General features: G+C 41.9%; 3 protein-coding genes across 3 annotated transcripts in view; 2 read left to right on the top strand and 1 right to left on the bottom strand.

Moving 5' to 3' along the window:
- SLC35F2 (solute carrier family 35 member F2) overlaps positions 1 to 27,688 on the top strand; it is a 49,010-nt gene extending 21,322 nt beyond the window's left edge. The window contains 5 exon segments of the mRNA XM_070749732.1: positions 3,324 to 3,483; positions 12,366 to 12,522; positions 16,521 to 16,573; positions 18,911 to 19,065; positions 24,620 to 27,688. Coding sequence (XP_070605833.1) covers positions 3,324 to 3,483; positions 12,366 to 12,522; positions 16,521 to 16,573; positions 18,911 to 19,065; positions 24,620 to 24,865 — 771 coding nt within the window. The 3' untranslated portion in view covers positions 24,866 to 27,688.
- A 12,186-nt stretch (positions 27,689 to 39,874) lies between these two features.
- On the top strand, positions 39,875 to 69,698 carry SLN (sarcolipin). The gene is made up of 2 exons (XM_070751679.1): positions 39,875 to 39,903; positions 69,502 to 69,698. The coding sequence occupies exon 2, from the start codon at positions 69,603 to 69,605 to the stop codon at positions 69,696 to 69,698; it is 96 nt and encodes a 31-aa protein (XP_070607780.1). The 5' UTR covers positions 39,875 to 39,903; positions 69,502 to 69,602.
- A 12,876-nt stretch (positions 69,699 to 82,574) lies between these two features.
- Positions 82,575 to 134,633, bottom strand: ELMOD1 (ELMO domain containing 1). The gene is made up of 11 exons (XM_070751678.1): positions 134,604 to 134,633; positions 107,777 to 107,922; positions 104,151 to 104,179; positions 101,695 to 101,792; positions 96,995 to 97,124; positions 92,004 to 92,137; positions 89,643 to 89,711; positions 89,376 to 89,399; positions 88,536 to 88,586; positions 85,267 to 85,400; positions 82,575 to 82,963 (listed from the first exon to the last, which is right to left on the bottom strand). The coding sequence occupies exons 1-11, from the start codon at positions 134,618 to 134,620 to the stop codon at positions 82,791 to 82,793; spliced, it is 1,005 nt and encodes a 334-aa protein (XP_070607779.1). The 5' UTR covers positions 134,621 to 134,633; the 3' UTR covers positions 82,575 to 82,790.
- Positions 134,634 to 144,179: the final 9,546 nt, after the last annotated feature.

Raw genomic sequence — 144,179 nt, 5'->3', positions numbered from 1 at the left:
AGAGGTATAACAAGCAGGAAGAGGGAGATTATGATCCCGCTATATAGAGCGCTGGTGAGACCACATTTGGAATACTGTGTTCAGTTCTGGAGACCTCACCTACAAAAAGATATTGACAAAATTGAACGGGTCCAAAGATGGGCCTACAAGAATGGTGGAAGGTCTTAAGCATAAAACTTATCAGGAAAGACTTAATGAACTCAATCTGTATAGTCTGGAGGACAGAAAGAAAAGGGGGGACATGATCGAAACATTTAAATATATTAAAGGGTTAAATAAGGTCCAGGAGGGAAGTGTTTTTAATAGGAAAGTGAACACAAGAACAAGGAGTCACAATCTGAAGTTAGTTGGGGGAAAGATCAAAAGCAACATGAGAAAATATTATTTTACTGAAAGAGTAGTAGATCCTTGGAACTAACCTCCAGCAGACGTGGTAGATAAAGCCACAGTAACTGAATTTAAACATGCCTGGGATAAACATATATCCATCCTAAGATAAAATACAGAAAGTAGTATAAGGGCAGACTAGATGGACCATGAGGTCTTTTTCTGCCATCAGACTTCTATGTTTCTATTGTTACTGGTACTCACCTTTGAATAAGATACTTAGTGATTCTGATATTTATAAACATAATTATTTATTAACAATAATTATTTTTTGTTGTTTATTTGCAAAAGTTATTAGTTTGGCGATTATGTATGATGTCATCAGGCAGGAAAAAACGTGGTATAGAAAAAAACCCGCAAAGTATTTTTTAATTAATATTTTTTGAAAAACCATGGTATAGGCTATTCGCGAAGTTCGAACCCGCGAAAATCAAGGGAACACTGTACTAGTATATTTGTATTGATGCTACTGAAGCAGAGAAATTTCTATTGGCCTGAAATTAGGAATGAATTGAAAAGAAGCATTATTTTTATTCACTTTTGAATCCTCAGAAAAGCAGGGAAGTTTTGGTGGAAGGAATTCTCTTCCAAGCCTGACAATTTTTGCTCTGTAATGTTAAGAAATCAGAGCTAGTTTGTTGTAGTGGTTAAAGGTAATGGACTAGAATCTTGGAGATAGTTGTTCAAATCCTCTCTTAGGGCATAAAAGCTGGCTAGGTGACTTTGGATTAGTATATCTCATCCCTGTTGTGGTTAGCTCTGGCCCAGCTCCTGCCCCAAGGAATGTGCAGGTGGATGTGGGAGAAACATCCACATGCCTCAGGCCTGTTTTGCTCCCGATGGAATCTGCCGACGAAGCCTCCTCTGACCAAGGAAGCATAAGTGATAGGGAAGAGGGGAGTTTGGCAGACAGCCCAGGAGGAGATCAGTCATCTGTATCATCCTTGGATTCTGAACGAGAATTAATGACACATCCATGCATGCGTAGAGTGATGCATAGGAGAAAACAACTGAAGGATTATTACAAGAGAAAATGAGGCCACCTGTGGTTGGGTGGGGCTGCTGTAATTAGTGCTACAGATAAAAGTGCAACCTGGTGTTTTAGCCTCATGGCAGTTTATCTGATTCATTGTTCCGTCAAGATAGTGGTTTTTGTGCTGTTCAAGATTGTGTGTGGACTCTCTGGACTTTAGAATTGGACTCAATTTCCCAGTTATTGGGTGAGCAATTGGATTTCATTTAACCTGTGCCTTGTGTGTACCAGAAAATCCCTTTAACATTTAAAAAGGGAGCTGTTTCTGTTTTTCTGTTTATAAAAACTTTTGGGTTTTCCTTTTATCGTGTGGTGTGTGTCTTCCTGGACTAATTACTCTATAATTATGGGCGGTTGAAACACACCGGCAGAACACATCCCTAAACTGGGAAATCAAAGATACCTGTCTACCAACCTGCGTTAGATCAAAGTGAAAGATTGCAGTCCATAATCTTCCACAAAGAGGTCTTTCATCCTCCAATGGATTGATTCAGGATGTTGTCGTTGAGTAATAAATGTTAAATATACCCCAATCTCAAATTTAGACTATCGATTGACCTGCTTAACTATTCCTTTTCTAAGCACCTGGGGACATATCAATGTTATAATTCAGTTGGTGTTTGGGAAGCAATATTTCTATCCATAAATTAAGGAAAGCTGTCAAGGTCCCCTCAATCTTTTGATCTACAGATACTTCTTTGGAAGTCACTTTAGCAAAGTTGCAGGGTTTTTTTTTTGAAGAAAAGTATTTATTTTAGTAGAATGACTTAACAAAACATTCTTCTCAACTGGAAACTTTCCTCTCCATGAAAGTGATCCAGCTGCTCTGTTTTCCGACTGATTTTAGCTTGAAGCACTGTCTTGCAGATAAACACTTTAATGTTGGAAATACAGTGGTACCTCTACCTATGAACGCCTCTACTTGCAAACTTTTCTAGACAAAAACCGGGTGTTCAAGATTTTTTGCCTTTTCTCAAGAACCATTTTCCACTTACAAACCCGAGCCTCCGAAACTGTAACCGGAAAAGGCAGGGAGAAGCCTCCGTGGGGCCTCTCTAGGAATCTCCTGGGAGGAAACAAGGCTGGAAAAGGTGGGGAGAAGCCTCTGTGGGGCCCCTCTAGGAATCTCCTGGGAGGAAACAGGGCTGGAAAAGGTGGGGAGAAGCCTCTGTGGGGCCTCTCTAGGAATTTCCTGGGAGGAAACAGGGCCGGAAAAGGTGGGGAGAAGCCTCCGTAGGGCCTCTCTAGGAATTTCCTGGGAGGAAACAGGGCCGGAAAAGGCGGGGAGAAGCCTCTGTGGGGCTTCTCTAGGAATCTCCTGGGAGGAAACAGGGCTGGAAAAGGCAGGGAGAAGCCTCCATGGGCCCTCTCTAGGAATCTCCTGGGAGGAAACAGGGCCTCCACCCTCCCTCTGGTTTCCCCAACCGCACGCATTATTTGCTTTTATATTGATTCCTATGGGAGAAATTGCTTCTTCTTACAAACATTTCTACTTAAGAACCTGGTCACGGAATGAATTAAGTTCGTAAGTAGAGGTACCTTTGTATATTGTTTTCTTTTGAGGCTATTAGCAGGTGGGTGGGCGTGCCCAGCTCGACATCACTCGTGTTGGGGGTCTTTGTAGTAGCCCAAGCGCTCTATCAGCAAAAATGGGCTCCCGAGCTCTGTTTTCACTGGCAGAGGCACTCTAGGCTGGTCCTTTGCTGTGTCCATTGCAACCCTGCGGACCTAAGCACCCCGTGGCCTGAGTCCAACCCCTGGGCTTTGAGTTTGACACCCCTGATTTAGGCTATTTAACCTGATTTACACTGGTCAGATATCCGAACATCTCTTATCTGGATGAAAAAAGACCACTTCCTGTTCTTTTTCAAAATGGAGATCTCTTTCTTTCTACACACGGCAGCTCCTGGACTGTTTTGGGATTCCCGTGCTGATGGCTTTATCATGGTTCATCCTCCGTGCAAGATATAAATTAATCCATTTCATTGCTGTTGCCGTTTGTCTGTTGGGCGTAGGCACCATGGTTGGTGCGGATATATTAGCCGGAAGGCAAGATGGCGAAGGTAAGATTTGAGCAAAACACAACTTGCTAAGTATGCCAAAACTCTAACCACGATAGCAGTAAGGGTTCAATATTCAATATTTTAAATCCATTGATGAGACTCCGATTTTTGCCTAGAAGTGAAGAATGTTCTCTGGAAAAATCTGGCTAGAGTACAAAATGAGAGGTTTTCTTGTTTGGATAGAAAAAGAAAATTATTCTGTTAAGTTCAGAAAGTCAGTGTGTTTCATTAGTAACCTTGATATTTCAGCCTAAAAAAATAGCTAGCTAAATTGAATTGTATGTGTGTGTGTGTCACTGCTCACAGTCACTCATGCCCTCATCACCTCGAGGCTCGACTACTGTAACGCTCTCTACTTGGGGCTACCTTTGAAAAATGTTCGGAAACTTCAGATCGTGCAGAATGCAGCTGCGAGAGCAATCATGGGCTTTCCCAAATATGCCCATGTTACACCAACACTCCGCAGTCTGCATTGGTTGCTGATCAGTTTCCGGTCACAATTTAAAGTGTCGGTTATGACCTATAAAGCCCTTCATGGCACCGGACCAGATTATCTTAGGGACTGCCTTCTGCTGCACGAATCCCAGCGACCAGTTAGGTCCCACAGAGTGGATCTTCTCCGGGTCTCGTCAACTAAACAATGTCGTTTGGCGGGACCCAGGGGAAGAGTCTTCTCTGTGGCGGCCCCGACCCTTTGGAACCAGCTCCCCCCAGATATCAGAGTCGTCCCCACCCTCCTTGCCTTTCGTATGCTCCTTAAAACCCACCTCTGTCGTCAGGCATGGGGGAATTGAGACTTTCCCTTCCCCCTAGGCTTATAAAATGTATGTACGGTATGTCAGTATGTATCATTGGTTTCTTAAATTGGGTTTTTTAAAAAATTAACTTAAATATTAGATTTGTTTACATTGTATTATTATTGTTGTTAGCCGCCCCGAGTCTACGGAGAGGGGCGGCATACAAATCTGATTAATAAATAAGTTGCCAAGGTTGGGAAACACTGGCTTAGAGAAACATTCTGGATCCATATTTTACCATTCAAGATACTTGCAGCATCTTTGTGATACTGTTCACAGCTGTGTGCCGCAAATATATGGTGCTACAAGCGTCATGTCTTCCACCTTAGTTGCTAAAAAGCTCACTGTTTTTTGCTTCCCCTGCTGCATATCTTACGCTCTTCTCCAAAACATCGGGAGCAATTATCTTCCTCCAAGGTCTAAGATGGTGAGGAAAGCATGTAGGAACCCCTGCCACTATATTCCATCCCTTACTCCATGCAGTTCTTGGGGAATGGGAAGGCAAATCCAGCCCTTTGCCTGCTTTCATTGCCAACCTCTCTCTCTTGATACGGTTCTTAACTCGGCCATAATATTCTTCAAAGCTTTAACAGGCCTCTTTTGTAAATAAAGAAATTACCTAGGTCTCTTGGTTTGTTACTGGTGTATTCGTTATAATTAAGACGTCAGCCAGTTTATTTTATATATCTAGCGTAGCATCTATTTCCATATCATTCCTGAAACCTATTATTTTCTAATCCTTTCAAATCAGTCACACTCTCGTCCAGTAAAACCTGTTTCTCTGGCATCAGATCTTTTAAATACAGTCTGCCTGTAGAGGAGGATATTTAAAAAAAATAACTTTGTGTTTATAATCATACAAGTCTACGGAGTCTACGGAGAGGGGTAGCATACAAATTTAATAAATAATACTAATACTACTACTACTATTACTACTACTACTACTACTAATAATAATAATAGTTTTATTTTATTTTATTTAAAATTTTTATACCATTAAAAAAAAAAAACTTTTGGGTCCATTGTTCAAAAATATCCTTCAATGTGTCCAACGTTAAAATATTTTGCTTGAATCTATTTTTATAAGTTTAAGTGTTCTTCTCCTTTAATTTTTGTAAGTTTAAGTGTTCTTCTCCTTTAATTTTTGTAAGTTTAAGTGTTCTTCTCCTTTAATTTTTGTAAGTTTAAGTGTTCTTCTCCTTTAATTTTTGTAAGTTTAAGTGTTCTTCTCCTTTAATTTTTGTAAGTTTAAGTGTTCTTCTCCTTTAATTTTTGTAAATTTAAGTGTTCTTCTCCTTTAATTTTTGTAAGTTTAAGTGTTCTTCTCCTTTAATTTTTGTAAGTTTAAGTGTTCTTCTCCTTTAATTTTTGTAAGTTTAAGTGTTTCTTCTCCTTTAATTTTTGTAAGTTTAAGTGTTCTTCTCCTTTAATTTTTGTAAGTTTAAGTGTTCTTCTCCTTTAATTTTTGTAAATTTAAGTGTTCTTCTCCTTTAATTTTTGTAAGTTTAAGTGTTCTTCTCCTTTAATTTTTGTAAGTTTAAGTGTTCTTCTCCTTTAATTTTTGTAAGTTTAAGTGTTCTTCTCCTTTAATTTTTGTAAATTTAAGTGTTCTTCTCCTTTAATTTTTGTAAGTTTAAGTGTTATTCTCCTTTAATTTTTGTAAGTTTAAGTGTTCTTCTCCTTTAATTTTTGTAAGTTTAAGTGTTCTTCTCCTTTAATTTTTGTAAGTTTAAGTGTTCTTCTCCTTTAATTTTTGTAAGTTTAAGTGTTCTCCTTTAATTTTTGTAAGTTTAAGTGTTCTTCTCCTTTAATTTTTGTAAGTTTAAGTGTTCTTCTCTTTTAATTGTAATCTTTGTTCCCTCAGGTTCCCCCTAGTGCTCAACCTTCAGAGGTTTATCCTATCATGTTTTTTTTAAAGAATTCAAAACAAAAGCATTATTCTATGTCAGAGGTCTTCAAACTCAGCAACTTCAAGACTTCTGGACTTCAACTGCTAGAATTCTCCAGCCAGTTATGTTCATTGGAGAATTCTGGAAGTTGAAGTCCATAAGTTTTAAAGTTGCCAAGTTTAAGGATCCCTATTTATATGAAGGACTCTAAAATCTATCTGGTCCTTGGTCCATTTATAATCAATTTTTTAATCACTTTTTTGCTGTTCATTCAAAAAAAAATTTAAATCCTTAAACGCGTATTTAGAACATCTTTCACTAAAGAAACTTCACCAAGTTTTTCAGACTTGCCATCCAAAAATTCCTAATAGCTGAAAAACAGTTAAAAGCAATTTCTGGAAGTAATCAGAAAAGAAATTTTGAATAGTTCTCAATTCATGACTACAATCGAGCCCAACATTTCTGTTGCTAAGGACAGATATGATAAGATAACATTGTTCCAGTTCCAACAGGGTTGGATTAGATGACCTCCAAGGTCCCTTCCAACTCTGTTATTCTATGTTCTCAAGAACTTTGCTCTATTTTATGACTTTTCTCTATTTTATGACTTTTCTTGCCACAGTCGTTAAGTGCAGTTGTTAAGTGAGTAACATGATTGTTTTATGAATTGGACTTCCCCGTTGACTTTGCTGGTCAGAAGGGCGCAAAAGGTGGTCACATGACCCCAGGATTCTGCAGTGAGAGAGTTGCCAAGCATCTGAATTTTGATCACGTGACCATGGAGATGCTGCAATGTTGTTGTTGTTGTTATTATTATTATTATTATTATTATTATTATTATTAGATTTGTATGCCGCCCCTTTCCGTAGACTCGGGGCGGCATACAAATCTAATAAATAATTGTTATAAGACAAGGACTAGCTGTATGTGAACCAAGAGGTTGACCCTCCCCTCCCTCCCTCCCCTCCCTCCCCCCCCTCCCCCCCCCCAGTGGTAGTCTGCTATCGGTTTGGACCGGTTCAGGCAAAACCGGTAATTCCAACAATCAGCTGGTCCTGCCCACCCACCCCCCACCCTATCCTGTCCTATATTTCCTTCTTTCTGGCTCAATTAATTCACGCAGCACAGCTGATCTCTGCGCCTCCGCTATTCTACTTATCGGAGCTGCCTTAAAAGGTAAGCAGCTGAGCTTCAAATTGCTGTATTTTGAACACTGCGCGCAAGCGTGTTAAGAATGCACACGCTCACCAAACCAGTTGTTAAACTGGTTGTTAAAGTCAAACTGCCCCCATTTGAGCAAAAGATGGCTATTCTCTTGTCTCCCAGAGCTGCCTTGTCTTGCAATCTCCTTGTGAGAAGCAACTGTTTGGAGAACTTGTGGGTGATCAGTGAAGGGCTGCAATTTTTTTACTATCACATTGTGGGCGTGGCTTACTTTGTGGGTGTGGCTTGATGGTCATGTGACCAGCTGGGAGTGGCTTGACAGTCATGTGACCAGGGATGGCTTAAATGTCATGTAAGTGGCTTAAAGGTGGTCAGCTTGACATCATTCACATCAAGGGTTTGGCTTAGGGTTACGGTGCCTGGTCTCTCCTGGCCTCAAAGAGACGCAATTTCCCTATCTATTTACTATTACTGAACATCCAAAATATACTATTTAATTGTATGTATATATGCCATATGTGTACAAACATATTACACACAAAAATATACATTATCTACTATATAAACCGTGTATGTACACAGAGAGAGAGAGAGAGCTCTTCTAAAATTATACACATTCAACCTCATTTACTGCAATAGGAAAAACAAACCAGAGCCCAGAATGGGGAAAAAAAGGGGGGGGGGGGTGGACCAAAATTTTGCTACCGTTTCTGCGTATCTGACCATACCCGCAGGAGCCCATCACTGTCTTACAACCTCTTCTTATCTGGAGAGGAAATATGAAGTACTAAACTACTGGTTGGCTTTTCATTGTGGTATGATCTTTGAAGCTGCTTTTAGTGGAGCCATCTTCAGTACACAATTTCTTCCTTGAAAGCTGCACCTACTTTTTAAAGTTTGACAGGTTTTTTCCTCCCCCAAGTAAGAGTTTCATATTCTAGATAAAATCACATGCAATAAAGGCCAAAGTGCTGAAGTCTCTGACTGCCTTAATGATGGGCAGAAGTCCAATAGTTCTTACCCTCTTACAATAGCAACATAGTGCTCAGAGATTTTTCATTTGTTTAATATCAGTTATTTAAAAGGCTCTTACTCTGCCTGAAAAAACATCCCATAAAAATGTGCATTTCTGTTGAAAAGAACAGTTTGGACCTTGAACAAGGTTCTCAACGGGATCATGTTGCAGTAAGTCTTAGCAAAACAACAAGGACTCAAAGTCTTGGCCTGAAAATAAAACAAAACAACATCCATTTGGAAACTTTCTGAAATGCAGACTTTGGTTCGGCTGTTAAGGAGATTGATCTATTGATTTTCCTGGAAAGTTAAATTAAGCCACTAATGCAAAATATAGAGAGCTGTGGGGAGGAAATCTAAGATTCTGGACAGATAATCATTGGCATTAACCAAATATGCGGTTTCTGCTGGGGTTCTTAAAATATCAAAGAGCGGGTAATATAATTTTTTTTCTACAGCAGTATCTATCCAATAGAATCCATTACTCACAGTTTTTACACTGTCTGAATTAGAATTTTGTTGTTCAGTTGCTAAGTTGTGTCCGACTCTTTGCGACCCCATGGACCATAGCACTCGTTCATACTTGTGTAGGAAGCACTAAGATGCTTCCATTTGAAAGGAATAGCCAGTGATGACATTGTTGCTGGGGGAACTTCTAATTGGGGCTTTTTTCACATCCTGGTTAATGTGTCCACTGAAGTGGTACCTATCTATCTACTTGCGAGTGCATGTTTTCGAACTGCTACATTGGAAGGAACTGGAGTGGATTACCGAAACTCACTCTGTCATGCAGCAGCACTTAGGTTTTGAACATGGGCTTATAAAGACTTATTTTATTATACAGTGATACCTTGTCTTACAAATTTAATTGGTTCCGGGACGAGGTTCTTAAGGTGAAAAGTTTGTAAGATGAAACAATGTTTCCCATAGGGATCAATGGAAAAGCGATTAATGCGTGCAAGCCCAAAATTCACCCCTTTTGCCAGCCGAAGTGCCCGTTTTTGCGCTGCTGGGATTCTCCTGAGGTTCCTTCACTACATGCCAATGTAAGGTAAAATAGAGGAAATAGTATAAGGGCAGACTAGATGGACCATGAGGTCTTTTTCTGCCGTCAGTCTTCTATGTTCCCCTCCATAGGAAACCTAACCTCCAGACTTCTGTGTTTTTGCGATGCTGCAGGGGAATTCCAGCATGGGAATCCCAGCATCGCAAAAACGAGCGCTTTGCTGGCACCAGAAGTCTGGAGGTGGGGTTTTCCAGCGAAGGGAGCATCAGTGAAATCGCAGCATCACAAAAACACCAAAGTCCTTGAAACCCCACCTCCGGACCTCTGTGTTTTTGCGATGCTCGCCGCGATTTCACTGAGGCTCCCCTCGCTGGGAAACCCTACCTCTGGACTTCTGTTGCCAGCAAAGCACCCATTTTTTCGCTGCTGGGATTCCCCTGCAGCATCAAAAAAACACGGAAGTCCAGAGGTGGGGTTTCCCATGGAGGGGAGCCTCAGGGGAATCCCAGCAGCGCAAAAACGGGTGCTTCGCTGACAACGGAAGTCTGGAGGTGGGGCATCCCAGCAGCAGCGTTGGGTTTGTAAGGTGAAAATAGTTTGTAAGAAGAGGCAAAAAAAATCTTAAACCTCGGGTTTGTATCTCGAAAAGTTTTTATGACGAGGCGTTTATAAGACGAGGTATCACTGTATTTTGTTTAGGATTTGTATTCAAGTATCTCTCCATACTAGAAGAGCCTACAATTTTTTCTGCTATTAATTTTGAATATTGTTTCTTGTGTATCTTCTCATAAACTTTAAGACTACTCTCATTGATATCCAACTGGCTGATTTTTATATTGTTCCGAGGCATCATTTATCTCCTTGATCTAAAGAACTTATCTGTACATAAATATTGAAATCTTGAATACCTTCAGTGTTTATAAATAGATAAATTTGCCTGGGTAAAAATAATGACCCAGGAAAGAAATTTGAAGTAGAATTAAAAGCTTTCAGCTTGTCCCTCCTTCCCCCTGATATGCTCAGAGTCACAAATAAAAAGATATATCAATCCTTAACTGATATATTTTGCTATATCCTTAACCAATATATTTTAAAATCTTTTCGAGGTGAGATCCTTGCTGGCTGATCTCTAATCAATAATGGAAATAATATCATCATTTTATCCTGGGATGTTTTCTGAAGATTCCTGGTGTTCTCCCAGATGTGCTCTCTTTTACTTAGGTTTTTCAGGACAGTCATGATCATTGACTTGGGTGATGTACTTTGAAAGGAAGGTAAATCTAAGAAAATGTTCTAAATCCTACCTATTGTATGTTTGAAACTAGCCAACTAAAATCAGAACTGGGTTTTGATGAAACACAAAACACACTCAATGTTTATTGTATAAGGAGAAAGGCAATTCCTTCTTATAAACACTTTAATATTGGAAATACAGTGGTACCTCTACCTAAGAATGCCTCTACTTACAAACTTTTCTAGATAAGAACTGGGAGGAAACAGGGCCGGAAAAGGCGGGGAGAAATCTCCGTGGGGCCTCTCTAGGAATCTCCTGGGAGGAAACAGGGCCCCCACCCTCCTTGTGGTTTCCCCAATCACATGCATTATTTGCTTTTACATTGATTCCTATGGGAAAAATTGCTTCTTCTTACAAACTTTTCTACTTAAGAACCTGGTCACGGAACGAATTAAGTTCTTAAGTAGAGGTACCACTGTACTTTAAAAGGAAGGTAAATCTAAGAAATGTTCTAAATCCCACCTTTTGTATACAGTGGTACCTCGACATACGAGTTTAATTCGTTCCAGACCCGAGCTCGTATGTTGATCAACTCGCATCTCGAACGAATGCATTTAGACTTTGTTTTTCGCACCGAGATAACTGGAAGCAAGGAGATTCTTGCGCCATCTAGTGGAAGCTCGGCTCGTATCCCAAATTTGAGCTCGGGTGTCGAACAGAAATTTTGCTCACGTTTCAGCTCGTAACTTGGAATACTCCTATGTGGAGCAGCTCGTATCTAGAGGTACTACTGTATTTGAAAGGAGCCAACTCAAATCAGAATTGGGTTTTGATGAAACACTTAACACACTAAGTGTTTATTATATAAGGAGAAAGGCAATCTTCAGCTGTGGCGAGGGGGGCGTTTGCCCAGGTTCGCCTGGTGCACCAGTTGCGGCCCTATTTGGACCGGGACTCACTGCTCACAGTCACTCATGCCCTCATCACCTCGAGGTTCGACTACTGTAATGCTCTCTACATGGGGCTACCTTTGAAAAGTGTTCGGAAACTCCAGATCGTGCAGAATGCAGCTGCGAGAGCAGTCAAGGGCTTACCTAGGTATGCCCATGTTTCACCAACACTCCGCAGTCTGCATTGGTTGCCGATCAATTTCCGGTCATAATTCAAAGTGTTGGTTATGACCTTTAAAGCCCTTCATTGCACTGGACCAGAATATCTCCGAGACCGCCTGCTGCCGCACGAATCCCAGCGACCGATTAGGTCCCACAGAGTGGGCCTTCTCCGGGTCCCGTCAACTAAACAATGTCGGTTGGCGGGCCCCAGGGGAAGAGCCTTCTCTGTGGCGGCCCCGACCCTTTGGAACCAACTCCCCCCGGAGATTAGACCCGCCCCTACTCTCCTTGCCTTCCGTAAGCTCCTTAAGACGCACCTTTGTCGTCAGGCATGGGGGAACTGAAACACCTCCCCGGGCATATACAATTTATGAATGGTATGTCTGAATTTATGTTTGTTTAGAAAATGGGGTTTTTAAAATATTTTTAAACAGTAATTTAGATTTGTCATAAATTGTTTTTCACTTTATTGTCAGCCGCCCCGAGTCTGCGGAAAGGGACGGCATACAAATCTAAATAAATAAATAAATAAATAAATAAATAAATAAATAAATAAATAAATTCCTTCTCATAAACACTTTAATATTGGAAATGTTACTAATCATCCTTTTAATTTTACCATTCAAATCCCCTCTGTTGTTGTTGTCGTCCCTGTTTTCTATGCAGGAAGTGACGTGGTGGTTGGAGATGTCCTAGTGCTCCTCGGCGCTTCATTATATGCCATTTCGAATGTGAGTGAGGAATACATTGTGAAAAATCTGAGCAGAATGGAGTTTCTAGGAATGGTGGGCTTGTTTGGGACTGTTATCAGCGGTCTGCAGCTGTAAGGATCTACTATACTGTATTTTCATTGTAATTAAGAAAACCATTCACAGCACAGAATGGTTTCTCTTCTGTGTGCTGGTGGGTGCAATTATTAACCCATTGTTAACATCACAATTAACCTTTGTGGGTGTTTGAGCATCAGTAGGCTTGCAAGGGTGTAACAACTGATTGTGCAGTCGGATGGAATGGTTGTCAATGGTTATTCATGCAAATAATCTCTTTGACTTTCACAGAATCAGTCATGGAATTAAAGATTCTGTGAGATTAACCTTTAAGTAAGTTCAGATCCTGACTTTCTGCAATCATTGCTACAGACTGTTTATCTTTTACAGTTTCGGCAAGCAGAAATTCAACTGTTCGTCTCATTGGTTCATTTCTATGTTTGCTTATTTATTTGTACAACGTCTATGTTGGTCCTTCGAATTACCAATTCGTATTTGTAATTACATAGTTAGAACTAGAATTGAATAGAATAGAGCTAGAAGAGACCCTGGAGGTCTTCTAGTCCAGCCCCCTGCTCAAGCAGGAGAATATCGCTTCTCTTTGAGAAGGGCGGCATAGAAATCTAATAAATGAAATAAATAAATAAGTGTATACCATCTCAGTCAAGTGACTGCCCAATCTCTTCTTATAAATCTCCAGTGACCAAATGCCCATGTTTTTTGAAGGCAAGCTGTTCCACTGATTAATTGTCTTCGTTGTTATGCCGGGCTCTCTGAAAATTCAAAACAATGTTCTTTATCACAAAATTCAAAATAAACTAAAGCACTCTTTTTGTATTGCAAAGAGCACTCTCCCAAAACAACCGGGTAGTCTGTACAAGTTCCCTTAAGCAGTCATTAAGTACTTAGCTAGCAGCTGTGAAGAAACTTCACACCTCTTCTTCTTCCAAGGAAGTGAGACACACACACACACGTTGCTTTGCTTTGGTTTCAAAGGCGTGAAAAAGCAACAAAGTCCAGCAACACAAGATTCCTGTCGAACAGCGATCAGATATTCTTCCACAACGGCCAAACCCACATGCTGCTATTTATAGCAGCAGCCCTAATTACTGGAGCCCCACCCAAACACAGGTGGCCTCCCTTATTTCCTGTAATATGTTCTTACTTGGTCTCTTCTACGCATAATTCAAAACGTCCAAAACGTCCAAAACGTCCAAAACGTCATCATCTGAATCAATGGAAGATAAGGGAGATTGACTGCCTTGGCTGTGTGCCAAGCCCTCCTCTGCCGAGTCACTCCCACCTTCTTCATCCGAGGAAACTAAACTCTGAACTGACTATGTCGGCAATAACACAGGCCTGTGACATGTTGAAGTTTCCCCTGCATCCACCACCCCATTTCCTGGGGCAGGAGCTGGGCCAGAGTCAACCACAACAATTGTTAGGAAGTTTCTCCTTAATTCCAAGTTCTTCTTTCTTTGTTTAGTTTCCAAACATTATTTCTTGTCCTTCCCTCTGATGCTTTGGAGAATAATTTGACCTCCTCCTCTTCTTTGTGGAAAATACAGTGGTACCTCTACTTAATAACGCCTCTACTTAAGAACTTTTGTAGATAAGAGCCAGATGTTCAAGGTTTTTTTGCCTTCTCCTTAAGAACCATTTTCTACTTAAGAACCCAAGCCCGGAAAAACTTCCCAGGAAATTTGAGAGTGGCACGAAGGCCCGGCCAGTTTCCTGCCATTCCCCCTAGGTTTCTTTCTCTGGCGCAATGTGTAGGAGGCAGCCTTACGCTGGGTGTATGGGAAGCACGTGCTCCTCCTCGCCGCCTCAGAGTTCCTCTTTTTTTTAAAAGCCTTTTGGATTTTTTTGATTCCCCTCACCTCACCTTCTTCCTTCGGCAGCGACTGTCCTCTTCCTCCTCCTCCTCCTTCCACCCAAATCCCAAGCTTTTATGTCTTTCCTAATGGGTTTGCGCGCATTATTTGCTTTTACATTGATTCCTATGGGAAAAATTGCTTCTACTTAAGAACTTTTCTACTTAAGAACCTGGTCACGGAACGAATTAAGTTCTTAAGTAGAGGTACCACTGTATTCTCAAATACTCTCAAATAATGTCACCTCCAATTCTTCTTTTCTTTAGACTCGCCAGACTCAAAACCTGCAGCTGTTCTTCACCCCTTTGATCATCTTAGTTGCTCTTCTCTGAACTTTTCCCAAAGTTTCAACATCTTTTAAGTAGCATGGTGACCAAAATTAAAACTGAGTTTTTGAATGATTTGAAACAGCTCTTCTCTTGTTTATTGTTATGGCTACTGTTTATAAAAGGATTCACTTTCTCCATACTAACTTAATTGATTATATGAACTAGACTAATAAAAGCTGTGAATTAGCTTCTGGTACAGTGTTCTTCATACTGTTTTTTATAGCGTTAATATTAACAGCAAGCTGATTTTCTGGGTGTGGTTCCCTCAATAACTGAAATAGTTCAACGGAGGTCAGGGAGTGAATCTGCATATTATTAGTAAGACCATATTCTTTATATTCTCTATACCGAGTTTTGGGAGAAGTGCGGCATACAAATCTAATAAATAATAACAATAACAATAATAATAATAATAATAATAATAATAATAATAATAATAATAATCAAAGGCCATTCAGAAGAGGATGAAATATTTACATCAGGCCTTAACTCTAGGGGTGATGGCATACTATGAACTATTATTTTCTTTCATCTACTTATATATTTGGACCAGTTTTATACTTTTGATATGGCCAAATGACTAAATGAATAAAGTTGTTATTCTATTCTAATATATCATGTGCACGCACGCAAACACAGAAGGTATCAGCATTTAGGGAACATTTTTCAAAACCCTAATTTTTTGTTTTGTTTTTGAACAACGTATTTCTGATAAAAAAGAAGAAATGAGGGAAAAAAACCCTGTTAAAGACTATACTTCTTTAGCTCTTTTATAAATGCTGATTAACTTTGAGGAAAGGAATATTAAATAAGTAGGTTTTTAATTTCCAATTTCTTCTCATTCTGCCTGCCCTGATTGAATTATTGATTGAACAAAATAAATATGTTTCATTTAGTAAATGTCTTGTCCATTATAATGTACTATGAATATCTATTTTTTGATGTGCCAAATGTTGAGATATGGGCTTGGATACTTGAATGCAATAAAACCATTTTATAGGCTTTTAGTTGAACTTTGGAAAGTTCTGGGTTCTTTTTATTTTTTGAAAATACTTCTTAACTCACATGTTACGGTTTTTAACTGATCAAAACTTATTTCTCTGCTTTCTAATATCATATACCGTATCATATTTAATGTATAACCATTATCTGTATGCTACCACCCAACACTTTGCAGCACACTGTTTTATTTTAAGAGAATTCAATTGACAAATTGGGCTTCTTTCTCTAAACGTTTGTACTGCTATAAATCTGTTAAGGAGTAAGAAAATGTGTCTCAAAATTGTAATTCTATATACAGTGTTCCCTCGATTTTCGCGGGGGATGCTTTCCGAGACCGCCCGCGAAAGTTGAATTTCCGCGAAGTAGAGATGCGGAAGTAAATACACTATTTTTGGCTATGAACAGTATCACAAGCCTTCCCTTAACACTTTAAACCCCTAAAGTGCAATTTCCCATTCCCTTAGCAACCATTTAGATCATTACTCACCATGTTTATTTATTAAAGTTTATTAAAAAAATATTTATTAAAGGCAGATGAAAGTTTGGCGATGACATATGACGTCATCGGGCAGGAAAAACCATGGTATAGGGAAAAAACCCGCAAAGTATTTTTTAATTAATATTTTTGAAAAACCATGGTATAGACTTTTTGCGAAGTTCGAACCCGCGAAAATCGAGGAAACACTGTATTCTGACTTGAGATGGTCTCTACTGAGCTGATTTGCCTATTAATTTTTCTATTACTCATCATTATATTCTAGACTCTGGAAAAAATACCCTCGCATTTTAATGAGCATTTATTTTCTGTTTTTATTCTTTCTCCTCTTTTTTTCCCCTTGCCATTTTTAGAGCTATTGTGGAACATAGAGACATAGCTAACATTCAGTGGAACTGGAAAATTGGTATGTATGAGTGTTGTGCAACACAGAGACAAATAAACGGAATTGCTTTGCAAATCAGGCCTATTTTCATTATGTTACCTAGTGAATTAAAATAAATAACAAAGTAGGGCTGCAGAGGTTCCCCCCCTCCCCAATACTATGTAATTAGCAATTTAGAAAAAATGCATAGAATCCAGACATTCTGCTTGCATTGAATATAAAGGAAGGAGTCCGGAAGGAGTTAGGCAGCTTAGAAATCAAAGAAAGAAGAAAAAGAAGGAAGGAAGGAAGGAAAAGAAAGAAAGAAAGAAAGAAAGAAAGAAAGAAAGAAAGAAAGAAAGAAAGAAAGAGAAAGGATCAGTTCAATAAAAGTCAATCTTCCTTGCATAATAAATGCATTATGACGTCACTGTGTACATGTCTTCATTTTGAGGTCATCTCCGTTTGCTATAGATGTCTATGGATATGACATTAATTGGCAGTAAGTGTTTAATTTAGCAGCCTTGAATTACCATCTGTTGTTTAGCCAGCAATTAGGGATTGAATATTATCTCACTTGTTTTGGGAGAATATGCACCTAGTTCTGGGGTGTCAAACTCAATTTTATTGAGGGCCGCATCAGGATTGTGTTTTACCTTGGGGGGGCCAAGGTGGGTATGAACAGGGTGGGCATGGCCAGCTCCACGCCACTCGTGTCAAGGGCGCCTATGGAGGCCTGAGCGGTTTGCCAGTGAAAAGGACTCCTGACAGAGGTGGGCTGTTGCCCGGATTGGGGGACGACGACGACGTAGTGGGGTGCCAAAAATGGAGCTCCACCCCAGAGCACCCAATTTGCACAGAAAGATGTTGAAAGAAAATGCAGGGCGTCCTGCATAAGCCACGTCCACAGTGTGGTAGTAAAAATTTTGGTAGCCCTTCACTGGTTGCTGGGCTCCATTTTCAGCTGTGGCAGCCTCCTGTAACCCTCTGCTGGCGAAAACAGAGCTCCCTTTTAGCTGGCAATGGCACCGTGGGCCATATCTAAGCACCCCGTGGGCTGGATCTGGCCCCTGGGCCTTGAGTTTGATATCCCCAACATAGATTATGACAGTTTTATGAAAGCATTGGCGATGTGGGGGGGGGGGGAAAGCAATTTCTCAATATATGGTTCCGGGTCAGATTATTTACATCAGTGTTTCCCAACCTTGGCAACTTGACGATATCTGGACTTCAACTCCCAGAATTCCCCAGCCAGGAAACACTGATTTACAGGACCGCCTCTTGCCACATACCTCCCAGAGACCAATTAAAGCATACAGTGTCGGCCTCCTCCAGGTCCTGTCAGCTAAACAATGTAGGCTGGCGGGGCCGCGGGGGATGGCTTTCTCTGTTGCTCTCCTGACTTTATGGAACCAACTCCCCCCCCCCCCCGAGGTCCGTATGGCCCCCACCCTGCTGGCTTTCCGTAAGGCCACAATGACCTGGCTATGCCGGCAGGCCTGTGGACCCTGAAACAACCACTAGCTTGTCCGTGTGTTCGGATTGGTTTGAATGATTAGTATGTACGCTATTAAATTGTCTTAGTTTTAATGATGATTTTAGGAATTAGTTCCCCCCCCCTTGAGTTATATATATTTATATATATATTCATATTTATTAGATTTGTATGCCGCCCCTCTCCGTAGACTCGGGGCAGCTCACAACATACAATAGAACAATTTATAACAAATCTAATAAATTTTTTAAAAAAACATTAAAAAAAACCCATTATTAAACCAGACATACACACAGACATACCATACATAAATTGTATAGGCCCAGGGGGGGGGGGGGAATGCCTCAATTCCCCCATGCCTGACGGCAGAGGTGAGTTTTAAGGAGTTTACGGAAGGCAAGGAGGGTGGGGGCAGTTCTAATCTCCGGGGGGAGCTGTTTCCAGAGAGTCGGGGCCGCCACAGAGAAGTCTCTTCCCCTGGGACCCTCCAGACGACATTGTTTAGTCGACGGGACCCGGAGAAGGCCAACTCTGTGGGACCTAATCGGTTGCTGGGATTCGTGCGGGAGAAGGCAGTCCCGGAGATACTTCTGGTCCGGTGCCATGAAGGGCTTTATAGGTCATAACCAACACTTTGAATTGTGACCGGAAATTGATCGGCAACCAATGCAGACTGCGGAGTGCTGGTGTAACATGGGCATAGTTCTTTTCATCATTGTTGTTAATTGTAATTTTTATACTGCTGTAAGCCGCCCTGAGTCCTTTGGGATTGGGTGGCATAGAAGTCAAATTAAATAAATAAATAAATGTTTCCCCTTGCCCCCCACCTTTATATTCTTGACATTCAGTCTCTGAACTGACAAGACATTGCTTTCTTCCCACAGCCCTACTCTTTGTGGCCTTTGCCTTGTGCATGTTCGGGCTGTACAGCTTCATGCCGATTGTGATTAGAGTGACCAGTGCCACCTCTGTCAATTTGGGCATCCTGACAGCTGATCTCTACAGTCTTTTCTTTGGACTTTTCCTGTTTGGCTACAAGGTGAGTGAGACTTGGCTCCCGATAACTGACGGCATTCAAGAATGATTGGAATAAGGAATTAAAGCATCAGCAGTCTTGCAACATTTTAATAAGTAACTGATTTATTGTAGTGTTAATATTTGTTGATTAGAATTCACATTTATTACAGCAGACTTTTTTTGTAGATTATGGTTTACGTCGGAAGCACAAAGAGTTAAAAAGTATCTGCAGATACTTTATTGTTTGGGGGGGGGTATAAAAGGGTGTTAGCCACTTTCCCTGGTAATGCAACGTTTACTGTCAAGTGTCTGACCCTACAGCAGACAATAAATGAGATAAGCAGTTATTCACATTAGCTTAAACTAGAAAAAACTAATGGCTACATGGAGCCCCACTCCAGTACCCTTTTATGGCCTGTATTAAGTCTCCTTCCCCAAATTCAATAGCAAAATATAGAAGCATGCAGCTTTGCTGGATTTATTAAGGCTCTCTTTAATATCCCAATTTTCCTAAAACCTGTTCTCCAATGAAAAAAAAAATCATTTCTGTTCCTTGTGGCTATTATACCTGGTGAAGTTCTTGGAATTTAAAAAAAGGTTCCCTATCATTTTAACTCTGACGTGTTGACTTATCATGATCCTGATTATATTTTTCACTAAGTCAAAAACCACAATTTTGAAACCACACTTGCTGAGATCACATGTCATACTCAGCTAAAAGCAAACTAAGCACTTTTTAAAAATTATTTTATTTATTGGATTTGTATGCCGCCCCTTCCCGGAGATTCGGGACGGCTAACAACAATGATAAAAAAACAGCATGTAACAATGCAATTAATAAAACAACTAAAAACCTTCATTATAAAACCAAACATACACACAAACTTACAATGCATAACTTGTAATGGCCTAGGGGGAAGGAATATCTTAATTCCCCCATGCCTGGCGATAAAGGTGGGTCTTGAGTAATTTGCGAAAGACAAGGAAGGTGGGGGCCGTTCTAATCTCTGGGGGGAGTTGATTCCAGAGGGCTGGGGCCGCCACAGAGAAGGCTCTTCCCCTGGGGCCTGCCAAACGACATTGCTTGGTCGACAGGATCCAGAGAAGGCCAACTCTGTGGGACCTTATCGGCCGCTGGGATTCGTGCGGCAGAAGGTGGTTCCGGATGTATTCTGGCCCAATGCCATGTAGGGCTTTAAAGGTCATTACCAACATTTTGAATTGTGACCGTAAGCCGATCGGCAGCCAGTGCAGGCCACTGAGTGTTGCAGAAACGTGGGCGAATCTAGGGAGCCCCACGATGGCTCTCGCGGCCGCATTCTGCACGATCTGAAGTTTCCGAACACTTTTCAAAGGTAGCCCCATGTAGAGAGCGTTGCATTAACGCTCTCTAAGTAACGCTTTGTGAATTAGTTCAAACGTATGAACGCGAGCGGTGTCGTGTTTTTCTAAAACTTGGAGTCCTGAAAGCACCAAAGGTTTTGAAATCTCTGGTGCCACCGCGTTGAGAGAATAGCAATTTGGGAAAGTCAGCACATATAACCATGAAAAGAGGCCATCCTTCTTCTATAAGCTCCACAGAGATAATAACTCCATAGTTTGAATAAGACCTTGAATGTTTACTCTGGTTTATTTGGTAAAACTCTGGGAGCTTGCTGTGTTTTAGAGTGATAAATCGGCATTATCTACTGCAGTGTTTCCCAACCTTTTTTGAGCCGCGGCACATTATTCATGTTTTCAAAATTCTGGGGAACACTGAAGGGGGGGGGCGGGGGGGCTAAAGAAAAGTTTGGACAAAAAAAATATCTCTTCCTCCATTTCACTCTATTTCTCCCTCCCTCTTTCTCTCTCTTCCTTCCTTCCCTTCTTTCTCTCCATCCCTCTTTCTTTCTTCCTCTCTTTTTTGCTCTCTTTCTCTCTCCCTCCTTCCCTCCCTCCTATGTCTTTCCCTCTCCCTCCTTCCCCCTTTCTTTCTCTCTCTCTCTTGCTTTCTTTCCCTCTCTTTCTCTTGCTTTCTTTCTCTCATTCTCTCTCCCCTCCTTTTTCTCTCTCTCTCTTTCTCGTTCACCACGCCAGCAACAGAGAGAAAAAGAAAGAGCGAGAGAGAGCCGGAGAGAGAGTGGAATGTGCAGCAGCCATCAGCCTCCTCACCCTCCCAGACGTCCCCAGCGCCTCCCGTTAGCCCAGCCGAAAGCCACACAGTCCCGGACTCCCGGATCGCTCGCTTCTCCGGCCAGCGCGGCGCTTTCCTGGGCAGATGGCTTTGCTGACCGGAGAAGCGAGCGATCCGGGAGTCTGGGACTGTGTGGCTTTGCGCCATGAAGAGAAAACGGCAGCAGGGAAAAGTCGGCCGTTTTCTCTTCATGGCGCAAAGCCACACAGTCCCGGACTACCGGATTGCTCGCCCCAAGGCAGGAGGCGGCGGCGGAGGAGAGTGGAGGAGAGTGGGCGGATCGGGCGGGCAATGGGGCAGGGCGGAGAAGCCAGGGGCGCGTTTGGCCGGAGGCACCGTGGGGAGGCAGGGGCAGGGAGGTGCGGCACTAGGTGCCTCCGGCCAAACGCGCCCCTGGCTTCTCCGCCCTGCCCCATTGCCCGCCCGATCCACCCACTCTCCTCCGCCGCCTCTCGCCATGGCACAGCTGACGGTGTCTCGCGGCACACTAGTGTGCCGCGGCACACCGGTTGGGAAACGCTGATCTACTGCATTTGGATTTGCTAAAATGTCTGTGAGGAGATGAGATTAAACTTTCTAAAAGAAGCTTAGATTTATGACTTTAGAAGGTCATTTTCCCTAGCAAAATTGCTGTCTCAAGATTCTTGGCCTAGAGGTAATTTCAGACCCAAAAGAGTAGTTTCTTTTGGTTTTAAAACTCTTTGTTCTCCATATAGACTACCTTTGTACTTGTGATTGGATTGTGTGTATCTGACAAGAATATATTTATGCCATAATGTTGACTTGCTGTGTGTTTTATAATATTGAGGGTTAAATTAGAGAAAGTTAGGAAGTGACTCACAAAAAGAGCTTTTGTTTCCAGTCATAAAAGGTCCATAGTTCAGTCACATCTATTTTAACTTTAACAGAAGGATAAAGGTTGGCAGAATATTTAATACGGAGCTGGAATGATATCAAGCTACCTTCAAAAGCAAACCTTTGTTGCACTAACTCTTGTTGATTAAAGATTATTGAAGCTTTTCAGCTTACTCAGAATTCTTAATAGGTTCTTTTCTCAGAGGAAGAATGATATTTAACCAACTAATTACATTTTTCTTACCATGGCAGAGCTTTCCACACCTCAGAGCAATTCATTCAAATTTGGGCAGGCCAATGTTTAATTGGCTAAACTTTATTTGTGATTGGATTTAAAGAATTATAAATGTTTACAGCAGGTATGCATGACAATTTGGGAACACCAAAGGCCACACTTTGACTGTGGGTGACATGCTAAGAGTCAGGGAAGAAAAGTACACTTGGTTTCATTTCATTTATATTTAAACAGAAATGTAACTAATTATGGTTAATATAATTACTGCCCAATTGCAGCAGGGGATGGTATCTAGCCAACCTTTGAAAAAACTGAGCAGATTGGATCCAGTTAATACTGAGATAGGAAATAGTGGGAATCTCAGGGCTATAAACTTGACTTGCAGATTGGAAAAAACATGTCAAAAGAAGAGAGTGCCAACCTTGTTTCATTTACTATTAATATAGGAGCTCTCTAGGGCACTCATGTGATTTTGGGAGACCTTCTACATGGGGCTACCTTTGAAAAGTGTTCGGAAACTTCAGATCGTGCAGAACGCAGCCGCGAGAGCCATCGTGGGGCTTCCAAGATTCGCCCATGTTTCCTCAACACTCCGTGGCTTGCATTGGCTGCCGATCAGTTTCCGGTCACAATTCAAAGTGTTGGTCATGACCTTTAAAGCCCTACATGGCTTTGGACCAGACTACCTCCGGAGCTGCCTGCTACCGCACGAATCCCAGCAACCGATAAGGTCCCACAGAGAATGGCACAAGGCCTAGAATTAACCCTCCCTCTCCCATCTTCTCAAATATGTCCATTAAACAACACAGGTCTTGAGTTAAGTAATTTATCCAAATGTAATTGAAAGAATTTGATACAGTAAATCTTCTGTCGTTTCAGCAAAGCCTTTGCTTTTAAAAAGACCTAACAAAATGCCTAGCCATCATATACATGACACAAATAGAGGGTTATTTGTACCATCATATAATTGATGCACATGATATCATTTACATTGTTTATGCAGTTATGTCTTATGTAATATCCCTCACTCCTCTAGATGCCCATTTTTAGGCAAAATTAATGCATTTATTTATTTTGTTACATTTATATAGTGTATATTGGGGTTGTGACCCTTTGAGAACGGTATGCAATGAAATTTCACTTTAATGTATGCTGATTAATATACAGTGGTACCTCTACTTACGAACTTAATTTGTTCTGTGACCAGGTTCTTAAGTAGAAAAGTTTCTAAGAAGAAACAATTTTTCCCATAGGAATCAATGTAAAAGCAAATATTCTGTTTTCCCGAAAATAAGACGTACGCCGAAAGTAAGGCATGTCAGAGGTTTTGCAGAATTTGCTAATATAAGGCACCCCCCGAAAATAAGGCGTAGTCAAGTTTATATACGGTACAGTGGAAAAACATACGGTACCATTCAAAGCTGTTCATAGCGGTACTGTAATAATATGGCGTCCCCTGCTGGCCCCTTCCATTGCTTTGTACCGTCCAGTACAGCAGATACAGTCTGCTGCTGTCTCACCACCATTACAATCTCCACTACAGTGCGTAGACTGTAGTTCCTCTTGTGGTCGGAAGCTGCAATAGCGGGAGTATACTGTTGTACCATATAAGTGCTGTCGTTTGTGTGTGTGGGTACCATACTGACAGGTACCGTACTGTAATCAGTGTACCGTACGGTACACTTTCTTTGGGGTGTGTCAGCTTTTCTGCCTATGAATTTGTCTTATTTGAGAAATATAAGGCACCCCCCGAAAATAAGACGTAGCACAACTTTTGGAGCAAAAATTAATATAAGACTGTCTTATTTTCGGGGAAACACGGTAATACATGCGATTGGGGAAACCACAGGGAGGATGGAAGCCCTGTTTCCTCCCAGGAGATTCCTAGAGAGGCCCCACGGAGGTCTCTTCCTGCCTTTTCCGGCCGTGTTTCCTCCCAGGAGTTTCCTAAATAGGCCCCATAGAGGCTTCTCCCCACCTTTTCTGGCCCTGTTTCGCCCCAGGAGATTCCTAAAGAGGCCCCACGGAGGCTTCTCCTTGCCTTTTCCAGTTACAGTTTCAGAGGCTCGGGTTTGTAAATGGAAAATTGTTCTTGAGAAGAGGCAAAAAAATCTTGAACCCCGGTTCTTATCTAGAAAAGTTCTTAAGTAGAGGCGTCCTTAGGTAGAGGTACCACCGTATATTCAAAGTGACAATAAAGTTATTATTCTGTTCTATTAGGGTTGATGGATTTTATGGTTACCCATGTTTGTATGGGAGAGACTATTCATCTCTGTAATTCTCTCTTTCTTTCTCTCTCTTTATGCTGGACAGTTTTCTGTGCTGTATCTCTTATCCTTTGTGGTCATCATGATTGGCTTCATCATGTATTGCTCCACCCCAACCCGTACTGCAGAAGTTCCCTCAACCACCTTGCCAATGGCAGATAGTACTGGATTTGACAACCTGGCTTTAAAAATTGAGGAGAACCACCTGGAATCCACTGACTCTCTGACAACACAGAGCAACAAAGACGACAGCCAGGCAGAAGACACAACTACAAAATTAACAGCCTTGTGAAACATGAAATTTCAGCTGCTGGAGTTGCTCTGGAGAAATCAGAAAGCCCCAGACGGCACAATGTTACGGTGGATAAACTGGAGAAATATCAACGATGGAATCTGTGTTCATGACTAAGTCTAGAAAAATATCGCCAAAAGAAGGAGAGCTAGATCCTTACTTGGAACACCAGTATTAATTCTTGTTCACTGAAGATTATTCTTAGAGCTGACAGATGAATAGAAAGGTAGAGACGAGACTACACTTGTCTTTCTATCAAAGAAAGCCATATTATACTCGGAATGAACATGTGTATTATTTTGAGTAATTTCTTATGTTCTCAAACTTATACATGAAGTTAGCAAAAAAGAAAGTGGAAAGAAGGAAAACAAGGAAAGAAAAACACAAAATATAAGATCAGATGGCAGCTAGGATCAAAGAGGCTGGGAAGAAGAGATCAAGATTAGTGAAGCATCCTTACTTCCCAGACTACTGAACCATGAGGATGCGAAATCTTGCATTTTGGAGGTGTGAATCATGTAATAGACACCAACCTTCATTCATTTAACCTGCAGAGACAATGTATATTGTTCACGTTAATTTAATCACAACACAATTCTTGAAGACGGCTATACTTAGTTGCATCGACTCCTGATGCTAATAAATGAAGAAAAAGCATGACTAATTTTATCACGTGAAAAGATGCATCAAATCCTTACTCCAGTTGTGGGTACATGTTCAAATGCACACACACACTTGAATTGTACCTGTTCTGTTGGCATAGTGTGCAGCAACCAAACAAGATACAGTGTTCCCTCGATTTCCGCAGGGGATGCGTTCCGAGACCACCCGCGAAAGTCGAATTTCCGCGAAGTAGAGATGCGGAAGTAAATACACCATTTTTGGCTATGGACATCCCTTAACACTTTAAACCCCTAAATTACCATTTCCCATTCCCTTAACAACCATTTACTCACCATTATTACTAGTACTCACCATTGAATAAGACACTTAGTGATCCTGGTATTTATAAATATAATTATTTATTAACAATAATTATTATTTTTTGTTATTTATTTGCAAAAATTATTAGTTTGACGATGATGTATGACATCATCAGGCGGGAAAAACCGTGGTATAGGAAAAAAACTGCAAAGTCTTCGGAGAGGGGCGGCATACAAATCTAATAAATTGAATTGAATTGAATTTTTTGAAAAACCGTGGTATAGGCTATTCGCGAAGTTCGAACCCGCGAAAATCGAGGGAACACTGTATATCTATTTTTTTTGCAGTGGATAATCTATGTGTAGGTTACTTCTTTGACAATCTAAAGATAACTGTTAACAAGAAATGGTTTTCCAAATTACATGAATGCATGTGTTTGTATAAACAGAAAGGAGATATTTTTCACCTTGCTAAAGTATAGTTGCTGAACTATACCTCCACACTGGTTGGAGTTGCTGACAGTTGTAATTCAGCAACTTCTGTAGGGCTCTAAGTTCTCCCACTCCTGATATAAGCAGAATAAAATGGAAACTTTGGACACTGTTCCAAACTCATCTCACCAGCAACTCCAATGAGATAATTTGAGTGCTCTTGATGAAGTAGAAGTAGTATATTCTACTTCCCTTGAAAAGAGTGGTAAGAAACATACCTGATTTTTAATGGCATTTAAAAAAATAATGTGGTGGCACTTATAAATAATAAATAATTATTGACACACCTCCGGGGGCAGGGAGGGAGGGGGAAGAAAACAAGGAGTCGGATCTTATTTCAAAGTGGTTTGGAGGAAAACTACAAGGGCTAAGTTCTCTTATTGTCCCCTGTGCATTTTTGTCCTTATGGACCACGAGCTACTTGAAAAATTTCAGGAAACTGTTCAGAGCAGGTGTTGGTAGTTCTTAAAGATAAACTTTCCCCTGTCCGATCATGTCTGATTCTAGGGTGTTGTACTCATCTCCATTACTTAGTTGAGGAAACCAGCATTGTCTGAAGACATTTCCATGGTCATTTGACAAATATCACTATGGCAAGGCATATAGCACACTTTTAACTCCCCACCGAACTGGTACCTATTTATCTACTCACATTTGCATGCTTTTGAATTGTTAGGTGTGCAGGAGCTGGAGCAAAAACAGGAGCTCACCCCATTGCACAACATTTGGGTCTCGAACACAGACTTTCAGCTTTCTAGCTCAGTGTCTTTAACCTCTCAGCCATCATGTCTGTTTGGTACTTCTTTACCTTATTTATTTAACATCTACCCTATATATATCCTTGTGAGAAAAGTAGCTAGCTGGAGCTTCCTACTACCACATTGGGGTGATAAGACCTATCTTATCTCTTATGGAAGACAGGATTAACTTGACCTCTAGGAACATATGGGAACAATATAGCAATAGCACTTAGACTTATATACCTCTTCACAGCATTTTACAGCCTTCTCTAAGTGGTTTATATCGTCAGCCTATTTCCCCCAACAATCTGGATTCTCCTTTTACTCACCTCAGAAAAATGGAAGGCTGAGTCAACCTTGAGCCTGGTGAGATTCGAACTGCCAAACTACAAGCAGTCCGCAGGCAGCAGAAATAGCCTGCAGTACTGCATTCTAACCACTGCACCCCCAAGGCTCATAATATGCTGCTTTTGAGGGTTTTTTTTCTAGTTACAGATTTATATTACTGGCTCAATTTAAAGTTACAATTTATCAAATACAGTCATTCTGCCCATGAATAAGTAGCAACATTATTTGAGGGTTTTCATCATCCGTTTACAAGGGAAATGAAATGTGTAACTTAGGTTTTGCCTAATAGCCACACAATAAAACATTATTCTGAATTTTCACTCATTGTTTGATTTCATTATTTTACCCTACCCTTCAGAAGAGCCCCAATTGATAAATAGGGGACTCCCTTGTCACTGCAATATTTTTAAGATAAATATGGTGCAAAATTGGATTTCCTACTCTTCTCTGTGTTTGCTACAGCCCTCTTGAATTATACTGAAAAGTATCAGGCTCTTGTATTTGAGGAAGCACAAGTAGTGTTTCAGGTAGAAGGTAAGTTTACAGCACAGGTGGGTTCTTCCCGGTTCAGAACCCACCTGTGCTTTAACCCAGTTTATCCCTGTTAAATCCAGAAGTTTCTGTTACTAGGAAAATTAGTTAAGAAGTTGTTGTTAAGCAAAAGTCATTATATGCAGACAGGACTGTTTACTTACCTCTGATTGGCCGCTGGGCTTTGGCGCCAAACTGAAGGAGCTGTCAGGCGTTGCTTGTTGCTGGGCGAAAGTTTTTCCTGTGCTACCGGGCTTACGCGTCTCCTGTCAGATTCGTTCGGCAGTGAAAGTAAGTCGCGGCTGTTGTTTCTCTGTGAAAGAATAAAGCGTTTTAGCTCAAAGCCGTCTACTCGGATCATTTCATTGGCGACGAGGGTCTTGAGGACAGATTTTCTCATTAAATCATTATGTCTACCCCGTCAATCATTCAGCCGCCGGAGCTTTTTGACCCTGAACGGTCAACCTGGACTGCCTATATGGCAAAATTTGAAATTTTTCTTGAAGCAGCCGGCATGCAAGATGCCGCTGACAGCCGCAAAAGAGCTTTATTCCTTAACTATTGCGGCACTCAAATTTTTGAGCTGGCGGGCACCCTGACAGACCCGGAGCCTGCCAATTCCGTCTCTTGGCAAATTCTGAAAGAGAAGTTAGCCACTCATTTCAAACCCACTAAGCCCGCTAGGGTTTACCGACACCAGTTTTCCCGCACGGCCCAAGCCGAAGGGGAAACAATCAGTTCGCAACTCGCCTCAGGACGATATTGGCAAAATGTCAATTTGAAAACCCTGAGGCTAGATTGACAGATGCCATTATCTTCGGCATGAAGAATGTCTCCATACGGAATAAGCTGTTAGCGACTGAAGATTCTACTCTACAAGACGTGATCAAAGCTGCTCAGACGGCTGAAGTGGCAGAGTCTGCTGCCGCTGAATTGAAATCAAATGACAAGCTGTCAACTGTATGCAAACTCACTGCACATCCTCGCACACAAGTCAACTCTTCTTTAGACTACTACACTTCTGATTTTGATGCCCAGGACGACGACTGCTGCCTGATTCGAGGACCCCCTAACCGGCAACTCCGCCAAAGCTTCCCTGCTTGTGCTGGCTGCCGTGGTCAACATCAACGCTCCAGATGTCCCTTCAAGGACGCCTTCTGCCGCCGCTGTGACAAACGGGGCCACATTGCTGCTGTATGCCGTGCCTCTCTGCCTGATGACAACTCAGCAAACCAAGACCTGCTGCCACCTTTCCCTGCCCAGCGTTCCTACCGGCCATTCCGACAACAGGGACGGGGAAATCGGAGACCGTGGTACAACCGAGGTAACCTTGCAAGCCCTGCTCCTGCACCTACTCCTTCTCCCCTTAATAAAATTGTTGTCCCTCTTTTGTTAAATCAACATCCCTGCCACATGGAGCTCGATACGGGCTCCAAATATACTCTGATGCCGTGGCACAAACTAAGACTTTATTTACCTGACTTGTCTCGAGACTCTTTGCTGCCATCGGATATTGTTATCAAAGACTTTCAGGGACACCCAATTAGTGTGTTGGGTACTACTAGCGTCCCTATCACTTTTAAAAATGTGCAACATAGGTTGCCTCTATTGATCGTGGACGGGGCAAATCATTCTTTGTTGGGTTTGAATTGGATGGCTCCCCTAGGATTAGCCATCACCGGTGTTCACAAAATTTTTGCACCCAACACACCTGATTTTGTGAAAGAGTTTCCAGATGTCTTTAAACCAGGTTTGGGAACATATAAGGGACCCCCAATCTCCTTCTCCTTAGACCCAGCCATTCCCCCCTTGAGATTGAAACCTCGAAGGGTACCTCTGCCCTTGCTTGACAAATTAGATGCCCAATTGGACAAACTCCAATCTCAAGGCATTTTGGTTCCTATTGAGCACGCTCCATGGGAGACACCTATTGTAACCCCCCTTAAACCAGATGGATCTCTGCGTGTGTGTGCTGATTACAAATCCACTTTGAATAAGGCATTACAGCACAACTCTTATCCAATTCCAGTTGTGCAGCACTTGCTGCACACTTTAGGGTCTGGGAAGGTCTTTGCAAGGCTGGACCTTGCCCAGGCATACCAACAGCTCCCCGTAGATGAAGCCACTTCTTTAGCCCAGACAATAGTTACCCACAGAGGCGCCTTCAAATGCACACGACTGCAATTTGGCATTAGGGTAGCCCCAGGTATTTTCCAGAGACTAATGGAATGCTTACTATGGGGGCTTAAGGGGGTCGTCCCTTACTTCGATGATATTTTAATTTGTGGGGACACAAGGGACCAATTGCATTCTAGAATCCGACAGGTGTTGACCAGGTTACAAGCAAAAGGGCTGAGGCTTAAGCCTGACAAGTGTGTATGGGGAACCCCATCTGTAGATTTCCTGGGATTCAAAATAGATGCAGCAGGAATTCACCCCACTGATGACAAGATTAGGGCCATTAGAGACGCACCTGCCCCCACTTCTAAAGCGGAGTTGCAAGCCTTTCTGGGGTTATTGAATTTTTACTCGGTTTTCCTGAAGCATAAAGCCTCTGCAGCTGAGCCGCTTCATAGACTTCTCCACAAGGGGGCGCAATGGCAATGGGGAGATACAGAACAGGCATCTTTCACTGCTGTCAAACAACTCCTAACTTCCCAAAGTGTGGTCGTGCAATATAGTCCCACACTACCCCTTAGGCTCACATGCGACGCTTCTCCTTACGGCGTGGGAGCTGTCCTAGCCCATTTATTACCCACTGGTCAAGAGGCACCTATAGCTTACTTCTCCAGAACATTATCCCAGGCTGAACGGAATTATGCCCAAATTGATAGAGAGGCTTTAGCATTGGTTGCAGGAGTTAAAAAATTCCATAATTATTTGTTGGGGCGCCCTTTCCAATTGATTACTGACCACAAACCATTGCTGGGATTATTAGCCACTGGGAAACCTACCCCCCCATTCATGTCCCCACGCATGTCAAGGTGGGCTATCTTTTTAGCTGGCTATGACTATGTTCTAGTGCATAAAGGTGGCTCTCAAATTAATCATGCCGATGGCTTGAGCCGCTGCCCATTGGGTCAACAGGTGGTGGACCCAGCCCCTGCAGGAGATGTCCTCTTAATAGACATAGGCACACCATCCCTCGTGACAGCTGAAGAGGTAGCCAAGGAAACAAAACTTGACCCTGTATTAGGAAAAGTCCTACACTATATTTTAAAAGGATGGCCAGCAAATGGAGATGACCCAATAGTGGGTGAGTTTAAAACAAAACGGTTAGAACTGTCGGTGATGCATGAATGTGTGTTGTGGGGTGATAGGGTAGTCATCCCCCATTCCCTAAGGCCTCAAGTGGTGCAGATGCTGCATCAAGGGCACCCCGGGGTGGTGAGGATGAAGGCCTTGGCTAGGGGGTATTTATGGTGGCCAGGGCTGGACAGAGCTATAGAGGACTGGGTTGCCACATGTAAGCCCTGTCAAGAGACAAGACCAAATCCCCCCAAAACCACCCCTGCACAGTGGGACACCCCTAGGGGCCCTTGGTCAAGAATACATGTCGACCTAGCGGGGCCAGTGAACAATAACATGTTCTTAATAGTGGTGGACGCATACTCCAAGTGGCTGGAAATATTGTTACTAGGGTCCACTACAACTACATCAGTGACAAATGTATTATGTAAATTGTTTGCGACACATGGGTGTCCAGATGTTCTAGTTTCGGACAATGGCCCCCAATTTACTTCCAAGGAGTTTGAAATGTTCCTAGCCCAGTTGGGGGTGAAACATGCCTTAGTCTCAGTCCATGCAGCGTGGGCTAATGGGATGGCGGAAAGGTATGTCCGAGTGGCCAAGGAGGCCATCAAAAGGTCATCCCCAGGGGAAATTCAAGGTAGACTGGACACTTTCCTTCTCATGCAACATATCACACCAAGTATGACTACAAATAGAAGCCCTGCTGAATTACTTATGGGGAGGAAGTTGAGGTCACCTTTGGATAGGCTGCACCCAGCATATGTCCAGTTAAAAACTGTAAATGTCACAGCTCCGGAACGCTCGGTATGTATAGGTCAAAATGTGTATGTTAAAAATTTTGACAAGGGCACACTGTGGGAGAGTGGACTAGTAACAGAACAAACAGGTCCAAAAACATATACAATTGCACTAAATGATGGCCGCCTCTGGAAGAGGCACATAGATCACATCAGAGGGAGATTGGCATCTGCCAGTATAAGGGACAATATGGCTGCCATAAGTAATGGGGCCTCTCCTCCTTCACACCCCACAGGAAATTACTCAAGACCTACTAGGAACCAGGAACAAATAGACTGGGACTTACCTGGATTCACTAGTCAAGCCAGCGCAGCTGCAGCTCAGCAAGGCTCCAGCCATGGGGGTGCTGGACAGGCACATCCGGAAGAGCCATCTTCGTCAGTGGATACCCAGGTCCTCCATGAACCACGAAGGTCTGAGCGGGCACCCAGAAGACCAGCACGTTTGGACGAATTCATTACATATCTATCTGAGTAAACATCTGTAATAAACCAACCAGAAGGGGGAGGGATGTTAAATCCAGAAGTTTCTGTTACTAGGAAAATTAGTTAAGAAGTTGTTGTTAAGCAAAAGTCATTATATGCAGACAGGACTGTTTACTTACCTCTGATTGGCCGCTGGGCTTTGGCGCCAAACTGAAGGAGCTGTCAGGCGTTGCTTGTTGCCGGGCGAAAGTTTTTCCTGTGCTACCGGGCTTACGCGTCTCCTGTCAGATTCGTTCGGCAGTGAAAGTAAGTCGCGGCTGTTGTTTCTCTGTGAAAGAATAAAGCGTTTTAGCTCAAAGCCGTCTACTCGGATCATTTCAATCCCAACTGGTGGCAAATCACTAGTGGTGTCACAATGACATCACAATACTGGTTCTGTCGGTGCTGGTCTCTGGATGCCACCATCTTTTTTTAATACAGTAGTACCCCTAGATACGAGCATAATTCGTTCCAGAAGGGAGCTTGTATGTCGAGCAAACTCGTATCTGGAACAAATAGCTTTAGACTTTGTTTTTCCCCTCCGAGATAACCAAAAGCAAGGATTCTTGCGCCACCTAGTGGACGCTCGGCTCGTATCCCGAATTTGAGCTCGGGTCTGGAACAGAAATGTCTCTCCCCTCCTGGCTCGTATCTTGAAATACTCGCATGTGGAGCAGCTCGTATCTAGAGGTACTACTGTATTTTAAAATATATATTTTTTAAAAAATCTAAAAATTCTGGGTTTCTTTTCCTTCTGCACATGTTCAGAAGCTGAGCTGGCTTTGTACATGTGTCGCCACCTTGTTTTTAGATTTTGGGGGGGGAGGGGATTTCCCCCCCCGGCACTGCGCATGTCACATGGCACGGGAGGAAGTGAACCGTCAGCGAGGTGAGTTAGAATCTACCCCTGGTTTAGAGCAAGGGCTAGGCCTGGTAATAGCATCTAATTTCATGGTAATATTTTTCATTGTCTTTTTCCAAGACGTTTTCAGTCAAGCCTCTGGAATTCCAACATGCACCCCATCCATGTATTCACCAGAGCTGATTCTACTTAATTTGTCAGATCCGTCCAGGTCAATATGGCCCCACTATCTGCTGAAGCAAGTTTGGGCTCTCAGTTTACTGAAATTGTAGGGTTAGTCTAGTAAAGAAAATAAAATTGGCAGAAATTTTTCTAACAAATTTTGTTAAAAGGCATGCATTTTGGTGAACTGGAGCTTGCTTCGCCAGATACACAGAATGGTTAGATTGATGTAGAATTTGTGGACTTCAGCTTGAAGAGAGTTGAAGTCCTTAAAGTTTGGATGAAAAACATTGTGTTAGATTAACATGATTGTTCTGCCCAAAGGATGAGTCCCCAAGAAATAGGTCCACACACATGGATTTTACAAGATTTAAGCATGTAATTTTTTAATAGTTGGAGAAGATTTAACTGTAAAAAAAAGATATCAGCAAAACCAAGAAATCAGTCCGTTGCAATCTCGGCTATTCGTGAAAGTCTCAGGCATAAAGCCAACTCCCAAATAGTTCTCTTTGATAATGTCTTTTAATTAACAATGACTCACTCTGAATTGGCAGAAAGCCTGGGAATCAATATTTCTTTTTTCTTAGTTTGAATTTCACATAACCAGTCCAAAAGCCAGATTGGATTTAGCCACCTCGGTCACAGTTGAAAGTTGACTTCCGCACTGGTCACGAGACTCACCCTTATATAGTCAAAAGGTGTGGCCAAGTGTTCTACAGATTATTCACACAGAGACCTCCTGCTTAGCCACTCCTGTCTGCTGACACTCCTGCGCACCCTTGCATCGAGAAGAGGCTCTTCCTCTTCTGAGTCACTCATGGACACCTCTGGAGGTGCAACAGGCCTCGGTGGCTTTCAGCTTCTGACCCCACATCTTCTCCGACCTCCTCACTATCACACTCGGGTACCAAGTACATTGGTCTAGGATACAGTCTGCATTGGTTGCCGATCAATTTCCGGTCACAATTCAAAGTGTTGGTTATGACTTTTAAAGCCCTTCATGGCACCGGACCAGAATATCTCCGAGACTGGCTTCTGCCGCATGAATCCCAGCGACTGATTAGGTCCCACAGAGTTGGCCTTCTCCGGGTCCCGTCGACTAAACAATGTCGGTTGGTGGGCCCCAGGGGAAGAGCCTTCTCTGTGGCAGCCCCGACTCTGGAACCAGCTCCCCCTGGAGATTAGAACTGCCCCTACCCTCCTTACCTTTCGTAAACTCCTTAAAACCCACCTTTGTTGTCAGGCATGGGGGAACTGAGACGTCTCCCCCAGACCAATTCAATTTATGTATGGTATGCTTGTAAGTATGTTTGCTTAAATAATGGGTTTTTTTAATATTTTAAATTGTAAATTATTAGATTTGTCATGAACTGTTTTATTGTGTTGTGAGCCGCCCCAAGTCTACGGAAAGGGGCGGCATACAAATCTAACAAACAAACAAATAAACAAACAAATAAATAAATAAATACCGATCCACACCCGTCTCGATCCTCAAAATCCATGATTGCTGCGTAGGACGCGGATGGGCCACAATGATCAGATAGTAATTTGGTCAGAGGTATCCAACTTTGGCAACCTTAAGACTTGTGGACATCAATTCGCATGCTGGCTGAGGAATTCTGGGAGTTGAAGTTGACAAGCTCTGAAATTGCCAAACTTGATTTAGGTGGTTTCGTAAAGCAAAAATTCCTGGGAGTTTTGAGAACCATGTGGTACAATGGGTGAAGTATTGAACAAGTTCAAGGAGGTCTAAGATCTGTTCCCTCCTAGCCCCAGAAACTCACTGGGTGATTATGAGACTGTTGCTTGCTCTCAACCCAATCTACGTCATGTGATTTGCTGTTATTTATTTATTTTATTTATTCAATTTTTATGCCACCCTTCTCCTTAGACTCAGGGCGGCTTACAACATGTTAGCAATAGCACTTTTTAACAGAGCTAGGCTATTGCCCCCACAATCCGGGTCCTCATTTTACCCACCTCGGAAGGATGGAAGGCTGAGTCAACCATGAGCCGGTGATGAGATTTGAACTGCTGACCTTCAGATCTACAGTCAGCTTCAGTGGCCTGCAGTACAGCACTCTACCTGCTGTTCCACCCCGGCTCCTTATGGGGGAAAAATAAGCGAGAATAATACTCATATCACCTTGAGTTCCTGTACAATACAGGATAAAAACAGACAGTGTTCAGGCAGTGAATAAGATCAAAACCAAGTAAGCCTTTAGTCAGAAATAAAGGACATAATAAATATAATAATAAAAGGACATAAATTATGTCCTTGTAATAAAAAATCAGAATCTAATTGCATGGAAACCCTTTCGTAGACCTCCAAATAAAATTCAAATAAATATAATAATAAAAGGACAAAATTATGTCATTGTAATAAAAAATCGGAATCTAATTGCATGGAAACCCTTTCGTAGACCTCCAAATAAAATTCAAATTAGCTTCATCTTGCAAGATCTCATGTGATAAAATACGGTAAGAATAGCATCAGGTGAATGAAAAAGTTTGCTGGTGATATTACTGAAATCTCAGCCAACTTTACACTTTGTATTCTATGCTAAGTTCAGAAAATTGGTATGCTTTATTCGTTAGCTAGACATTTACAGCCAAAAAAGATAGATAGATGATAGGTAATGTAAATAGATATAACTAGAGGATTTTAATAAATATATTTTTAGAGGATTTAACACTTGGAAAAAATGCATGTTCCCTGTATTATTATACTCTCCACTTCACAATCAATATTTATAGATTACAATGATAATGTGTGTGTGGCTCTTTAATGCTACTACAGTACTGGTATTTGTTTCTTCCTCACATACAGAATTCATCTTTAATTAAAAAAAGACTAAAGTGGGTTAACATATCAATTTTTAATTTTTTTTAATAAAAAAATTCAGGAATATAAACTCAATCAAAATTTCAAAGACAAATAGGAATAATATATGTTCCCCTTTTGTAAGAATGTGTCATAATGCAATGGTTGGGTGTACATATCCCATGTTCCCATGATATAAACAGAGCTATTTGCTCAATCTTCTAACTTTCCATAACACTAAAAAAACCACTTCATCTTGGTAACTTTAAGATATGTGGATTTTAATTCTCAGAATTCTCCCAGTTAGCCAAGCAATGAACTAGTAATAAAAATTGGCTTAAAAAGAAACAAAACATGGTTGGGAAGAATGTGTTTGCCTAGTTTGCAGTTCAATGTCATGGGAACAGGTTTAAGTGTAATTTCAGATACAGTGATCCCTCGATTTTCGCGGTCTCTATCGCGAAACGCTATACCACGGTTTTTCAAAAAATATTAATTAAAAAATACACCACGGTTTTTTTGCTATACCACGGTTTTCCCCACCCGATGACATCATACGTCATCACCAAGAGTCACTTCTCTGTCTCTTTCTCTTTCTTTCCTGTCATTCTCTGCTTCAATCATTTTCTCATTTCTCTTTTTTTCTCCCCTTTTTTCTATCATTTCTCTCTCTCTTCCTTCCACTCTTCTCTCTCTCTCTTTCTTCCTCTCTCTCACTGTCTTCCTTCCTTTCTCATCTTTCTTTCTCTCTCTCTTTCTCTATCTTGCTTCTTCCTCTCTCACACTCTCTTCCTCCCTCTCTCATCTCTTTCTTTCCTTCTCTCTCTTTCTCTATCTCTCCCCCTTTTGCTCTCGAGCGGCAAACAGCGGCCGGGCAGGCGGGTGAACAGGCGAGCGGCAAACGGCGGGCGGGTGAACAGGCGAGCGGCAAACGGCGGCCGGGCGGGTGAACAGGCGAGCGGCAAACGGTGGCCGGGCGGGTGAACAGGCGAGCGGCAAACGGCGGCCGGGCGGGCGGGTGAACGGGCGAGCGAGCGGGCGGGCGGGTGAGCGGCAAACGGCGGGCGGACGGGTGCTGGGGGGGCGGGGGCAGGCGGCATTGAAAGCAATCTGTCGGCTTCCGCACTCTCGTCACTCCCTGCCTCCACCATCTGCGCATGCGCGGCCATGGGAAAAAAGGCGCGCATGCGCAGATGGTGTTTTTACTTCCGCACCACTATACCACGGATAATCGATTTTTGCGGGAGGTCTTGGAACGTAACCTCCGCGAAAATCGAGGGATCACTGTAGTCCCAAAGAAGCCAAGCAAACAGCAGTACAGTGATACCTCGTCTTACAAACGCCTCCTCATACAAACTTTTCGAGATACAAACCCGGGTCTAAGATTTTTTTGCCTCTTCTTACAAACTATTTTCACCTTACAAACCCACCTCTGCCGCTGGGATGCCCCGCCTCTGGACTTCTGTTGCCAGCGAAGCACCCGTTTTTGCACTGCTGGGATTCCCCTGAGGCTCCCTTCCATGGGAAACCCCACCTCTGGACTTCCGTGTTTTTGTGATGCTGCAGGGGAATCCCAACAGGGGAATCCAGCAGCGCAAAAACGGGCACTTCGCTGGCAACAGAAGTCCGGAGGTGGGGTTTCCCAGTGAGGGGAGCCTCAGCAAAATCGCAGCGTCACAAAAACACAGAGGTCCAGAGGTGGGGTTTCAAGGACTTTGGCGTTTTTGTGATGCTGCGATTTCACTGATGCTGCCTTCGCTGGGAAACCCCACCTCCGGACTTCCGTTGCCAGCGAAGCGCTCATTTTTGCGATGCTGGGATTCCTCTGCTGGGATTCCCCCTGCAGCATCACAAAAACACAGAAATCCAGAGGTGGGGTTTCCCATGGAGGGGAACCTCAGAGGAATCCCAGCAGCGCAAAAACGGGAACTTCGGCTGGCAAAAGGGGTGAATTTTGGGCTTGCACACATTAATCGCTTTTCCATTGATTCCTATGGGAAACATTGTTTCGTCTTACAAACTTTTCACCTTAAGAACCTCGTCCCGGAACCAATTAAGTTTGTAAGACAAGGTATCACTGTATTTGTTTGCGCCCTTTCAAATGTGATGGGGCTCGAAGAAAAGGCCGTCTGGATAGTGCTAAATATTTAATATTTGCATTTTAAGCCACTAGATGGCATCCAAATAACTTTTTTTCTATTACCAATGCAGGCGTAGGAAGAACTGGTCTCTCTATAGAGTAGAAAAGGCTGCAGAATTTTGAAAAAAAGAAGAAGAGATTTTAGCTTAAAACATAAATATAAGCCTGCAGTCTTGTTTGCGCAACTCATTTAATCAGGAGGGTTAATCCCATTGGCCGCATTTGTACGACATGCTGAAGCTAATTAATTTTAAGTGTGATTCACAAAAGACCTGGGGGCAACTTCATCATGTATAGGCTGATGAAAGCTTAAGCTGCTGATAGCTCCCTAGAAAAATTATCTTGGTAGCTATAGTTGATTCCATGAGGCTGTTGATCTATATATATATAAAAAGGCAAATTCTACTGCTATGGTCAGTAAGAAAGGAGGGGGAAATTATTGCCATCAGCCGTTTGTTTTGAGACACAGTATTATCACTGCATTGGAATACAGTGTTTTTCTAAATACTAAATATGCCCGTGTTACACCAACACTCCGCAGTCTGCATTGGTTGCCGATCAGTTTCCGGTCACAATTCAAAGTGTTGGTTATGACCTATAAAGCCCTTCATGGCACCGGACCAGATTACCTCAGGGACCGCCTTCTGCCGCACGAATCCCAGTGACCAGTTAGGTCCCACAGAGTGGGTCTTCTCTGGGTCCCATCAACTAAACAATGTCGCTTGGCGGGACCCAGGGGAAGAGCCTTCTCTGTGGCGGCCCCGGCCCTTTGGAACCAACTCCCCCCAGAGATTAGAATTGCCCCCACCCTCCTTGCCTTTGGTAAGCTTCTTAAAACCCATCTCTGCCACCAGGCATGGGGGAACTGAGATACTCTTTCCCCCTAGGCCTTTACAATTTTATTCATGGTATGTCTGTATGTATGTTTGGTTTTATAATAAGGGTTTTTAACTGTTTTAATATTGGATTGTTTGTTTTTTACTTTTTAAAAAAATGATTTTATTTAACATACAAACATTTAAACACCATACAAACAACATTAAACATTTACAATTTATATGTATACAAAGTTTATCTTTAACAATTCTATTTACTATGCATTTTTTAAAATTTCCACCCAGTTGTATAATTTCTCCCACACTCTGTAATAGTCCTTATTTTGTTGGTTTTGTATCTCATATGTTAATTTGCTAAATTTGGCACAGTCTAATATTTTTTTAATCACCATTTTTTCATTTGGGGTCTTTTCTTGTTTCCATACTTGTGCAAATGCTAATCTTGGATATTGGATTTCTTATATGCTGTTTTTATTACTGCCCAGGGGTGGGCAGCAGGCAGGGCAGCAAGGAAAAATTTGGCGGGGTTTTCCTTCGGTTTCTGCGTGGCTCGGAGGGGAACAGCAGCGGTGGCTGAGGGAAGTCCCTGGTTACCTTCTCTCTGGTGCCCGTTTCCTCATCGCCAGATGTTAAATCCTTGCTGGAATGAAGGACTGCAATCTTATAGTGAGTAACAGTTCTTTATTAACAGGAAGTAACGGTTTACAGAACTAGACAAGACAAAACATGGCTGTGCCTGGTAGCTACAGCCAACCAATCACCTTGCAGTATTCTCCCGCCCAAGGAATATGGGGCGGGTACAAGGCTTAACTGTCCTCTGGACACAACAAGTTCCACCGGCGGAAATGAAGGTGTGTGCCCAGCTCCAGCTGACTAGCCCCCCCTCCCGTCCTCCTCTTCCTCCTCAGAAAGCAGCAGGGAGACCAGCACCGGCAGGAGTTGCAGGGGGCCCATTTCCTCCCCCCTCTTTTCTCAACAACTGATCGGCACCCATTCGCCTAGCTACCCAGCCTGAGGCAGGAGGTGACCCAGGAAGGAGAACGCGGGAAACAGAAAGCAAATTGTCACCCCAGAGGGAGACACTGGTGATGTTGTAAGTCAAGACTTAACAGTTCACTTGAACGATGATGATCGTTCAAGCCACTCCCACCTGGTGACATGGCCGGCAAGCCACTCCTACCCAGTCACATGACCATCAAGCCACACCCACAAAATAAACCACACCCACAGGGTAGCAGTAAAAAAATTGGCTGCCCATTACTGCTGCCGCCGGTGTACCAAAAGAAAAAAGGATGGTTGTTTGAGTCTCAAAACAAACTAAGATGGTTTTCAGTGGAGGTATGATGTTTGCAGGAACTTCTGTAACTTGACCGATGTTTTCTTCAGCTAAGAATAGGCCATTCTAGGCACCTTGCCACATACCAGGACTGGCGACCATTTAAGAGAACAAAATCCCATGTGTTCTGCAGGAGGGAGGAGACGGGGTTTTGCTTAAGCAGTTCTGTAAGTAATCCCCCTCCCTCCTGTTTTAGGTTTCAGATATTGACAAGAAAGGTAATTAATTAAGATGCCTGTCTAAAAATAGCCCCTGCAAAAGTCCAGGGTTGGATCTGTCTTCCCTGATGTGATTCCCATAGGGCTGCGAGCTATATGTGAATTATGCAACTGAAGAACATGCGAACATCTCACCTTCTCTGGCATCTGTCTTCTGATTAAATGGTAAAGTTCAATCTATCTTTTCAATTTGTTGGCCTGTGGTAGCACATTTCCACATTTGTGACATGCACATCGTAGTTCCTGTCTTGCAGTGGCTTTAAAACATTGGAAACTATAGGGCCAGTGATGGAAAACCTTTTTTTCCTTGGGTGCCGAAAGACCATGCTATTGCGCATGTTTGAGTGTCCACACCCATAATTCAATGCCTGGGGAGGACGGAAACAGCTTCCCCCGCTCCTTGGAGGCCCTCTGGAGGCCAGTAATAATTTATTATTATTATTATTTATTGGATTTATATGCCGCCCCTCTCCGCAGACTCGGGGCGGCTAACAACAGTGGTAAAACAACATGAACAATCCAATTAATAAAAACAACTAAAAAACCCTTATTATAAAAAACCAAACATACACACAAACATACCATGCATAACTTGTAATGGCCTAGGGGGAAGGAATATCTCAACTCCCCCATGCCTGGCGGTATAAATGAGTCTTGAGTAGTTTATGAAAGACAAGGAGGGTGGGGGCCGTTCTAATCTCTGGGGGGAGTTGGTTCCAGAGGGCCGGGGCCGCCACAGAGAAGGCTCTTCCCCTGGGGCCCACCAAATGACATTGTTTGGTCGACAGGACCCGGAGACCTTATCGTCCGCTGGGATTTGTGCGGTAGAAGGCGGTTCCGGATGTATTCTGGCCCAATGCCATGTAGGGCTTTAAAGGTCATTACCAACACTTTGAATTGTGACCGGAAACCGATCGGCAGCCAGTGCAGGCCGCGGAGTGTTGCAGAAATGTGGGCGAATCTAGGAAGCCCCACGATGGCTCTCGCAGCCGCATTCTGCACGATCTGAAGTTTCCGAACACTTTTCAAAGGTAGACCCATGTACAGAGCGTTACAGTAGTCGAACCTCGAACAGTAATGACCTGTTTCCCAACTTCTGGTGGGCCCAGTAGGCTTGTGTTCTGCCCTCCCCAAACTCCAAATGCTTCCCTGGAGCCAAGGGAGGGTAAAAATGTCCTCTCCATCCCCTTGGAGTATCTCTGGAAGCCAAAAATGTCCTCTCAGAGCCTCTGTGTGAGCCAAAAGTCAGATGGCTGGCACACACATGCATGTTGGAGCTGAGTAAGGGCAACAGCTTGTGTGCCAGCAGATATGGCTCTGCATGCCACTTGCGACACCCGTGCCATAGGTTTGCCATCACTGCTATAGGGGAAGAGCTGGTATTAATAAAGCCCCTTTCTAAGGATCTTTCTACTGAATGTTTTAGAATTTGAATGGTGCTGGAGTGTGAATAATCAGGGGAAGGATCGCAATGCAGGCACTTCCTCTGTAGCTAGAGCTTCTAAGATTACACAAGATGATAGGAGCTAGAGAAGTTACATCTGGGATAGTGTTCTGTCGGGCTCTCTGGTAGAATCCTCCCAAAAATTCACAGGTACAAATTTCAGACACACACACGTTTGAAAATTCAAAACAATGTTCTTTATAATGAAAATTCAAATAAACTAAGCCCTCTTTTGGTATAGCAAAGAGCACTCATCTCCAAACAAACTGATAATTTATACAAGTCCCTTATCAATTCTGTGAGACTTAGCTTGCAGCTGTGAGGCAATTCACAGTCCTTCTTCTTTCACAAAGTGAAACACACTTTGCTCTGGTTTAGTTTCAAAGCAGGGAAAAATCAGCACACAAAAAGTCAAAGTCAGTAACGCAGTCATGAAACACAAAGATCAGATAATCCTCCACAATGGCCAAACCCACAGGCTGCTATTTATAGCAGCCTCACTAATCACCACAGCCCCACCCAACCACAGGTGGCCTCATTTTCTTTGATAATAATCTCTCAGTTGTTGTTGCCTATGCATCGCTCTCCGCATGCATGGTTGTATCATTAACTCTTGTTCTGAATCCAAGGAGGAGCTAGATAATTTATCTCCTTCTGAGCTGTCTTCCACACTCTCCTTCTCCCTGTCACTCATGTCTTCTTGGTCAGAGGAGCCTTCCTCATCAGATTCCACCGGGGGCAAACCAGGCCTGCAGCATGTGGATGTCTCCCCCACACCCACAGTCCTTGGGGCAGGAGCTGGGCCAGAGCTAACCACAACAGATAGTAACATGAAAAAGGGGTCCAAAGCTCATTTTATAGATCAGGGGTCCTCAAACTTTTTAAACAGGGGGCAAATTCATGGCCCATTAGACTGTTGGGGGGCCAGACTGCCTGGGTGGGTGTGGCTAGTTGGTCATGTGAATGGGTGGGCTAGGTCATGCGACTAGGTGGGCGTAGCTAATTTAACAATGCACACAATGCATTAAAGTAAACTTTAATTTGTTTTGCTCCTGGGGATGTTTAATTTGCTTTTGTTTGCATATTGCTCTTTTGATTGTCTTTTTTTTGGGGCTAGATCGTTTTTTCAGTTGTTTAGGAGTCTAGTGATGCACATCAGGAAACTCAGTTTTACAGCAATTCTTCCCAACCCCAAGAATCTTGAGATACACACACACACACACACACACACACAGGGAAGGGTTGCCCATTGCCGGCCCTACCAGTACGCTCCCGGGGCCTGGCGCAAGAGTGTACGCAGGTGGCGGGCAGGCGCATGCACATCGGCGTGAGATTCGGCTTCTGCACATGTGCCCGAAACCAAATCTCATGTGAGGACGTGAGCGTGAGTGAGATTTCGGTCAATTTCGCCAATATTTTTGCTTTTGCGCATGCACAAAAACAAAAAATCTGCAAAAATTGCCGAAATCTCGCTCACACGAGCATCCTCACATGACATTTGGCTTTGAGCGCATGCACAGAAGCTGAATAACATGGAGGGGGGGGCGCAGCTACACACACATCCCCAGTTTTACTACCACTCTGTAGAATGGCCCATACTGGGAGCAGCATAATGGTGGGTTTCAATTTTTTTAAACTATCAGTTCTGTGGGCGTGGCTTGGCAGGGGTGACATCGCTTGGTGGGTGTGGCTTGGTGGGCATGGCAGGGGAAGGATATTGTAAATTTCCATTCCCACCCCACTCCAGGGAAAAGTTCAGGGGTGAGCAGCAGGCAGGACGGGGTGGAACGCAGTTCCACCAGTGGAAATTTGTTCATTTATTTATTGGATTTGTATTCCGCCCCTCTCTGAGGACTCGGGACATCTCACAACATAAATGAAGCTGTGTGCCCAGCTCCAGCTGACCATGCCATCCTCCCATCCTCCTCCTCCTTCTCGGAAAGCGACAGGGAGACCAGCACCGGCAGGAGTTGCAGGGGGCCGATTTCCTCCCCCACCTTTCTCAACAGCTGATTGGCGCCTGTTCGCCTAGCTACCCAGCCTGAGGCAGGGAGTGACCCAGGAAGGAGAGCGTGGTCAATGCAAAGCAAATTGTCACCCCAGAGAGCGACACTGGTGAAGTTGTAAGTCGAGGATTTAACAGTTCACTTGAACAATGATGATAGTTCAAGCCACTCCCACCTGGTCACATGGCCGGCAAGCCACTCCTACTCAGTCACAAGCCACATCCATAAAATAAGCCACACCCACAGTGTGGCAGTAAAAATTTTGGCTGCCCATTACTGGGAAAGTTACTTTCAAATCCCATTTTCCTCCTGATCAGCTGGGACGCGGGAGGCAGAGAATAGATGAGATGGTCAGAGGTGGAATTTACCGATTCTCTGAACTACTCAAAATTTCTGCTACCAGTTTTCCAAAATACTTAAAATTCCCGCTACCGATTCTCTGAAATATTCAAAATTTCCATTATTAGTTCCCCATAGGTGGTCAGAACCTGCTAAAACCCACCTTTGCTCGGAAATATGACATTGGCTGCTTTTCAGGGGTTTCTGCTGAACATTTTATCCGTGCTTGGGATGGGGGAGTCATTTGAAGCCCACCCCAAAACTCCTCTCTTTCTTGAAATTTTGCCCCACTCAGTTCCCTCTCTTGCATCAAGAACAGGAAGTTTTATCTGGTCTAAAGGTAGTACAAGGTGTTTGTTTGTTTGTTTGTTTGTTTGTTTTGTCCAATACATAATAGACATTGAAGAGAATAGATATGTAATAATATAAATAAAGAAAAGAATAGAAGAAAAGATATAAAAGTATAGGTGAACATATTAGAAAGGAAGAAAAGATAAATGAGATAAGGAGAGACAATTGGACAGGGGACGGAAGGCACACTGGTGCACTTATGCACGCCCCTTACTGACCTCTAAGGAACCTGGAGAAGTCAATCGTGGATAGTCTAAGGGAAAAATGTTGGGGGTTAGGGGTTGACACTACTGAGTCAGGTAATGAGTTCCACGCTTTGACAACTCGGTTGCTGAAGTCATATTTTTTACAGTCAAGTTTGGAGCGGTTAATATTAAGTTTGAATCTGTTGCATGCTCTTGTGTTGTTGCGATTGAAGCTGAAGTAGTTATTGACAGGTAGAATGTTGCAGCATATGATCTTGTGGGCAATACTTAGATCGTGTTTTAGGCGACGTAGTTCTAAGTGTTCTAGACCTAGGATTGATAGTCTGCTTTCGTAGGGTATTCTGTTTCGAGTGGAGGAGTGAAGGGCTCTTCTGGTGAAGTATCTTTGGACATTTTCAAGGGTGTTGATGTCCGAGATGTGGTATGGGTTCCAGACAGATGAACTGTATTCAAGGATGGGTCTGGCAAAAGTTTTGTAGGCTCTGGTGAGTAGTGTGAGATTGCCTGAGCAGAAGCTGCATAGGATCAGGTTATTATTTTTATATGTATTTTTATACTCAGAGAATGCCTGGCTAATACTTTGCTAGTATGTTTGCAACAGAAACAGTTGTAATGACTGGGTTTGCATGACTTAATTTAGCTCAGCACTTAAAACCCCAGAAACCCAATTATTTCTGGATTTCCAGCTAAGCCTTAGATGATAGCCTAACAAGCTTATACCTGTTGACTTGTCTTTTATTAAAACATTTATATCGCCACATCTTTTAAAAATGTCAAAGTGGTTTACGAGAAAATTCAACAGAAAATCAAAATAATTAGAATCATTGCTTGTTGTCATATTGCACTCATCCCTAGGTCTTAAATGGATTGAAGGTGAGATCCTGCAAGTGTTTATGTTTAGCCTGGAGTCATAAACCTGGTCAAATATTTAAATCAGAGCTAGACTTTCATGCAACACCTGTTGAGCAGGATTAAGTATGTTTCAGATGTTTAACAGAGCTGCTTGATCTTCTTGAAGATTGCGTTAAATTGACATTAACAGAACAGAGGCCTATTACTTGTGACCCAAACATTTGTTGCATAGTTAATCTCAAGTTACAATTCTTGATTTCGTGAACTGGAACAAAAGATTAACTTAGGAGCATTGTTAAACATAGGTAATTTTTTTGTCCCTTTTATCATGCCCTGGTAATCTGCAATTGTTTTGCCCCACTCTCCCTCCACCCAGTGTTCCCTCTAATTTTTTTTTTTTGGGGGGGGGGGCGGAAAAGTATAGTGTCTGAGCGGCAGTCCCTTTGGGACTGGGCGGCACAGAAATAATAAATAAACAAATAAACAAACAAACAAACAAATAAAAAACCCACCCTGTTTTGCCTCAGAGAATTTCAAAATAAAATACTGTACTGTGTGTCTATAACAGCAAGCTCATAATAGGGCAACTCTATCAATATCAAAATGCCACTTAAATAGTTGAGCTAGTTTTAAACTAGATTTTGATTTTCTTTCTCTCTTCCTTACTCCCATTCTTTTTCTTTCTCTTTTCCTTCCTCTCTTTTTTCTATCTGTTTCTCTCTCTTCCTCTCTCTCCCCTTCCCTCTCACTCTTTCCCTCTCGGCTTCTGGGCAGGTTTGGAAAACTCTGAGTTGATGATGATTTTTAAGTGAGCGATTGCTCACTGCTCAGCTTAGAGGGAACTATGCCTCCACCCCAATTTTAGTTATTTCAAAATTTATTTTATTGTAAATAAAAGAACTGGGAGTTGACTATGACAACTCCATAGAGGAATTAGCTTTCAATTTTTTTCTATCATCAAATTTATATTCTTAAATTTATATTTTTATATTCTTCTGTGAAGGGCAAAATTGAGTCCTTCGGGATTGGGCAACAGAGAAATTGAATAAATAAATAAATAAATAAAATTTAAAACTGGAGTCTTCTTGGAATCTTGATGTTAATCACTTTACCTATCTGAAAAGAAATGCTGATATGGAAAACTTACACAAGAAAAATACACTGATCAAAAAAATAAAGGGAACACTTAAACAACACAATATAACTCCAAGTAAATCAAACTTCTGTGAAATCAAACTGTCCACTTAGGAAGCAACACTGATTGACAATCAATTTCACATGCTGATGTGCACATTCAACTTTGTACAGAACAAAGTATTCAGAGAGAATATTTCATTCATTCAGATCTAGGATGTGTTATTTGAGTGTTGCCCTTATTTTTTTTGAACAGTATATACAGTATATATATAGAAACCTGTAGTTGTCTTTTGGAAGTAGAGAACATAATGTCTGATTGTGAACTGAAACGGATGCCTGGTTCATGCTATAAATAAATATCTACTGCTGTCTTCACCCTGAAAAGATGTCATGTTAAAAGCCATTTGGCTATGTTAGAAAAGTTTGGAAAGTTTAGGATATTTGTTGGAATCCAAGCTCAACTATTCCCTCATGTGGAGTCAATTATATTATAGGCAAGAATTAGAAAGGCCTGCACTGATATGCATACAATGTGTGGTAGTTATACTTGGGCGAACAAATCCCACAAAATTGCTATGATTGGAATGCATAGGGTAGTTGCCTAGTATACCAATTTCGGTACTATTGTCTTGGTGCTGATAACGCCTACACTACTCACCCCAGAGATTCTGTGTTTAGAGAACCTGAGAGCTGAGAGATTGGAAGCTGAATCCAAGAGGATGGAGATGGGAAGAGAGAACATTTTGTACTCGTTACATATTAGGGTACTTCTAGCAAGAATGGGAGAAAGATTAGATTAGATTTATTGGATTTATATGCCGCCCCTCTCCGCAGACTTGGGGCGGCTCACAACAATGGTAAAAAAACAGTATATAGTAACAAATCTAATATTCAGCAATCTAAATTACAGTTTTAGGTTAAAAAAAAGGGAAAAAAACAAACCCCAATATATAAAAAACAAGCACACAATCGAATCAACTCCTTGTGATCTACAGGTAATACCCTGGGAGGTATTCACAGCCAGGTTGGGAAAACTTTCATTAAACAATAATTCTGTTACTTGGTGATTGCACGTATGTCACATAGAATGCATCCAGAAATGTCCGTGGTGGGATTTCAAAATTCAAAACATTTGGTATCTATTTACATATTACAAAGTGATTCCAATTTATTCATTGTAGATTGGTATCAGAATGTGGTGCAACACTTAATAATTGTCATAGGGGTCAAATAAGCAATGAAAAAACAACCAATATTAATAAAAATCTTAGGATACAAGCAACAAGTTACAGTCATACAGTTCTAAGTGGGAGGAAAAGGATTATAGGAATGATGAAAAAAACTAGTAGAAATAGAAGTGCAGATTTAGTAAAAAGATTGACAGTGTTGAGGGAATTATTTGTTTAGCAGAGTGATGGCGTTCAGGAAAAAACTGTTTTTGTGTCTAGTTGTCTTGGTGTGCAGTGCTCTGTAGTGACGTTTTGAGGGTAGGAGTTGAAACAGTTTGTGTCCAGAATGCGAGGGGTCAGTAAATATTTTCATAGCCCTCTTTTTGACTCATATATACAGGTTCTCAGTGGAAGGCAGGTTGGCAGCAATTGTTTTTTCTGCAGTTCTGATTATCCTCTGAAGTCTGTGTTGGTCCTGTTGGGTTGCAGAACCAAACTAGACAGTTAGAGAGGTGCAGATCTAATTGGTAGCTGGTGGCCCAAATAAAATTTTATTTATCTATCTATCTATCTATCTATCTATCTATCTATCTATCTATCTATCTATCTATCTATTTTGTCCAATACATAATACACATTGAAGAGAAGAGATATGTACTAATATAACTAAAGAAACGAATAGAAGAAAAGATATAAAAGTATAGGTGAACATATTTGAAAGGAAGAAAAGATAAATGAGATAAGGAGAGACAATTGGACAGGGGACGGAAGGCACACTGGTGCACTTATGCACGCCCCTTACTGACCTCTAAGGAACCTGGAGAGGTCAATCGTGCATAGTCTAAGGGAAAAATGTTGGGGGTTAGGGGTTGACACTACTGAGTCAGGTAATGAGTTCCATGCTTCGACACCTTGGTTGCTGAAGTTATATTTTTTACAGTCGAGTCATATTACGATGCAGAAAAGCTACTGCAGGAGTGCTGATTTCTTTCCCCTCTCCTTTGCTCCAAATATGTCTTGTCTGAATGTGAAATCTCAGTTCTTTTGACTGTTTATCCCCTGACAGTTCACTGTTGACATATTTCCAGGTATTTTAAAAGTTGTAGCAGAACTGCTCTGCAGTAACTTAGCAACTGCAATATTTCTGCAAATGCCTTGGGTATATACTGAAAGAAAAATATGCCATCTGCTCACATAGCTCTTGTTTTGGCTGTGGCAACATGATCTGACAAATAGTAATCAGTGGTGAAGAAGTGGGAAACACAGCTGTGACTTCTGACACAGGGATGTTGGTATTTCTCTGGTTGTACCCAGAGAAGGCAGAGGATTAAGAAACAGAAACATAGAAGACTGACGGCAGAAAAAGACCTCATGGTCCATCTAGTCTGCCCTTATACTATTTCCTGTATTTTATCTTACAATGGATATATGTTTATCCCAGGCATGTTTAAGTTCAGTTACTGTGGATTTAACAACCACGTGTGCTGGAAGTTTGTTCCAAGGATCTACTACTCTTTCAGTAAAATAATATTTTCTCATGTTGCTTTTGATCTTTCCCCCCAACTAACCTCAGATTGTGTCCCCTTGTTCTTGTGTTCACTTTCCTATTAAAAACACTTCCCTCCTGGACCTTATTTAACCCTTTAACATATTTAAATGTTTTGATCATGTGTCCCCTTTTCCTTCTGTCCTCCAGACTATACAGATTGAGTTCATGAAGTCTTTCCTGATAAGTTTTACGCTTAAGACCTTCCACCATTCTTGTAGCCCGTCTTTGGACCCGTTCAATTTTGTCAATATCTTTTTGTAGATGAGGTCTCCAGAACTGAACACAGTATTCCAAATGTGGTCTCACTAGCGCTCTATATAGCGGGATCACAATCTCCCTCTTCCTGCTTGTTATACCTCTAGCTATGCAGCCAAGGATCCTACTTGCTTTTCCTACCGCCCAAATTTTGCAGCTCTTGATCACACATTGGCTAATAAAAAGCAGCGCCCCTTAGCATGTAAATAAGACTCAACAATATCTTTGACATCGCCAAGAAGATATTGTAGAGAAAATAAACCTAACCAAATGGGAGTCATACCCTTTTCCCCATTGGACATGACCGGGGTTAAACCAGCTCTTCTCTTTGCCTAATCCATCAAACCCAAACCCTGCCTCTGTCGGCGGGCATGGGGGCCATGAGCGATGAGATTGTCTCTGGATGATGTTGTGAATGATTGAATTGGATGAATGTGGATGACTGTACATAGGGCTTTTAGAATCTTTATTAATTTTGTATATTTCTTTTTAAAAGCCACCCTGAGTCACTTCCAGAAGTTTTTCACTATGTCCCTGGTCTGAAATGAAATTAACACATGTATGTTGACGATAAATATAGACTGGTATCTTAAATTACACTATAAAACAGGAGAAGGGAATTTAAGCCAGATTTTTTTTTTCAAGGTTAGAGGGTTTAAACAGATTTTCAGAACAATAACAATTTGCAAAGAGTCTGATATTGTAGCAAGAGTATACAATTGCCCCAGGAATCTGGGACATCTAAACTTTGTTTTGAAGAAACTTTGGTAGCCATTGGTAAGCAGAGTCTATCAAGTCCAAGTATCCTAGTATCCCCAAAGGTTCCATGTCATCAAGCAAATATATGACTTTGTTTCTTGGTGTTGGATGATAAGGCCAAGCTACTATATCTGTAATAGTGGTTGGCTTGAAATTTCAGATGTGAGCTTATTCCAACCATGCAGAAAGTTTGCAAATATGCACATAAGGCAAGAGAGTAATAACCACAACAACCAAAGCTGGAAAGTAAAAATCTAGAGAAGTTCTAGATGTTAGCAAAGGAACACAAAATGCCCCAGAATGCTTTGTTATCATCCTATGAATATCTGGATTTCAAAATCCAGACAATCTTGGAGCGTTTCATTGTGTTCCTAAATAGTGTGAGGGCCCTGGAAAATCTATATATTGTATACAATTAAATTTACTATACACTATTTTTTTAAACTATTATTCAATGATGCATACTTCCTGTATTATATTATATATAAAGGAATTAATAAAAAGGAAGAACAATAGTTTTCTCTGAAACAAAACTTCGGCAGAGTCACTTTGGATAGTGAGATGGGCAGCATATTAACAAATTTAAAAAACATTACGGCATTATGCCCCAGCAAAATTAGCCAAAATTTACCCAAGCTTAGATCCGAACTGCTGGAAATGGAAAAAAAAAGAAAAAGGAACATATTACCATCTTTGGTGGACGTGCCCCAAAAGGAAAAAAATTCCAGACCATGTTATAAACTTGAATAAACAAAATACTAGATTATAAACTAGAATTAAAACCAGAGACATACCTACTGGGAATAATAAGAGGAAAACAACCAAAAACATATTACTACTTAATTATACACATACTAACAATTGCTAGATTAGCAATTGCACAAAAATGGAAGAATGAACACATGCCCTCCCAAACAACAGTAATTAACAAAATACTGGAATGCGCAGAAATGAGTAAACTCACTTTAGAATTATGTAATGAACAAAAGAAAGAAATATATATCATGTGGGAGAAACTGTATATATGGCTTGAAAAAAGAACAAAATCTATAAATCCGCGAACTACACCGATGTCAAGGAAGCAAATACCAGTAAAATCTTAATAATGTTGTAACATGCTTTTTTCTTCTTTGTACATTACTTGTATTACTTGTATTATACTGCAACGTCTCCTTTTGTTGATGTTTTGTTTTCTTGTTTTCTTGTTACATGTTTATCTTATTGCTATTTTGCGTTAGTAAATATGTTTATTTAAAAAAAAACAAATTTAAAAACACATAAACAGAGTCTTGCTCTGACTCTGACTCTTGACTCTTTGTTATATTTATCCTTAATATTTCTTCTGGGCTTTCCATTAAAGCTTAGTTGGACAGAGTGGGAATTAGATGCTCTATTGCAGTGATTTTCAATCTTTTTTGAGTCGAGGCACATTTTTTACATTTACGAAACCCTGGGGCATACGAGGTGGGGGGCAGCTAATAAAAGTTTGGACAAAAAAATTCTCTCTCTCTCTTCCTCCCCTTCGTTCTATTTTTTTCTCTCTCCCTCTTTCTCTCCCTTCCTTCCTCTTTCTCTCTCCATCCCTCTTTCTTTCTCTTCCTTCCTTCCTCTCTTTTTTGCTCTCTTTCTCTCCCTCCCTACGTCCCTCTATGTCTTTCTCTCTCTCTCCTTCCCTCCCACTCTTTCTCTCTCTCTTGCTTTCTTTCTCTCTTGTTCTCTTTCTCTCTTGCTTTCTTTTTCTCTCTCTCTTGCTTTCTTTTTCTCTCTCTCTTGCTTTCTTTTTATCTTGCTTTCTCTCTCTCTCTCTTTCTTTCTTTCTCTTTTTCTTTCTCTCTCTCTTGCTTTCTTTCTCTCTGAGCTTCGCGGCACACCTGACCCTGTCTCGCGGCACACTAGTGTGCCATGGCACACTGGTTGAAAAACACTGCTCTATTGACATGATTTAACAGGGCTCTCTTTCAATGTGTATTTTCATTTCATCTTATGTAAGCTTTCTCTCCACCCTAACATTGGTTTAGTATTTCTGGAAGGTTTTTATCTCTCAGCACAGCACACCTCAGAACTGTTGCCAACTCAAACGAGAATAGCCACCTGCTCTGTTTTTTGGATGAAAGATCAAACGATAACCGTACGGTATGACATTTAACAAATAGGGTGGCTGTTTCAAATACTCCTGTAATAGCAACAGTAATTAATACATCCCATATTTTAAAAACCATAGGTACTTTCCCAGCTTTATTGAGTTGATATCAAAGTAATGGATGAAACCATCCTGTTTGAAATTGTTTTTGTTGTGGTTAGCTCTGGCCCAGCTCCTGCCCCAAGGACTGTGGATGTGGGGGAGACATCCACATGCTGCAGGCCTGTTTTGCCCCCCCCCTGGAATCTGATGATGAAGGCTCCTCTGACCAAGAAGACATGAGTGACAGGGAGGAGAGTGTGGCAGACAGCTCAGAAGGAGATCAATTATCTAGCTCCTCCTTGGATTCAGAACAAGAGTTAATGATACAGCCACGCATGCGGAGAGCGATGCATAGGCAACAACAACTGAGAGATTATTATCAAAGAAAATGAGGCCACCTGTGGTTGGGTGGGGCTGTGGTCATTAGTGAGGCTGCTATAAATAGCAGCCTGTGGGTTTGGCCATTGTGGAGGATTATCTGATCGTTGTGTTTCGTGCCTGCTTTGCTGACTTTGACCTTTTGTGTGCTGATTTTCCCCCGCTTTGAAACTAAACCAGAGCAAAGTGTGTTTCACTTTGTGAAAGAAGAAGGACTGTGAATTGCCTCACAGCTGCAAGCTAAGTCTCACAGAACTGATAAGGGACTTGTACAAATTACCAGTTTGTTTGGAGACGAGTGCTCTTTGCTATACCAAAAGAGGACTTAGTTTAAGTGAATTTTCATTATAAAGAACATTGTTTTGAATTTTCAAATGTGTGTGTGTCTGAAATTTGTACCAGTGAATTTTTGGGAGGAGTCTATCAGAGAGCTCGACAGAACAGTTTTGAACTTTGTTTCTCCCCTCAGGCTTTGAAAAATTCCATGTTGCACTTTGTAGAGGTTTTCCGAAGGCATACTTGTGATAGCTCAGTTCAGTTTCTACACAATTCCCAATTCTAGAAGAGAATCCTTTTTTGCATATAGTCAATCATCCAATTTTATTTGCCTTCTGTAGGAAGGCTAATATGTAGGCTAATATGTAAAACTCTTCAACACCACCGATAACACAACTACTCTCCAAAAGACTTTGATGCTGTTTCTGAGTGGTCTAACACATGGCAACTCCAAATCTCAACTAGCAAATGCTCTGTCCTACACATTGGGAAGAAGAATCTGAACTCCAAATATGAACTGAATAATCAAATTATCACAGATAATCCCCACTCGGTTAAAGGTATACTAATAACAAAAGATTTAAGTGCCAAAGCCCACTGCAACAACAAGGCTTCAAGAGTTGTAAACCTAATCCTACGTGGCTTCTGCTCTGGCAATCTCACACTACTTACCAGAGCTTACAAAACTTTTGCCAGAATCATCCTCGAATACAGCTCATCTGTTTGGAACCCATATTGCATCTCAGACATTAACACCCTTGAAAATGTCCAAAGATACTTCACCAGAAGAGCCCTTCACTCCTCCACTCGAAACAGAATACCCTGAGACTAGACTTTCAATCCTGGGCCTAGAAAGTTTAGAACTAAGATGCTTTAAACAAGATCATATGCTGTATTGCCCACAAGATCATATGCTGCAATGTCCTGCCTGTCGGCGACTACTTCAGCTTCAATCACAACAACATAAGAGCACACAACAGATTTAAACTTAATATTAACCTCTCCAAACTTGACTGTAAAAAATATGACTTCAGTAACCGAGTTGTCGAAGCGTGGAACTCATTACCGGACTCCATAGTGTCATCCCCAAACCCCCAACACTTTACCCTTAGATTATTTACGGTTGACCTATCCAGATTCCTAAGAGGTCAGTAAGGGGCGAGTACAAGTGCACTAGAGTGCCTTCTGTCCCCTGTCCTATCGCTCTCCTAATATCTCCTATACCTTTCTTCTATTCCTATATCTCTTCTTCTATTCTTTCATTGATACGTTCTATTACTATACTACCTTCTTTCCTATTATTTCTTATTTATTTATTCATTCATTCATTCATTCATTCATTCATTCATTCATTCATTCATTCATTCGATTTTTATGCCGCCCTTCTCCTTAGACTCAGGGCGGCTTACAACATGTTAGCAATAGCACTTTTTAACAGAGCCAGCATATTGCCCCCACAATCCGGGTCCTCATTTTACCCACCTCGGAAGGATGGAAGGCTGAGTCAACCTTGATATATTTTACTATGAGTATCTCCTCTATAACCTTCATCATGTATTTTACTATGTGTCTATAGATATATACCTACTAACACCCTCATTGTGTATTGGACTAACTAACTAACTAACTAACTAACTAACTAACTAACTAACTAACTAAACAAACAAACAAACAAACAAACAAACAAACAAACAAACAAACAAATAAATGTAGGCATGTCGACAAGGGAAAAAGGAGTAGATTGCAGGATTCCTGCCTGTCCGATTCAATACCATTCTGCAATAACATTCTTGGCATTCTACATTCCTTTTACTCTGCATAGCACCGAAGAAACAGTAGCCTGTATGCGCAGTTTCCTCAACAGAATTCAAACCTTGTTGATACAAAGCTACTAAGTAAGTTGGAAGGACATGTTGCTGGTTTCATCAAAGGTGCAGAGAGGACAGCCAGTTAGCCAAGTGACTTTGGTGTGAAATAAGAAGGCCACAGATAAAATAGGACCTTTTTTCATCTATGGTGGACATGCCCCCAAATAAAAAAGATATGGAAAAAAGTTAAAATGTAAATCTTCAAAATTACTACAATTAAACTGATATTAAAACCAGAGACCTTTCTTCTAGGCATAATAAATCAAAAACTTAAAAAAGACCACTATTATTTAATACAACATATTATTACTGCAATTAGAATTACAATAGCGCAAAATTGGAAAAAAGAAGAAAGACCATCAGAAAGAGAAATGATAAAAAATATATACGACTGTGCAGAAATGGACAGATTAACCCAAAACCTTAAAAACAAAGAAGAATCAAAATACTATGAAATTTGGAAGAAATTCTATGACTGGGTCGATACAAGAAAAAAAAATGGTAGTAAATAAACCAGATGTTCCTAAAATCAATCCGAGACACAAAATTAAGATCAAATCAATCTGACTTTAGATTAATTGAATGATAGAACAAATGTTTGATAACCGCTGATGCCATAATGTTTTTAGCTGGAATTTTTTAAAATTAAGGGAGACTAGGATGGTCCCATTTCGGCCTTATATATATAGTTCGAACCCGCGAAAATCGAGGGAACACTCTGTGTGTGTGTGTGTGTGTGTGTGTGTGTGTGTGTATATATATATATATATATATAAATATATATATATATAAATATATATATATATATATATATATATACACACACACACACACACACACACACACAGAGAGAGTGTTCCCTCGATTTTCGCGGGTTCGAACTTCGCGAATGGCCTATACCACGGTTTTTCAAAAACTATTCATTAAAAAATACTTTGCAGTTTTTTTCTATACCATGGTTTTTCCCGCCCGATGACATCATACGTCATCGCCAAACATTCATCTGCCATTGCTGATTGGACGAAATCTCGGCCAATTAGCATTGTTATTGCAAAAAAAATAATTATTGTTAATAAATAATTATGTTTTTAAATATCAGGATCATTAAGTGTCTTATTCAATGGTGACTACTAATAATAATGGTGAGTAAATGGTTGTTAAGGGAATGGGAAATGGTAATTTAGGGGTTTAAGGTGTTAAGGGATGGCTTGTGATACTGTCCATAGCCAAAAATTGTGTATTTACTTCCGCATCTCTACTTCGCGGAAATTCGACTTTCGTGGGCGGTCTCAGAACACATCCCCCACGAAAATTGAGGGAACACTGTATATATAAAAAAGAACTGTGTGGCTAACAGTTCAACGGGGAAGGAGGGGGAATTAAGGGTAGCTCTGTATATATTGTGGAATGATACAACATCATATGCCTGCTCTTTTTAATCTTTGTATTATAATAATAAAAAAAAAAATTTAAAAAAAGAAGGCCACAGATACATTCTAAGTCAGTTTTTCCTCATGTTATTTATTTATTTAGTTTGTCAAACATGTACAAGATAGCAGGTGTAAATATAAACATGGACAGAAGCAGATGAAATGAGTACAAATAAATGGGGACAGTAGGACAGGGACAGTAGGCACTTAGGCATTTAAGTGTGCACCACATTTGAAAGTATTAGATACATCTTGCCAGATGACAAAAAAAGAAGGAAAGAAATAGAAATAAGGAAAAAATAGAATTGGATAGGCTGCTACACTTCTAAAATATCATTCATCAGTGATGTTATCTGCTAGGATCTTCTGTTAGATAAATCAGAAAAGTGTTATTTCAAGTCACTCTGTTGCATTTTTTTTTTGGAGGAATGATAGATTTTCATTTAAATAATGTATACGGAAGCATGTGGCATGTTTTTTTCAACCATATTAGCTGAGAGATTGTCCAGCACCCTCATCATCTTAAGGATGATGACACCCACATGACAAAATGTGCATCATCTCACGATTATAATACTGTTCTTTTGATTGAGTGAGGCAATACTGCGCGCAAGTACAATAGAGGAGTAATTTAAGCAACAATGACATAATACACATCCCTATCCCATGTGAGTGCTTGTTGGAATAGCCATGCAGTACGGACAAATAAATAAATAGGGCATATAAATCCAATTAATAGATAGACAGATGGATGGATGGATGGATGGATGGATGGGTAGATAGATAGATAGATAGATAGATAGATAGATAGATAGATAGATAGATAGATAGATAGATACCAATGAGTTACCTGCACTTATTTTCTTCTCAGATTCAGTGGATAAAATTTAGAGCCTCCTTTTTTTGGTACACAGTCTAAAAGTAATATAGTATAGCATAGCTTAGCATAGCATAGCATAGCATAGCATAGCATAGTATAGTCTAGTGATGTGATTGATGTGACATGATGTGACGTAACAACATAACATAGCGTAATGTAGCGTAGCATAGCATAGCATATAATCAAGATACAGGCCTATATAATTTATGTATGGTATGTTTGTATGTATGTCGGCTTAATAATGGGTTTTTAAAAATATTTTAAATTGTAAATTATTAGATTTGCCATGAACTGTTTTATTGTGTTGTGAGCCGCCCCAAGTCTATGGAGAGGGGCGGCATACAAATCTAATAAACAAACAAACAAACAAACAAACAAACAAACAAATAAATAAATAAATAATGGAAATTTTATTGTCACTTTGAATGTACATTAATTGACCTACATTAAAATTAAGTTTCATTACATATAGCTCTCAGAGGGTCATCATCTCCAATATACACTACATAACCATGACAGAAAAAATAAATAAATAATTGAATACATACATACATACATACATACATATACATACATACATACATACATACATACATACATACATACATAGTTATTTGTTTTCATAGATTTTTCACAGGTACAGGTATGAAGGTCTTGGCATATTCGGGTTTCTTCCCATGTAGGATTCAGAGATTTCTGGTGACGTTTCAACGAGGTCCCACTCGTCATCTTCAGGCTGGTGCTTCTGTCCTTGTTGGCCCTAGAATCTGACCAATCAGGCGGTTACAGTGGGGGTGTCCCTCTGACCTTCCTTCCAATCAGCTTAAAGCTCTGTTGGGAGAATTGGCGCCAGACTTATGGTTGGGAGTCACCACAACATGAGGAACTGTATTAAAGGGTCGCGGAATTAGAAAGGTTGAGAACCACTGAATTAGGAGATGAAAGCATAGGTAAACGTATGAATAATTAAATGCCCATGACATTGATTCAGGTTGAAAATTGGAATCCCTTGGTCTTCAGTTTATAACAGTTCAGCTAGTTACTTCATCTTGTAATACAGAGGTTTGGCACCTGCTGTTCTTTCTTTCTTGGACTCATCCTATAGGAATATGACAAGCGAATAGATTACTATAATAAGAATTTTGGGCAGGACAGGAACAGGTGGCTGTGTTTGTCAAATAACCTGCACAGAACTTGGAATTTGGAAGCTTGTTTGTCAAAAGATTAGTACTTCTTGAGCCAAAAGAATATTGAGAATTCCAGGCAATTGTCTGTCTCTTTTTATATATACAGTATATAAAACTATCCTGGATCCGAAAATATGTAAACCGAAACATATTCTTGCCTCCCCACCCCCAATACCTAAATAACCTCAACTAAATTCTGATCATCAGCTTAACCCCACTTAAATAGGAAGCCTGTGACATCACTGCTTATGTTGCCAATACTCTCCTCCCTCGGGCTACTTTAGTTCCAGCAGAAGAATTCTCATCCAGACAACACTGGACGATGAGAAGAAGCTGAGAAGCTCTGGGCATCACACTCTGGTGCTCAATCCATCTTCTGCAGGTAGAGCAATAGATGCATTTGATATGCCTAGATCTTATTTCTTCTTCAAAGGAAAAGAAAAAAGAAAACTAACACCCAAAGTGAGGTTTAAAGTTATAGAAACTTCTGGCTTTCCCACTGTTTTTGTGTAGCCAAAAACCTTTTTTTGGTGTATAGTATAGTAATGACTTTCTTTGCTTCTTATTAACATACTATTACTAATCATTGGAAATAATGCTTGATAATAGGGCCAGTGGACTATCTTTATGTATAGATTTGGAATGGAGGTTCAGGGAAGCTGTATTGATTAAGATCAATGGTTGGATCTGATGGGACAGGGTCACTAGAATTCTAATTCTAGTGACCATATTTTTATTTATTTATTTTGTCCAATACACAATACATATTGAAGAGGATAGACATGAGGTATTATATATAAAGAAAAGATATATGATACATGAGATAAGGAGAGACAATTGGACAGGGGACGAAAGGCAGGCTACTGCACTTATGTACTTATGTATGCACCAAGACAAATTCCTTGTGTGTCCAATCACACTTGGCCAATAAAGAATTCTATTCTATTCTATTCTAAATTGCAAGGCCAGGCAGATTTTCCTTTTACAGAACTAGTTTAATCTAGGAGCTGAATAATAACAACTTGAAAGTCTAGAGAACTTGAATGGAATCTCAGCTTCTTGGTGGACCAACTCAAGAGCTGTAGGCAAGCTATCATCTCTCTCAACCCAAGACTTTCATAGGACAGAGAACATTCATTAATGTTATGTCGATGAAGATTCTGAGGCATCCAGGTAGGATTGTCTGGAAGTTGAGTCAACTGGACATTTTTTCTTGTTGGTTCAAAATATTTGGCTGCTCACCCATGGAGCTTCTTCAGTCTGAGCAAATTGGTCAGGGGAAAACCAGCCAACTTGATACTTGGATTGAAGAAGCTACTTGGATAAGCAAGGAAATATTTTCAATATTTCAAATATTTTCAACCAACAATACTTCCAAATATCAGTTAGTGATATCCCTTATAAGAATCTCAAGCATTAATGTGAATGTTATGCCTTTCAAACGTTTATTATGTTAAAGGTTTGTGTTTTGTTATATCGCTCCCCACTTAATAGTACTAACATTAAAAAATCCAATTATAATATTTTATCAAATTAACCTACAGCTGGCAGATAACCTTAGCTGTGTATCCTTTCCTGGATTGATGGATCAGCCCCTGTAAAATCAGTGTAGGAATTCGCTGGAACTTAGTCTCTTTATTTATGGATCATGTAGAAAGTTTGAAAATTTAAATATATAAATCAAGCTCAAGGCCACCTAAAAAATGGAAGTATTTGATGCTCAGGTTATTTTACATGCTCAGGTTATTTTACAAGATGTTCCTGTAGCCTCTTAATATTCTATAGTTCCCCAAATAAATGGACTAAACTACTATTAGGGCAAAAAAGTATGGAAAAAAATATTCACAGAATTGCAGACTCTCTAACAAGTTTATCTTAAACTATGGCACTATGATTTTTTTTTGCTTCCTGCAGATATAGAGCTGTAGCCCTGCATGCCAATAATAAATGCATTAAATAAATATAACACATAAATGAAAAAAATTAATATAGAACTGTGATTCTCAAATATCAAGAAAGTACAAGGCTGGGAACGCTATTTATTGACATGGTATTAATCAGGGAGAATAAAAAGAGTTAGTGAATCTTGAATAATAGCTATGCTATTTTTAAGAATTATTATTTTACAAATCCTTCTTTGGCCAAGAAAGCATATGTCAAAAATGACAAAGGAGAAGGAGAGAGAAAGAATATAAAATTCTTCTCTTAACAACTTTTCCAAATAATGGAAATGACAGTTCTTCCCAAGATAGATTTCTAACACAAATGTATGAAGGGAGTGAAAAGAGAGAATGCAATCACTGCACTAATTTACATCCAATCAAGAAATATATATGAACTGTGGCATGAAATTTAATGCTGCCCATTTTGCCTTGATTAAAGTCCTTTGCAGACACTTCTATGCATACCAAATATTCACTGACCTATATACAGTATCTAAAAAAGCTTAGTGTTTGCTGCAAATTTGGACAAAAAATATGAAAGGTAAGGCTACCATTCAATCATCTAGAGCAGTGGTTCTCAAGCTTTTTAAGACCGTGACCCCTTAATACAGTTCCTCATGTTGTGGTGACCCCCAACCATAAGTCTAGCGCCAATTCTCCCAACAGAGCTTTGAGCTGATTGGCAGGAAGGTCAGAGGGACACCCCCACTGTGAACACCTTATTGGCCGGATTGTAAAAATATGTTCCAAGATGCCAGAATAGAAGCTTTAGTTCCTCATACCAGGATAAATTTGTCTTTTCACAGGGTCCCAGGCGACCCCCGTGAAATGGTCATTTGACCCCGAAAGGGGTCCCGACCTTCAGGTTGAGAACCACTGATCTAGAGTTTTATAGAATAACAGAGTTGGAAGGGACTTTGGAGGTCTTCTAGTCCAACCCCTTGTATAGGCAGGAAACCCTACCACACTTCAGACAAGTGGTTATCTAATCTCTTCTTAAAAACGTCCAGTGCTGGAGCATTTACAATTTCTGGAGGCAAGTTGTTCAATTGGTTAATTGTTCTATGTCAGGAAATTTCTCCTTAATTCTAAGTTGCTTCTCTCCTTGATTAGTTTCCACTCATTGCTTCTTGTCTTACCTTCAGGTGCTTTGGAGAATAGGTTGACTCCCTCTTTGTGGCAATCTGTGAGATATTGGAACACTGTTATTATATCACCCCTAGTCCTTCTTTCCATCAGACTAGACATACCCAGTTTCTGCAACTGTTCTTCATATGTTTTAGTTTCCAGTCCCCTAATCATCTTTGTTGTTCTTCTCTGCACTCTTTCTAGAGTCTCAGCATCTTTTTTTACATTGTGGGGGCCAAAACTGGATACCAAGACATTATAAAATGGTATTAACACTTCACATGACCTTGATTCTATCCCTCTGTTTATGCAGACTAGAACTGTGTTGGTTATTTTCGTAGCTGCTGCACACTGCTGGCTCATATTTAAATGGTTGTCCACTAGGACTCCAAGATCTTTAAGGTACAGTTTAACTGTTTAACTGTACCTTAACAGTTTAACTGTATCTTGATGCAAAACTGACATAAGATGATTAAATCAACACCTTAGATAGGAGAAACAACAAAGATTTTCTAATTTAAAAGTTATCTTGTGGCAAGACTGCTGGCCTTTTCCAGCATCAATTTCTGTACTAACTGAGCAGAGTTCTTTAGACCAGTGTTTCCCAACCTTGGCAACTTGAAGATATTTGGACTTCAACTCCCAGAATTCCCCAGCCAGCGAATACTGGCTTGGGAATTCTGGGAGTTGAAGTCCCGATATCTTCAAGTTGCCAAGGTTGGGAAACACTGCTTTAGACCAATATGCTTGGAAAAACCCAATGTGCATGGTATTCTCTTACATCAAGAGGGTGATGGCATTATCATCTATTTCATTCTATATTCTGTGAGAGCTACTGGGACCACGGCCGCAATTTGATCAAAGTAGGGGAGGATCAGAATTACTTCTCTCTCTCTCTTTTTCTTCCTAATTTGGCAGTTATGGTTATATTTTGGTTCATGTCAACAGTGCAGTGGATGGAGGCATAGTCTTTGAAGACTATTCAGTCTCCCCAATTGTCCTTTCCTAGGAGGGAAGGAAGGAAGGAAAGAAGGAAGGAAGAAGGAAGGAAAGAAAGGAGAAGGAAGGAGGAAGGGAGGAGGAAGGAAGGAAGAAAGGAAGGAGGGAGGGAAGGAAGGAGGGAAGGTCTAGGAAGGGAGGGAGGAGCCTTCTCTGTGGCGGCACCAACCCTCTGGAATCAACTCCCCCCAGAGATTAGAACTGCCCCCACACTCCTTGCCTTTTGAAAGCTCCTGAAAGCTCTATGTCGCCAGGCATGGGGAAATTAATATACCCCTAGCTACTATGGTTTTATGTATGGTCTGTTAGGTTGTGTGATTGCTTTTCTTTTTTATAATAAGGGTTTTAAATTGTTTTTAACATTAGATTTGTACATGTTGTATTGTTGTTGTGAGCTGCTCCGAGTCCTCATAGAAGGGCGGCATACAAATCTAATAAATAATAATAATAATAATAATAATTCTCCTTTATGTGTTTGCAAAAGCCACGGTGATGTGGTGATTAGACTTCTGTTGCCTGCCAGCTACCTGCAAATTGGCAGTTGAGATCTCACCAGGTTCAAGGCTGACTCAGCCTTCCATCCTTCCGAGGGGGGTAAAATGAGGACCCCAATTGTTGGGGGCAATAGGCTGACTCTGGAAACCACTTAGAGAGGGCTGTAAGGTGATGGGCTCCTACGGGTACGGTCAGGAACGCAATACCGGTAGCAAAATTTGGAGCTCCACCCAAGAGCACCCAATTTATTATTTATTTATTTATTAAATTTGTATGCTGCCCCTCTCTGTAGACTCGGGGCGGCTCACAGCAGTGATAGAAACAATGTACAGTACAAATCTAATAATACGAAGTTAAAAACCCATAATTTAAAAAACATGCACACAACACACCATACATAAATTATATAGGCCTGGGGAAGATATTTCAATTCCCCCATGCCTGACGGCAGAGGTGGGTTTTGAGAAATTTACAAAAGGCAATGAGGGTGGGGGCAATTCTGATCTCTGGGGGGAGTTGGTTCCAGAGGGCCGGGGCCATCACAGAGAAGGCTCTTCCCCTGGGTCCCGCCAAATGACATTGTTTAGTCAACGGGACCCGGAGAAGGCCAACTCTGTGGGACCTAACAGGTCGCTGGGATTCGTGCGGCAGAAGGCGGTCCCGGAGATATTCTGGTCCGATGCAATTTGCACTGAATGATGTTGCAAATTTCAATTTGCAATTTGCACTGAATGATGTTGAAACAAAATGCAAGAGCCACGCCCACAGTGTGGTAGTAAAAACTTTGGTAGCCCATCGCTGGCTGTAAAGCACTGTAAAATGGCATATAATTCTAAGTGCTATTGCTATTAAGAATAAGCTCCATTAAGTGCAAATAGACATATTCTTAGGGAAGTGAATATTAGGATGCAGCCTAATACTTCCAGTAGAAACGTGTGCATGCTTGCTCAAAAACAAGGCCCTTTGTATTAAAAGCAGTTAGGAAGTGAATTGTGGTCTTATAAGAAACATCCTGTTGGGTTTCTTGGAGGGAGACCTTCAATAACATATGCTCTCATTCCTCCAATTTAATTAATCTGAGTGTCTGCAACTTCCACATCTGATGTCACTTGGAAAAAAAAATGGCCCAGACCTCAATAAATCTTAAATTTGTTGGATTGCACTGAAATCATCTGCAATTCTGATGTTCTCAGGAGACCACGAGAGACTGGGGTGTGTGTGCTGATTGATGGGGAAGGATTTGCGCGGGGAAAGGAATGACGCAATAGTCCAGGCTTCTGTGCAGAAGTGAACGTCTCCTTCTGTAACGTTACACATGGTTTTATTGAAGGCTACGATATTTTCTAATAGCGTTGCCCCACAGCTTGGTGATGGATATCTATTTCTGTTTTGTATGCACCTTGAACTTCCTAATGCAGGGTTCACATCCTTGAAAAGAACTGGCCTTGCAGAAAAGGGAGGAGGGAAAGGAATGTCAATCTTCAGATTTAATTCCCCTCTTACAATAAAGAGTAAAACTCAATTGATAACTTCTCTGTGTTCCTAGTTGCTCAGCTTTAGTATCCTTATTTTCAGTATTGTTATCTGAGTTACTGTTTTTGATTGTTGTTTTGTGTTCTGTTGTTGTTGTTGTTATTATTATTATTATTATTATTAATAATTAAATTTGCATGCCGCCCCTCTCCGTAGACTCGGGGCGGCTCACAACAATAGTAGCAAAACAATATGTAATACAAATCTAATAATTTAAACTAAAAACACATAATTTAAAAACATGTACACAACACACCATACATGCTTGTATACTGGTTTTATTTTTCGTAGTATAAGACACACCTTAGTTTTTGTGGAGGAAAATAGGGAAAAGAATCATCTGGCATTCATCTGGCTAGCGTCCTTAGTCTGGTCAGCTTCAGAACATTATTTTATCCTCTGGTTAGGTCTTAAAAAAACTTTATTTGGAGAGAGTAACAATGAAAGAGCTTGCAAGCCAGTAAGAGCTGGGAACATCATTAGCACCTGGAAAGAAACATTTGGAGCAAATAGAGCAAAGGAAAACCCCCCCGCAAAGACTTAGGGCTTAGAAAATATTGTTTGCAGAGAGTAACAATGAAAGAGCTTGCAAGCTGATAAGAGCTGGGAACATCATTAGCACCTGGAAAGTAACATTTGGAGCAAGTAGAGCAAAGAAAAAAAACCTGCAAAGACTTAGGTCTTGGAAAACATTCTTTGAAAAGAGTAACAATGAAAGAGCTTGCAAGCCAATAAGAGCTGGGAACTTCGTTAGCTCATGGTTAGGGCTGGAAAGAAACTTATTTGGAGCAAGTTAGAGCAATGAAAAAATCCTGCAAAGACTTAGGGCTTGGAAAATATTCTTCACGGAGAGAAACAATGAAGGAGCCTGCAAGGTAAGAGCTGGGAAGATCATTAGCAGCTAATTAGTGCTGAAAAAAAGCTACATTCAGAGAATAAAATGCACCCAAATTATTATCCTCTTTTAGGGATGAAAAAGTGCATCTTATACTCTGAAAAATATACTATATTCTGTTTGTGTCCATAGCTTTATCTGGGTTCTCCCCCCCCCCCCAATGCCCTGGAGTCCTCTAGACAGAGGATGACTTAAAAATATTTTTAATTATTCCAGTGCAAACCTTTTATAGCCCTGGGTATGCATACAGATGGATTAGATGTCTAGGTAATTTCAGCTTGGCAGTGTCAATGCAAGGTTCATTTGATCAGATCAGATCCCATCACAATACATTTGATACTACTACCTTTTAAATCACCCTGTTTATCATAGAGACATCCTGTTGACTGGGAAATCTGAGGTCAAAATCCATTAATACAATGGGCAAACATTTGGAGATGGTAGGTCCAACCATATGGAGAGACACTTACTTGCAACTTTTTTCTGTGTGCTGGAATTAATATAATAATGTAATGACAGAGTTGAAAGCGACCTTAGGAGTCTTCTCAATCAATCCATCACTCAGACAGGAAACCCTATACATTTTCAGGCAAATGATTGTCCAATCTCTTCTTAAAAACCATGATATCTGGCAAGTCATTTCACAGAATAGAATAGAATAGAATAGGATAGAATAGAATTGTATAGAATTCTTTATTGGCCAAGTGTGATTGGACACACAAGGAATTTATCTTTGGTGCATATGCTCTCAGCATAAAAGAAAAGATAAGATAAATTTGTCAAGAATCATGAGGTACAACACTTCATGATTGTCATAGGGGTCAAATAAGTGATGAAGAAACAATATTAATGTTCTGTCAGGCTCTCTGGTAGAATCCTCCCAAAAATTCACAGGTACAAATTGCAGACACACACACATTTGAAAATTCAAAACAATGTTCTTTATAATGAAAATTCACATAAACCAAGCCCTCTTTTGGTATAGCAAAGAGCACTGGTCTCCAAAAAAACTGGTAATTTGTACAAGTCCCTTATCAGTTCTGTGATACTTAGCTTGCAGCTGTGAGGTAATTCACAGTCCTTCTTCTTTCACAAAGTGAAACACACTTTGCTCTGGTTTAGTTTCAAAACGGGGAAAAATCAGCACACAAAAGGTCAAAGTCAGTAAAGCAGTCACGAAACACAACGATCAGATAATCCTCCACATTGGCCAAACCCACAGGCTGCTCTTTATAGCAGCCTCACTAATTACCACAGCCCCACCCAACCACAGGTGGCCTCATTTTCTTTGATAATAATCTCTCAGTTGTTGTTGCCTATGCATCGCTCTCCGCATGTGTGGCTGTATCATTAACTTTTGTTCTGAATCCAAGGAGGAGCTAGATAATTGATCTCCTTCTGAGCTGTCTGCCACACTGTTCTCCTCCCTGTCACTCATGTCTTCTTGGTCAGAGGAGTCTTCATCAGCAGATTCCACCGGGGGCAAAACAGTCCTGCAGCATGTGGATGTCTCCCCCACATCCACAGCCCTTGGGGCAGGAGCTGGGCCAGAGCTAACCACAACAATTAATAAAGATTTTAGGATACAAGCAACAAGCTACAGTCCTACAGTCATAAGTGGGAGGAAATGGGTGATAGGAATGATGAGGAAAAAACTAGTAGAAATAGAAGTGCAGACTTAGTAAACCGTCTGACAGTATTGATTAATTGTTTTAACTGTCAGGAAATGTCTCCTTAGTTCTAGGTTGCTTCTTTCCTTGATTAGCTCTCATCCTTTGCTTCTTGTCCTGCCTTCAGGTGCTTTGGGTAAGAGGTTGACCCTTTTTCTTTGTGTTGCCTCCTGTATTTTACAAAAACGATTCAGGAAAATTGTGGCAGTGCCCAAGAGCCAACAATGACTTCAAAGCATACCTACACAGCAGCGGTGGGTTGCTCCTGGTTTGGCCCAGTTCAGAGAACCAGCAGCGACTTTGGTGGGAACTCCTCCCACCCACCCGGAATGCTCCGCCCACTCATTGGGACACTTCTGAGCATGCGGGAAGTGGCACATGCACACACTTGAGCACGCATGAATCAGTAGTGACAGGATTTAGAACCTACTACTGCTACACAGACAGATACATAAATGCACAGACATACTATATGTATGTTGTAGTACAGTGTTGCCTCGATTTTTGCGGGTTCGAACTTCATGAAAAGTCTATACCACGGTTTTTCAAAAATATTAATTAAAAAAATACTTCGTGGGTTTTTTCCCTGTACCACGGTTTTTCCTGCCCGATGACATAATATGTCATTGCCAAACTTTCATCTGCCTTTAATAAATATTTTTTTAAATAAACTTTAATAAATAAACATGGTGAGTAATGATGCAAATGGTTGCTAAGGGAATGGGAAATTGCACTTTAGGGGTTTAAAGTGTTAAGGGATGGCTTGTGATACTGTTCATAGCCAAAAATAGTGTATTTACTTCCGCATCTCTACTTCGCGGAAATTCAACTTTCGCGGGCGGTCTCGGAACGCATCCCCCGCGAAAATCGAGGGAACACTGTATTTGGATAAGCAAGGCATTAACCATAATATACTTCTGAAACAACCGAAAATGGGTCTCAAAATGCATGGAAGAAGGAAATGCTTCCCTTTCATTTTAATACTGATAAGAATGTAATCACTAATAACTTTTCTCCAAGGTATAATGTGCATAGTTCCCTCTAAGCTGAGCAGTGAGCAATCGCTCACTTAAAAATCATCATCAACTCAGAGTTTTCCAAACCTGCCCAGAAGCCGAGAGGGAAAGAGTGAGAGGGAAGGAGAGAGAGAGGATGAGAGAGAAACAGAAAAAAGAGAGGAAGGAAAAGAGAAAGAAAAAGAATGGGAGTAAGGAAGAGAGAAAGAAAATCAAAATCTAGTTTGAAACTAGCTCAACTATTTAAGTGGCATTTTGTTATTGATAGAGTTGCCCTATTATGAGCTCACTGTTATAGACACACAGTACAGTATTTTATTTTGAAATTCTCTGAGGCAAAACAGGGTGGGTTTTTTGTTTGTTTGTTTGTTTGTTCGTTTATTTATTTATTATTTCTGTGCCGCCCAGACACTATACTTTTCCGCCCCCCCCAAAAAAAAATTAGAGTGAACACTGATAATGTGTGTACAAAACCACACACACCCTCCTCCAAAATAATTGCAAATCTAAATAGCATTTGCAGGAAGGCCATGTTTGTTGGGTCGGTTGGGTGATGTCGACAAGACGGCTTGTGGCTCGGTAGAAACCGAAGAAGGTGATAAGCTGTTAGAGATATCTTCTGCCTTTTTTTAATATCTCTTGCTTGCATAAAGGTTAGCAATAGAAATAACATTTACTTATGCTAGTTGTGTTATAAATAGGCCCGGGGAATGCTTGTGATACTCACACCTCGAGTTTTGTTGGGATCTTTCTTGTTCTTTAGGTGGGGACAAGGTTGGTCCCAAGGACAAAGGGAAACAAGACCTTCCGTATCCTGCTCATCCCACCGACGACGTTTCTCCCTTTTGTTGATTCTTCCTGGCCATGGATAGATCCACGCAAGAGCTTTTCCTCAACTTTATGATCGTCCTGATCACAGTACTCCTCATGTGGATTTTAGTGAAGTCTTACCAAGAATGAAAGACTCGTATTCCTGGAATCATGGAAGGATCTGCTTCTGGTGAAGGATGAGAATGCTGCTCCTCACAAGGGCTTCTCCAAGTTGCAATGTAGAAAAAGATGTAATGCATTTTTAAAAAAATCAAAATACCTCATTTATATGTATTTAACAATGCAAATGGATCTAAGAAGGTGCACATTAATTTCTCTTCAAAGCATGCCACACCTGCATCTCTGTTTGTAAATGATGGTTGTATCTCACTTAGAATATCCCTTGGTAGCCACAAACACGACCACTCATTAACATCTCAGTTTATTGTGACTCATGAAGTCTGCATTGTTTCAGTTTTATGTAACCAATTAATGGACATATGCTGCTCTACCATTGTTATCATTGGGATGAATAATAACATTTGAGGCGCTTCCTGTTCTTTTTCATTGTCTTCTTGATGATGCAAAATCTTTAGTGTTCTTGCAATACAATAATTCAGATCTTTAAATATTGTTGTATGCATTGTAATTCAGCAGCAGTATATAAAAGCAGGAATTTTGCAAAATGCCAATTTTACCGATACGCCTACGACAGGAATGGATCAAGATACAGAGTTTCGATAGGACAACAGGTTGAAACATGAATCTACAATGTCTGGAGGTACTATGCCTGGAGGCACCATGAATCTGAATTCTTCAACCACGTATATCAATGAACTATGTCACTTTTCTCCCAAAGCATAAATACATAAACATAAAAACCTTGCAGTTGTAGAATCCAGTTGGAGAAAGGCAGAAGGTCATGTGACTTAATATGGTGTTTTGAACCCATTTAGCATGCAATCTAGTTTCTTAATTATGCACAGAAATATAGTGATACCTCTACCTAAGAACGCCTCTACTTACAAACTTTTCTAGATAAGACCCGGATGTTCAAGTTTTTTTGCCTCTTCTCAAGAACTATTTTCCACTTAGAAACCCGAACCTCCGAAACTGTAACCGGAAAAAGCCTCCATGGGGTCTCTCTAGGAATCTCCTGGGCGGAAACAGAGTTGGAAAAGGTGGGGAGAAGCCTCTGTGGGGTCTCTCTAGGAATCTCCTTGGGGGAAACAGAGTTGGAAAAGGTGGGGAGAAGCCTCTGTGGGGTCTCTCTAGGAATCTCCTGGGAGGAAACAGCCAGAAAAGGCAGGGAGAAGCCTCCGTGGGGCCTCTCTAGGAATCTCCTTGGGGGAAAAAGAGTTGGAAAAGGTGGGGAGAAGCCTCCGTGGGGTCTCTCTAGGAATCTCCTGGGAGGAAACAGCCAGAAAAGGCAGGGAGAAGCCTCCATGGGGCCTCTCTAGGAATCTCCTTGGGGGAAACAGAGTTGGAAAAGGTGGGGAGAAGCCTCTGTGGGGCCTCTCTAGGAATCTCCTGGGAGGAAACAGGGTTGGAAAAGGTGGAGAGAAGCCTCCATGGGGCCTCTCTAGGAATCTCCTGGGAGGAAACAGGGCCTCCACCTTCCCTGTGGTTTCCCCAATTGCACATATTACTTGCTTTTACATTGATTCCTATGGGAAAATATGCTTCTTATTTCTTAGTGATGCAGTGGTTAGAGTGCAGTACTACAATCTACTTCTGCTGATCACGGGCTGCCTGCAGTTTGGCAGGTCGAATCCCAGTAGGCTCAAGTTGACTCCGCCGTCCTTCCTTCTAAGGTCGGTAAAATGAGGACCCAGATTGTTGGGTGCAATATGCTTACTCTCTGTAAACCGCTTAGAGAGGGCTGTAAAGCATAGAAGTCTAAATGCTATTGCTATTCTCCTGTTTTCCACAAATGGACTTCGTTAATTCTCAAATACCAGCGTTTTCCCGCTTTTGACTCATTGGATAATATTATTTATTAATTAATTCATTAATTAATTCATTAATTAATTCATTAATTAATTCATTAATTAATTCATTAATTAATTCATTAATTAATTCATTAATTAATTCATTAATTAATTCATTCATTAATTCATTAATTCATTAATTCATTCATTAATTCATTAATTCATTAATTCATTCATTCATTCATTCATTCATTCATTCATTCATTCATTCATTCATTCAAATTTTATGCCTCCCTTCTCCTTAGACTCAGGGCAGCTTACAACATGTTAGCAATAGCCCTTTTTAACAAAGCCAGCATATCGCCCCCACAATCCGGGTCCTCATTTTACCCACCTTGGAAGGATGGAAGGCTGAGTCAACCTTGAGCAGGTGATGAGATTTGAACCACTGACCTTCAGATCTACAGTCAGCATCAGTGGCCTGCAGTACAGCACTCTACCTGCTGCGCCACCCCGGCTCTTTTTGTGATGGCGAACCTTTTTTTCCTCAGGTGCTGAAAAAGCATGCCTGTGCACTATCACACATGCAGGAGTGCCCACACCATAATTGAATGCCTGGGGAGGGTGAAAACAGGTTTTCCCCCTCCCCAGAGGCCCTCTGGAGACTAGAAACAGTCTGTTTCCCAACTTCTGGTGGGCCCAGTAGGCTCGTTTTTCATCCTCCCCAGGCTCCAAATGCTTCCCTGGAGCTGAGGCAGAGTAAAAACGTTCTTTCCCATCTCTCCGTAGGTTCTCTGGAAGCCAAAATTGCCCTCCCGGAGCCTCTGCGCAAGCCAAAAATAATCTGGCTGGCATATATATGCACGTTGGAGCTGAGCTAGGGCAATGGCTCGCATGCCAGCAGATATGGCTCTGCGTGCCACCTATGGCACCCATACCATAGGTTCGCCATCACTGATATAGTGTTTAAGTCATCCAGGGATGAAATTCAAATTTTTTCTTTGCTGGTTCTGTGGGCGTGGCTTGGTGGGCGTGGCAGGGGAAGGATACTGCCAAAATCTCCATTCCCACCCCATTCTGGGGCCAGCCACAGGTGCTATTTGCTGATTCTCCAAACCAGTGTTTCTCAACCTTGGCAATTTGAAGATATTTGGACTTCAACTCCCAGAATTCCCCAGCCAGCAAATGCTGGCTGGGGAATTCTGGGAGTTGAAGTCCAAATATCTTCAAGTTGCCAAGGTTGGGAAACACTGCTGCAAACGACTCCAAATTTCTGCTACCGGTTCTTCAGAACCTGGCAGAACCTGCTGAATTTCAACCCTGGTCTCATCCAAAGCTTTGAGAGCTGTACAGTGATCCCCCGATCATTGCGAGGGTTCCGTTCCAGGACCCCTCGCAATGATCGGTTTTTCGCGAAGTAGCGCTGCGGAAGTAAAAACACCATCTGCGCATGCGCAGATGGTGTTTTTACTTCCGCCGCAGCAGCGAGGAGCCGAAGATTGGGGTTTCCCCGCCGCCCACGCAAACTCCTCGCTGCCGCTCACCCGCCCTTCGCCCGCCCACGCCGTTCGCTTGCGCCGCTTCCCAGCTGAGTCCTGAAGCCAATTCGCTTCAGGACTCAGCTGGGAAGCGGCGCGAGCGAACGGCGTGGGCGGGCGAAGGGCGGGCGAGCGGCAGGCGCGCGGGCAGGCAGGCGGCAGACAAGCCGCTCGCTCGCGCCGCTTCCCAGCTGAGTCCTGAAGCCAATTCGCTTCAGGACTCAGCTGGGAAGCGGCGCGAGCGAACGGCGTGGGCGGGCGAAGGGCGGGCGCGGCAGCAGCGAGGAGTTTGCGTGGGCGGTGGGGAAACTCCTTGCTGATGCCCGCCACTCGCCCTCCCTCCAGCAAGAGGGGGAAGACCCAGGGAAGCCGCCCAGCAGCTGATCTGCCCGGCGCCATCTACGCATGCGTGGCCATAGAAAAAAAGGGCGCGCATGCGCAGATGGTGTTTTGACTTCCGGGTTGAAAAATCGCCATATAGCCGTTCGCAATGATCGGGATCGCAATACCCGGGGGATCACTGTATGTGATCCTGGGCCTGTCCAACTTGCAGGTCACTAACTTCACTTCTACCCCTACCATTAGAGGATACTTTCAGCAGTGAGTTGCTATCAGTATTGTGCGGTTCTGCAAACCGGTAGCAGCGGCGGCACGAGGCTCCGTGTACGAACTGGTAGCAATGGAATTTAGAACCCATCACTGGATCCATTGCTTCAGATCTTCCTGCACCCTCTCGGGCTTCTTGTTGCATACATGTTGCCAAAGATTAGTGCATACCACACCTTCCATTCCAGCAAGGTAACCTTAGAAGCTGGTCAACAAAGTTGACTTATGCTAAAAGAGAGATTATACATAGCCTTGACATTTAGCATCTTCCATCAAAAGAATAGAATAGAATAGAATAGAATTTTATTGGCCAAGTGTGGTTGGACACACAAGGAATTTGTCTTGGTGCATATACTCTCAACATACATAAAAGAAAATGATACATTTGTCAAGAATCATGTGGTACAACACTTAATGATTGCCATAGGAGTCAAATAAACAATGAAGAAACAATCAATATTAATAAAAATCTTAGGATACAAGCAACAACTATTTCACTAATTTGAACATTTCTCTTCTACTTAGAAACATAGAAATATAGAAGACTGACGGCAGAAAAAGACCTCATGATCCATCTAGTCTGCCCTTATACTATTTCCTGTATTTTTATCTTAGGATGGATATATGTTTATCCCAGGCATGTTTAAATTCAGTTACTGTGGATTTATCAACCATGTCTGCTGGAAGTTTGTTCCAAGGATCTACTACTCTTTCAGTAAAATAATATTTTATTTATTATTTATTTATTATTTAGATTTGTATGCCGCCCTCTCCTTTTCTCATGTTGCTTTTGATCTTTCCCCCAACTGACTTCAGATTGTGTCCCCTTGTTCTTGTGTTCCCTTGTTCTTGTGTTCACTTTCCTATTAAAAATATTTCCCTCCTGAACCTTATTTAACCCTTTGACATATTTAAATGTTTCGATCATGTCCCCCCTTTCCCTTCTGTCCTCCAGACAATACAGATTGAGTTCATGGTTGGTTGCTGACCAATAGGAGCACCATACAGAGAACAAGTAATTTATTTTTTTTGCAGATTGAATTTACTGCCACTGAATACAAAGGCATCTCAGTTTTATATACTGCTCAAAAAACAAAGGGAACACTCAAATAACACATCCTAGTTCTGAATGAATAAAATATTCTCATTGAATATTTCATTTGCACAACTATTTCATTTGCACAATCACAAACAGAAATTGACTATCAATCACTGTTGATTCCTAAGTGGACAGTTTGATTTCACAGAAGTTTGATTTACTTGAAGTTATATTCTGTTTATTAAGTGTCCCCTTTATTTTTTTGAGCAGTGTATATATTATACCTCTCCTGGTATCTATCCCACTTGAATATGTGTGTCGTCACATATTCGCAGATCTCCACCCCCAACTTAAAAATACGCCCGCACCCCTTGGGAATATACATTTGAAACCAATGCTTTAGTGCTTCAGCAGCTGTTGGGCTACATTTCTGCCCCTCACTCAAGTATGGAGCCATAAACAGTGCTTGAAGGATACATCTCATTGATTCAAAGGCCATGCTTAAAAGGCTAGCAGAAAATGTGACTCAGCTGCTTGACACACATCTCAGAAGCGAAGGGAAATCCCATCGCATGAGACATACAGTTGTATAGCATTTATTTTTTTTAGTTGACAGAGTCATAGGACACTTTAGGCTTAAGCAAAAAAACTAATGAGAAGCAGAAATACTAGATTTCCCTCTAGCTAATTTTTGTTGTTTTTTGTTTTGCTTCCTAATGGTGAAAAGAAATGGGGTGTTTTAAGAAACACAAACTTAGCTTGCTTAAAAATATCATTATCATATCCTCTTTATTGTTTCTTATCAGGAAACGTATCAGGAAAGACTTAATGAACTCAATCTGTATAATCTGGAGGACAGAAGGGAAAGGGGGGACATGATCGAAACATTTAAATATGTTAAAGGGTTAAATAAAGTTCAGGAGGGAAGTGTTTGTAATAGGAAAGTGAACACAAGAACAAGGGGACACAATCTGAAGTTAGTTGGAGGAAAGATCAGAAGCAACCTGAGAGAAAATTATTTTACTGAAAGAGTAGTAGATGCTTAGAACAAACTTCCAGCAGACGTGGTTGGCAAATCCACAGTAACTGAATTTAAACATGCCTGGGATAAACATATATCCATCCTAAGATAAAAATACAGGAAATAGTATAAGGGCAGACTAGATGGACCATGAGGTCTTTTTCTGCCACCAATTTTCTATTTTTCTATGTTTCTAATATCTTAAGTCAGCGAAGATATATAATACTATTTTCTCCTCCTATTTTTCCTCAACCATCCTGTGATTTGGGTCGGGCTGAGACCAGGGGTGGGTTTTAACTTACATTGCCGCTGGTTCGCTTCCTTCCATGCCCTGTGAGTGGGCTAGTTGGGCCTGCGCATGCATAGTTCCGAAAACTCAGCTTCTGCACATGCGCAGAAGCAAAAAAAAGTTTGTACACATGCACAGAAGCAAAAAACAAGATGGCGCTGCCTATGGCGCCAAGAGAGAGCCAGTTCAGGGGTGTGGCCAACCATTTTGGTGAGCGGGAGGGGGGATTCCCACTGCTGGTTCTATAGAACCGGTCCGAACTGGGAGCAACCCACCTCTGGCTGAGACAGAAAGGCTCGCCCAAAGTCATCCAGCCACCGTCTACACCTAAAATGGAGCTAGAATTCACAGTCTCCTGGTTTTCTAGGCTGACCACGTTAAACATTTCACTGGACTGGCTCCCTTTATAAAATATAACTAGCTATATTTTATCTTTTAAAAGGTCAATTTAGAACAGCAATGAGCAATTCTTGATGAATGGTATAGTAATACGTACACTGCTCTATAAAATTTCTTTGGTAACAATATGGAATGCCTTTTTGGGGAATTTCTTTCCTTCCTACTGGTAAGAAACGAAGCTATGTTGGCCAGTCGATACCAACTACAAGGAGTCTATCATGTTACCATTTCATTTTTGAAATTCAACTTGGTTCCTCATTCAAGTTTTAACCAGGAGCTTTGTTGCTTAACTTCAAAGATCAGCTAGATGCTACGCCATATTTAATATATCTGGATCATTTCTTTTAAAACTACGCCAAGCATTATACTTTTCAAAAAGCTTATCATTTGTGGGTGTTTTTCCACCTGAAATGATGGGAAAATCAGCCAGTCAGCTTTAATTGTTGGGATTGGGAGAGGTATAGTGGACTTGCCAACTTGACAGTGCTCAAACTGCCTATCGTGACTTAGAATGTCTGCAAATTCACTATTGTAATAATGAAGAATACAGACCTGAAAGAGGGACTTTCTCTATACCACATTGCTTGGTAATCCTTAAAGATAACAAAATTTCATCCGCCTCCAATAACAAAAGACTGGAAGGCGTTTGTAAGGCATGACAGAGAAGGGAAGAGCCTTCTCTGTGGTGGTCCATGCCCTCTGGAATCAACCCCCTGTTCTGTCGGGCTCTCTGGTAGAATCCTCCCAAAAATTCACAGGTACAAAGTTCAGACACACACACGTTTGAAAATTCAAAACAATGTTCTTTATAATGAAAATTCACTTAAACTAAGTCCTCTTTTGGTATAGCAAAGAGCACTTGCCTCCAAACAAACTGGTAATTTGTACAAGTCCCTTATCAGTTCTGTGATACTTAGCTTGCAGCTGTGAGGCAATTCATAGTCCTTCTTCTTGCACAAAGTGAAACACACTTTGCTCTGGTTTAGTTTCAAAACGGGGAAAAATCAGCACACAAAAAGTCAAAGTCAGTAAAGCAGGCACGAAACACCACAACCAGATAATCCTCCACAATGGCCAAACCCACAGGCTGCTATTTATGGCAGCCTCACTAATTACTACAGCCCCACCCAACCACAGGTGGCCTCATTTTCTTTGATAATAATCTCGCAGTTGTTGTCTATGCATCGCTCTCCGCATGCGTGGCTATATCATTAACTCTTGTTCTGAATCCAAGGAGGAGCTAGATAATTGATCTCCTTCTGAGCTGTCTGCCACACTCTCCTTCTCCCTGTCACTCATGTCTTCTTGGTCAGAGGAGCCTTCATCAGGATTCCACCGGGGGCAAAACAGTCCTGCAGCATGTGGATGTCTCCCCCACATCCACAGTCCTTGGGGCAGGAGCAGGGTCAGAGCTAACCACAACACCCCCCCTGGAGATTTGTACTGCTCCCACCCTCCTCGTCTTCTGTAAAGATGTAATGACCCATCTTTGCCAACAGGTTTGGGTCCATTAATTCTAACACCTAGCCCCGGCTGAAGAATGAACTATATGTTTGATTGAGTGAGTGTGAGTGACTTGATTTTAAAAATTGGGATTCTTAGAATGTTTCTAGACTTAGATTTCTATATGGTTTGTATGTATTTCTGTTTTGAGCTGCCCTGGGTCTGAGGCATAGAAATCTAATAATAAATAATAAATTAATAAATGACTTGTTTTTATCATGATAGTGAAGAAGAGATGAAGTTTGATAAATAATACCGGTACATCTTCAAAATGCGTCCCTTGAAGACTCAGTAAATCATTCCTCACTTTAGCAGCTGTGATGGGTCAGCTTTGCTACAGGTCAACTGTAGTATATTTTGCAAGGCAATTCAGCATAGGTCAAGGATACAAGCCAGCCAGCTCTTTCTCTACAGCTTCAAATATTTTTTTATCTTTAGGGATTTCAGGAGGCAAAAATCTTCACACAGGCTTAGCTTGTCTTCCTCATCCTCACGTATTCATTTTAATCATTTCCACTGAGAAATAAAGTCACAAAACAGCTTGGTTCTAAATAAAATACAGTATGTTATAACTGGAAAGAACTGGTTGGGTTGAAGACACATACAATTATCACTTGATGATTCATAGACGAATGGACGAACAGCCGCTGCAAGGGCACATCATAGCTGAAGCGACCTTGGTGATGTTAAAGTTTTTTTTTCTATGGACCTAATTCTTCAACAGTTCATTTTCAGTTTGTTATAATTGTCAAGGTCCATCTGGAACAGTGGTTCTCAACCTGGGGGTCGGGATCCCTTTGAGGGCTGAACTACTGTTTCACACTATTTCCCTTGGTGTTAGGAACTAAAGCTTCTATTCTGGCGCCTTGGAACATATATTTACAATCCGACCGATCAGGAGTTTATAGTGCGGGTGTCCCTCTGACCTTCCTGCCAATCAGCTTAAAGCTCTGTTGGGAGAACGGGTGCTAGATTTATGGTTGGGGGTCACCACAACAGGAGGTATTTAGATGTTGTGGCATTAGAAAGGTTGAGAACTACTAATCTTCTCCCCAAACCCTTCTCCTGCCACGAGCCCTTTCTTCCCCCACTGCGAGCACTGCCTTCCCCCGCCGCTTGCCCCTCACTTGCCTCTTGCGCCGGCTCCCCCCCACCAGTTGTGCTGCTGCCGTTCTCCCCGAGAGCAAGAGGCGAGCAGGGAGAACAGAGGCAAACAATGGCAAGCAGGTGGTGGTGGGGGGTTTAAACGGCAGCGGGCAGCGGTGAGTGGGCACTTATCTCTTTGCCCATTTCTGGGTTCTTTTTGCTTCTGCACATGCACAGAAGCAAAAAAACCCCAGAATGCGCTCTTGCTCACATGCTTGCGCGAGATAACATGTACACATGCGCTCCCGTGCAGGGATGGAAAAACAGGGGCGTGCTCCCGGCCTGTTCCGGTTGGGCCGGGAACATTAGTCTGCTGCTGATAAGATGGAAGGACAAACCCATCGCTCTCTTTTTGCTGTCATTCAGAGGAGATCCTTTTGTCTTTATGAACGTAAGAACATAAGAAGAGCCATACTGAATCAGGCCAAAGCGCATCGAGTCCAGCATTCTGTATCACACAGTGGCCCACCAATTGTCCATGGAGATCTTGAGTAGAAAGAGAAGGCAAGACCCTCCCTTTCCCCTGACCACCAACAAATGGTATTCAAGGGAATCCTGCCTGCCTCAACCAACACAGAGGCAGCACTGGGATATAGAAACATAGAAACATAGGGATATCCGTTTCAATAACCACTGATACACTTGGCATCCATGAATCTGTCTAATCCTGCCTTGGAGCTATCCAGGCTGACAGCTGTCATGACCTCTTCTGGAAATGAATTCCATAAACCAATGAATGTCCTACAAACTCTAAAATGAGCCAGATTAAAGTGGGTTCCCCAAATTTGGAGGTAGATTTAACATAGGCCTAATCTGGATTTTACCATATCGTTAGGAGAGAGATTATACATCATTTCCTCTTAGTGAATGGAATTGAATAAGATGGTATCATTCTTCTTCCAAACCCTTCTCTTGAAAATATCTGAGCAGTAGTAGCACTTAACACTGCCTTCATTTTAAATAATAAACCCCACACACTTTCCTTGTTTGGAATGATATCGTTTATTCATATAATTCACAAATAATTAGGTAATACCTCAAATTCAATCTTGGTATGTAAGCAATTTCATAACCTATCCTATAACAGTCAGAAGGTTTTTTAAAAAATCATGATACAGTATGAAACACCATGGTAAATACAACTGAGTGTAGATTGCCCAGGGTGTGAAAGGGAGCTGAGGACCACTGAAATTGAGCTGTTCCTCTGAAATCCCAGTTTTTAAAAAAAAGAATATTTGCATGAGCTTCATGGAAAAGGTAATGCATCTACCAGTCATTTCATTACAATTTTATGAGAATGTTCTATACAGAATGTGCACATTTTCTTCCCTTAAATTACTTTATTTGCTTTATAACCAGTTACATTTGCTCCTGTCACGTATCTTTGCGAATTCCTTTCAGCCAATAACGAAGCTGACAATTCAAGCCCCAAATTCAATAATTGAAAAAAGAAGAAAATATAGCTTTGTCCCCCTAAAGCAATCAGAAACACACTCACACACAATCCAATTGCAATCGGATGTGCAGAAATACAACCAGTGAATTCTGCACTTTCAAAGTTTAGCTGAAGACTGTGACTACAGTTCAGTATAAACCATCAATGGATAAATCCCCTCTGTTCTTCCTCTCCAAAAAGGATACTTTTTATAAGCATGGTGATTGGAGATGAGAAGAACACTTGATGAGAAAAACAGTCCAGCACATATGAAAGTCACCAAGTTACATAACGTTGCTGATGACTTGCTTACATCCGTGAATTCTTATCAACTTAATTCATTCCCTCAAATTCATTCAACCTCCCTGCCATCGTAGCCTCATTATAAATTCTTTATGCATGATAAAATTATTCACACATTTTATTACAAATCTTACTATTGGTTTTTTTTTTTCATGAAGCATGCACGTCTGCATGAGGGAGAAATCATGGCATTTAATGTATTGTGTCAAGATTAGTCTGAAGTCATGTACACTGCCTCTTAAATAATATTCAAATGTATGAGATCAATTTAAAGGAAGCGGGGTTTTTTTCAGTGCCTTTCACTTCAGTGCCGCTCAGTTAAATAGGACTGAAAAAAAGTTGACTTACAACCCCCCCTTTTTTTAAAAAGAAAACAGTTATCATAAAACAAAATGAATAAGTTAAAAGGTATTCACAGTACAAGTTTCCAACTAAACTATTCTATCGATATAAACAAACAAAAGATATATCCCCCACCCAGTTACAGAAATACAGTTCTTTAATTAAAGGAAATATGCTGCAGCAAAGAGGTAAGAACCTAAAAAGTGTGTCCCAATCAAAAGCAGCTTTCAGATGTGTGAACTCCGATTCCCAGAAATTTATTTATTTATTTATTGGACTTTTATACCGGCCCCTACAACACATGATGAGCCGAGATGGTGCAGTGGTTAGAGTATAGTACTGCAGGCCACTAAAGCAGGTCAGCGGTTCAAATCTCATCACCGGCTCAAGGTTGACTCAGCCTGCCTTCCTTCCAAGGTGGGTAAAATGAGGACCCGGATTGTGGGGGCAATATGCTGGTTCTGTTAAAAAGTGCTATTGCTAACATGTTGTAAGCCGCCCTGAGTCTAAGGAGAAGGGCGGCATTAAAAAACCCCAAATAAAATAAAATAAATAAAATAAGAAATATAAAAACAATAACAGTGTTCCCTCGATTTTCGCGGGTTCAAACTTCGCGAATAGCCTATACCATGGTTTTAAAAAAAAATTAATTGAAAAATACTTCGCGGGTTTTTTTCTATACCACGGTTTTTCCTGCCCGATGACATCATATGTCATCTACAAAGTAATAATTTTTGCAAAAAAAATAAAAATAATAATTATTGTTAATAAATAATTAAGTTTATAAATATCAGGATCATTAAGTGTCTTATTCAATGCTGAGTACCAGTAATAATGGTGAGTAAATAATTGTTAAGGGAATGGGAAATGGTAATTTAGGGGTTTAAAGTGTTAAGGGAAGGCTTGTGATACTGTTCATAGCCAAAAATGGTGTATTTTACTTCCGCATCTCTACTTCGCGGAAATTCGACTTTCGCGGGCGGTCTCAGAACGCATCCCCCGCGAAAATCGAGGGAACACTGTACACCGTAATCCAATTAATTTAAAAACAATTAACCTAAAACCCCAATAATGCTAAAATTAGTCGCTACCATTTACACAGTGAACATACATTACATTCGTTTGGACAGGGGCTAGGATCTAATGGCCCCAAGCCTGGCAGCATAAATGAATCTTTACACTCTTGCGAAAGGCGAGGAGGGTGGGGGCAGTATGGATTTCCAGGAGAAGCTGATTCCAGAGGGCCGACCCCCCAAGGCCCCGCCAAGCAACATTGTCTAGTTGACGGAACTTGGAGAAGGGACCTAACCGGTCGCTGGGATTCATATGGCAGGAGGCGGTCCCACAAGGTGGCAGGGGCCGGGCTTGGGGAGTTCTGGGAGTTGAAGTCCACACGTCTGAAAGCTGCCAAGGTTGAGACACATTGGCTTAAAAGAAAGGAAAGAAACACAGGACGTCAATTCAAAAGGTTTTAACACTGCAAGATATTGCAATATGAGCTCTCTTTGACAGCGACCAGACTCTGCATTGGAGCAGTGGGAGGCGGTTCCTGAAAGAGAGCGCAAGAAATGAATACTGCGTCAAGAGAAGCAGGCATGCACTTGCCGTGATCATTCAATGCATTCAGCAATTTATCTCTAGATGGTGGCGTAACACAAGAACCAGGCAGTGTTTCCAAATCAAACCATGGCTACAGGTTGATCAAGCTTTCCGAGGCAGCAAAGTGAGGACATAATGCCATATTCGGATTCTGCAACTGCCTGAGAATCCGTTTGTGGAATTTCTCCCGCACCCGATTGAACTCCATTATGTCCAGGGGATCCTCTTCAATCCAGAATTTATGAAATTCATGCATCAAGTAGCCTACGGGGACAAAAAGTCAACAGTGAATCGGGTTTTCCTTTGGTGCATAAACAGTTTTGCTATTCCTCTTTTACCGTATTTTTGGAGTAAAAGATGCACGTTTGGGGGGGAGACAAACAAAGGAAAAAAATTCTGCCTCTCCCTCCCAGCAATTTGCCACCTAGTAAATAGTACAGATGATATACACTGTTTGTTGTGTGTATTTGTTGTGTATGCATGTGTTCTTGACCCATAGAAATAGCAAATAATTGGAGAAATGTACATTGTGACAGTATATTTTCTTAAATGTAATTACACTAACTCCTACCAATTATTTAAATAGATCTATTCCAAACATGACTAAGTCAAGGTTTAACTCAGCTGCCTTATCTTAATACTAAAACAGGATACTGTTATATTTCAGACTATACTTGTACTGATTCTGTTAAAAGTGGTGTGGCTTTCTGGAAGTATACATTATTCTCTGCTACTTAAAAGAAGATACAACAGCACTGGGTCTCTTCAGATCACACATTTATTTTAAAAATCTTCATTTTGTTGCCTAGAACAATAATAAAGCAGTCTTTAAAAAATAAGTCTAATAATTTGAACATTCTACAGACATTTATAGTTATTGACTTAACTCCTTGCATCCAGTTTCAGCAGTCTGATTAGCACCAGAAAATAAAATTCTGCTTCTGCCTCTACCTCCCAGCAATTTGCCTCCTTCCAGCTTCAGTTTCACTTTCAGTTTCAGCACCTGCCCTGCCTGCATCTTCAACCAACTGAGGGTCGGGGAGCTTATAATCAGCTGCTTGGCTTAACAGGATCTGTTCTGTTTGCTGCAAGGAGGTAAATTGCAGAGGCCAAAGGGTGGGGGTGGCTGGGTGAGTCTACATTCGGTGTATAAGATGCACCCAAGTTTGCAACCTCTTTTTTGGGGTAAAAAGGTGCGTCTTACACTCAGAAAAATACAGTAATACAAATGTCATTGAATGCTATGATTTTCTTTGGCAATAGTACGTATGGAGAGAAGGAAGCGCTGCTGAAGACAAGTCAGTGCAGGTGGGTTCTCATAAATCTCTGCCCACATGCCAACAAGACAGGTGAAAAGGACTAGTTTGAAAAAAAAAAGCATCATGTGCTGCATTTTTAAAAATGCAGATAGAATTACAGACATGTTAATGTTGCAATATTTTAGTGCATATGATTACTTTTTAAATTTCTCCAAGTTAACTTGGTTAACTTGGGTGGCTATAGAAATTAAATGAATGAATGAATGAATGACACCTCAGAGTGAGCCATGGGTTCATTTGAAAACAGCAGCATTTTTGCTGCAAAAGAAGGATTGTACAATCAGGTTCAGACATATGACGACCTGCTTAATGACCCCCGCCATTTAGGACCATAATGTAGGTTCAATTATGTTTGTACATCGCGGACTACCTATATGTATGTTGCATTTTGAAAGTTTGCATCAATCCTTTGTATTTAGCAATTTTAGATGAATAGAAACTGGGAGAAACAAAAAATTCTCCTTCAGTTGTTACTAGTAACAGCTAAGAATAACACAGGAAAATGCAATAAAAGCTAATGGGAATGAATGAATGAATGAATGAATGAATGAATACAAAATTAATCAGAATTTGACCAGATTACTGCAAAGCAACATTGGTGTATTTGACATTAGTCAAAAGATATCCAACAAGATATTTTGAAAAAAAAAATCTGAAATGCATGCCTTATTTCTCTTGAAAACTGGCCTTGCTTAGTGAATGGAAGCTACCACAACTTGAGCTAAAACAACAAAGGAATTCTACGATATGTTGAAATCCTGATAGCCAAAGTTATTGTTATTACAGAAAGAATAAGGAGGGGGCAGAATTGCAGGACAAGAGTTAAAAATGAGCGTTTGATGGTGGCAGAAACAAAACAGCACCCTCTGCTGGCCCTGGCAAATCATAACAATGTGTTGTTCTAATGTCACTTTGGGGCAAGTCGTCCTGAATAATGTTTAAAATTCCCCATTACTCACAAAGAATTTAATCATTAAACAATACACAGAAAAGTGGGATCTGGGGGACATTTCAAAACTGGTGGGGGGTTTTTGGAAGACAAGTCAGCCAAATATTGGTCATTCTAAGAACCTAATATTAATTTTAATATATTTCATCAATGGAATGCAACATTTTGTGTAACTGATCCCATGCGAATTGAAGAAAAATTGTGCACACACATGCATATACAAGTGCAATCATTCTCTCTTACACAGAGAAGTCCTCTCCCTCCCTCTCTCTCTCTCTCATACACACGCAAATACTCACAAAATGTTTGCTGGAAATGGGCTAACGTTGGTGCTTCTGGAGCAACGTTGTAGAAATGTGTCTTCAGAGCACCGCTCACAAGCAGGTTGTATGCAAGCTCTGTTATGTTGATGCCAACAATAGCAAAGGAATATCTGTAGGAAATCAGAGAAAAGGGATTGCAAGGAATGAAACTAATGCGGATGGAATTATGACATCTAGAAAATCCAGAGTCACTTCTCTCGATCCAAAAAGTCACGTTAAACTGGTTCTTTTTTCAGCTTCAATTGCATGCCGTTACGAAAGTCTGAATTTGCCATCTTTTATTGAATGTCTACTTCCTGTCTCCGCCCCTCCCCCCAATATCACAATATGATTGGCAAAGAGTATACAGGTAGTCCTCAACTTACAACCATTTATTTAACAGCATTTCTGCAGTCACATGATATCTATTGATTAATTAATTTATTTATTGGATTTGTATGCCGCCCCTCTCCGTAGACTCGGGGCGGCTAACAACAATAGTAGAAAACATCATGTAAATCCAATACTAAAAACTAATACTAAAACAATTAAAAAACCCTTATTTGTAAAACCAAACATACATACAAACAAACATACCATGCATAAATTGTAAAGGCCTAGGGGGAAAGAATATCTCAGTTCCCCCATGCCTGACGGCAGAGGTGGGTTTTAAGGAGCTTACGAAAGGCGAGGAGGGTGGGGGCAATTCTAACCTCTGGGGCGAGTTGGTTCCAGAGGGCCGGGGCCGCCACAGAGAAGGCTCTTCCTCTGGGGCCTGCCAAACGACATTGTTTTGTTGACGGGACCTGGAGAAGGCCCACTCTGTGGGACCTAACCGGTCGCTGGGATTCGTGCGGCAGAATGATCCAAATTTGGCAACCAGCAGTATTTATATGATTGCAACATCATGAGTTCATGTTATCACCATCGGCGGCCTTTCCAGAGGGGGTTGACAAGTAAAGTCAATGGGGATGGGGTGGGAAGCTGGATTTTTAAAATAACCATAGTGATTCTCTTAATGCCCATGGCAGAAAAAAGTAAAATTGAGTGCAATTTCCTTAACAATACATTACTTAGTGGGAGAAATTCTGAGCCCAACCCTGGTTGTAAGTCAAGAGCTACGCCTTAAGGAAAGATGAATTACATATGGATAATGAACAATTGCAACAATTGATTTTCATTTGTTCGGATTATTTAATAGCAACCTTTACAGAAATTATTTAATATAGGGTTGTATGTACAGTGTTCCCTCGATTTTTGCGGGAGATGCGTTCCGAGACCGCCCATAAAAGTCGAATTTCCGCGAAGTAGAGATGCGGAAGTAAATACACTATTTTTGGCTATGAACAGTGTCATAAGCCTTCCCTTGACACTTTAAACCCCTAAATTACAATTTCTCATTCCCTTAGCAACCATTTAGATTATTACTCACTATGTTTATTTATTAAAGTTTATTTAAAAAAATATTTATTAAAGCCGGACGAAAGTTTGGCGATGACATATGACATCATCGGGCAGGAAAAACCGTGGTATAGGGGGAAAAACTGCAAAGTGTTTTTTAATTTATATTTTTGAAAAAACGTGGTATATGCTTTTCGCGAAGTTCGAACCCGCGAAAATTGAGGGAACACTGCAGAAAGCCATGAAAACAAGTAGATTGTCAAACAAACCAACCCAGAGCTCTGGCTTTAGCCAAAAATGACTTCCCTTAAATTATCCAACTCTGGACATATTATGCAAAGACCTAACCAGATGTGGAATTCAGAAGTGTCAGACCAGTTCTGGAGAACCGGTAATAGAAATTTTGTGTAGTTTGGAGAATCGGTAAATATCACCTCTGACTGGCCCTGCCCCATCTATTCTCGCCTCTCAAGTCCCAGCTGATCAGGTTTGCAGTAACCTTTCCCTGGAGTGGGGTGGGAATGGAGATTTTGCAGTATCCTTCCCCTGCCACCCCCGCCAAGCCAGGCCTACCAAGCCACGGCCACAGAACTGGTAGTAAAAAAAAATTGAATCCCACCACTGGACCTAACTCTCTGGAAAAGGCTCTAATTGTAGCGAAGGTGGAAGGAAAGAGACCATCAATAAAGTGCATGAACTCAGCTACTGAGGCAATGAGTGCATTATCAGAAGACCTTATTGACCTTCCACATCATCATGGGGATATATATATTTCAGCCTGATGATCGTGAATGTGATTTCACCGAAACGTCGCACAGACACTCAAAATATTACACGGGGCAAAACCCGAACTCAGAACAATCTGCACACACACACACACACACACACACACGCCACATGTTTTTTTTGCTGAATTTGAAAATTAAGGGAGACTAGGATAGATCTATTTTGGCCTTATTTTGGCCTCATCAGCTAGCCATACCCACTGGGACTTGAACCTGCAACCTTTGCCTTGTAAGGCAGAGAATTATCCTCTAGGCTACAGTATCCAATCCCTATGTTTTCGTAGATTTTCACGGGTACAGGTATGATGGTCTTGGTATATTCGGGTTTCTTCCCGTGTAGGATTTGGAAATTTCTGGCGACGTTTCGACGAGGTCCCACTCATCATCTTCAGGCTGGTATTTCTGTCCTTGTTCTAGGGCGAACACAGCGAGACCTGAGCTGCCTTCCTTCTATAAATTTACCCCACTGACTCACCAGGAAGTTTCTACACAGCAGGCAATTGCTGAACCATCAAACCACACCCTGCCACCAGCATTTATAGAAGGAAGGCAGCTCAGGTCTCGCTGTGTTCGCCCTAGAACAAGGACAGAAACACCAGCCTGAAGATGACAAGTGGGACCTCGTCGAAACGTCGCCAGAATATATATTTATTTGTTGGATTTGTATGCCGCCCCTCTCCGTGGACTCATCATGCCGCCCCTCTCCGTGGATATCATCATGGAGAAATATTTCTGCAGATCTTAAAAGTCAAAAACTTGGTGGCACATAATCAACCAACCAACAAATCAATCCTGAATTTGTTCCAGTCCACCATGGTAACTAACCACTAGACTATGTTCACTCCCCCATGGAAAGCAGCATGGAGCTTATTAAAATCAAGGCCTAAATAGTGTTATCATTATCACATTGCACATCTTATCTCGCCAATGCCTTCAAAAAAATGAACTGTATTTCTGGAAGATAAAGAAATCTCCTTCTACAATTTTATGGAAAGCAGGGTGAGCAGGGATTTAATTACAAAATTATCAGCAAATGAGGATGACTCTAATGAGATTTCTCGTTTGGAATGTGGCACTTACCCAATAGCTTTATCAAACTTTTTCTTCTCCCACTCAGTCTTGCTACATTTGCTGAAAAAGTTAAATAAAGAAAATGAAAAAATGCTTTTCTCCCTACAGCATGCCAATCAGGTTGCTAGCATTTTACTCTGTCTTTTGAGTGGGGCTTTAAAAATTTTTAGTGCTGAAGACAATTAAACTTGTTTGTCTTATAAGCCTATCAGTATAATATAATGTACTTCTCTGTGTTAAATGTTTCTGGGACTGATGCTCTTTGTGTCAGAGACACTGATTCTTCTTAAAAATTAGAGTACACTAAGGAGAGGGGAAAAATATAAGTGTTTTATATTTCTTTCACATTTTTGCAAGTCGGACTGCAGCCTAAGGCAGGTAAGTCAAATCACTTGAAAAAGCAAGAGAAAATATCTTATTGGAAGGAAAAAAGAGGAAAATGGATTGCCTTCAGGTGGAATTATTTTTAAATGTCTGAAAGCTAGTTTACAGGTGATGTCCCACATTCCTGATAATGTATTCATCTGATTTTGAAAAGTAGATTCCCCTAAATCTGGATGGGAAATCGCAGTTCTCAGTATCATTAAAAATAAATAGACAAATTAGCCATAATCCCTTAAATCGGGGGTTCCCAACCCATGGGTAACAGCCCTGGGTAACAGCCAGGGGTGGGCTACTGCCCTGATGTGGGGAATGCAATGGGGTAGTGAAAATGGGGCTCCACCAATAGTAATTAATTTATATAATGTCTGACTCAGTGGTGCTAATTGTTTTAATTTATCCCTCTGGATGTGGTTTACATCTGTTTCCAAAGCTTACAAAATAGAAAAGAAATATATGGATATATACCTTATTTCCTCTTTAGTGATTTCCCTTGATTGTGAAATATGAAAAAAGAAAAGAAAAGAAGTAAAAAAAAAGAGTCTAAACATGGATTCATGTTCATGATTTGTTAATGAAATAAATATGTCAAAGCAAGGCATTTAATCCCACCCCCAACCCCAAGTGAAAGAATGCAAGAAAAGCAGAATATTTTACATCAAGAAAAAAAGGATGCAAACTGATCTTTCAAATGAATTATTAGATGCTGTTGCTAATTCCAGCTTCAAACATTACCTATATTTGGGCTGAAGAGAGTCTAAGAGAATTTGCTGAGCTGCAGGTCCATCATGCTCAGCAAAGTATCTAGATAGGAGAGGGAAAAACACATATACATGATAGGTATATTTTTCCAACATCTGGAACATCTGGATATTCATAGAATGAACAGACAAACTACCGGTACTTCATGTGTGTAAAAAACTGATACCTGTTCTTTCCACTGCACCAAACACAATGGAATAAATGAAGAATTCTCCTGTTAAAAATGATCTACCCTAGTGATTCTCAACCTATGGTCTGCGGAACTATGGAAGGCTATGATGTCATCACAGGGCATCTGTGAAGGCTTAAAGAAATGTAATGATTTAAATCTTGAATTAAGTCCAGGAGGTACCATGGCCACAAAAAGATGTTATGGAGATCCATGGTAAAGAATAGAATAGAATAGAGTTCTTTATTGGCCAAATTTGATTTGATTGGATTGGATTGGATTTGTATGCCTCCCCTCTCCGTAGACTCGGGGCGGCTAACAACAGTAGTAAAACGGCATATGACAATCCAATATTAAAACAGTTAAAAACCCTTATTGTAAAACCAAACATACATACAGACATACCATGCATAAAATTGTAAAGGCCTTGGGGGAAAGAGTATCTCAGTTCCCCCATGCCTGGCGGCAGAGGTGGGTTTTAAGAAGCTTACGAAAGGCGAGGAGGGTGGGAGCAATTCTAATCTCTGGGGGGAGTTGGTTCCAGAGGGCCGGGGCCGCCACAGAGAAGGCTCTTCTCTGGGTCCCGCCAAGCGACATTGTGATTAGACACACAAGGAATTTGTCTTGGTGCATATGTTCTCAGTGTACATAAAAGATACATTAATCAAGAATTTATTTTTATTTATTTGTTTGTTTGTTTTGTCAAGTACGTATTGGTGGCATACAAAGATATAATAGTATTTATATACATGATACTAGTAAAATAAAAAGAAAGAAACATTGGGACAAGGGACGGAAGGCACGCTGGTGCACTTATGCACGCCCCTTACTGACCTCTTAGGAATCGGGAGAGGTCAACAGTGGATAGTCTAAGGGTAAAGTTTTGGGGGTTAGGTGATGACACTACAAAGTCAGGTAGTGAGTTCCATGCATCAACTACTTGGTTACTAAAGTCATATTTCCTGCAGTGAAGTTTAGAGCGGTTTATTTTAAGTGTGTATCTATTGTGTGCTCGTGTGTTGCTGTGGTTGAAGAATCATAACGTACAACACTTCATGATAATCTGGGTACAAATAAGCAATACAATCCTATTAGGAATCAGTCAATATAAATGGTAAGGATACAAGCAACAAAGTTACAATCATATAGTCATTTTTGGGAGGGGTGATGGGAACGATGAGACGATTAATAGTAGTGAGACTTAGTAAATAGTTTGACAGTGTTGAGGGAATTATTTGTTTAGCAGAATGATGGTGTTCGGGGGAAAAACTGTTCTTGTGTCTGGTGTGAAGTACTCTATAGCATCGTTTTGAGGGTAGGAGTTGAAACAGTTTATGTCCAGGATGTGAGGGGTCAGTAAATATTTTCACAGGTTGAGATCCACTGATCTAACCAAATGTATATCAGGAAATATGCTTAAATATTATGGGCCGGGGTGACGCAGCCACTGAAGCTGACTGTAGATCTGAAGGTCAGCGGTTCAGATCTCGTCACTGGCTCAAGGTTGACTCAGCCTTCCATCCTTCCAAGGTGGGTAAAATGAGGACCCGGATTGTGGGGGCAATATGCTGGCTTTGTTAAAAAGTGCTATTGCTAACATGTTGCAAGCCGCCCTGAGTCTAAGGAGAAGGGCGGCATAAAAATTGAATGAATGAATGAATGAATAAATAAATAAATTTGTCCAAAAACATATGTGAACTTACACCAACTAAAGAATCAAATCACTATATACCATGGGTGGAAAAAGCAAAGATCTGATACTCCTATTAAAAAAACCTTGCTGACATTGTAATTGTTTTGTGTAAAAACTAAACCCTGTTTTCCTACATTGTAGGTGCTGTTGGGTTGATTTAAAGAAATTATTATCTACCCAGGGACAAATGGTTGCAATGAACTGAAGCCAGACTACCCAAGTGTTTGAAGAATAGTTTTCTTGACGAAGGCTGTATTTTTTTTTCAGAGGAGGAAAAAAAAGAAAATACAATTTCTAGAGTAATGGGTTCTAAACTCCTTTACTATTGGTTCGTGTGTGCACTCGCACGACACTTCTGCACATATGCGGGCAAGCCTCCCGCTGTCAGTGTAAACGGGATGAACCAGGAGCAACCCACCGCTTAATTTCTACCTTTTAATTCATTACGTGAATGGAACAAAAATATACTTACAGCAAGTTATACAATCCCAGGAGCCCCATTCCTCTAAAATCTGTTTTAGGATCATCACCTTGGAATCCAATTTCACACCACTGTTTGGAAATCCGAGCTTCCAAGGGAGAATCAGGTTTCAAGCATTTCCATAGCTTTGGAAGTAAAAGAAAAATCACAGGTTTATTAAAAAAAAAACACCACATTGCGTGCATGCAATGATATACAGTGTATAGGTTTCTAAAAATCCATCCTTATTGGCTTTGCCTTCATTGTTATGCATGGTGTTGCAGGATCCTGGGGCGATGTGCCAATTAAAAATCAGCACAGCTTTCTCCTTGGCACTGCAAACATTTCAAACACGGCCCATGGGAAATCTGGCTTGCTTTAGTTCAGAAATGGCGCAAGAATCCTGATCAGGCCTCCATGGTTATTTTCTCTAGCTTGGCACAAACCTCTAGGCAAAGCTGCAAATCACAGAATAGCTGTAAACACCTTTAGCTATAAAGGGATTTTTTTCCTCCTTCCCTTATGCTAATTTTGTAAGAGTATATTATAGTGTGCTGTTCAAAAAAATAGAGATTAATGCTTCAGCCAGGGTTTAAGAGTCAGATCCAGAATATTGCTAGAATATCAGGCTATAACGTTGTCAGTTTCAGAGAACTGCATGGGAAAAAAAATCCTTGGTAAGTTTTCGTTTACTTTGGAACTTTGTTCAAGCTATTAATTACCAGCATTTGAACTGTGTCCAGGAGCTTGTGGCAAACAAATGGGCTGGCTGCAAAATAGGTGTTAATCTGCTAAACCAATTAAAGGCAGGCAGGCAGCCACAATCTGCAACATTGGGAGCCACTGAGTCATCTTCAAGTCAATCCAGTGCAAGTGGAACTGTGGTTATCTAATTGTGAGATGACAAGAGTCTCTGTCATTATCATCTTCCCACTTTTGCTTATTTGAAAGCTGTCCCAAATAACCAAGGCTCCGTGTTATGTAAGACAAAGTAAGAATAAAACAGAGAAAACTAGATAACAAAAATAGAATTATCATAATAATGGCTCTCTATAGCTGTTCAAGGCCAGAGACACAGTGGGATAAAGGAGGTGTAGGAGTTGTCTAGGCCAGTGATTTTCAACCTTTTTTGAGCCGCGGCACATTTTTTACATTTACGAAATCCTGGGGCACATTGAGCGGCGGCGGGGGGAGGGGGAGGGCGCTAAAAAAAGTTTGGACAAAAAAATTCTCTCTCTCTCTCTTCCTCCCCTTCACTCTATTTTTCTCCCTCCCTCTTTCTCTCCCTTCCTCTTTCTTTCTCTCCCCTTCCTCTTTCTTTCTCTCTCTCTCCATCCCTCTTTCTTTCTCTTCCTTCCTTCCTCTCTTTTTTGCTCTCTTTCTCTCTCCCTCCCTCTATGTCTTTCTCTCTCTCTCCTTCCCTCCCTCTCTTTCTCTCTCTCTCTTTCTTTCTCTTTCTCTCTCTCTCTCTTTCTCTCTCTCTTCCTTTCTCTTGTTCTCTCTCTCTTTCTTTCTTTTTCTCTTGTTCTCTTTCTCTTTCTCTCTCTTTCTCTCTCTCGCTTTCTTTCTCTCTCTCTCTCTTTCTTGCTTTCTTTCTCTCTTGCTTTCTTTCTTTCTTGCTTTCTTTCTCTCTTTCTTTCTTTCTCTCTTGCTTTCTTTCTCTCTAAGCTTCGCGACACACCTGACCATGACTCGCGGCACACTAGTGTGCTACGGCACACTGGTTGAAAAACACTGGTCTAGGCTAAGCCTGAGGGCAGGGTCAAATGCATCATTAGTTTGGAATCTCCACGCCCTTGTTAGAGACCTACATCTAGTCACCCTTGAAGTCCATTGATTCTTATCTGGAACCAAACTACCTTGACCATTAGTAGATCGGATACTTGTGTCTTGGTAGCCCGAAATAAACTTGCAGTACTTTTGAAGCCTATCCTGGCTCCTGATTTCTTGCACCTGACAAAAATTCTCTTAATGGCCTTAGGAAATTCAGGTAGGGATGGAGCCAAATGTAGCTGTCGGATAGCATACTCCAAATTGTGGGGGTTACTAATGAAAAGGCCTGTCACTTTACTATGGCCATCTCAAAAAGATGGATTCACAGATGGACCCATTCAATTTTGTCAAGATATTGACAAAATTGAACGGGTCCAAAGACGGGCTACAAGAATGGTAGAAGGTCTTAAGCATAAAACTTATCAGGAAAGACTTAATGAACTCAGTCTGTATAGTCTGGAGCAGTGTTTTTCAACCAGTGTGCCGTGGAACACTAGTGTGCCGCGAGACATGGTCAGCTGTGCCGCGAAGCTCAGCAAGAGAGGGAAAGAGAGAGAGAGAAAGAAAGCAAGAGAGAGAAAGAGAGGGAGGGAAGGAGGGAGAGAGAAAGAGAGCAAAAAAGAGAGGAAGGAAGGAAGAGAGAAAGAAAGAGGGATGAAGAGAGAGGAAGGAAGGAAGAGAAAGGGAGAGAAATAGAGCGAAAGGGAGGAAGAGAGAGAAAGAGAGATAATTTTTTTAGGCCCCCCATTCTCTCCCCCGCTCAATGTGCCCCATGATTTTGTATATGTAAAAAATGTGCCGTAGCTCAAAAAAGGTTGAAAATCACTGGTCTGGAGGACAGAAGGAAAAGGGGGGACATGATCGAAACATTTAAACATGTTAAAGGGTTAAATAAGGTTCAGGAGGGAAGTGTTTTTAATAGGAAAGTGAACACAAGAACAAGGGGACACAATCTGAAGTTAGTTGGGGGAAAGATCAAAAGCAACATGAGGAAATATTATTTTACTGAAAGAGTAGTAGATCCTTGGAACAAACTTCCAGCAGACGTGGTTGGTAAATCCACAGTAACTGAATTTAAACATGTCTGGGATAAACATATATCCATCCTAAGATAAAATACAGGAAATAGTATAAGGGCAGACTAGATGGACCATGAGGTCTTTTTCTGCCGTCAATCTTCTATGTTTCTATGGTTGTCTGTCTCTACAATTTTGAACTGACCTGGGAGACCCAATTCTAGCACAGGATATATCCTAGTGATCTGCTGATAAGGCTTTACAGGTAACGATCAGCAATCTGATTTTGGTCAGTAAGTCTACTGGCATTAGAACATTGACTTTTATTTTATTATTATTATTTTTTGTGAAAGCAGATTTGGCCCATGCTAATAAATTAAATTAATGTTTATGTTGCTTCCTTTAAGAGAAAACTTTCTGGCAGTGAAATTTGATCAGCTTGGAGACCCTTTAATATGAAAAGTTGCAATCTTCTGAGAGATTTTTAAATAGTGGAAGCCATACCGAATGGGAATGGGAAAGGAATAAGAATGGGTAGGGTAGAGTAGAGTAGAATATAGAATAGAATGGAAAGGAATGGAAGAATCTGATGCTTTAACCCTTAAATTAAAGAATAAGGAAGACTCCGATTACTATAAAACATGGAATTATTTTTATGATTGGTTTAAAAGAAGAAATAAAAGTTCAAATTAAAATACAACAACAGCAATACTTTCCCCCCTTTTTTTGATATAATAGATTAAATATGATATATATACAGTGTTTGTTAAATTTTTTTTGCATGAAATTAAATTAATCAAATAAGAGTGTACAAACGCGGCTAAGAAAATAACAACAATAAAAAAAGACATTGATAACCAAAAGAAATAACAGTATTTATCGATTGCATCTTTCACCAGAAAATAATTTGATATCAGAAAACACTGTTTATTTTTTCCCCCTCACAAGAGAATACAAATGATATATACTATGTTGTTTGTTTATTGTCATAGTTAACATCGTTTATCGTATCTAAATAATTAATCAACTATTATTATAATTATTATTATTATTACTTAGGTTTGTATGTGTTTTGTTTTGTATTGTATCTTTTTAAAAAAAATTTCATTGTTACGTTGTGTAAATGTGTATATGTATATATATTTTAAATTAATTTTTTAAAAAAAATTTTTTAAAGGAAAGGAATGGAAGGGAAGGAAAGAGAAGAAAAGCAAGAGAAGAGAGTAGAGAATGGAATGATTTATTGGCCATATTAATGCTCTCAAAAGCCAGGTTTTTCCCATTTTATTCTTTATTTCCCTATTTATCATAATCTTGATCATATTAATTTTAACAATATCACATAGTCTTTGGAAGCTAAATAAGTGAAATCCTACTAGTCAGTTTAGAAGCTCTCCTATCACTCAATGAGCTAGGAAGAACTGTACAGTGATCCCCCGAGTTTCGCGATCCCGATCATTGCGAAACGCTATATCGCGATTTTTCCACCCGATGACGTCACTCCCTTCCTTTCTCATCTTTCTTTCTCTCTCTCTTTCTCTATCTTGCTTCTTCCTCTCTCACACTCTCTTCCTCCCTCTCTCATCTCTTTCTTTCCTTCTCTCTCTTTCTCTGTCTCTCCCCCTCTTGCTCTCGAGCGGCAAGCGAGCAGCCGGGCGGGCGGGCGAACGGGCAAGCGGCAAGCGAGCGGCCGAGCGAGCGGGTGACAGGCAAGCGGCAAGCGATCTTGGGGTTTCCCCTTTGCCTGGGCGGCGGGAAGACCCAGGGAAGGTTCCTTCAGCCGCCCACCAGCTGATCTGCTCGGCAGCGCGGCAGCAGCGAGGAGCCGAAGATGGGGTTTCCCCGTTGCCTGGGCAACGGGGAAACCCCATCTTCGGCTCCTCGCTGCTGCCGCGCTGCGGAGCAGATCAGCTGTTGGGCGGCCGAAGGAACCTTCCCTGGGTCTTCCCCGGGTCTTCCCCGCCGCCCACACGCAAACTCCGCCATCTGCGCATGTGCGGCCATGGAAAAAGGGGCGCGCATGTGTAGATGGTGTTTTTACTTCCGCGCCACTACATCCCGAAATATCGATTATCGCGAGGGGTCTTGGAACGGAACCCTCGCGATAATCGGGGGATCACTGTATAGCTAAGTCTTTTTATCAATACTCTGAATTTTATCCATGGCCTTCTTAAACATATAAACCTCACTTGTAAGCATAGCTCCAGCACATACCTTCAGAAGCATCTCTTCATGTTGATCTTCTTCAGAGTCATATGGCTCCCGACGCAACTTTTCCACCTCTGCAATCAGATTTCTGTATCCGACAATCTGCAAAAGGCAGGCTTGCAGAGATACACTTAGCCTAAAATGAAAAGATAAGGTGAAGAACACGGCAAACTCAGTAATTCGGCTTTGTAGAAATAATTATATTATTTCAGTATAGAATGGTGGCTTATTTCTCCCCCCTCTCCCGAGGATGATCAGCATTTTTGAGACAATGTGTATTGCTCACGAATCTGACTTTTTTTCTGCTTGCTTATTTCAGCAGAAAAGAAAAGTTCCACGTGATTATAAGGAATTTCTGGACGCGCCATCTTTCAATTCATCTTTTCTGCTTTCCTTGACATTTGTCCTCATAGTAATTTGCATTCTTCTAGTTTAAGAGGGGGCCAAAAAGAAATATTTCTCCCCCCTTTTACTGGGGACAAAAGAAATCTGTATATTTTGTCTGATTGAAATAAAAACTTATGGCATTGCTTTGCCTCTAAGGGAATAACTAAGAACCGAATGTGCACTCTAAGCATTATACAGTGTTACCTCTACCTAAGAACACCTCTACTTATGAACTTTTCTAGATAAGAACCAGGTGTTCAAGGTTTTTTACCTCTTCTCAAGAACCATTTTCCACTTACAAACCCAACTCTCCGAAACTGTAACCGGAAAAGGCAGGGAGAAGCCTCTGTGGGGCCTCTGTAGGAATCTCCTGGGAGGAAACAGGGCTGGAAAAGATGGCAAGAAGCCTCTGTGGGGGTCTCTCTAGGAATCTCCTGGGAGGAAACAGGACCAGAAAAGATGGGGAGAAGCCTCTGTGGGGCCTCTCTAGGAATCTCTTGGGAGGAAACAGGGCCGGAAAAGGCGGGGAGAAGCCTCAGTGGGGCCTCTCTAGGAATCTCCTGGGAGGAAACAGGGCCGGAAAAGATGGGGATAAACCTCCGTGGGGCCTCTCTTGGAATCTCCTAGGAGGAAACAGGGCCGGAAAAGGCAGGGAGAAGCCTCAGTGGGGCCACTCTAGGAATTGCCTGGGAGGAAACAGGGCCTCCATCCTCTCTGTGGTTTCCTTCTTCTTGCTTCTTCTTACAAACTTTTCTACTTAAGAACCTGGTCATGGAACGAATTAAGTTCTTAAGTAGAGATACCACTGTATATGAAATGATCATTAGATTGTAAGGTAAAGTGGGACGGTAAAGAATTGGTTCCAGATTAACACTTGTGTTAAGATATTCATGAACTGAGAGAGCCAGCGTTAAGAAGGTCAGCCAATGAACAGGCATAGCAACTAAGTCAGCCAGTAGGAGCTATCCACTTCTGAGTCTGTGCAGAGAATCAAAACTGAGAAGCTTAAGGCTGGGCGTGGCTTAGTCCCCACTCTGTACTCTTTCACTCTCAACTCTGCTGAATGAAACTAACTGTTCTCTGCTGTCTGAAACTGCTTGAAGAAAAACTCTGCCAATGATATTGTAAACTCATCTGTTATTATGTTTATAAACAAGTTAATGAATCCAGCTGAATCAGTCATCTGTTTGTGCTTCTGGAAATTGATTTGTCTGCAACAAACTTTAATAACTTAAAATTAAAGACAAGGAAGATACTGAATATTTTGAAACGTGGCATTCGTTTTATCCATGGTTAAATAACAGAAACAGAAGTTAGACCATTTAAAATTATAAGCAAAGGATTAATTTTACCATGAGGGCTTATTATGATATGTTTATTATCAATATGATTTAGTATAAACAATCAAGTATTAATATTATGTTGAGAAAATATTGTTATTATATGATTATTACTAATGAACATTATCATTAGTAGTGATATTAATGATGACGACTATTGCTCAAGCGAACTGTAATCAAACAACACAGTTTACAGACATTGAAATTGTTGCTCTTTCTTTATATAATAAAAATAAAAAATAAAAAATAAAAAATATTTTGGGGGGGAAAAAAGAATTGGTTCCAGGGAAAGATACAGCTGTGGCCACTGTGGTGGTGCAATGATTAAAATGCAGAACTGCAGGCTATTTCTGCCAACTGCCAGCAGTTCGAATCTCACCAGGCTCAAGGCTGACTCAGCCTTCCATCCTTCTGAGGTGGGTCAAATGAGGACCCAGATTGTTGGGGCAAATAGGCTGACTCTGTAAACCACTTAGAGAGGGCCGTATAGCACTGCAAAGTGGTATATAAGTCTAAGTGCAATTCCTATCGCTGTCCGTCAACAGCTTTAGTAGAGAAATTATTTACCCAAGATTGTGGTGCTGGAGCTCATAAGGGATCATGTCAAAGAATTACAAGTAGCCCTTGACTTACAACCACAGTTGGAACCATAAAAGCCGCCCAGAGTCCTTGGAGAAGGGCGGCATACAAATCTAATAAATAAATAAATACATTTGCAAGTTGTTGCAATTACCGTGTTTCCCCGATAGTAAGACACCCCCGATTGTAAGACATATGGGGGGGTTTTAGGGGGGTCGGCTAATGTAAGCCCTACCCCGAAAGTAAGACATATGTCTTACTTTCGGGGAAACACGGTACTAAAAGCGAGGGAGCTGCGCGCCCAGGAGAGTCTCCCTTATGCAGCCTGGTACCAGCTGGCTCTCCTCGCGCAGACCTGCTCCCAGATCGGCAACCCGGACCCGTCGCCTTCTTCCAAGCTCTCCAGCGTCGCGTCCAGTGGCACCGACAAAGAGATGTCCAAAGGCGGACCCTTGAAGCTCAGCGACATTGGCGCCAAGGACAAGTCCAGCTTCAAGCCTTATTCCAAACCCGGCGCGGATAAGAAGGACTCCTTGGCCGGCGGAGGAAGCACGGCGGCGGCGGCAGGCTCCGGAGGGAGCTCGGGCGGTGGCGAGAAGACGGGATTCCGGGTGCCGAGCGCCACCTGCCCGCCGTTCACGCCAAGGACAGGCAGCCCCAGTTCCAGCGCCTCGGCCTGCTCGCCCGGCCTCTTGCCCGGCGGGGAGAGCAAAGGCGGCGGCGGGAGTAGTGGAGGCGAGGTGGAGAAGAAAGAAGCGGCGGATAGCTGGCGAGGCGCCGGCTAGAGGGCTGGACCCCGCCGCTTTGCCGCCGCTCCCGCTGCCGGCTTTGCTGGGGTCGAGCGCCACGCCTGGCGGCAGGAACTGCGGGGGGTAGCCGGCGTACGCTCCGGCTAACGAGCCCGGGTAGCTGATGCTGGCCGGCGGCGGCAGCGGGGAAAACGGTCTGGCCCGGCTTGTAAGGGGAGACGGGCGCCACCAAGCCGGCAGAGCCCCGCCTTGGAGCCCTTGTGGCTTTGGCTCAGCTCGGCGGAGAGGCCGCTGGAAGAAGCAGTAAGAGCGCATCCGACGGCGCATCCCGCTTGGCTTCTTCCAGCGGCCTGAGCTTCAAGGGTCCGCCTTTGGACGTCTCTTTGTCGGCGCCGCTGGACGCGCCGCTGGAGAGCTTGGAAGAAGGCGACGGGTCCGGGTTGCCGATCTGGGAGCAGGTCTGCGCGAGGAGAGCCAGCGGGCTCTTCTTGGCGTCCAGCTGCACGGGGCCGTAAGGGGAGAGGAGAGGAAAGAGAAAGCTTAGACGACACCAGCCGGTAGCGCGTCAGGAAGACGCCGCCGGCTCCGGCGCCCGAAGAGGCCTCGCCCAGGCCGAAGCCCGAAGACGAGCCGGCCGTGGTGCCAGGGACAATATAAGACATACCCCGAAAGTAAGACATAGTGGGGCTTTTGGGGATAAAAAGAAAGTAAGACACTGCCTTACTTTCGGGGAAACACGGTACAAGTTGAAGCAAAAATGCGACGGGACCCCTTTTCGGATATTTTATTTATTTGTTTGTTTGTTTGTTTGTTTGTTTGTTTGTTTGTTTACTTACTTACTTACTTACTTACTTACTTACTTACTTACTTACTTACTTACTTAATTTATTAGGTTTGTATGCCGCCCCTCTCCGTAGACTCGGGGCAGCTAACAACAGTAAAAAACAATATAAACAAATCTAATATTAAAAGTAGTTTAAAAACCCCAATTTAAGAAACCAATCATACATACAAACATACCATGCATAAATTTTGTAAGCCTAGGGGGAAGGGAATATCTCAATTCCCCCATGCCTGACGACAGAGGTGGGTTTTAAGGAGCTTACGAAAGGCAAGGAGGGTGGGGGCAACTCTAATATCTGGGGGGAGTTGGTTCCAGATTGTCGGGGCCACCACAGAGAAGGCTCTTCCCTTGGGTCCCGCCAGACGACATTGTTCCATATTTTTCCATGGTGGTCATTAAATAAATTGCTACTGTGGTCATTAAGTGAGTCATGCAACACTTAACCAAATGTTATGAAATCTTCCAAATGGGGATTTTTAAAAATGGCCAATTCGGCAGGATGCCAAACACCCAAAATGCAGTCACAGGACCGTGACAGAGGGGAATGACATTTTACAACTTCGGAAGAATGGAAGGCTGAGTCAACCTTGAGCCTGGTGAAATTCAAACTGCCAAATTGCAGTCAGCCGGCAGTCAGCAGAAATAGCATTCAGTACTGCATTCTAACCACTAATACCTGTATCTTTCACCAAATGTTTGTCAAAACTTGCATTGTATTGGGAAATGTGTGGAAAAATCAAATTTAAAAGAAATTGAAGAGCAAAGTCCGAAACATTCTCTTCCCTTTGCCACTTATTCAAAACTTACTGTGGATTTACATCTGGGTTAATCTTTTTCAAGTCTATGATGGCATCTACCGTTTTTTCAATTGCATCTGGATGAACACTAGTTGAATTTTGCAGCAACTGAAACAAAAGAATTTGTCATATATCAGTTTTCCCATAGTGAAATGCACTAGAAATAAATTACTGAAACTACTATTGAACATCATTAACAAGGATGTAACCAGTGATGGCCTGCTACCGGAACGATAAAGGTGCTACGTTCTGATAGCAATTTTTGGGATGCGTGCACAGTGCCGTGCTCCTGACATGCCACATGTGCCCCTGCATGAGATTTAGCTTCTGCGCATGTGCAGCAAGCGAAATCTCCTGTGAAGATGCTCAAATGAGCGAGATTTCAGAAGCAAAAATATTGGTGAAAATTGCTGAAATCTCACTCGTGTGAGCATCCTCATGCAAGGTTTTGTGCTGCGCATGCGCAGAAGCAAAATTTTGCACCGAGCGCGCCTGCTGAGCATGCACACGCCCACAATGGATGCAGAATGCGCACTGGTAGCACCTAGGAGCTGCCCTGAGTCTTTGCAGAAGGACAGCAAGCAAATCTAATAAATAAATGAATGAATGAATGAATGAATAATAATAATTAGTAGTAGTTTTGCTTGCTCATTTTCAACCACCTTTTCTGTCTTATGATCCCACCAGTTCTTTGCCACTGGTAAATGGTAGTTCCGGCCACTGGAACTTGTGCCGGGACTACCATTTACCAGTGGCAAAGAACTGGTGGGATCATAAGCCGGAAAAGGTGGTCGAAAATGAGCAAGCAAAACTACTATGGGACTTCTGACTTCAGACTGACCGAATTCTGAAACATAACACACCAGACATCCTGATTGTGGAGAAAAAGAAAGCATGGATCATCGACATCGCAATCCCAGGGGACAGCAGAATTGAGGAGAAGAAGCTAGAGAAATTAGTGAAATATGAAGATCTAAAAATCGAGCTGCAACGACTCTGGCATAAGCCAGTACTTGGCACACTGGGTGCAGTGCCAAAGGATCTCAGCGGACATTTGAAAACCATCGGAATTGACAAAATCTCCATCTGTCAATTGCAAAAGGTTGCTTTACTGGGATCGGCAAACATAATTCGCCGCTACATCACGCAGTCCTAGGTGCTTGGGAAACACCCGACTGGTGATGAAATATGAAATCCAGCATAGTGATCTCGTTTGCTGTGTTGTATTGACATAATAATAATAATAATAATAATAATAATAATAATAATAATAATAATAATAATAATACAGCAGGCCTTTGCTGGATGTAACCCTGATCTACTTAGGCTTGCCAAATCATGATTAACTCACACTGAAATATTTGTAAGGCCTATTTGGGGGTGGGTGTGAGGAAAGGCAAGTTAAGTTTTAAAAAAATCAAGATGAGTGTTGTATCACGCAATGAAACTCCACCACCACCCCTTCGTAAGCCATGATGCATATCATTAAAACATGTTCGCCATTGTTTTTTGTCTTCCTCATTCGTTGGACACACATGTATCATGGTGTCCAATAAAGACGATCATCAGTGTTCTTTTTAACGGAAACAGAATAGTAATGAAAATCTTTAATGCACAAGGAGCTTTCAAAATTCCATCTCATAAATATTTGACAGCTGTCAAAAGGATACGGGTAAAAAGACCGCCGTTTGTTAAAGCAAGTCAATGAGCATTGATATTACCAGGCAATTGATTCCTGACTCTCTAAATATGTGAAGCAAATATCTCAAAGCTATTAAAACATAGAGGTTATATTTTATTTCCTTCTTTTTTACTGTCTCATATTTTTCAGTTAACTTAAGGTTTTCCTTCAGTCTTGTTTGCAATTCAGCTTGGATACTGCTGTTGTAATATAGATCACAGAGATAATATTGTCGTACCAAATGATATTCTATTCCAGTGGTGGCGAACCTTTTTTCCCTTGGGTACCGAAAGAGCATGTGGGACTGCTATCGTGCCTGCATGAGTGCCCACTCATAATTCAATGCCGGGGAAGGGTAAAAACAGCTTCCTCCGCCCCCCAGAGGACCTCTGGTGGCCGCAAATGGCCTGTTTCCCAACTTCTGGTGGGCCCAATAGGCTTGTGTTTCGCCTTTCCCAAGCTCCAAAGGCTTCCCTGTAGCCAGGGGAAGGTAAAAACGCCTTTCCCCATCCCCCTGGAGGCTCCCCGGAAGCCAAAAATACCCTCCCAGAGCCTCTGTGCGAGCCAAAAATCAGCTGGCCAGAACATATATGCATGTTGGAGCTGAGCTAGGGCAACAGCTCACCTGCCAGCAGATATGGCTCTGCGTGCCACCTGTGGCACCCGTGCCATAGGTTCGCAATCACTGTTCTGTTCTATTCTATTCTATTCTATTCTTGTAATATGGATGACATAGCTACTATTGTCACACCAAATGAACACAATATAGAAAGAATTTTACCCACCTTGTTTTTTGAATTCCTCAATGATGTCTCTGTTGGGAAAAATATTTTTGAATTTTTAATTTTTTTTAAATTACATTTTACCATGTTTAACAATGTGGGCAATGTAATCACATAATATTTTATCAACGAGCTTTCACTAGCAAGGAAAAATGAACAAGGGTGGGATTTTATTAGGAAACAAGGTCAAATTTTTACATGCATACAAACAAACTACTCGAGGGAATGAATGATGTTAAATGTATGTATGTATGTATGTATGTATGTATGTATGTATGTATGTATGTATGTAAAAATAAGCTGTTTTTTTCAGTTATATAAGTTTTTATTCAGCAAGACAATCTGTGTCTCTTAATCTAGAATTCCTAAAATCTTGAGACAGGGTGACCAATTGGGATCCCCAAATCACAAAACATTAGACAATATAACCGAAGTCATATTTAGGATTAACAACAGAACAAGCTAGAAGTTATTGAAGTATAGGTAATCCCCAATTTACAGTCACAATTGGAACTGGAATTTTCGTTGTAAGTTGAGGCAGTTGTAATGGAAGTCATCATATGAACACACCCAATTTTACAACCATTTTTTTTACTGCAGTTGTTAAACAAAGCACATGTCCATTAAGCAAATCACACAGTCCTTAAAGAAATCCAGCTTGCCAAGTTGACGTAGCTTGCTGGAAACTGGCGGGAAAGATTTTTAAATGGCGATTGCAGGACCAAAGGACATTACAACTGGTTGTAAATGCAAATTGTGACCCTGTAACTGTGGGGGTGGTGTAACAGTTGTAAATTAAGAGAGTGGATAACCATTTGTCTGAAATGGTATAGAGTTTCCTGCCTAAGCAGTGGGTTGACTACAAGACCTCCAAGGTTCCTTCCAACTGTTATTCTAAACGTGAAGTTGTAAATTGAGGATTACCTATATTAGATCAAGTAGTATAAAGAAAGAGAATTAACGATAAGAAGCCCAAACTACATCAGAAAAGAGAACAAATGACTTTTGTTCTATTTGCTATCCATCTAGTTAAATTCACGCAGGAAACAAAGTTGGAAATAACTATTTTTAATCCAAGGAAAGTTTGTTTCTTCTGATATCAACCACTGTTTGCCCCTAATAAGGAAACTGGTGCAATATGAATCCAATTTGATAAAATGCTCGCTAACTTTTGTCTTCTGTTGAAAACATCTTGCCACATATAAACGGAACTTTATGAAACTCTTCAGTGGCAAATTACATTGCCTGATTATAGAAGAAATCTTTTCTGAAACTAATACATCTAGAATTCAGCAGTATGAGGAAGTTAGGTGGGAAAAATATGCTTTCCAGCAGGTAGTCCTCGACTTCTAACCACAACTGAGCCCCAAATTTCTGTTGGTAAGTGAAACGTTTGTTAAGTGAGTTTTGCCCCATTTTATTACTTTTCTTGCAACAGTTATTAAGTGAATCATTGTGTAAAATTTCTGAAAGATGCCCTAATTAATTCAGAAGTCATGAGCCAAACTTCAAAAGAAATAGTGTTAGAAACATAGAAACATAGAAGACTGACGGCAGAAAAAGACCTCATGATCCATCTAGTTTGCCCTTATACTATTTTCTGTATTCTATCTTAGGATGGATCTATGTTTAACCCAGGCATGTTTAAATTCGGTTACTGTGGATTTATCAACCATGTCTGCTGGAAGTTTGTTCCAAGGATCTACTACTCTTTCAGTAAAATAATATTTTCTCATGTTGCTTTTGATCTTTCCCCCAACTAACTTCAGATTGTGTCCCCTTGTTCTTGTGTTCACTTTCCTATTAAAAACACTTCCCTCCTGAACCTTATTTAACCCTTTAACATATTGAAATGTTTCGATCATTCCCCCCTTTTCCTTCTGTCCTCCAGACTATACAGATTGAGTTCATTAAGTCTTTCCTGATACGTTTTATGCTTAAGACCTTCCACCATTCTCGTAGCCTGTTTTTGGACCCGTTCAATTTTGTCAATATCTTTTTGTAGGTGAGGTCTCCAGAACTGAACACAGTATTCCAAATGTGATCTCACTACGCTCTATATAGCGGGATCATAATCTCCCTCTTCCTGCTTGTTATACCTCTAGCTATGCAGCCAAGCATCCCACTTTTTTGTTCCCTCGTTTATCGCGGATATTACATTCCGGGACCACCCGTGATAAATGTAAATCCGTGAAGTAGGGGAGTAGGTGGCCAACTGCAGCGTACAATCTCCCTTCCTTCAGCATGTCGAGCTTAGCTTAGGCTCAATGCCGTAGAACTTGCAGAACATTTGGGCGGCATGGTAGGGCTTGAATGTATTCAGTCTTTACTTTACTGAAAACTTTTATTTATTAATATTTTATAAAAACCCGTGATGCACCAAGTCCGTGAAAGGTGAACCGTGAAGTGGCGAGGGAACACTGTATAGCCATTTATTAGGAGCGACATTTTGGCAATACTGTGATGCAGTCAGAACTGAACTCAGTAGATTAGATCTTCTCATGACCCTGTTTCCCCACTCCTCGCTGGACAGGTCATAAATCGCATTCTCCAATGAATCACATTGGCCGGCTGTGACACCCACACCTCTCTTGCTGACTTCGGTAATTTAGGACATAGTAAAAGAAACATTTGTGGAATGTAGTTTCAGTTAGTACACTTAGTAACTCCGTCAGCTCTCCCCCCCTCCTGCTTATGGCAACTTGAAAGCTTTGCAAGTTGACACATTGCAATCGTTAAGTGAATCTGGGCTCCCCCGTTGACTTTGCTTTGCTGAAGGTCACAGAAGCTGATCACATGAACCCAGCCAGGACACTGCAACTGTCCTAAATATGAATCAGTTGCCAAGCACTTTGATCATGTGACCACGGAGATTTATTTTTTATTTTTTTATTTATTTTATTTTATTTATTTTGTCAAACAATTATAGGGTGGTAATTTATAGAATTAAAACATTAGATAAGTAATGATAAAAAGTAACAAAAGAAGACAATAGGACAGGGACGGTAGGCACATTGGTGCGCTTATGCACGCCCATTACAGACCTCTTAGAAAGGGGGAGAGGTCAATTGTAGATAGTCTAAGGTTAAAGGTTTTGGGGTTAGGAGTAGAAACCACAGAATCAGGTAGTGCATTCCAGGCATTGATTATTCTGTTGCTGAAATCCTATTTTTTGCAGTCAGGTTTGGAGCAGTTGACATTTAGTTTAAATCGATTTCATGCTCCTGTGTTGTTGCAGTTGAAGGTGAAGTAGTCGTTAACAGATAGGACATTTTGATATATTATTTTATGAACTATAATTAAGTCGGAATGGAAACGACGGAGTTGTAAGTTGTCTAAACTTACATGCTGCAACAGTGTGAAAAACGGTCATAAGGTGCTTTTTCCCCATGCTGTTATAACTACCAATGGACACTAAATGAACTGTTATAAGTCAAGGACTACCTATATTCTGAAACATCTGTTTTTATGATGATGTACGTGTAATAAATCACTTTAAAGTAGACTCATGTATAATAAATCACTTTAATCAAGGCTTGAGGCAACTCATCAACCAAACAAACAAGCCAACCATTTTATGAGCATGATGAATTAAAATAAATATTAAGCGTTGCCCTAAAGGTGCTTACCAATTTTCAAGGTTCTTTCGGCTCCAGGCTTGATATTATAGCAGATCCTTTGCAGTTCACAGCGTCCGGTCAGTTTCCGTGCCACAAATTTCAGGCAGCGCCATAAGCATTTGCAATAGAAGTACAGGAATACTTGGACAAGCATTCTGTCAAAAGAATCCTTAAAGTGAGTAACCAGGAAAGCCTTTTTCTTTTTAATCAGCAAAACGATCCTTGGTGACAACAACACATCTGAACTTCCCTGAATTTAAAAACAATATTTTTTAGGACACGGCTCTAGTTAATTTTCAAAAAAAGTTTAGCATGGTAAACAAAGGGTATGAATAAGGTAAGGGACACTAATGGCATGGTTTATCATAATCATGATTTAATTTCTGTAGCAACGCAATTGCTCTATATCGTGGAGGAAAACCCTTAGCACATTCTTTATATTGCAGAGTGGGCAACTCACGAGCTGTATGCTTTTTTAAAAAAAAATATTAAAACCTCTTTTTAAGAACTCCAAAATAATATTTTGCTGATAAATGCAAAAGGCTAGAAATAAAACTAGCCCCTAAAAGCTTCTGCCAAAACTTCAGCCTTATCTCCTCTGTTTTTTTCACCAAGCACTCTTATAAAACCATAGAACTGGAAGGGACTTAAAAGGTCATCAAGTCCAACTTCTTGTAGATGGCAGGATTCTCTACATCTGATATGTCTGACCTTCAAAACCTGTAAGACATGTGGCCCCTGACTATAGACTATAGAATGACAATACTATATTTGCATAGCATGTTTAGTTTGACCATTGCCTTTTCAACTCATTGTTCACATGGCACAATGAATTACGTAGTTAGTGCGCTGTGCAAACACAGTTCCAGTAGGTAGATAATTGACCTAAATCACCCCACCATGCACCCATACAGGATGTGTCCATACAATATAGAATAGAATAGAATAGAATAGAATTATTGTTTATGCCGCCCCTCTCTGAAGACTCGGAGCGGCTCACAACAAGAAAACAGTACAAATAGAATAGAATAGAATAGAATAGATTCTTTGTTAACCAACTGTGATTGGACACAATGAATTTTCCTTTGCTGCAGATGCTCTCAATGGACATAAAAGAAAATACAGTATACATTTGTCAAGAATCATGAGGTACAACACTTAATGATTGTCACAGGGGTCAAATAAGCAATGAGGAAACAATCAATATTAATAAAAATCTTAAGGATACAAGCAACAAGTTACAGTCATAAAGTCATAAGTGGGAGGAAGTGAGTGATAGGAATGATGAGGAAAAAAACTTAGCAGTAATAGTGAATAGTTTGACAGTGTTGAGGGAATTATTTGTTTAGCAGAGTGATGGCGTTTGGGAAAAAACTGTTCTTGTGTCTAGTTGTCTTGGTGTGCAGTGCTCTATAGCGTCGTTCGGAGGGTAAGAGTTGAAACAGTTTACGTCCAGGATGCGAGGGGGTCAGTAAATATTTTCACAGCCCTCTTTTTGACTCGTTCGGTATACAGGCCCTCAGTGGATATGTGACTAAACCACAACCCCCATTTCTGCAGCCTGACTACTTGGCTATGGCGTGCCAGAAACCAGGTCAAGCAAATAATCAAAGCCCTATCCACACATGTGCGAGATGCAGTCAGCATGTGAAACCACACACCCTTTGGTCCGCAGAAATCCTCTCTCTGTGGAACCAGTCCCTGGCACCCAAATGTCGGGGTGCCATTGTAATGCTCAATGGTTTGCTTCACTATGGTATAGTAATTAAACCAGAATCAAAGGTGTTCATTAAGCTATAATTACACTATGTGGGTTTGTCAAAATACTAAACCTTACAAGGGGATTCAATTTTGGTTTAGTATATTATACGGGCATTATAGTTTGACTGGGGAAAAGGAGCCTTGCGCCTTAATTAAATAACACTTAGTGTATGTGTGACAGTTATTATTATTATTATTATTTATTGGATTTGTATGCCGCCCCCCTCCGCAGAGTCGGGACGGCTAACAACAGTGGTAAAACAACATGAACAATCCAATTAATAAAAACAACTAAAAAACCCTTATTATAAAAAAAACCCAAACATACACACAAACATACCATGCATAACTTGTAGTAGCCTAGGGGGAAAGGATAACTTAACTCCCCCATGCCTGGCGACAAAGGTGGGTCTTGAGTAATTTGCGAAAGACAAGGAGGGTGGGGGCCGTTCTAATCTCTGGGGGGAGTTGGTTCCAGAGGGCCAGGGCTGCCACAGAGAAGGCTCTTCCCCTGGGGCCCGCCAAACGACATTGTTTGGTCGACGGGACCCGGAGAAGGCCAACTCTGTGGGACCTTATCGTCCGCTGGGATTCGTGCAGTAGAAGGCGGTTCCGGATGTATTCTGGCCCAATGCCATGTAGGGCTTTAAAGGTCATTACCAACACTTGATGTATTCAGTTAATGCTATTTAAAAAAATGCTGACTACATAAATGATGGTTTCATTCCGATTTTTTTCCAAACAAACCACGGTTAAGAGCAATAACAGTGGTTTCAGACACACAGTGCATGTAACAAATCTTTCTCCTCATGCTCCTTTTCACCTTCTGTGTATGTGTGCAATATGTGAATTTAAGATTTGCTGTGGTTCATGGTTTGAAGGCTCAGATGAAATACCGTTTGACAAATGAACATGGTCACCCTCAAGATCTGGGCACATGGAAATCCTGTACATAGTTTTCCCCTTTGTTACATCTTTCACTGCATATTGTTTCCACATGCTGCCCTTTTTAAGTGCTAAGTGGCCTCTGTCATTTAAAGACGTTATGAAGCTTGCTTACATAGGAACTCCATGAACTTTAGAAAAAAAGCTTGAGGCACGGATCATCATGTTCTGTGCACTACATTTTGTGCAATATTTATAAACTGCACAATCCTAAATACCTTTTTCTCACAAGTCTCAGAGTTCGTTTATGCAACATATATTAAGATAAAAAATACGGTTGGATCATTTCTGTGCATTGGATGAAGCCAGATTGGCAAATTTAGTGTATTGAGCATACAGACAATAAGCTAAATTCAGTATTGTATGAAAAATCCCCCTAGAGTATTTACTGAGGCTTAATCCCTGGTAAGTGCACAAAGGGTTGCAATCTACATAAATTAAAATAATGTGTATACAGTGATACCTTGTCTTACAAACTTAATTGGTTCCAGGACTAGGTTCGTAAGGTGAAAAGTTTGTAAGATGAAACAGTGTTTCCCATAGGAATCAATGGAAAAGCGATTAATGTGTGCAAGCTCAAAATTCACCCCTTTTGCCAGCTGAAGTGCCTGTTTTCGCGCTGGTGGGATTCCCCTGTTGGGATTCCCCTGCAGCATCACAAAATCAGGAGGTGGGGTTTCCCATGGAGGGGAGCCTCAGGAGAATCCCACCAGCATGAAAATGGGCGCTTCGGCTGACAATGGAAGTCCGGAGGCAGGGTATCCCAGCGGCAACTGCGGGTTCGTAAGGTGAAAATAGTTCGAAAGAAGACGCAAAAAAAATCTTAAATCCCGGGTTCGTATCTCGAAAAGTTTATATGACATGGGGTTCGTAAGACGAGGTATCACTGTATTTTAAAAGGCATGCGTCAACAGAGTTTATTCTTTCGAACTATTTCCTCTTCTAGCAGAAAAATGCATGTTGCTTAATCCTTAAACATGTGATTCTCAGGGGACATATATGTTTTCTGCAATTATCAAGAACACATTCATGTGATAGAATTGATTTGTCTGCAGCTGGTTATGTAAACCTATGGGATGCTGTGTTTTTAAAAGAACCTGGTGCAAGGAAACCATACCCTGTAATTATTATTCCTCAAAATACATATTCCATTGTATACCCCATCACACTTCCTAAAGATCATTTTATTTCCAAGCTAACACTTAAAGGACTGAGCTTCTTGGCCTTAGTCAAACTGCAAATTAAAGTAAACAGAATTAGTAGGAAAGACCACATCACAGCAGGGGTGGGTTCTAACTTACCTTACTACTGGTTTGCTTCCTCCCATGTTGCTGCGCCTCATGGGCAGTGCCAATTTTTTTAAAAAAGCTGAAAACAAGATGGCAATGCGTGTGCAGTGCCAGAAACTCTATACAGTGATCCCTCGATTAGCACCGTCTCGATTAGCGCGAAACGCTGCAACGCGGTTTTTCAAAAAATATTAATTAAAAAATAATTAATAATAAAATAATCAAAATAATAATCAGTCTTCTATGTTTCTATGTTTCTATAAGTCCGCGCTAGTTCTCTCTCTCTTTCTCTCCCTGTTGCCGGCGTGGTATATGAGAGAGAAAGAGAGAGGCAGAGGTCGGGCGCATTACCGGGAGGTGGAGGCGGCGTGGGGACGCTGGGTGCCGCAGCGCGGCAGCAGCGAGAAGCCGAAGATGGGGTTTCCCCTTTGCCTTTACCCCTTCTTCGGCTCCTCGCTGCTTCCGCGCTGCGGAGCAGATCAGCTGTTGGGCGGCTGAAGGAACCTTCCCTTGGTCTTCCCCGCCGCCCACACGCAAACTCCACCATCTGCGCATGTGCGGCCATGAAAAAAAATGGCGCGCATGCGTAGATGGTGTTTTTTACTTCCGCACCACTATAACGCGGAAATCGATTAGCGCGGGAGGTCTTGGAACGTAACCCCCGCGCTAATCGAGAGATCACTGTATTTATTTATTTATTTATTAGATTTGTATGCCGCCCCTCTCTGTAGACTCGGGGCGGCTCTTCTTCTGCACATGCTCAGAAGAAGAAAAAAATTCTCCCCAAAATTATAAAAAAGATTTTTTTAAAAAAGATGGCACTGCCCAGACTTAGTTCGGCACCATCCGAAACAGTTCTGTGACATCATCAGTGGGTCGCTACCATTTTAGGCGAACCGGTAGGAAGCCACCTCTGCATTACAGCCATAAACACCAAAATCGATGGTGGAACATATAACTATATTACAGTGGGATACTACAAAGGAAGTGCTACGTCTTAGAAAGGTTAACTACAGGAAGTGAACATTCATTTGATGGGTACCTTTAAATGATACACTATTCCTCCATCTTAAACTTATAACATTGGAGATCTTCTTTAGGAGCAAAATGGTACTGACTTAAGTACAGTTAAGGCTGTTATCATTTCAATGGTTTATTTACATACAGTATATATTCTTGCTTGTAGAAAATCCTGCAATAAAAGAACACTATGAAATGGATTAGATTTTTAAGATGGCCTGACTTTCCTAATTTTACCATGATCACAAGATAATGCACCCCCCTTAAACAAAACAAAACAAAACATAAGTACAATTTTAATGCCAAATACACTGGTACCTCTACTTAAGAACTTAATTCGTTCCATGACCAGGTTCTTAAGTAGAAAGGTTCTTAAGTAGAAGCAATGTTTCCCATAGGAATCAATGTAAAAGCAAATAATGTGTGCAAACCCATTAGGAAAGAAATAAAAGCTTGGAATTTGGGTGGGAGGAGGAGGAAGAAGAGGAGGAGGAGGAGGAGAGTCACTGCCGAAGGAAAAAGGTGAGGTCCAAAGTTTTAAGGCTTAAAAAAAAAAGAGGGACTCTGAGGCGGCGAGGAGGAGCACGCACCTCCAATACACCCGACGCGAGGCTGCCTCCCATACACTGCTTCCTATACACTGGCTGCTGCTGCTACTTGCTCCCTCTTCCATCCCATGCTGAAGGGCTCCCCTCTCCTCTCGCTCACTCGATTTGTAGCCAGCGCTATTCCTTCACTGTGGTGACTCCTCGGCTGCCCAGAGCGAAGGGAGTGTTTCTTTTTTCTGGGCACTGGCAGAGGTTTATTCCCTGTCCAACCGCCCAGAGAAAGGAAAATGCTTTGTTTGCTCTGGACTGCCAAAGCCTCCATAAGCACCACCCAAAAGGCTCCTCTGGCAGCCCAGATGGCCAGGATTAATACTACTACTACTACTACTACTACTACTACTACTACTAATAATAATAATAATAATAATAATAATAATAGATTAGATTTGTATGCCGCCCCTCTCCGTAGACTCTGGGCGGCTCACAACAATAATAAAAACAATATACACTGTAACAAATCTAATAATTAAAAGAAAGCATCTAAAAACCCGTCATTTAAAAAACCATACAACACAAGCATGCCATACATAAAACTCTGTAAGCCTGGGGGAAATGTCTCAATTCCCCCATGCCTGGCGATATAGGTGGGTCTTAAGCAATTTACGAAAGACAAGGAGGGTGGGGGCAGTTCTAATCTCTGGGGGGAGTTGATTCCAGAGGGCTGGGGGAATGGCAGTGCCACTCTCAAATTTCCTGGGAAAGTTTTCCGGGCTCGGGTTCTTGAGTAGAAAATGGTTCTTAAGTAGAGGCAAATAAATCTTGAACACCCGGTTCTTATCTTAAGGTTCTTAAGTAGAGGCGTTCTTAGGTAGAGGTACCACTGTAATTATATTCGGAAAGGGGCTTTTACACCGTATGTGTATTGTTGTTTTAACTATTTGGCTTTTTCTGACTCTTGGTGACTTTATAGGCAAGTGCCCTCCATGTTACCCTGTCATGCACAGATTCTTTCAATATTTGGATGTTCACATTGTTATCAGATTTGATGTTATCAAGCCAGCATGTTCTTTGGTTGCTCCTTTTCCTTGTTCTGCTACCCCGGTGATGGCAAACCTATGGCATGTGTGCCACAGGTGGCACAGAACCATAATGGAGGGCACACAAGACTTTGCCATGTTTCAGCTCAAGTGTGCATCCAGCTGATTTTTGGCCCGTTTCATCCTCCGGGTGCTTCAGGGAAGCTCCCCTAAAGCCCCGGAGACAAAAAAAAAATCCCCCAGCGGACAAACTGGAAGTTTGGAAAAAGGCACTTCCGGGTTGCATTGTGCTATTTTTTGCACTCCAGAGGGTTCAGAGAAGCTTCCCAAAGTGCCAGAGTGCAAAAAATCAGTACAATGAGCAAACCGGAAGTGTGTTTTCTGAACTTCCGGTTTGCCTGTTATGTGTTTTTTGCACTTCGGAGCTCCAGGAAGCTTCCCTGAACCCTCCGGAGTGCAAAAAAGAGGACAACGGCAAACTGGAAATGCATTTTCTCGAACTTCCGGTTTGTCCGTTTGGGCATTTTTTTCACCTAACAGGCTTCAGAAAGGCCTGTGCACATGCTTGGGGAGGTGGCGCAGGTATGTGTGTGTGCGCGTGCATGGGGGGGGGAAGGTAGGGGTGTGAGCACATACACACATGCTAGCACACACACACATCCTTTTGGCACGCAAACCAGAAAAGGTTTGCTATCACTATGCTAGCCGTTCATAGCACCATTGTCTTCTCCAAGGAATTTGAATGCAAGGCATGGCCAAAGATAGGGAGAGAACTGTCACCAGCCTAATTTTATGTCTTCTATTAGCTACATTTGAATCAGTGAGAGTGATAAGGTAAGAAGATAAGAAATCAATATTGATTTCTTTTTGCCTCTATGCCATTCCCTAGGAAAAAAATGGCTCTCCTTCTTATTGCAGCAAATAATCCTTTAACCTTACTATTTGAGGAACTTTTTAACTTGGGGTGGAAGGAGCAAAGCGATTGCTTCCTTGCCACCCACTTCTATTAAAAATGGATTTTACTCAGTACACATGTACCCATCTTTCAAAGTGGTGCAGTGGCCTAGAGTTGGAGCTCTCACCTCATAATCGGGTGGCTGTGAGTTCAATCCTAGGTAGAGGCAAATATTTCTCTCACTGGGCACGATGGGTAAAATATCAGCTGCAAACTCTGCATTGGCGACAGGAAGGGCATCCGGTCAGTAAACACGCAGGTTCATTCAGTTGCCGCAACTCCACCCCAATGCAAGGGATTAAGGCAATGGTTCTCAACCTGGGGGTCAGGACCCCTCTGGGAGTCAAAGGGGTCACCTAAAACTATGGGAAAAGACAAATTTCCCATGGTGTTAGGAACTAAAGTTTCTATTCTAGTGCCTTGGAACATATTTTTACAATCTGACCAATCAGGCATTTACAGTGGGGGTGTCCCTCTGACCTTCCTGCCAATCAGCTTGAAGCTCTGTTGGGAAAATTGGCGCTAGACTTATGGTTGGGGGTCACCACAACATGAGGAATGGTATTAAGGGGTCGCGGCATTAGAAAGGTTGAGAACCACTGGTTAAGGGATCGTAATAAAAGACAAAAAAATTGGAGTCATTTTTGCAAATAACATAACTGTCTCCAGCAGTATCTCAACTTATTAAGGCCCCGAAAAACATTCTCAGAGTATGTAAATAGAAGCATCATGGTGCTTTGGAAATGGATCCACTTGTTTCAAAAATATCTCTAGGACTCAAGCTTGACTAAAAGGAATTTTTTTCCTTTGTTGCTGTGCTTGTCCTGCTAAAGCAATAGATTCTGGATTTTCCCTCCCTTCCCTATTTAATTTACAGGAGGTCTACCTTTAGAAAGAAGCATCTGTTTGGTACCTAAAGCAGAAGTGAAGATGAGACTCTGAACTGAATACAAAGGCATCTGTTATCTCATTACACCAGAGAGGTGGTAATTTTATGACCAGTTGGCTCAGAAATTCTGGGAGTTGAACTCCACAGGTGATAAAGTTGCCATAGTAGCCCATCCCTGCATTACACCCAGCCTTATGGAAGACTAACAATAGTTGTTTCTTCACAGTTCCCAAAATGCATTGGATAAATGCAAGCTTATTAGAAACATAGAAACATAGAAGTCTGATGGCAGAAAAAGACCCCATGGTCCATCTAGTCTGCCCTTATACTATTTTCTGTATTTTATCTTAGGATGGATATATGTTTATCCCAGGCATGTTTAAATTCAGTTACTGTGGATTTACCAACCACATCTGCTGGAAGTTTGTTCCAAGGATCTACTACTCGTTCAGTAAAATAATATTTTCTCATGTTGCTTTTGATCTTTCCCCCAACTAACTTCAGATTGTGTCCCCTTGTTCTTGTGTTCACTTTCCTATTAAAAACACTTCCCTCCTGGACCTTATTTAACCCTTTGACATATTTAAACGTTTCGATCATGTCCCCCCTTTTCCTTCTGTCCTCCAGACTATACAGATGGAGTTCATGAAGTCTTTCCTGATACCTTTTATGCTTAAGACCTTCCACCATTCTTGTAGCCCGTCTTTGGACCCGTTCAGTTTTGTCAATATCTTTTTGTAGGTGAGGTCTCCAGAACTGAACACAGTACTCCAAATGTGGTCTCACCAGCACTCTATATAAGGGGATCACAATTTCCCTCTTCCTGCTTGTTATACCTCTAGCTATGCAGCCAAGCATTCTACTTGCTTTCCCGACTGCCTGCTAATAGAACCCCATGTGGGCAGAGAGTAAAAACAAAGAAAGCTACCAAGTAAGAGATAATGAGCCCTGAACATTTGTTCAAAATTGGAGTAACATATTTTATCATACTTAACTGACACACAAGCTCAGTAAAAAAACCCAGCAACCCTAACTTGGAATCATTAAAAGGAAACGGCTATCTTTCTCTGTCTTTCATTGAGGCTATTTTCATTTTCCTAGAATTTTCCCCAATAACAGCTAGATTTTTCAGATTGGAACAAGACTGGTTTTTCACTTTATCCATCTGTTTAGATAAAACAAGCACCATGGCAACCAAAATTATTATCATAATAAAGCGTTCAGAGACACTGCAGACTCTGCAGATTGGTCTCATGATTCAGCAACGATTTATTTCTCTAGATGTGATTGGAATAAGTATCACACCCACCACAGATATTTGCTGCCACTTGTAAGGAAATAAAATAAGTGTACAGAAATATATGTTATTGTTCTATGGATTCTAAGCATAGGCAATCGCGGAAAACAGCACAATTAATAAAAGCAACAAGCTAACTGTGAATGTATTAATTCTACCTATCAGTTCCGTGATGAGTTTAAGTGTCAAAAAATCCCTATCTATCTATCTATCTATCTATCTATCTATCTATCTATCTATCTATCTATCTATCTATCTATCTATCTGTGTACAAGATACTAGGTAAGGTATGAACATAAAAGCAAAGTAGGTATAGGTAAATTTGGACAATAGGACAATAGGACAGGGAAGGTAGGCACGATGGTGCGATTATGCACGCCCCTTATAGACCTCTTAGGAATGGGGAGAGGTCGACTGTAGACAGTCTAAGGCAGTGATGGTGAACCTATGACACAGGTGCCACAGGTGGCACGCGGAGCCATATCTGCTGGCACGCGAGCTGTTGTCCTAGCTCAGCTCCAACGTGCATGTACTGTATGTTCTGGCCAGCTGATTTTTGGCTTGCACAGAGACACTGGCAGGGTATTTTTGGCTTCCAGAAAGCCTCTGGGGAGGTGGGGGAGGGCATTTTTACCCTCCTTCAGCTCCAGGGAAGCATTTGGAGCCTGGGGAGGGCGAAAAATGAGCCTATTGGGCCCACCAGAAGTTGGGAAACAGGCCATTTCTGGCTTTCAGAGGGCCTCCAAGGGACAGGGGAAGCTGTTTTTGCCCTCCCTAGGCATTGAATTATGGATGTGGGTACTCGTGCATGCATGATAACAGACGCACATACTCTTTCAGCACCCAAGGGAAAAAAGGTTCGCCATCACTGGTCTAAGGTTAAAGTTTTTGAGGTTTGGGGAAGAAACCACAGAGTCAGGTAGTGCATTCCAGGCATTGATCAATCTGTTGCTGAAGTCGTATTTTCTGCAATCGAGTTTCGAACAGTTTACGTTGACTTTGAATCTATTTTGTGCTACTTTTGTTTCCTGCATGCAGAGGAAGCAAAAAACCAGCAAAATCTCACATGCACGAGCCTCCCCTCACGAGATTTTGCTTCTACGCATGGGCAGGAAGCAAAAAGGGCCAAAAATTTTAAAAAAAGAGATGGCGCCACCCAACAGACTGTTGAAGATAGCACCAAAGCAGTTGTGCGCAAATTGCGCAATCTGCAAGCCACTACTGGAATGGCACACCTTACTGGACCGGTAAGAATCCACCCATGGATGCTTCTTGCATTGATTAGTTTACATTTAATTTGCAAACAATGCATTAGTTTGCATTGATTTTAGTTTGCATGACTAATACGTGTGTTGCGAAATTGTTTTTTGAGTTTTAATTAGGGTTTTAGAAATTAGTTGTTTTTTCTTGACTTCTTTTTACTGTTATTGTTACTTGAAATTTACAGTTGTAAGCCGCCCTGAGTCCTTCGGGATTGGGCGGCATAGAAGTATGTATGTATGTATGTATGTATGTATGTATGTATGTATGTATGTATGTATAAACCAACCAACCAACCAACCAACCAACCAACCAACCAACCAACCAACCAACCAACCAATAAATAGAAAGAACGAACGAACGAACGAAAGAAAGAAAGAAAGAAAGAAAGAAAGAAAGGATAAAATATGGATAAAGATGACTAGTAGAATGGTCAGCTGTTTCCCAGTTTTCCCCAGACCTATGAATTGGATTAAAACTATCACTATTCCCTCATGAAGCTACGTGCTACCACTCCATCAAAATGAAACATAGAAACATAGAAGACTGACGGCAGAAAAAGACCTCATGGTCCATCTAGTCTGCCCTTATACTATTTTCTGTATTTTATCTTAGGATGGATATATGTTTATCCCAGGCATGTTTAAATTCAGTTACTGTGGATTTACCAACCACGTCTGCTGGACGTTTGTTCCAAGGATCTACTACTCTTTCAGTAAAATAATATTTTCTCATGTTGCCTTTGATCTTTCCCCCAACTAACTTCAGATTGTGTCCCCTTGTTCTTGTGTTCACTTTCCTATTAAAAACACTTCCCTCCTGAACACTATTTAACCCTTTAACATATTTAAATGTTTCGATCATGTCCCCCCTTTTCCTTCTGTCCTCCAGACTATACAGATTGAGTTCATTAAGTCTTTCCTGATACGTTTTATACTTAAGACCTTCCACCATTCTTGTAGCCCGTCTTTGGACCCGTTCAATTTTGTCAATATCTTTTTGTAGGTGAGGTCTCCAGAACTGAACACAGTACTCCAAATGTGGTCTCACCAGCGCTCTATATAAGGGGATCACAATCTCCCTCTTCCTGCTTGTTATACCTCTAGCTATGCAGCCAAGCATCCTACTTGGTTTTCCTACCGCCCGACCACACTGCTCACCCATTTTGAGACTGTCAGAAATCACTACCCCTAAATCCTTCTCTTCTGAAGTTTTTGCTAACATGGATGCTAACATGGATGTTTTAGGAAACATTTGCTTCTAACCATAACCTAAAAGTGCTTATTTAATTATTGAGCTTCCCCTCAAGATAGTTCCATGGCTTTTCAGCTTCCGATGATTACCATTCCCTTTTAAAATGCTTCCTTGGCTAGTACCTGGGTTTTTTCCATGTTTCTTAAAAACATACGGTAGCTCAGTTCTCTCCAGAGTAGTCTCTAGAACAGCGTTTCCCAACCGGTGTGCCGCGGCACAGTAGTGTGCCGCGAGACATGGCCAGGTGTGCCGCGAGAAGCTCCAGCTGGGCGGGGCGCTGCCGGCGCCCCTGCCTGAGTGTCGTCCTGTGGATGGTCTTGGGCTTTACAGTCGCTTCCTAGTTCCCTCTCCTCCCACCGCCTGTGTCTCCCGCCGTCGCCTCCCACCAAGCCGTCGCCTGTTGCCGTGGGTTCCTCGAGTGGGAGCTGCCGCTTCCCTCCGTCCAGCTCAGCCACGCTGCCGTAGAAAGCACAGAGGTTATTGCCACCGCTTCTGCCTCCACTCAGGGAGCCACCGTGGTCACCGCGCCTTTTCCTCTCGCTCAGCTCAACCACGATGGCTCCCTGAGTGGAGGCAGAGGCGGCGGCAATAACCTCTTGGTGGAGGGGAAGCGCTGACAGGCTCTCCTCCTTCCCCACCCCCGCGCTTCTCTCCCGCCCTGGCTTTTGCTTCGCCCCATGATTTCCCCGCAATTTCATCCAGGCCACCTCTTGCCTCCTTTTGAACTGCGGGGAAATCTGCGGGCGAAGCAAAAGCCAGGGCGGGAGAGGAGCGCGGGGGTGGGGAAGGAGGAGAGCCCGTCAGCGCTTCCCCTCCACCAAGCTGCCTGCTTGTCCTCGCGCCTCGTTGCTACCTCCTGCCTTTTTCCAGGGGCCTTTGGAAGGTACCCAGGGAAGGGGGGGGATTGGGGGTGGCTGCAGCGGCTTCTCGTCCTCCTCATTGGGCTGCTAACGCCCGCCCGGCCCCTCTTGCATGCAGTCCCTTCACTGAGAGCTTTTTTCTTCTTACAGCTGAGGCAGGATTTGGAATGTCGGGTGTGTGTGCGTGCGGGCTCCGCATCCCCCTGCCACCCGGAACATTTAAAATAAGAAAAACCTTCGCCGGCCTCCGCAGAGAAGAAAGGAAGAGAGAGAAAGAGAGAGAGAGCAAGAGAGACATAGCAAGAGAGGCAGAGAGAGAGAGAGAAAGAGAGAGAAAGAAAGAGAGCTAGCAAGAGAGAGAGAAAGAGAGACAGAGAAAGAGAAAGAGAGAGAGAGAGAAAGAGATGGCAAGAGAGAGAGAAAGAGAGAGAATGAAAGAGAGATAGCAAGAGAGGCAGAGAGAGCAAGGGAGAGAGAAAGACATATAGGGAGGGAAGGAGGGAGAAAGAGAGCAAAAGAGAGAGGAAGAAAGAAAGAGGGATGGAGAAAGAGAAAGAAGGGAAGGAAGGAAGAGAGAGAAAGAGTGAGGGAGAAATAGAGAGAAATGGAGGAAGATTTTTTTTGGTCAAAACTTTTCTTTAGCCACCCCCCCCCCCCCCGTTCAGTGTTCCCCAGGATTTTGAAAATGTGAATAATGTGCCGCGGCTCAAAAAAGGTTGGGAAACACTGCTCTAGAAAACAAATAAAACTCCTACAACCACCTTAAGACTAAATTCTATTTAAAGCTTTTTGCAATTGATTATGAGGTAAAGTAAAACCACTGGCTCTTGTATTTTAATTTCCTTCCTTTTTTAGACAGTTTTGTCCTGCTCTGATTGCTTTTTAAAATAAATTAAGAGGCCTGATAGAATAGTTCTGATTTGTAGCTAAATAGCTCTTTAGTTGGCAACAGGACCATGGAGAGCACCAGACAGACTGATCTGCAAAGATGAACTCACTGTGTCTGTTTTGCAAGCAACTCTAAGAGTTGTAGTTAAACACTCCAGAGGCAAGGAAAGTATTTTCTTCTGATGATAGATTGGGATAGCCAAATCAATTAGCAATAGGATATTGTTGTGGTTTGCCAGCGGCTTGCGGAGCTGACGGAAAAGTCAGACAGCAAGGAGGTTGGGGAGGACTATGGGCCAGGCCTAGAGTCTGGAGAAGGCTCTGTGTTGCAGCCAGAGTTAGGGCCTGGAGCCATCTGGGAGTTCTTTGCTGACTCCAGAACCTCCAGAGGCTGACATGAGCGAGGCAGAGGAACAGGAACAGGGAGAGCCTATTCCCAATACGTGCACGCACAGAGCTGCCAGAAGGCAATAACAGTTACAGAGGAAAAGGGCTACTCGATCAAGCCCTACATGGCATAGGACCAGACTATCTTCGAGACTGCCTTCTGCCGCACAAATCCCAGCGACCGGTGAGGTCCCACAGAGTTGGTCTCCTTAGGGTCCCATCGACCAAACAATGTCGGCTGGCGGGACCTAGATGAAGAGCCTTCTCTGTGGGAGCCCCGGCCCTCTAGAATAGGCGTTGATTGCTTACCTGAACGCCTCTTCTCGTACGGTGAGTGGGTACAGCAGTCACATGGGTTGCTCCTGTCCAATCCGTTGGAACTGAGCCTAGTATTAAAAAAGAGTGCTGGATCCGCCCCTTCCCCAGAATTCGCGAATCCATAGACTAGGCTCAGTAGTGAAGCTCTTTAATGTTCAACTCTCATGTGTTATAAGAAAATAGAATAGAAGGTAAAGAAGACCACACAAAGGGAGGGAAGTGACTGCTGTACCCACTCACCGTACGAGAAGAGGCGTTCAGGTAAGCAATCAACGCCTATTCTCCGTACTGAAGGAGTGGGTCCAGCAGTCACATGGGACATACCCAAGAGATAGGTCCCTAGGGTGGGAGTACATAGCTATCGTGAGAGATAACGGATTGGAGTACTCTTCTGCCGAAGGCAGCGTCCGCTGATGCGTACGAATCGTTGATGAAGGAATTTGGCGAGGCCCAAGTGGCTGCTTTGCAGACTTCTTCCAACGGAGCCTGAGTCGCCCAAGCGGCAGATGTGGCAGCACTTCTGGTGGAATGCGCTGTAATATTCCTTGGAATGGAAAGGGAAGCTGTCTCGTAGGCCTTAGAGATGGTCCCTCTGATCCAACGACCTATTACTGTAGAAGACACTCTGGATCCCAAGGATCTGGGATGGTAGGCTATGAAGAGTGCTTCAGACCTCCGGATGGATCTTGTGCGTTGGATATAAACCTTTAGCGCTCTAGTGAGATCCAGAGTGTGCCATCTAGTTGCCAGGGGATGCTCTCGTTGGAGGCAGAAGGAAGGTAATATGATATCCTGAGATCTGTGGGACATGGAACTGACCTTTGGTAGAAAGGTGGGGTCCAGTCGCAGAACCACCTTGTCCTGGTGAAACTGACAAAGGTCCTGTCTGATGGAAAGGGCTGCCAACTCAGATATGCGTCGGGCGGATGTAATCGCCACCAGGAATGCTACCTTGAAGGATAGGTACCTGAGGGACGCAGAGTTCAGGGGTTCGTAAGGTGCCTGAGTAAGAGATTGGAGAACCCGTGGCAAGTCCCAGGTGAGATATCTGTGGATCTTAGAAGGCCTGAAGTTGGCCACTCCTCTTAGAAATTCTTGGATTTCTGGAAGGGAGCGGAGGGGCTGCCTGCGAGGCCCCGCCAAGACGGAAGAGATGGCGGCCAGGTGTCGGCGGATGGTGCTGGTAGAGAGGCCTTGGTGAGAGCCTTTCATGAGGAAGGTGATTATCCTGTGGGTGGGAAGACACAGGGGAGATAAGCCCTTCTGCAAGCACCACTGATGGAATTTGGACCAAGTATGGTCGTAGATCCGGTTGGTAGACCCTCTTCTAGACTTCAGGATGATTTCCACTGTGTCCGGGTCATACCCTCGCAGGTCTAAGTCCCTCCGGATAATAACCAGGCGGTGAGGTGAAACCACTCTGGGTCTGGATGGAAGGAGGCCCCCTGTCGCGACATATCCTCCGAAAACGGGGAGTCGCCAGGGGTCCTGGACGGACATTGTTGGAGGTCCGTGAACCAGGGCCTGCGAGGCCAGTGAGGGGCAATCAGAATTACTCGGGCCTTCTCCAGGAGGATTTTGTTGATCACGTCTGGCAGAATTGGAATTGGAGGAAAGGCATACAATAGACCTGGAGGCCAAGGACTCCTGAGGGCAGTGATTGCCTCTGCTCCCGGAGACGGGAACCTGGAGATGAAGTGAGGGAGCTGGGCATTGGCTTTGGTCGCCAATAGATCCAACACTGAATGGCCGAACCTGAGGCAGACTTGGTGGAACAGTGACTGATGGAGATTTCACTCGCCTGGATCTATGGTCGCTCGCGAGAGCCAGTCCGCTTGGACGTTGAGGCTCCCCGAGATGTGGTCGGCTAGAAGCGACTGGAGATTCTTCTCTGCCCAAAGGCCTAACTTCAGGGCCTCCCTCCTGAGGGCCTAGGCTCTTGTGCCTCCCTGTCTGCAAATATGGCTTTTGGTGGCTATATTGTCGGTGAAAATCAGCACATGCTGGTTGGAGATGTGAGATTGGAATTGTTTTAGAGCTAGAGACACGGCTCTTAATTCTAATCAATTGATGGGCCTGGAAGCCTCCTCCAGTGCCCATGTGCCCTGAGCTAAAAGACCCTGGGCGAGGGCTCCCCAGCCCGAGAGGCTGGCATCTGTGGTGACTACAACTGGTCGGGGCACTGGAAGGGAGATCCCTTGTCTAGGGCTGGAGAAGTCCACCACTTGAGGGATCTGCGAACCGTCGGTGGAATGGCGACGATTCGAGTTGCTGTGGCCCGATCTCTGGGAGGTAATAGAAGCCACTGTAGTTCCCTGGCGTGAAGACAGGCCCAGGGGACAATACCAATAGATGACACCATTTTACCCAAAGGGAAGATAGGGTGGCAATGGAGGTAGATTGCTGAGGCAGGATGCGAGCAATGAGATCCAAAAGGCTGCGTTTTCTCTCAGTGGAGAGGAAAACCTGGGATAACTCAGAATTAATGATATTTCCCAGATGCAGAATGGAAGTGGATGGATCAAGGTGGCTCCTTTTAAGATTTATGGAGAAACCATGATTCTGTAGAACCGACATGGTAAAAGAGAGGTCTGCCGCCACCCAGTTCTGGAATTTCCATGAATTAAAATGTCATCTAAATAACATAAAATATGAATGGGAGAAGCCCGGATATGAGCCGCCAAGGATCCCAAGAGTTTAGTGAAGACTCTGGGAGCTGAGTAGAGCCCAAATGGCATGGCCTTACACTGAAAATGCCTGCCTTGAAAGGCAAAGCGCAGAAATTTCCTATGGACCTTGACAATGGGGATATGGAGGAAGGCCTCCGTGAGATCCAGAGACACCATAAAGTCTCCCCGATGTAGAGCTGCTAAAAATGGAAGATAAGGAATGCATTTTGAAATCCTATATTTTATGAACCGGTTCAATTTTTTTAGATCTAAGATGGCTCTCCAGCCTCCAGAGGTCTTAGGGACCATGAAGAGGATGGGAGAAAGCCTAAACCTCTCTGGAGAGAGGGGACCGGTTGAAAAGCTCTAATAGTCAACCAATGAGAAATAGCCTCCTCCATTCTGATACGAGATGGAGGGGAACTGGGAGAAGGACACGAAATAAAACGGTTAGGGGGAGGTGAAATGAACTCTAACCTTAGGCTCCTTTCCACAGTGTCAATGACCCAGGGGTCCTTACAAGAACGGTGCCAGGCGGAAGAGAACCAGGCTAGGCGACCGCCTATGGGAAAGGAGGAAAACTTACCATCTGGCTCTTTTGGAAGCCCTGGTAGAAGAGGATCCTCTCTGATAACGGAAACCTCTGCCCCTGGTGGTTCTAGATTGGGATCGAAACCGAGGGGAAAACTGACCTGGACTCCTTTGAAATGCGAAGCGCTGATCCTGTAGACGCCCTGTGCGCCGAAAGGGCTACGGTTTAGGGGCCTTCTAGGTGGTAGGTCCCAAGACCTTTTTCTTGTCTGTGGTCTCTGTAAGGAGAGGGTCCAGAAGGTCTCCGAAGAGGAGGTCACGTTTCAGCGGACCCATGGCTAACTGCCACTTCTGTCTTACTCCCGCCTGCCAAGGGCGGAGCCATAGAAGTCTTCTGGCCGTTGTGGAGGCTGCTACTGACCTGGCTGCAAATCTGGAAGATTGGAGGGTAGCATCTGCTACATATTGGGCAGCTGCGAAGATTTTGTTGAAATCCTGTTGGCCCCGTAAGTCATCTGGAGGCAGGTGTGGTTGGAGCTGACGAAGCCACAAGAGCATAGCTCTGGAAAAGAAGGATGCCGCTGCAGCACTCTTAAAGGCCCATGAGTCTGCAAGAAGACTCCTTTTGAGCATTGCTCAAGTCGTTTGTCCTCTGGCCGGAGGACCTCCTCTGCTTCGCCAGGCATGGCGGCAGTCGAGTGGAGAGTCTTCACTGGTTCATCTGGCTTGGGACATGTTAGGAGTTCCTCATAGACGGAGGAGAGCTTGTAGAGCTTCTAGTCCTTGGGAGTGGGAGTAAAGCCAGCAGTTGGGTGGTCCCACTGTTTAAGCAAGGCATCCTTAAACAACTTGGGCATAGGAATTACCTCATTGTCTTCCTGTTCTTTCATGAAAAAAAAAGGAAGATTATCCTCCGGAGGATCTGAGGAAGAAGTAGCCTGTTTTTCTTGCCCGGCTAGCCCCGTGGATACTCTAGCTTTAAGCAGGAGAGATTTGAAAAGCTGCGAAGGAAAGATAGCAGCTGGGGCTGGAATCTTAATCTGAGATTCCTCATCTTCCGACAGACGCTGAAATGGGTCATCATCCTCTTCTGCATCCACGTCCTCATCCTCTTCCTGAGAGGAGTCAGAGACCTCCATGGCTGGGGCTCTGTAGGAAGGAGAAGAACTCACGGGACGGGAGGAGCGTGGAGAGGGATGAGACAGAGAAGGCACATTGAAAGATGAGAGTTTAGCGTCAATGGTGTTAGTCAGAATAGTCAAGATAGACTGAAACTCCGGTGGCAAGGAAGAAATATCAGCCGGAAAAGCCGGAGGATCCCTGAGGGCCTGAGCAGGTTCTGGCTGGGAGGAATCCTCGGTAATATCTGGCTCCTCTGGACCTAAACCCCATAGGTTAGGTTGGGGTGGATTTAGGTTTGGCTCATCCAGGGATAGCACAGGAACCCCAGAAAGAGGCAGGTTAGAGGCCTCCGGGGGGGTTGGATTGATATGCACTTGGGCCTGCACCTTAAAAGTTTGGCTGGTTTATCATGTATTTTTTGTAGGGCTGGGTCCCTTCTCTTCTCAGCCCTGGTGGGCTTGGCTAAGGAATGGGTGCCTGAGAAGGAGGAGGAAGAGGCCTGGGGAACTTCAGTAGAATTACCAGTAGGCCTAACCTCTTTGGGACCTTTGGTAGTGCCTCTCTTGGGAAAAGAAGCCATAGTCTGACAATTAACAGAAGACAAGGCTGAGCCAATAACTGAATAATAAGGAGAAGAATTTCAAGGACTTCCCAAGAGGAATGGATCCTGCTTCGAGGCCTCGAAGCTGCTGAAACTTGAGGACAATCTGGGCAAACCCAGAGTTCGTGCCCCCAAACCCAGCGGGGCCAGCCTCCCTAAACTTTATAATTAAGTAAACCAAGGCACTCTGGTTGGAGGCTTAGCCGGTGGAGAATTTAGCCTGGGACCCCCAAGGCCCGCTCCGGGATCCACGCGGTGGACTGAGGCCTACACGGCTGGCAGGGGGCCAACACGAGAGGCCTAGATTTAAAAAGGGCGCGAAGGCCTTCGCGCCGAAAAAGATCGCTGCGTAAAATTTCTTAAAGGGGAAGCGATCGACTAAGTCCAGGAGACTAGAAGGCGTCTCACTCCGCAGGAGGTATTTCTTAAGCCCTTAAATATTTTTGTATACAATAAATAATCAATAATTCAATAGGTAAATACTTGCACCAGAACCTCCAGGCCAAAGGATTAGAAGAATCCACAAGCGGCCGCAGGAATCGTAACCGGCAAAACCGCCGGGGGGAAACGAAACCGCAACTTCTCCCAAGGAAAAAAGCCTAGCCGCTTTTTTTCTTTTTTTCTTTTAAACGGCTGGCGCAATTAGTGCAAGTAAATAATTAAAGACAATAAATCTTACTACTTTTTGAAGGAAAAGATCGAAGGGAAGGTGTTAGAATGTTGAACGAGCTATCACAATACAACCGCAGGATATGCGAACTGAGCGAATTCTGGGGAAGGGGCGGATCCAGCACTCTTTTTTAATACTAGGCTCAGTTCCAACGGATTGGACAGGAGCAACCCATGTGACTGCTGGACCCACTCCTTCAGTACGGAGAATCAGCTCCCCCTGGAGATTCGCATTGCCCCCACCCTCCTATTATTATTATTATTATTATTATTATTATTATTATTATTATTATTACTACTACTATTATTATTTATTAGATTTGTGTGCCGCCCCTCTCCGTAGACTCGGGGCGGCTCACAACAATAACAAAGACAATGTAAGAACAAATCTAATAATTTAAAAAACACTAAAAACCCCATTATTAAAATCAAGCATACACACAAACATACCATGTATAAACTGTATAGGCCCGGGGGAGATGTCTCAGTTCCCTGATGCCTGATGGCAGAGATGGGTCTTAAGAACTTTACGAAAGGCAAGGAGGGTGGGGGCAGTTCTGATCTCCGGGGGGAGCTGGTTCCAGAGGGTTGGGGCCGCCACAGAGAAGGCTCTTCTCCTGGGTCCCGCCAAACGACATTGTTTAGTCGACGGGACCTGGGGAAGGCCAACTCTGTGGGACCTAACCGGTCGCTGGGATTCGTGCGGCAGAAGGTGGTCCCGGAGATATTCTGCTCCGATGCCATGAAAGGCTTTCTTTCCTTGCCTTCCGAAAGAGTCTAAAAACATATCTTTGCATTTAGGCCTGGAGACATCACACCTTCCCCGTCCAACGAAATGTTGTCAGCATGATTACTGTATGAATGTGAATGAATGTTTTTAAGTTAGAAGTCTAAGAATTGTTTTTAGTAGATTAATTGGACAAACTATTGTTATGTATTTTGGTATATGTTGTGAGCCGTCCTGAATCCATGGAGAGGGGCGGCATAGAAGTCCAATTAATTAAATAAATAAATAATAAATAATAAATCAAGTAACGCTTGATTGGCCCCTCACATAAGACATAAAAGAGGAGCAACCGGATGTGCTCGTTGCAGGAAGAAACTTAGTTCAATTCCGGTCAGTGTAACTCAGCATCAGGCCTTGCAAAGCTCCTAGTCCTTACCAATTAGGTCTTTTGCAGAGTGTCAAGAGAGATAAAGGTTGGTGCTTATCAGCCTTCTTCTGAAAGACTGTGGCAGACTAATAAATATTGTTTGGGACTTATTAAGTCTGTAAATGAACATAATTGACAGACATCGAAATAAAAAGAGGTTTTTGGGGACTACGTTTGTGTTTTTATGATTTATCAGGAAGCCTAGGTCAGTACTGATATACAGTGTTCCCTCAATTTTCGGGGGTTCGAACTTTGCGGAAAGTCTATACCACGGTTTTTCAAAAATATTAATTAAAAAATACTTTGCGGGTTTTTTCCCTATACCACGGTTTTTCCCACCCAATGACGTCATATGTCATCGCCGAACTTTTGTCTGCCTTTAATAAATATCTTTTTTTAATAAACTTTAATAAATAAACATGGTGAGTAATAATCTGAATGGCTGCTAAGGGAATGGAAAATTGCAATTTAGGGGTTTAAAGTGTTAAGGGAAGGCTTGTGATACTGTTCATAGCCAAAAATAGTGTATTTACTTCCGCATCTCTACTTCGCGGAAATTCAACTTTCGTGGGCGGTCTCGGAACGCATCCCCCGCGAAAAGCGAGGGAACACTGTATAGCAAATGCAGTCCACAATTCTCATATATATATATATATATATATATATATATATATATATATATATATATATATATATATATATATATATATGAATGATGAGGCAGCAGCCATCTCGATCACCGGAACATAGAAACTTTAATAAAACCATTTAGCTTTCGTTAGCGTGCTGCTAACTTCGTCAGAGTTTTAAAATGCCGTGGGAGACAAACATCTTTATAAAGCATTACTCAGTCTGCTCATTGCCCGCGTCACGGGGCCACACCCTTCCCTCCCCCCTGCGGTAAGCCTAATTGTGGGTTTGTCTCCCACGGCATTTTAAAACTCTGACGAAGTTAGCAGCACGCTAACAAAAGCTAAGTGGTTTTATTAAAGTTTCTATGTTCCGGTGATCGAGATGGCTGCTGCCTCATCATTCACGTATGTACCTGGAACTCGCATTTTTAGGACTATTCTTGATATATATATATATATATAAAATCCAGGATTTATTTCCCTTGCATGGCTTGGATTTTGCTAAACGATTACTGAGTTTTCATGAACTTTTGGTATCAATAGCAATGGAATTGTTGGTATAATAGGGAGAAAGTGCTTGATTCTATCATGAGCAATTGCAGCAGATTAGATTAGATTCATTGGATTTATATGCCGCCCCTCTCTGCAGACTCGGGGTGGCTCACAACAATGGCAAAAACAGTACATAGTGACAAATCTAATATTTACCAATCTAATTACAGTTTTAGGTTAAAAAATTCATAAAAGCAACCCCAATATATATAAAAAGCAAGCACACAATCAATCATACACCAAAACAACATGGGCAAGGGGGAGATGTTTCAATTTCCCCATGCCTGACGGCAGAGGTGGGTTTTTAAGGAGTTTACGAAAGGCAAGGAGGGTGGGGGCAGTCCTAATCTCTGGGGGGAGCTGGTTCCAGAGGGTCGGAGCCACCACAGAGAAGGCTCTTCCCCTGGGTCCCGCCAGACGACATTGTTTAGTCGACGGGACCCGGAGAAGGCCAACTCTGTGGGACCTAACCGGTCGCTGGGATTCGTGCGGCAGAAGGCGGTCCCGGAGATATTCTGGTCCGGTGCCATGAAGGGCTTTATAGGTCATAACCAACACTTTGAATTGTGACTGCAGGATCCAGGGTTCTTCTGGACAGTCTTTAGACTACGGACACTAACTCAGTGAAAAATAAATACAAATATTCTCCATCCAAGTTCACAACCCTCTACCCCCCAAACCGTTCCAGAATAAAGAATAGCATGACATGTGCAACAGGATTCCCTCCCTACTAACTGTCACTTGCACACTGTCGTGTGGCTCTGAGACACCAAAAGATTTTTATCCTGTTATAGCTTAATACTTTGCTTTTTTAAAAATTTAGGTCACCGCATCAAAGTAGAAGCAGATCATTTCAACATGCCAGAACAAAATATTCTTGCTTTGAGACACCTGGGAAGAATACAGTACAGAGGGGGATGTTCAAAAAAGGGATATTATAAGTTATTATCATAGGGATGATTCATATGGACATTATTTACAGTAATGTCTATGAAAGCCATCCTCAATTTACCATTATCTTTGGAAACAGTTTATGTCTGTTACTTAGCAAGTGCTGTATTTCTTGGAATATAAGACACGCCTTTTTCCTTCCTAAAAGAGGCTGAAAATTCAGGTGCATCTTATACTCAGAATGTAGCTTTTTTCAAAACTTTTTCCCCCCAGCCCTAACTAGGTGTTAACGATCTTCCCAGCTCTTGCTTTGCAGGTTCTTTCATTGTTACTCTTTGCAAAGAATGTTTTCCAAGCCCTAAGTCTTTGAAGGGCCTTTTTCATTGCTTAACCTGATTCAAATGTTTCTTTTCAGACCTAACCAGGTGCTAACGATGTTCCCAGTTCTTATTGGCTTGCAAGCTCTTTCATTGTTACTTTCTGCAAATAATGTTTTCCAAGTCCTAAGTCTTTGTAGTTTTTTTCATTGTCTACTTGCTCCGAATGTTTCTTTCTAGACCTAACCAGGTGCTAATGATTTTCCCAGCTCTTACTAGCTTGCAAGCTCTTTCATTCTTACTCTCTCTGAATATGTTTTTTTTACAGCCCTAACCAGGGGATAAAATAAGCTGGATGCTGAAGCTGGATGCTAAGACTAAGGATGAGCCAGATTAATACCTGGTAAGCAGATTCTTTCCCCTATTTTCCTCCCCAAAAACTAAGGTGCATCTTATACTCTGGTGTGTCTTATACTCTGAACAATATGGTAGTTATTAAGCGAGTTGCAGCCATTTTTATGATTTTTTTTTGCTGTGATCATTGCATGAATTGTCAGAGTTGTTAACTAAATGATATGATCACTAAGAAAATCTGACTTCCATTGTCAAATTTTCTTGTTAAAAGTCATTCGGAAAGGTTCCAAATGATGATTGTATGATCCTGAGATCTTGCAACTGTCTTATTTATTTATTTGTTTGTTTGTTTGTTTGTTTGTTTGTTTATTTGATTTTTATGCCGCCCTTCTCCTTAGACTCAGGGCGGCTTACAACATGTTAGCAATAGCACTTTTTAACAGAGCTAGGTTATTGCCCCCAAAATCCGGTTCTCATTTTACCCACCTCGGAAGGATGGAAGGCTGAGTCAACCTTGAGCCGGTGATGAGATTTGAACCGCTGACCTTCAGATCTATAGTCAGCTTCAGTGGCCTGCAGTACAGCACTCTACCTGCTGCGCCACCCCGGCTCATATACATATATATGCTGTTTGCCAAGTGCCAAATTTTAATCACATGACTGTGAGGATGTTGCAGTGTGAGGACTAGTCATAAGTCATTTTATGAGTGAGATATAAATTTTAATAAACAAATATTTCCACAAGTGAAACAAATATTTTTTTCAGTACCATCATAAATTCGAACAGTAACTAAATATATATTAGAGGTGGTAAAAAGACAGAATGAAATCACTGAACTGAATTGGGAGACTGACAATAATTTTGTCCTTTTTAGCAATAGCAATGTGAGTTCTTGCTGAAATGAAGGTCAAAATTACCAGAAATGGGCTTGTATTAAAAAAAAAAAAAACAACCACTGAGTTATGGCACAAAATATAAATTCCTCACCTCTAAAATGTTCAGTACTAAAAATACATCTTTTCTATCTGTCCTGGTCACTGAGCTTCTGGATTCTAGTAAGAATACTTCAGTAACCGAGTTGTCAAAGCGTGGAACTCATTACCGGACTCCATAGTGTCATCCCCAAACCCCCAACACTTTACCCTTAGATTATCTACGGTTGACCTATCCAGATTCCTAAGAGGTCAGTAAGGGGCGAGTACAAGTGCACTAGAGTGCCTTCCGTGCCCTGTCCTATTGCTCTCCTATATCTCCTATACCTTTCTTCTATTCCTATATCTCTTCTTCTATTCTTTCATTGATACGTTATATTACTATACCTTCTTTTCTATTATTTCTTAGATATATTTTACTATAAGTATCTCCTCTATAACCTTCATCATGTATTTTACTATGTGTATATAGATATGTACCCACTAAAACCCTCATTGTGTATTGGACAAAATAAATAAATAAATAAATAAATAAATAAAATAAATAATCTCAACCACCCAAATTAGGTCTCATGCTCTTGCTCTTCCCAGCAATTTGAATAGTATCTTTCCTCCAACTTTATCAAAGATTACAATCAGTGAAGGGCTGCCCATCAACTCTCACAGAAAATTGCTTTGAGGATAAAATGAGCAAGTACAGGTAGTCCTCTTTTAGGACCACAATTGAAACCAGAATGTCTATTGTAAAGCAAGGCAGTTCATAAGTGAGTCTTACGACCTTTGTAAGACTTTGGCACGATAGTTTAAATGAATCACCGCTGCTGCTTTGTGAAACACATGGCTATTGAGTGAATCAAGTTCTCCATTGATTTTGCTTGTTGGAAACTGGCTGGGGAAGGTCACAAATGATGATCACATGACCCTAGGATATGACAATCTTCATAAATATATGGTGGTTGCCAAGCATCCAAATTTCGATCATGTGATTGTGCCAATGCTAGGATAGTTATAAGTATGAGGATCAGTCATAAGTCACATTCTCGGAGCTTTTGTAACTTTTAATGGTCACTAAATGAATGTTTGCCAATTGAAGACTACCTGTACTGTGTGTTGCCTTACACGCTTCATAGAAATGTTGGATAGAAATATAATGAGTACATACATGAACAAGTAATGAACAAAAATAGGGCTGATTATGTAATTTGCTCAATATCAAAACAATTATATAATTTATGTATTTTATTTATTATTATTATTTTGATTTGTATGCCGCCCCTCTCCGCAGACTCGGGGCGGCTCACAACAAAATAAAACAATTCATGACAAATCTAAATTATAGTTTAAAATATTTTAAAAACCCCATGTACTAAGCAAACATACATACAAACATACCATGCATAAATTGTATATGCCCGGGGGAGATGTCTCAGTTCCCCCATGCCTGACGACAAAGATGGGTTTTAAGGAGCTTACGAAAGGCAAGGATAGTAGGGGCAGTTCTAATCTCTGGGGGGAGTTGGTTCCAGAGAGTCGGGGCCGCCACAGAGAAGGCTCTTCCCCTGGGGCCCGCCAACCGACATTGTTTAGTCCAGCATTTCTTGAGCAAACTGATTTCCTTGGTGAAATATTTTAGAGCAGACTCAAACCAAACTCAGCTTGGACTTGTCTTAATCAAGGGCTTTCTATAAACAAAGGAAAGTTACCTGAGGAAGTGCTTCATGGTGACAATTTTATTTTTCTGTTATAGCAATGATCTTCAGTGAGGGCACAGGCAAATAGCTTCTTCAGATGTAACTGATGCTATGAAGAGAAAGCAAACATATTTGATCAGGAAAAAACAAACAGTTGAACCTTCTTTTCAAACATCATCCCACTACGGAAGATCAAATATATATTTTACAGAAAACATTTACCTAAAATGTGAGGCACACAACATTAAATGAAGTTCTGTGTCAGATACACGGAGAATCGAACAATTTTGTAGGGGCCTTTGAGTCAACTCTGACTCCTGGCAACTGCCTGGATAAGTCTCTGAAGTTTTCTGGTGGTTTGCCATTGCCTAAGAGCTGAGAAACAATGACTTGTCCAAAGACACTGAGGAGGCTTTGTACCTAGATTACAGTTGGAAGGGACCTTGTAGGTCATCTAGTCCAACCCTCCGCTCAAGCAGGAGTCTGCAGGCTATTTCAGCTAACTGCTAGCCGTAGTTCAACAGTTCAAATCTCACTACCGGCTCAAGGTTGACTCAGCCTTCAATCCCTCCAAGGTGGGTAAAATGAGGATCCAGATTGTTGGGGGCAATGTGCTAATTCTGTATACCGCTTAGAGAGGGCTGTAAAGCACTATGAAGATGTATATGTGGTAAGTCTAAATGCTATTACTACTCTTCAGGTTCTAGCAAAAACCAGCCCAAGGCAAACAATGGGTTTGCTTAATGGCCACAAATGGCCATTAAGTCATTTACTTCATGACTACCATGAAAAATGTTGTAAAATCTGGTTGGGCCATATGTGGTTACCCTCTTTAAAGCTATCACGACATATAAACATAATTGCCAGTGTCAATGATGCTCATAGGGACTACATCTATATGCTGCTTACAAAGATCCTATTCTAACAAGAATGGCAAGGTACTTGGTGTAAAACTGGATTCAGGTGAGTGCTACTTGCTGTGCAAATATTAGCTAAGCAAGGCATTGAAAACCAAGTTCTAATCTATGCAGCGTGAATCTATTCCTTCTTTTAGAATCAGTGACAAAACAGACACTTTCTTCTCAGGTACAGTTTTATTTGAAGCAAGAAAGAGACCAGCTTTGATCTTGGCACAATTACAAATCCACCAGAACAGGGGTGTCTGAACTTGGCAACTTTAAGACTTGTGGACTTCAACTCCCAGAATTCCACAAGTCTTAAAGTTGCCAAGGTTGGAGTCCCTTGCACTAGAATACATTTCTGTCTCTATGAAAACCTCGAAATGCTTTCTCCTTATTACCTTGTCCCTGGGGTTGCAATGGGCCAGACACGACTTTGAAACTATAGTGGCACCTCTACCTAAGAATGCCATTACTTACGAACTTTTCTAGATAAGAACCAGGTGTTCATGATTTTTTTTGCCTCTTCTCAGGAACCATTTTCCACTGACAAACCTGAGACTCTGAAACTGTAACCGGAAAAGGCAGGGAGAAGCCTCCGTGGGGCCTCTCTAGGAACCTTCTGGGAGGAAACAAGGCCGGAAAAGAAGGGGAGAAGCCTTCATGGAGCCTCTCTAGGAATCTCCTGGGAGGAAACAGGGCCAGAAAAGGTGGGGAGAAGTCTCCGTTGGGCCTCCATGGGGAATCTCCTGGGAGGAAACAGGGCCGGAAAAGGTGGGGAGAAGCCTCTGTGGGGCCTCTCTAGGAATCTCCTGGGAGGAAACAAGGCTGGAAAAGGTGGGGAGAAGCCTCCATGGGGCCTCTCTAGGAATCTCCTGGGAGGAAACAGGGCCTGCACCCTCCCTGTGATTTCCCCAATCGCAAACATTATTTGCTTTTACATTGATTCTTATGGGAAAAATTGCTTCTCCTTACAAACTTTTCTGCTTAAGAACCTGGTCACGGAACAAATTAAGTTCCTAAATAGAGATACCACCGTAACAACAACAAGGTATGGCCTATATAACCCCATTGCTCTGAGAACTGCGCTGGCTGCTAGTTTGCTTCTGGATGTGATTCAAAGTGTTGGCAATTACCTTTAAAGCACTTCATGGCCTGGATCCAGTCGACTTGAGGGGCCATCTCATTCCACTGGGATTGGCCTGCCCTACCTGCCCTTCACACACAGAGAAGTACAGCAAGAGTTCTACAGGTGTTTATTCAATCCCCAGAAACAGGTCCTCAGAAAACACCCATTGCAGATTCGGATTCCAGCACAGCAAGAATCACTGAATAACCGAGTCCAATGGGCACACACAAAGTCCAGGAAAGAAGACTATGAGGCATGGGACTGGGTACGTTGCTGCAGCAATGCTCAAGTCCTCGGAGAGTGATTACCGTATTTCGGAGTATAAGATGCACCTTTTTCCTCTCTAAAAGAGGCTGGTAATTTCGATGCTCTTATACTCTGAATGTAGCTCCCCCCACCAGCCCTAACTAGCTGCTAATGATCTTCCCAGCTCTTACCTTGCAGGCTCTTTCATTGTTTCTCTCTGCAAAGAATATTTTCTAAGCCCTGTCTTTGCAGGGTTTTTTTTTTCATTGCTTTAACTTGCTCCGAATAAGTTTCTTTCCAGTCCTACCCAGGTGCTAACGATGTTCCCAGCTTTTATAGCTTGCAAGCTCTTTCACTGTTGCTCTCCGCGAAGAACGTTTTCCAAACTCTGTCTTTGTAGGGGTTTTTTAAATTCTAACTTGCTCTGAATGTTTCTTTCCTGCCCTAACCAGGTGTTAACAATGTTCCCAGCTCTTACCAGCTTGCGAGTTCTTTCATTGTTACTCTCTGGGAAGAATGTTTTCCAAGCCGTAAGTCTTTGCAGGGTTTTTTTCCATTGTTCCTTGCTCCAAATGTTTCTTTTCAGGTGCTAATGATGTTCCCAGCTCTTATGGCTTGCAAGCTCTTTCATTCTTACTCTCTCAGAATAAAGTTTTTTTTAAAGCTCTAACCAGGGGATACAATAATGTGCTGAAGCTGACCAGACTAAGGATGCTAGTTAGAGGAATAAGAAGATTCTTTTCCCTCTTTTCCTCCCCCCAAACTAAGGTGCATCTTATACTCTGGTGCGTCTTACACTCAGAAAAATACGGTAAGTAGGTGGTACCGATGCATAAGACTGACTCTGCCAATTGTCTTGGGCCTCCAAAGCGGGGATTTCACAGAAGAATGGTTGACAGATTAACAACAGATTCCACCATCTTCTTATCATATTCCCTCCCTCCCTGACTTTGTGGAAGCTAGGAAGATGACGGCTGATGATGGTTGCTCCATAAGAAAAAAATATTTGCATATCCTTCCCAACTTATTTTGAATATCCCACATTCTTTCACTTGACTATCCATCCTACACAAGTAGATAGTAGGGTGAGCTGTCTACTTGTGTCCATCCGTCAGGTTATTAGATCAATTCTATTAATAAGAAGTTGGGAAATCTCAGAAATGTGAATTTTAAATAAAATACATTTATATCCCACTTTTCCTTTAGAATCTCAAGGCAACTTGGGTGTCCTCCTGTATCCACAACTGAGCTTTGATTACCATCTCTCGATTGGGACCAGAGGGACCTTTGCCCAGGTTCGCCTGGTATAACAGTTGTGGCCCTATTTGGACCAGGAGGCTTTGTGCACAGTCACTCAGGCCTTCATCATCTCCTGTCTTGATTATTGCAATGCACTCTACGTGGGACTACCCTTGAAGAGTGTTCGGAGACTGCAGATAGTCCAGAATACAGCTGTGCGAGCTGTTATGGGTATATCTCGGTACGACCATATAACACCAACACTCTGTGCGCTGCACTGGCTACTGATTAGTCTCCAGTCACAATTCAAGGTGTTGGTTATTACCTATAAAGCACTACATAGCTTATGACCAGACTGTCTTTGGGACCGTCTCCTGCCGCATACCTCCCAGAGACCAAACAGTGCTGAAATCTCATGAGGGGATGCTCACATGCACCTGATTTTGGTGATGTTTCGCTTCTGCGCATAAGCAAGAAGCAAAAAGTTGCCAAAATCTCACATATCTGAGCGTCCCCCCAAGAGATTTTGCTTCTCCGCAAAAAAGCAAAAAAAGGGCCAAAAATTCAAAAAAAGATGGCGCCACCCAACGGATCGGCGAAGACAGCACCAGAGTGGTCGTGCACAAATTGCGCAATCTGTGGGCCACTACTGGAATGGCATACCCTAGTGCGGAGTAGGCAAAGTTGGCTCTTCTATGACTTGTGGACTTCAACTCCCAGAATTCCTGAGTTAGCATGATTGGATCAGGAATTCTGGGAGTTGAAACATAGAAACATAGAAGACTGACGGCAGAAAAAGACCTCATGGTCCATCTAGTCTGCCTTTATACTATTTCCTGTGTTTTATCTTAGGATGGATATATGTTTATCCCAGGCATGTTTAAATTCAGTTGCTGTGGATTTACCAACCACGTCTGCTGGAAGTTTGTTCCAAGGATCTACTACTCTTTCAGTGAAATAATATTTCCTCATGTTACTTTTGATCTTTCCCCCAACTAACTTCAGATTGTGTCCCCTTGTTCTTGTGTTCACTTTCCTATTAAAAACACTTCCCTCCTGAACCTTATTTAACCTTTTAACATATTTAAATGTTTCGATCATGTCCCCCCTTTTCCTTCTGTCCTCCAGACTATACAGATTGAGTTCATTAAGTCTTTCCTGATATGATTTATGCTTAAGACCTTCCACCATTCTTGTAGCCCGTCTTTGGACCTGTTCAATTTTGTCAATATCTTTTTGTAGGTGAGGTCTCCAGAACTGAAGTCCGCAAGTCATAGAAGAGTCAACTTTGCCTACCCCTACCCTAGTGCACCAGCAGGAATCCACCCGATTCCACCTCTCTCAAAGACCTCGATTTCGCATTCAGCTGTGTTTCTCCAGTTTGAGATGTACAATCTCACAGCAGCCCTTGACACATATAGATAAGAGTAAGCAATGCTTTTTGGAAACGCTACTAAAGTTCCACATTTAGCAAAAAAGCAGGAACAATGCCAAATATCTGCACAGATGAGGCACTGAAGATACTCCAATTGCCAGCTGGAGCGAGGCAAATAGTAGTGCTCTCCTGTAAGCAGAAGGTTTTTGAAAAAGTGACAAAGAGGGGGGGGAAATCAGCCAACTTATGTAGCAACACATTAGCATTTTGCAGCTAGAATGCAGCTTGGCTGTCTAGTCCTATTGTATCTGTCAGCCAACTCCCCAGGCACAAGCAGTAAAGAAAAGGTATCTTGCCATTCAACAGACTTTATAATTCAAATAAACATACTTCTCTGGATCTTCTGGTGCAGCACTATTTACTGCAGGCTCTGGTTTGTAAAACCAGACAGATTTAGATGTAAATCTGTAGTTGTAGTTCAATTAAAAAAAAGGGTGTGTGTGAATTTTTCTGTGAATATATATTTCCATGCATTTCTAAGAAGCTTTAACAATCTTGTGTCTTTCCTTTGGGAGATCACCATAGTTTCAATGACCCCAAGAGTGATATTATTGGGAATGCAAGTTGCTAGCAGTGATGGGGACCTTTTTTCCCTTGGGTGTCAAAAGCGCACGCGTGCCCTCACGCATAATTCAATGCACCCCACCCCCCTGCGCATGCGTGCACAACCCCCCATGCTGCCCTGGTCTCCCATTTCCCAACTTCCGGTGGGCCCAGTAGGCCTATTTTTCATCTTCCCCCGGCTCCAGAGGCTTTCCTGGAGCCTGGGGAGGGTGAAAATGGCCTCTCCCACCCACCCGCCGGAGTGAAAGAAACAGCCAATTTCCTGTAGGCCTGATAGGACCGTTTTCTGCCCTCCCTGGGCTCCAGAGCCCTTCCTGGAGCCTGGGGAGGACGAAAACAGCCTCCCAGAGCCTTCGGAGAGGGGCAGCGTACAAATCTAATAAATTATTATTATTATTATTATTATTATTATTATTATTATTATTATTATTATTATTTGCACAAGCCAAAAACCAGCTGGCCAGTGCACACATGCACACTGGAGCTGAGCTAGGGCAATGGTTCAAATGCTGATAGATATGGCTCCGAGTGTCACCTGTAGCTCATGTGCCATAGGTTTGCCATTATGGTCTTATGGGATTCAACTTCGCTGGTAAGGTCGATTGTTGGCCCTCTGAGAATTGTTGAGGCCACTTGGGACTTTATCTGCATCTTCAGTGTCACCTGAATTAAAGGTGCAAAAGGATATGAAACCTTCATGGGATTGTTGAAAAGACTGTGTTGAAGACAGGGTATAGGTAGGATCATTATTCCTCCGCCTCCGTTTTTTTCAATTTTAATATAGATGGCCACTTGGAACCTCTTCCAAACCAGTGGTCCTCTCTGTCCAAAATATGGTCATTGCTGTCTTCAAAAGAGTGATCTTTGATGCACGTGGACTGCTGAATCTTGTCTTGATGGATTTGATCTCCTGTGTCATAAGGGGAAGGGCAAAGCTACCACAATGGGACTGTGGGCAGGTGACTCTCTGCAGACTTTGGAAAAGCCAATTCACTTAGGACAACAAACTTCAAACTTAAAGTCAGAAAAAGGGAAACATTTCTCATTTAGTTATACTACAGGTTGCATTCACAATATTGATTTAGCAAGAAAGCAAGTACAGTGTTCCCTCAATTTTCGCGGGTTCAAACTTCGCGAAAAGTCTATACTGTACTACGGTTTTTCAAAAATATTAATTAAAAAATACTTTGCGGGTTTTTCCCCTATACCACGGTTTTTCCCACCCGATGACATCAAATGTCATCGCCAAACTTTCGTCCGCCTTCAATAAATATATTTTTAAATAAACTTTAATAAATAAACATGGTGAGTAATAATCTAAATGGTTGCTAAGGGAAATTGTAATTTAGGGGTTTAAAGTGTTAAGGGAAGGTTTGTGATACTGTTCATCGCCAAAAATAGTGTATTTACTTCTGCATCTCTACTTCGCAGAAATTCGACTTTCGTGGGTGGTCTCGGAATGCATCCCTCGCGAAAATCGAGGGAACACTGTAGTGGTTTCATTTTACAGGTAAATGGATGTGTGTGTGACCCCATACCTTTTGGCAAAGATTTTGTTATCTTACAAGCAAAGACATATTTTTATATGACATTTGATATATTGCTATTCAATGATTAAATGATAACCTAGATAATGTACATTAACTTAGTCTGTTCGTTATTATTTTATTTTATTATGTTATTTCATCATCATTATTTTATTCCATTATTGTCTTGTTTTGTTTGCTCTGATATTATATTACTTCCTAAGTAAGTTTTTGCTTCCACACCTGGTAATCATCTGGACTGCAGCTCATGCTTAGTGCTGGAGTGGATTATTATGGAGAAAAGGAAACTCAAGTGGGAGTAAAGCTGCAACCCTCCACAGCTGTTCTCAAGGCAGCTGGTGTTTCAGTATGCAGAGCTCCAGCAGAGGCCCAGGAGGCCTTGACATCTTCCCAGGGATCACTATTGGCTACTCTCTTCTTTTGTGTTTGTAAAGAGGAGAAAAAACAGGCACGCCAAAATTGAGATGTTATAAGCAAATATATTGCACGCTGCTTTGGGGTCAATGTCAGGCACAAGGAATCAGAATCACATGTGAAGTTTTAGTTCAGAAGATTTATTGCTCAAGCCTCTACACAAGAATCTAGTCAGCTATTGATCAGCACTAAATTGGTGCTAGATAAGAGTCAATGGAATTCAAGGAGCGTTTGATGAGGATTGTTTGTGGCAACATAATGATTCCAGACTGATAACTCTCTTAACTCCACCCCCAGGCTCTGTCTCTTTTTCTTCTTCTACACAGAATTCTACAACCTCATGGATGTTTAATTTGTGAGTTAAATCCACCTGTGGAGGTAGCAAAATTGCACCCGTGATTTGGCGAAGTTTTACCTGCGGCTCCATGCACGATTTTGCTACCTCCACAGGTGCAGCAGCAAAATTGCGCTAGTTCTGCAAGCCATTCTGTTGCCAGCTATAGTAGCAAACTATGTCCCAAGCGTGTGTCTTTTTTCCCAGGAGGCAACTGGACTTCCTTATTTTTTAATTTTGAAGATGTTTCACTTCTCACCCAAGAAGCATCTTCAGCTCACGTCATCACAAAAAAACCAAGAAAGTGCAGTTCCCCCCTGAAAAAACACCTTCAGGATAACCATGACCTGGATGACTGCGATCTCTATAGCAGTGGTTCTCAACTTGGGGGTTGAGACCCCTTGGGGGGTGTCGAACGACCGTTTCATAGGGGTCGCCTAAAACCATGAGAAAAGACAAATTTCCCATGGTATTAGGAACTAAAGCTTCTATTCTGGCACCTGGGAACATATTTTTATAATCCAATCAATCAGGCATTTACAGTGGGGGTGTCCCTCTGACCTTCCTGCCAATCAGCTTAAAGCTCTGTTGGGAGAATTGGCGCTAGACTTATGGTTGGGGGTCACCACAACATGAGGAACTGTATTAAGAGGTCGCGGCATTAGAAAGGTTGAGAACCACTGTTCTACAGACTTCTGTATCAAAACTATGGTTTGATTAGAACAGTATCCGAAATGCAAATCCAGGATACATTTATTTTGCTGCCTTCTATTGGTAATCCAGATTTTTGCACCCCAGATTTGTTAGTCTTAGAACCTGTTTATTGTACTGGTACAAAGTAAATTGTCTTAGTTCTAAAGAATGTTATGCAAAGGGTGTCTCTTTTTCTCTTATGAGAAACAGAACAAAGAGGAAGAAAAAAACTAATCTCCTTCGAACACGAAACTTGGCCTTTTAAAAACTGATTGAAACAAATGAAGCCAGGCGTCAGGGAGCATCTTAAACCCACCTACTTTTATCATTTTCTCATCCCACTTCTCTGCAATACTGTGTCCTTTCTCCAGATGAGTTTTAAAGCCAAGATCTGCTCTCTTTTATTGCTATTTTATTTTGCGGAGCTCAAGCCTCACGGTTATTTGTTTCACAACCCCACTTCGTAATCAAGAGGCAATCAATAATGAATGACAAAAGGTATTCATGACACCCTAACCTCCCCATGGAGCGGAGGAAAAGGTTGATGCCACAAGGCTAGCACAGTGCTACCATCCACAGCTACCCAGCAACACCTTGCATCAAAAGGGGGTTGGGGAAAAAGATTTTCTGCCAGGTAAAGACTCCGGAATAGGATCACTTTCCTAAAATGGTCAGCTGTCACAGTGCCCCAGAAACCCAACCTGTGAATTACATTTTTTATAAAAAGAACACCCACTAATAATAATAATAATAATAATAATAATAACAACAACAACAATAATAATAATAACAACAATAATAATAATAGATACCTAGGATGCTGGCAGCAATACATATCAACCAGTAGCACCAGTCAGTGGTATTTGTGACAATTATTTAAATGTTCAGTTGACCCAGTTTCATAATTAATGGATAAAAGAGATGATGATGATGATGATGATGATGATGATGACAATAATAATAATAATAATAATAATAATAATAATAATAATAATAATATGAAAATACAAAAATGCATCAGACAGTCCTAGATGCTTGGGAAGTGTTTGACTTGCGATATTGTGATTTGAAATCCAGCATATAAATCT

Source organism: Erythrolamprus reginae, chromosome 4 (genome assembly GCF_031021105.1).
Source record: "Erythrolamprus reginae isolate rEryReg1 chromosome 4, rEryReg1.hap1, whole genome shotgun sequence".
Classification (NCBI taxonomy): domain Eukaryota; kingdom Metazoa; phylum Chordata; class Lepidosauria; order Squamata; family Dipsadidae; genus Erythrolamprus; species Erythrolamprus reginae.
The sequence above is the reverse complement of the archived record's forward strand: the minus strand, read 5'-3'. Positions and strand labels throughout refer to the sequence as shown.

Coding starts and splice junctions, on each gene's coding strand:
- SLN (XM_070751679.1), top strand. CDS start 69,603: ATGGATAGATCCACGCAAGAGCTTTTCCTCAACTTTATGATCGTCCTG.
- ELMOD1 (XM_070751678.1), bottom strand. Junction 104,180..107,776: donor CGAAAGAACCTTGAAAATTG/GTAAGCACCTTT, acceptor TTTTCCCAACAG/AGACATCATTGAGGAATTCA. Junction 82,964..85,266: donor CCATTTCCAGCAAACATTTT/GTGAGTATTTGC, acceptor TTGTCCCCGTAG/GCTACTTGATGCATGAATTT.